The sequence below is a fragment of the Homo sapiens genome, chromosome 10, assembly GCF_000001405.40.
Source record: "Homo sapiens chromosome 10, GRCh38.p14 Primary Assembly".
In the NCBI taxonomy this organism is placed as follows: domain Eukaryota; kingdom Metazoa; phylum Chordata; class Mammalia; order Primates; family Hominidae; genus Homo; species Homo sapiens.
The window spans coordinates 62,620,733-62,725,691 of NC_000010.11; the positions used below are offsets into that span (position 1 = coordinate 62,620,733).

The following is a 104,959-nucleotide window of genomic DNA, read 5'->3' on the forward strand; positions in this document are numbered from 1 at the left end:
CACAGCAGGACTGCCCCACACAGGAAGAAGACACAGAGAGGAATCTCTTACTACTTGCTTGCCTAATCATTTCCACTTAACACACAGTGAAAGCAGAACTTCGTGACATGCTTGCCCTGTCTGGGCAAAGGTTCTGCTTTTTTAGGAAGATCTTGGAAAAAGAAAAAAAAAAACAAATAACAAAAAGTCCCCCAAAACTTGGCCATGAGTGGGGAAGAGCTTCTCAATCTTTCATTTATTCCACTAGCATCTGTAGTCAGTTTCTTCATCCTCGTGCCATGTATCCACGTGCCTGGCACTGTGCTGGGGACTGAGACCTGCGTACAAGTTATGTACTTGTGAGACTTATGTGACTTGTGAGAATTAAATGAGATAAATCAAATAACATATTCATACCTGATGCATGATATGTGTTCAATGCATATTAGTATTATGTAATATATTATTATTACTCAAGAGTTCCTGAGTACTTTAGAGATGTCACTGCCCTGGGGCAAAAACAGAGGTCAATAACCTCGGGGATAAAATAGAGGTATACAGGCAACCCAGTACTAGCAGTTAAGACCCTTTTTCTGGGACACATGAAAAGGTTCCCCATTCTGTCCGTCAGCACCCTGTTCCAGGAACCTCACGGTAATGTTGATATTCAGCCAGTATGCACCAGTATAGCCATAATGGTTATCAAGCTAACAAAATGCTTCTAAGTAGGTTGGTAAATTGCCATGCTCTGACCACGCCACATTACTACCCCAAAAATGCCACACCTAAAGGGTTAACCTGTGACGCACAGGGGGTCTCCAGGACAATGCTTTGATACCACTCCAGCTTTCTGATTGGTCAGTGCCTGTGCTAAGGGGGTTGCTAAGTATTCTGAACCTTACTCCTGCCTCTTGGTAAGGGGCAGCTCTAGAGTTCCTCTAGAGGTCTTGGGGCTGTAATTAATTTTCAAGGTAGAGACGGGAGACTGCATACGTACAGCCAGTTCATGGGGTCACTTAGATTGTCTATTTGTTATAGCTTAGGGGAACTGATGGCTATTTTAGGGAGCTAAAATCATTACCTCCACAAACCACTTCTTGGCAATGCTTCCACTTTAAATAGGAAAATTTAAGATGCCTATATTTCCCAGAAGACTCCCTCGTGAAGAAAAAAATACCCCAGTATCTGGAAATACAAACAAATGCATTAAGGTAACACTTGCCATTCAGAGTTACATTGTGTGTGAACTATTTTCCTCATTGGGAAACTTACCAGGAATGCATTCATTGACGAAATACGACACAGCCCCTATAGGTTGCACGTCAGAAAGTAGTTCTGATGATTGCCCCAAAAGGTAGGATGTTGAACCAGGAAGAACCCTGGACAGCTAGCATTGCCTATGGGGGTGCCCAAGGAATGACTATCTGGTGAAGAGCAGGCTCTTCCCCTGCTCTGTCCTGCATCATCCACTCCAACTGTGTCTCCAGGCTTCCTGCTAGATTTGACCAATGGGAGGAACTGGGAGGTGATGGGAGGATGGAAGTAAAGGAACAGCCAGGGTATTTCTCCTCCTTCCTCCCTGCCTCAGGCAGCAGGCCAGGCATCAGTCCATAACTTCTGTGGGACCAGCTCCCACAGGAGATACCAGTGGGCTTCCAGAATCCAGAGAGCGGCCCCTAAACTCCCACCATCCTGCTTCTCCTTTTCCCTTCCAGCCAGGAGTCCTGTGGCTTTCTGCTGTTGTTAATGTTGGGTTGCTTCCCTGGCCCCTGTTGGCTTTTCTGCATCCCCATGAGCTGTGCATCCAGTTCCCTGCATTAAATCCCCTCTGTTTTAAACACTCAGCATGGTTTCCATTTTCCCAGTCAGACACTGACTATCCACTAGATAACTCTGTGCTGTTTAGATGCTCCCCCCTCCCTAGGCCTCAATTTTTTGGTCTGTAAATGAGACTGGAGGAAGTACCTACCAGGCTATATTTCAGCATCATGGTATCAGGGGTGTGGGGACCTGCCTACGCAGAGACATGGAAGTCAACCTCTGAGGAGAAAAATGACCTTCCCACTTCAGGATGCTCCTGTAGGCAAGGGCCTCCTTTTGTTTATCCCAAAGTCGTTTTCATTTTGAACTGCAGCCTCAAATCCTTTTTTTGGGGGGGGGGGATAGGCAGGGTATAGGTAATAAAGAATAGTTTTTAATAATGCTATTTTAAAAGCAATAGATTCCTTGTTTCTTTCTTACCCATTTCATAATTTGGCATTTCCTTATCTTTTCCTTAGCTATGTGCTATAGGTTCAAATGGTTTTCTCTAAATAATCTGGCATTTGGTGATGAAGAATATTTGTGGTTGTATTACCTAGTTATTTTTGCTATTTATTTATTTGTTTTTAGATTTTTGGCCATATAAACCACCATCTTTCGGGGTTGAAAGATTCTCATTGTCTAGTTTTTCTGCAAGCCCCACCTGTGCCCTGGATCATTTTAGCCAGCTTTCTCTGGATTCTCGGAAATCCCTGGACGTCTTCCACGGCTACTGCAGGTGAATACTCGAGTGATGTGCATGGTCATGCGGCTTAAGTAAAGAGCTGTTTTGTTGGTTTCCTATTTTTCTTCTCCAATCACTATTTTGTACACAGCCCCTTATCTCCCCACCTGATCTCATTTTCCAGGCAGAGGTTCCACAGGGCTATAATCTGGCATGGAAGAGTCCCTATGGTCCTCGCTGGGCCCCTCTTGTACAATCCTGGTGGCAAGGCCCATGGGCTTCCTCAGCTGCCTCCTGAGCTTATGGGGAGACAAGACCTAAGCAACTAGAGAGCTGGAAACACGTGTTGTTCATAGCTAGATCCCTATCAGGAGCGATTCAGCAGGCAGTGATGGATCAGCTTCCTAGAACTGGACTCTGAGAGAAAGAACAGAGATGGCAGCAAATGTGGCCTCATAGAAGCCCCACAGCAGTGGAACAGGGGCAGATTTTAGAGTTAGATGTTGTTCCAACCACTGGTTCCACTGTATGCTCACTGTGCAAGCTCCTGTCATAATACTGATCGACAATATTGATTAAGCTCCAACTATGTGATATGTACTATGCAAAGTTTTCCTGGATGCATTTTCTTATTTAATTCATAAAGCCACATGGATTTACCAATGAGGAAACAGGCTGAGAGCAGTTAAGCAACTTGACCAATACTATGTAACTAGAAAGTGGTCTGCTTTTACAGTCTATGCTACTTTGAGAGCTAACTAAATTTTCCAGTCGTCAGTGACCTTGTCTTTCATATCACAATATTTGTGCCTATCTTATAGTATTATTTCTCCCTTCCCCCCTCTCTCCTTTCCATTTAACATTTGCTGAGCTTCCATTTTATCTATGCACCCAGTTACATCTGGGTAACAATAGGATTCATTAGTCAATGTTATATATATATATAATGTTATAATGACTATATATATAGTCAATGTTATATATATATACACACACACACATATATATTTTCAAATAATTCAATAAGTATGCAAAATTTACTTATGGAATGGAAGGTATTTTAGCAATCTGTCTTAGGTGGTACATGAGCCTGGATTCAAATGAGTCCTCAAAATGCACATAAAGAATTCATAACTGGCCAGGCATAGTGGCTCACGCCTATAATCCCAGCACTTTGGGTGGCCAAGCAGGAAAATCACTTGAGGTCAGGAGTTTGAGACCAGCCTGGTCAACATAGCAAAACTTTGTCTCTACAAAATAAATACAAATATTAGCCAGGTTGGTGACACATGCCTGTAGTCCCAAGTACTAGAGAAGTTAAGGCAGGAAAAATCACTTGAACCCAGGAGTTCGAGGCTGCAGTGAGCCATGATCACACCACTGCACTCCAGGCTGGTCAACACAGTAAGACAAGGCTCTCTAAAAAGAAACATAAAAATAAAATAAAATAAATAAAAAATAATTTATAACACTGTAAAACCATGGAGGCATATTGCCCCCATTTGCCCATGTGGAGCATGGAAGCAGCCAGCCACAGAAAAGGGTCCCAGCATGAGCCGAGAGCAACTCTCAGGGCACAAGAGGAGCCACATCTCTTCTGTCTTTTTCTACCCAAAGCTCTGATGGAGAACTATCTCAGAGCAGGCCCCAAGGCAGTGGGCTGGCACCTGGAAGTTATTTGGAGGCGGGGAGCCAGGCAAGATAGCAAGACAGCAGCAGTCCCATTCCATTTGAGAATTTAATACTCAAGGTTCCAACAACTCAGGAGCATGCTGAAGGATGTTTGAGCAAGCGTGGGGTGGGAAGATGCAGAGTGCAGGTAGCCGTATTTGCAAAGCCACATATTAGACTCACTTTCTCTTGAAGACAGGACTATCTCAGCATGAATGAGGTCTTCTCAGCTCCTGGTTGCCTATGAAGAGGAGCCCTGTAGAGATGTCAAGCCAAACTTAGCTTCTTTACGGGGAAAAAGCCATTGACGGTAAAAATGGGGGTACCTGAATGAGAGAACTTGAAACAGCAGTTTACATGGTGTGAATGGATACCTGGGCACTGGAAATGAGTCCGATAGTGACAGGGATGAAAGCAAGGGACCAGTACAAACATTCCTGAACTCGGCGCCCTGGGTTTCGCTGCCTTTCCAGTGCTCTTCCCACTGCTCTGAGGGAGAATGAGGGAATACCCGGGGGCTTTCAGGATGGCTGTGTCCCTGCTGGAGATTGTACATCTGGATCTACGGTCACCTTCCTCCAGAGCCCCAGGTCAGAGGAAAGCTTATTAAATATTAACAGTTCTTCTCCCCTGATCTCTGGAGGTACAGGGCCTCAAAGAAAAAGAACAATCACAGCTTTAGAAACACAACCAATTATATACTAATCTGTGGTCATTTTACATTCAATTTACAGTGTACGCTATTACCGTTGGCTTCCTTGTGCATTGTGTTGACATTATCTGTGACTTTGTTTGCTTTACACACAGCTCACAGCAGACAGGAATTGGAGGGAGAAGCCTTTTTAAAAAAATAAAATAAAACTTTAATGGGCCTCCAGAGCCAGTGGAAGCCAGGGAAAGACAGCATTTCAGGCATGCCATAATAATGTTTAGACTACTATTTTCTACCAGTCTGCAAAGTAAAGCTATCTTTCCCCAAGAGAGAATGGGGAGCCATGGAGAGTGGAGAGGAGACAAACTGAGAGAGAACAGAACAGAGAGAAAATGCAGAGAAGCGTTATTTAGGGAAATAGCCCTAGAAGAGCAAATGTGCTTGTGTTCAAATGAATGCCACCAAATGCCCCCTTCTCTAGGGAGACTTCCTGGATTCTCTGGGGTCACTGATCCCTTCTTTAAAGACCTATACCCCCCTCTATATGTCTGCAGTGTCTATTGCATTAAAATTTATCAGTTTCAACGTCTGTTTTTGCCTTTATATTCTGAATTTCCTAAGAATAGAAAAATGTATCTTCCCTATGTTAGTATTGCCAGTGCCTACCACTATTCCTGATACAAAGTAGGGCTTGTGCATTGATTGATGAGTGTGCTATTATTGTATGTAGAACCCTCTGTGAGTGAATAACCCTGAGCCAGTTCTGTAACCTGTTCATGTGCAGCGAGATGGGACAGCTGTCCTAGGGAAGTGAACAATCTCACCCAGTTTGACTTTTATTTTCTCTGAAGTTCTTATCTTTGTGATTTTAACTCCTATATTAACATATGTTAAAACTGTCCTACATCAGATTTACATTTTAAGGATCAGCGAAAAGGTATTAGCAAGTGTGCTCAAAGCATGGGGATTGTTTGCATCCTAATACTGAGTGAAGCACAGAAGCAGACCACCACGTTGCATCTGGAGGAGCATCATGTGTGCACACTCACACCTGCTAAAAACTCCCAAAATGAAAATGGTTGATGAGTTAGGATGGTGAGATTGCAATTGTAGTTTCTTTTCGCAGAAAAATTGCCTTTTTATGCTGTGTTTATTTAAAGATAAATGAATAAATATACAAACAAATATGAAATAGATACATTGGGAGGGAGGGGAAAAAAAACTGTGCTTCCATGTCCAAATTTGTTACCAAAAGAGCAAGTGGTGCTTTTTTATAGTTGCACAGAAAAGAACAGATTCTTTAGAACAGCACAGCACCAGGGTATGAGAATACTGAAGAGGAAAAGTATGAAATCTGTGCTATCCCTCCCTTTGGAGTTGTAAACTGGAGTTTGTTCTTGCCCTTTTAGCAAGTCGACTGTACCCTGGCCAACTCAGTATCAGGGAAAGGGCAAGAATTTTTTTAAATCCATTTCTGGTTGATGACATGCCCCTTAGTCACAGTCACCCCATCCCCCTCTCTCTCTTTCTCTCTCTCTCCCCCTCCCCCAACCCAGAAACAGCAAAATATGCTGTGTCCTGCATGGCCCCTGGGAACCTAGGCAGGGCAACAGTTTCATATAGGTTAGCCTGGTTCAGGGTGTGAATCTCGTTGAAGATCAAATGAACTCCATGAAACTCCTGTGGTTGCTAAGAGACATGATATCTTTAAATGTCAATTACCATTCCCCTCAAAATAGCTCAAAAATCATCCAGTGTTTGAGCTTTAAAAGTCCCATGATATGCCAGATTTAAAAGACATGGACTAAAATCCTGTCTTCATGATATGCTGGTTTTAAAAAGACATGAATTAAAATCCTGACTCGATCATTTTCCAGATGGGTGACCTTCGCTAAATTACCTCTCTCTGAGCCTCATTCTTCCTTCTCTGTTAAAAGGGAGTGGTGATAGGGAGCAATTTTTAAACTGCAAAACACTCTAACTGTATGAGTTTGAACTACTTAATTCACATCTGATATGAGAACATATGTGAGAGAGATTGAAAAAAGACATCAAAATATGAATTATTATCATAGGGTTCCCACCTCCTTTGCATGTATATTAAATTTACTATGTGTGAGGCAGATACTGAAATCTATGGGAGGTGAACAAGAGGTGATCTGACATCTTAGGATAATACTTAGGTTTTAAAAAGAAATTTGGGAATTATTTCTCAGTAATTCTTCACTTTACAAAATAATTAACCATGGTTTATTATTATTGTGTATCATTACACTTAATATTATTAAAGGCCCAGCTATCCCAGTTTGTTTTAAATGGGATTTAATTCACAAAACATTGTTTTGAGTCTAATTTGTAAAGGCACAGTTATTGTAGCAACCAGGTAGTTAAGTTTTCCAGTGTACACTGGTGAACAAGGCTTTGAAGTCCACATGAGAGAAAATTGCAATGAATCTCTCTATGGCCTGTACATGGGTGGCTCTACAGTGTAAACGCTGACACTGACAGTGGGGCCCAATCGTGTGCATGTAACTCTATGCGCTGGGCAAATGGATGAATCATTTCATTTGATCCTTTCCTCACTGCGCTTTCCCTGGATTGGTCCTCTAGGCTGTGTCTCTCACATATGCATTAGGGACCCTCTGAGGGCCTCCTGGCCTCTGCTCCTGGGGCCTCTGTCTTGGTTCCAGTGGGGTGCAGTAATGACACACTCTTTTGAATTCATACTTGAGTGAATCCTTGTAGTATTCCTCCTGCTCTTCCTGTCTGTGCTGTCCTTACTTCAAATAACTAAACAGCAGCTGCTTGGACTTTGGGATTAGACAACCACAGCTCAGATCCTGTCAGTGACTAATTATTCATCCAGGGATGCTGGACAAGGTTACTTCAACTCTCTGAGGCTTGATTGTCCTTATCATTAAGGGGGTATAATAGTATCTATTACATAATTTTTTATATTAAAAAGTTAGACCATTTAACATGGTGCCTAAGAGGTAGCAAGTTCTTGGTAAGTTATAAGCACTATTGCTTCTGCTGCTGCTGCTATTATTATTATTACTATGTACGGGATCAGCTTAAAAGAACCATGGATTAAGTAAATACCAGTCTGGTCCTGGTGCATGACTGTACTATAGGGCTTCGTGGCTAGAGGTTTTACATATGTCCACATACACATATATACAATGCTTTCAAGGGCACACGGAAATCATCTATACTTACATAGCAAACCTAAAGCTGGCCGGGCGCAGTGGCTCATGCCTGTAATACCAGCACTTTGGGAGGCCGAGGTGGGTGGATCACCTGCAGTCAGGAGTTCAAGACCAGCCTGACCAATATGGTGAAAACCCTTCTGTACTAAAATTACAAAAATTAGCCAGGCATGGTGGCGCACACCTGCAATCCCAGCTACTCAGGAGGCTGAGGCAGGAGAACCACTTGAACCCAGGAGGCAGAGGTTGCAGTGAGCCGAGATCGCGCCACTGCACTACTCCTGGGCAACAGAGCGAGACTCTGTTAAAAAAACAAAAAACATTCTAACTGGTGTGAGATGGTATCTCATTGTGGTTTTGATTTGCATTTCTCTGATGGCCAGTGATGGTGAGCATTTTTTCATGTGTTTTTTGGCTGCATAAATGTCTTCTTTTGAGAAGTGTCTGCTCATGTCCTTCGCCCACTTTTTGATGGGGTTGTTTGTTTTTTTCCTGTAAATTTGTTTGAGTTCATTGTAGATTCTGGATATTAGCCCTTTGTCAGATGAGTAGGTTGCGAAAATTTTCTCCCATTTTGTAGGTTGCCTGTTCACTCTGATGGTAGTTTCTTTTGCTGTGCAGAAGCTCTTTAGTTTAATTAGATCTTATTTGTCAATTTTGGCTTTTGTTGCCATTGCTTTTGGTGTTTTAGACATGAAGTCCTTGCCCATGCCTATGTCCTGAATCGTAATGCCTAGGTTTTCTTTTGGGTTTTTATGGTTTTAGGTCTAACATGTAAGTCTTTAATCCATCTTGAATTAATTTTTGTATAAGGTGTCAGGAAGGGATCCAGTTTCAGCTTTCTACATATGGCTAGCCAGTTTTCCCAGCACCATTTATTAAATAGGGAATCTTTTCCCCATTGCTTGTTTTTCTCAGGTTTGTCAAAGATCAGATAGTTGTAGATATGCAGCGTTATTTCTGAGGGCTCTGTTCTGTTCCATTGATCTATATCTCTGTTTTGGTACCAGTACCATGCTCTTTTGGTTACCGTAGCCTTGTAGTATAGTTTGAAGTCAGGTAGTGTGATGCCTCCAGCTTTGTTCTTTTGGCTTAGGATTGACTTGGCGTTGTGGGCTCTTTTCTGGTTCCATATGAACTTTAAAGTAGTTTTTTCCAATTCTGTGAAGAAAGTCATTGGTAGCTTGATGGGGATGGCATTGAATCTATAAATTACCTTGGGCAGTATGGCCATTTTCACGATATTGATTCTTCCTACCCATGAGTATGGAATGTTCTTCCATTTCTTTGTATCCTCTTTTATTTCATTGAGCAGTGGTTTGTAGTTCTCCTTGAAGAGGTCCTTCACATCCCTTGTAAGCTGGATTCCTAGGTATTTTATTCTCTTTGAAGCAATTGTGAATGGGAGTTCACTCATGATTTGGCTGTTTGTCTGTTATTGGTGTATAAGAATGCTTGTGATTTTTGTACATTGATTTTGTATCCTGAGAAAATGTGGCACATATACACCATGGAATATTATGCAGCCATAAAAAATGATGAGTTTATATCCTTTGTAGGGACATGGATGAAATTGGAAATCATCATTCTCAGTAAACTATCGCAAGGACAAAAAACCAAACACTGCATGTTCTCACTCATAGGTGGGAATTGAACAATGAGAACACATGGACACAGGAAGAGGAACATCACACTCTGGGGACTGTTGTGGGGTCGGGGGAGGGGGGAGGGATAGCATTAGGAGATATACCTAATGCTAAATGACAAGTTAATGGGTGCAACACACCAGCATTGCACATGTATACATATGTAACTAACCTGCACATTGTTCACAGGTACCCTAAAACTTAAAGTATTAAAAAAAAAAATCTACCAAAACAAGAAAAAATAAAATAAAATAAAATAAAAAAACAAAAAACCCTAAAGCTGTGCAATTAAATATTAATTTTTTTGACTTTGGAATGTCCTTTGTAATTTTTTTGTTTGTGGTAAATTTACCTTCAAACTTCACTTGGATTAATATGAAAGCAAAATGAGATGTGTATTTCCTAAATATGTATCAACAAAGCAAGAGAAAGAAAGTGGCTCCCAAGTAATTGAGAGACAAAGTGAAAAATGAAGTTGCATGTAATTTACATGCTTAGACTCAGTCCATATACGGATAATCAAAGGCAGCGAGGAGGAGAAGGAATATTGAGGAACCGCTAGTAATGCTTAAAAAAAAAACAAACAGGCCGGGCGCGGTGGCTCACGCCTGTAATCCCAGCACTTTGGGAGGCTGAGGCGGACGGATCACGAGGTCAGGAGATCGAGACCATCCTGGCTAACACAGTGAAACCCCGTCTCTACTAAAAAACACAAAAAATTAGCCGGGCGTGGTGGCGGGCGCCTGTAGTCCCAGCTACGCGGGAGGCTGAGGCAGGAGAATGGCGTGAACTCGGGAGGCGGAGCTTGCAGTGAGCCGAGATCGCGCCACTGCACTCCAGCCTGGGCGACAGAGCGAGACTCCGTCTCAAAAAAAAAAAAAAAAAAAAAGAATTTGAGTGAGAGATCAGGAGTTTTCCTGTGGTTGTAGAGAGAACCAAGAATGTTTGCCTGGAGAAGAGAAGACTTGGAAAGCCATGGTATCATTCTTCTAAAGTTTGAAGAGCCCTTGTGTAGAAGAGGAAGTTGACTCTCTTTTTTTCTCAAGGGATAAACAGGACCAATACATGAAAGCGAGAGAGAGAACAAGTTGGGCTCAACAGGAGGAAGGTCTTCTTAATTACTTGAGTGGCTCCCAAAATGGAATGGACTGACTGCTGGGTCCCTAGTTCTTGAAGGGTTCCAGCAGGAGCTGGGAGCCCATGTAAATACAATGGTATTGGGGGCAGGGAGAAATTGTTTGCAGTGCCTCTCTGATTCTCTTTAAGATTTAAACATTTTTTTACCAAGCTATAGAATTTCTATCCTTATTTTCCCTGAACATTAAAATAGACATAATGTCATTTACCACTCCCATCACATGGACTACTCCTTATTAAAATATTAAAGAAATGAAATTTGCACCTATGCTATATAGATAGATGGATAGATAGATAGAACCTTTGAATATTGAAGTTAAAGAAATATGGAGCAAACCTATTTGTTCTCAACTTTCTGAAATAACTTTAACATCAACTATGTAGGAGAAAAATCTCTAAATATATCTTTCAACTCTTTACCTTTTTTTTAAAATAATATGGACCCTCTCAAAGACATGATAGAAGTACTCAGTGTGAGTTATATGGGTCAAATCCTTCAGAAATCCTGATTTATAATAATGCATTATTAAAACTGATACTATCAAAACTTCTATTTTGAGGATCTGCATGTCATCTATGACCCTAACAGCCTCCTAAGAGATAGATATTCTTAGTATTCCCATTTTACAGAAGAGAAAATTGAGGTTCAAAGGGGTCAGGAAACTTGTTCAAGGCCACCCAGCTAAATGTAGAGCTGTCTGACTCCCCAGCCCCTGCTCTTTCCACTGTGTCATACTCTTGGCCACTTCCTGTCTTGCTTGAACAAACATAGTTCAGGCAAAACGTACAAGCAACGATGACGTGCCACTGTTACACCTCCCAATTAAAACCTATAATTTCCGAGTCTGAACTGGAAATCCTTTGGCTCTGTGCTTTTGTCTGGCCTGCTCAGGAAAATGTTTATTTTGAGATGTGCACCTCTCAGAGCGGTTGGATATTTTCGGTGGCCCATTCACACATGGGCCACATTGAACTGAAGGTATAGAGCAGTGGCTTCACCCCACAACTGCAACAGCCCCGGCCCTGCCCTGCTCCCGACTTGGGGTCTGTTTCAGTGAGGGTGTTAAGGCTATTAGTAGGTCCATGGAGACTATAAATAGAGCCCTGGGCTTCAGCCAGCTCAGTGTGTTTATGTTTTTGGGTTGCGCTGCAACTGTTGTTGGTAATTATAGACGCGTGGGTGTGCATGGGTGCTGATGAACAGTTCCTCCTCCTGGTTTCCTCTTTGCACAAGACCAACACTGGGGGTGTCTGAACTCACAATCCCATCATAAGGTCCCGTGTGTCCAGTCACTGCTGTATTTCCTGGCCAAACTGAAATGACCAGGGGGGCTGAAAGATGTCAAGGTATTCCATGTCATCATTAGGGTCACCACCTGTGTCGTCAACGCTTTCTTTAAAAGAAATAAAGTGACATCATGTTTCATAGTCTTTGCAGACAAATGAGAAAAGGATTTATGGGTCTAATTGAAATGATGATTCCTAAGGGAACCTAGTGGAATGAGGAGTACATCGAGTCCAGTAAATTGCCGTGATCTGTAATGTTAGCTCTGAAAGGGCTACATTCTCCTTTAGATGTCCCAAAGGTATGTGCAATCTTTCACCAGTGAAGAGGGTGGGGTCACCTCTTCCTGCTTTTCTTTTGAGTCTCTGGTGATCCAAGTGAAGGTGGTGGTCACAGCCTGAGGCTGCTCCCTGAGCTGACCATCGGCTACCAGAACAGTCAAGTATGTCCAATTCTAACCCATCTATTGAACTTGGGCTGTGCCAAAGAGACACCAGTAGAGTAGAAGTAGCTGATGGAAATCAGGAAAAAAATGCTGCCATCTTTTTTTTTTGAGACGGAGTCTCGCTCTGTCACCCAGGCTGGAGTGCAGTGGTGCGATCTCCGCTCACTGCAAGCTCCACCTCCTGGGTTCACGCCATTCTCCTGCCTTAGCTTTCCGAGTAGCTGGGACTACAGGCATCCGCCAGCACGTCTGGCTAATTTTTTTTTGTATTTTTAGTAGAGACGGGGTTTCACCGCATTAGCCAGGATGGTCTTGATCTCCTGACCTTGTGATCCGCCTGCCTCGGCCTCCCAAAGTGCTGGGATTATAGACGTGAGCCACTGCACCCCGCCAAATGCTGTCATCTTAAAGGTACACACTTGGGAGGACTTTCTTCTCCACTACCTAACCTTACCCTATGCCTTTGGGTGATGGTGGCAGAAAGTCAGCTGGTGGGAAAGAGAAAGTGGGAAGATTTAGGGGGTTGGTCCAATTCTATTTTACATGCCCCATCTTGTCCTACTATTGTCTTCACTTATTTAGTTCATCTGCCCTGATGACAGGCTAAGTAGGTTCAGACTGTTTAGCGGGCTGGAATAACACAGTACCTGGAGTCAAGAGAAAAATACCCAAGTGGTGGCCACCTAGGAAGTTTGACCAAAAAAAAATTTGGTGCCATTCCTCTTAACCCCAAATATGACCCCCTACGAACTGGCCCATTCAAAAGGATCAAGGAGTGGCAGATAATTCTTTACGTCCACAAGGCTGAGCACATGGTAGGTGTTCCTTAAATATTTGCTAAACTGATCTATTTGGAGTCCTTGATTTTCATGTGTTAACTCTCTTACAGCCCACACTTTCAATACTACAGATACTCCTGCCCCTAAATTATTTCATGCATACTGAGTTCAAGAGTTCATTCATTAGCTGACCGAAGAACACTGGGTGCTTTCCCATAAAGAGCTGCACAAAACTGTTCAGTTTAACAGCAGTACCATGTTGGTAATGGGAGATTCATGTAATTGTCTGAATATGTAATTGCATTTAACAAAAATGACTGGGAAACAGGGAAAGAAAGTGCTGGTATTAGTGAAAATAAGCAGAGAGGTCTCATCAATTTAATAAAATTAAGACAAAAATAGAAATCATCAAGTGTGCTATAAGTGGCAAGTCTTTAGCCTCAATTGGATGCTCAATGGAGGATGGTTGATTGTGTGTTCAATTATGAAGACAAAGAACAAATTAAAGAGCATGGTGAAATTCTGGAACTGTATTGTCAAATATAGTATCCAAAAGGCAAGCCGTAGTCAGCATTTCTATAACTATTTTTTAAATCTCTGGGAATCCTCCTACCCCTTAACTGAATAGGATCTGAGTCTTATTGCTTGATCTCCATACATTTGATTGTCATATGTTTTTAAGAATACATTATATATCAGAACAATATTCAAGATTCTTAAAGTCCTCTCCGTTTCCAAAAAAAAAAAAAATTGGGGGGAAGTAACACTTTAAGAGGAAGTAACAGCCAACTGAGAACAAAAGTCAAAGATTGTATCTTGGCTATAGCTTGTTACTTAACAATTAAAAGCACAGGTATAAAATTCAGACACAGCTAGATATGAATCCTGACTTTGCCATCACCTAGCAATGTATCTTGAACAAGTTACTTAATCTTTCAAACCTCAGTTTCTTCAGCTGTAAAATGGGGATAATAGTTGTCACCTACCCCATAGGGTGGCTGCAAAATGCAAGTAAGTGAATATATTCAGTATGCTTAGTGCTGTGCCTGGTACTTACTCTGGGCTTAAAATATAGAAGCCATTTTCTACGAAGGAAGAAGGATGCTGGAAGGAGAGATGGGAGGGACTGAACGTGGCCCCTGACAAGGGGCAAAGATAGATCCTGAACTCTATTAAAAACTCAATGAGGAAACACAAGTTCTATTACTACAGCTACTCCCTATCTACCCACTAGGTCATTCTGGCTTCTGCTGGTGTGAGTGGGAGTATGCTATTTATTCACCTAATGACTCCTTCCAAGTTAGAGAAGTTGGAAACCCTGACAACTGTTCCAACCATTAATTCTCTCATTTCACCACCTCTGCACACAGGAAGGTGTGTCTCCTGTATTACTGTCACATCTGCATTTTGACTTTTCAATCGTCTGAGGCTTCCAGCTCTTTGGAATCAGTGATTACAGCTTTGTGATTATACAATTAGAAGAGGCTAGGTTGAGGATACGCTGTTCAAAACAATAACGTGGCTGCCTCACATAGCGTGGTGGACACCTGGCACCACCACCTCCCAGGACACATGCTCACCACCCTGGGTCTCTGTGCTTGTTTCCCCTGACATGGCCAAGACTCTACCCCCATTTCCATTTTGACAGCTTTCTTGTCTAAGTTCTTCTTTAAAGGTTTATTAGGGTATCATGACATTGTTGATTGCTGTTTAGCATTGATTATTAGTATTAGCCCTGCTTATTGAAAAACTTTGAGAGAGTCTTATATTTCTAAGATTTCATCTAGACCTCAAATGCCCTTACGGTGTAAGCCCAGCTACAGCAGAGGTAGAATCTGAGCAGGGAGGGGAGAGTGGCTGCAAAATCTTGGAGGAAAATGAAAGGACAGAATACAATAAAAGAATACTCAAGACTGTAATGCCAAAGCCCTCAGCCCAGGGCCTGCAACACAGTGAGAAGTTCTCAGTAGTCAAAATCCACCTTTCTTGTCCTATGACACTACCCTGCCTTGTTTGGTTGTGAAATAACTTTCAGACAAAATCAGTAGTTCTAAATATTTTGGTGAAGCTCTTTCCTCCTTCTCCTGGGCAAGCCTTCCGCGTGCATTGCCTCCACTCACTCACCTCCCATTTCCACCTATGCTAATTTCACCTCCACACCCAGGGCCACACTGTGGCTTCACTGCATCAAGATCACCAAGTGCTCTATCCAGTGCATGCTTTTAGTCTTCGTCTCACTGGCCTCCCTGAAGCGTGTGACACTGTGGACCAGTCTTATCCTCTTGAAACCCTCTCTCCTGCCTTCCTTGACACAAATTTCTCCTCTTCTCCTTGGCAGTTGCCCTTTCTGGCTCTTCCATCTTTGCCCACAACTTTGAGTTGACGAATTGAGGGACTGTCCTTGACCTTCTGCCCTTCCCACAGGACAGGGCCTCCCCTGCCATGCTTTCAACAGCCACCTGCTCACCAATGGCTCTCATGTTTTTCTCCTCATCCCTGACCTATCTTTTGTGCGTCAAACCCACATAAGCAACTGCACATTGGGCCTCTCCACTTCGGTGTCCCACAAGCATCTCAAATTCAACATGCACAACACAGAATTAGTTGTCTTACACCCCTTTCGTTCCATGTCTTCTATAGTCACTCAAACCAGAATCCTGGGTGGCATCTTACATGTCTCGTTTTCCTTTAACTCTCAACCCTCTCCCTCTACTACCCAATCACCAAATCTTGGTAATTCTCTCCTTCTCTAATCCTTCCACTCTTCCACTCCCTTATTTGCAAACTTCACATCTTTCTTGAATTATTTTAACAGCCTCCCAACTACTTTTCTTGCCTTCTGTCTCAACCAGGCTTATTCTCCCCACAGATACTCAAGCGACCTTTTTAAAATGAAAGTCTAATAAGCCTCTGCCTTACTTAAAGTCTAGCCAGTAGCTTCCCATTGCCTATGTGGTAGAATAAAAACCCCATTGTAGGGCCTGCAGGGGGCTCTGTGATCTGCCTCCTATATTTCATCTCTGCTCTTCCCCCTTCCTTCTCTCCAACTTATACTCTGGCCATCAGAGTTCTAGAAGTTCCCCCAGAGCATCATGCTTTTCAATGTATTTGCAAAGGCAAAAAAAAAAAAATACACTTGCGTTTCATTCCCACCTAGACAGCGCCTACTTCTTCATGAAGGCCTAGTCCAAGCATTCTCTCTTTAGTCTTCTATAACTTTCCCCATCCCCCCAACTCCTCTCCCCTCCTTAGAGAACTGCCCACTTTCTCCGATCTGCCACAGTGTATATATCTTCGGAAGGCATCTACCACACTTATTTACATGTCTGTCTCTCTGCTAGACTGAAAACTCCTTCAGGGTGGGGATGATCTCTTAATAGTCTTTACTCTCACCCCTGTGCACAGATCCTGCCATAAAACAGTTAGAGAACATAGCACCCCACTCTCCATCAAATCAACCAGAACTGAAAGCTCAGGAAGCTGCGTTTGACGGCTTCACTTTTAGTTTCAGTTGCTCAGTCTGGGCAGCTCAGAGCAGCTTCCTGAGCCTCCACCAGTTCAGAAAGCATCCAATCTGCAGTGAAGTGTGCACTGTCATTTGTTGAGCAGGAGCTCACAGTGATCCTGCTGATAGGGAGGCCTTTGCCGCCTTTCGCCCAAACCCCATGCCCTCTGGACTATGCATCTTAAAGGTCATGGTCATGGGCGGTCCTTATCAATCAAAGCATCAGGCGGAGAAAAAAACCCCATTCTGGGATATGGTGAGACATGTCGGTTTCAAAACATTGCAGATTGTTAAATGAGTAATGTTAATGTGATCTCAGAATAGTAAATACAACCCCACAAGGAAAAGATATTAGCTGCATTATCTGGAAGGAAAACAAGAAAGGAAAGCAACATTTGGCTGCAAAAACTATGAAAGAGATGTCTGTATGGTGATTCAAGTTCTACTAGGGCAGGTAAATTGCATTTTTCTGATTGTCTGCCCACTCTCCTCCCCCCACCCCATGTGGGGACATGCACTCCCTCATTAAATCTCTTCTCTGGGGTAGGGTATGGGACTTGGGGGAAGTGAAGGGAAGCGGGGAGCATACACATAGAGGAAGAAAACAAAGGCCTTCATTTTCTAAAAATATCACTCACTATGATTGAGAAAGAGTTTCTCAAGAAATGCGAATGTCCTGCACAGGAAGTAACACTTCATCACACGGCTAATAATCAGCCACGTGCTTGTCAGGGTTAGGTTTTTCCCTTCTGTGGTGAAAAGGTGGCTCCAGGCAAGCCTGGATATCTTTCCCGCCAGCCTGATAGTTATTTAAACACATTCAGCTCTTATCTTCCAAAATGTGTGAGTGTGCTACTCCCATTACATCAAATTCATGTGGAAGACTCTCAGTGGCGGGGGATGGGGGAGTCTGCAATTTTAAAGGGTTTATGTGGGGCCAGACTACCGTTCCCCCACCCCAAATTGTCTTTTCCACACTGAAGCAGCTTGCAGGGGCCTGAATATTTATCCAGTTAAACAAAATGTACTTTCCTTCCACCCTCTAGCTCAGCAGATTTTGCCCCTTCTCTCTCTGAGGCCTGGTTCTTCCCCAGAATCCAGCATCATTAAGGTCCCTTATCCTTAAAGAAAAGAGTTAGGTCAGCGAATTCACTCCAAGATATTGGCAACTCACTATGTCCGCTAATTACATTTAAAGGAGAGAGAAGTACTTTACCCAAAGTAATGACTCTCTGATGGTGAAGTTTCTGGTCTTACCACGGGAGCCGGTGAGACTTTCCAGTGCCTCTCAAGTCTTACTACATTGGTGACCATCGATGATGTCTGACCCTCATGCCAGGGTCATAGCTCATTCCCTGATAAGGGTCTGGTTGCTTTCATCAGGATTATCAAGTTGCTTTTATGCAGTGCATTTTTTGTACAGCTTTTTTTCAGAAGCACTTGGTAGATAAATTAAATCCCAAGGGTCCTTGCCCCTTGCCCAAAGATCCTTAGCATACGCCTCTCCATCCAGAACTCCTTTGACAGAGAGGATCCAGGTTGAGGAGGGGTGAGGAGGTTTCCACCATGTGAGCTCTTAGGTGTGCCAGTCTTGAAGACTTAAATCATATGGTAATCCTACAACAGATACATGAAGCTCCTCATTCATTAATTTATTCGAGTATCACTTATTAAGCTTCCACTCTGTGCCAGCCATTGCTCCAGAGAGTCACCAAAGAACCAGACTGACAAAGTTTCTGCTCTGATGGAGCTGAAAGCTGGAAATTGGTTTAAACTATTTCTGTCTGTCTCCAGAAAGCAGAACTGGGACAAATGGGTAGGAGCCCCAGGGAAGCAGATTTCTGCTCTATACAATATATTATTACAACCAAATATGGAATGGTAATGAGCTCCCTGTCACTGGAGGGATCTGAGAAGAAGCTGCATGATGACTTCATGCATGGAGCTGGGCTGGATCTATTGTCTTTAACCATTTCTTCTAGCAGCAGGAATCTTTTCTTAAACAAAACCTTACCGGAAGTCCCAATACATAAAACAGAGTGCTGAAGTGATATGTACAGATCTGGCGTCACCCCCAACCTACTCACAGCCCCCCATCACCCCCTGCAACATATTCCTCTGTTCACCAAACCTTGGATATCCACAAACAACTGGATGCGATGATCATGAAGCTCCCAGCCTCCCCCACTGTCATGGGCATCTGTGAGTCTAAGTAGGATGGTGGATGATTTCTCACCACCATCTTCCCCTCTCTCTCTCTCTCTCTCTCCATTTCCACCTTTTCCTAGGAGAGAGTCTGATGAAGCCAGTAAAAAGGGTCAAAGGCTCTGGGAGCATAGTGGGACAATGAATGCTGTCTGAGAATGTCAATATGACCAAAGACATTGTTCCACTTGGGTGGACCTGAAAATCATAATGGGGCTCCAAAAAGAGCCCATTGCCTGGGATCCTGAACCGTAAGTTAAAGTTAAAGGTCGGGTCTGGCACGGTGGCTCACGCCTGTAATCCTAGCACTTTGGGAGGCCGAGGCAGGTGGATCTTGAGGTCAGGAGTTTGAGATCAGCCTGGCCAATATGGTGAAACCCCATCTCTACTAAAAAATACAAAAATTAGCTGGGCGTGGTGCAGTGCACCTGTAGTCCCAGCTACTTGGGAGGCTGAGGCAGGAGAATCGTTTGAACCCGGGAGGTGGAGGTTGCAGTGAGAGCCGAGATCAGGCCACTGACTCCAGCCTGGGTGACAGAGCAAGACTCCATTTCAAAAAAAGAAAAAAAAAAAGGTCAAAAAGGCCAAAAGGACCTTGGAAGGAGAGGACAAAAAACCAGAGAGAGAAGACACTTACAGGCAGCTCATTGAAACAAACAAACAAAGACTTCATTCGCACTATCCTCAGGAAAAGTTCCTGTGTATTCAGTACCTTCTAACATAAAGCTTACTTTCTAGTAATAGACCCTACTTAAACCCTTCCAGATGTAAGAGCTGATAGTAAGGGATTGCACATCATTCTCCAATCTGGAGCAGGAAGTTGGAGAAGCTGTCTGCCTTCAGGCTGTGTGCCTGGAAAGTCCCATCCCCATTTTGCACAGTGTGGGTGGAAAGGGAAGCCTTCAGCAGCTCAGAGGACCCTGGCTGGCAGCCACTCACTGACTTGGGACTGGTGATGGAGTGTGGGAGAGGGGAATCTGACAACTTGAAAAAGAGCCTGAAGTCTTCCTAAGCATAGAACTACCACACAGAGCCTCAAGCCTGCCCAATCACAACCTTGCCATCATCTCAGCTAGCATTTTCCTGACAGTTTCTGAAAAAATAATCAAAACTGGACTCACATCTTCTAGCCTCATAGCTAGAAGTGAGTAAGTCAGCTGAGCTTTGCTTAAACTCATGGTTTTCCAAGGTGTGTAACATACACAAAACAATTTGGCAGGGAGACATTAGTAGGTGCTACTCAATACATTTCTGAAGAGTAGCACTTAGGGAAACTCTGGTCTAAACAAAACTAAGCATGTTACTGTAGGGCTTTTCAGAGCCTTGAAAATGCTAATGTGAATTGTGACTCTCCAAGAAAGGAATACAGTCATATTTGTGAATTCTGCCTCTTGGATTCAACTAACCTTGGAAAAGAAAACCTCACAAAGTCACAAAAGCAAAACTTGAATTTGCTGTGAACCAAGTACTGCATAGAATCCTTGCAAATAAATTGGTGTGTAGGCATTGTATTAGGTATTATAAGCAATCTAGAGATGATTTAAAGTATATGAGAGAGGATGTGCATAGATTGAATGCAAATACTATGCCATTTTATATAAGGGACTTGAGCATTCTCAGGTTTTGGTATCTGCAGGGGACAGAGGGGTCCTGGAACCAGTCCTCCGTGGCTACCAAGAGATGACTGCATAGTATTCAGTATTTCCTAAGTTTATTTGAACTCTGAATGCTTTTTTTCACAGGGCAACTTAAAGTACTTCTTTTTCCTGAAACACAATTTGGAAAATACTGTCACAAAGCAAACATTAACCACATTATATAATTTTAGAGATTTATTTTTCATTAAGGTAAGCCAGTATTTCCAAAATACCGCAATGTCTTATCCACCATCTCGAGAGGTAAGACTTCATGTGGATGAACAGTCTGCATCACTGAGGCTTCGAACACCAAAACAATTAAACCATTCAACCTAAAAATCTTTCTAAAGTGTATTATACACATCTCTATTTTAATTGTTAAAAATAAAATTAAATATTTTTGAGTATAAAAGTAAATATATGCTTATTTTTCAAAGCTTAAAAAAATTGCAGAAGACTAAATAAGGCAAAAGCCCATAGTTCTGTTAACATTTATTGTAATTTATCTCATCTTATTTTGCATAAAATATTAATATATAAAATAACTGTCACAATTCACTTAATATTTTCTGTGTCATTAAACAGTCTTTGAAAATGTATCTTTTAATGGCTCTATGATAGTCTATAATGGAAATGCATTACATTTCATTTAATCACTTTTATTATGTTTTTATTATGAATAAGGATTAATATCTATTTATAGAAATCTTTGCCTCTATTTTGATTTTGTTTGAATGGAGGTACCTATAAGCAAAATCATATATATTATAAAATTGCCTTTCAGAGGATTTGTACCATCTATACACCCCCAGCATTCTCTAAGAATAATATTTTACCATCCTTACCAACATTAAATACTGTTATTTTTTAAAAATCTGTGTTAATTTGGTAAGTTAAAACTGCTATCTTATAACTGTTTGCACTTTTCATTACCAGTGAGTTTAAACATTTATAAATACTAATTTGACACTGATATTTTTCCTTCTATAATACATATCATACGACCATTTTCTCTCATGGCCTTAATATTTTACTCATTGACTTGGGTGAACTTTGTTAAGGTTATTGGATATCATGTTTGTGACAAATAATTTTCACAGCTTGCTGTTTACCTTTTAATTGGGTTCATGATTTTTAATATGTAAATCTTAACTTCTATTTATACACAAATATGGCTTTTTTCTTTATTTCTTCTTTTGCTTTTGTGCTTAGAAAATTATTTCCCTTTCAGAAGTCAGATGAATATTCACTAAATTTCCTCGATGTTTTATGGTTTTATTTTTAAAATCCTTTTTTAAAAAATATGGTGTGGTGCTTACTTTTTAAACTGAATAAAACGTTATCTTAATGACTCAGGATCACAATTTCGAATAGTGTTTAAAGTTTTGTAGCATTAAATAGAATGCTCCCAGGAGCCACTGAAGTGGATAGGGATACTTTTCCCCATTCTCTGTGATGTCAGACTTCTGTGATTCGTTAACTGGGTGGCTCGTTTTTGGTTTTGATCACTGTTTTTGACGTTAGGCTTCCAGCTCTCATTTCCCATTGCAGACAATCATCTGCCACTCACAGGGCTTCCTACTTTCAACAGCTCAAACACCAACTAGCCAAATTTGTGCTACTGTGCACAAGGTATATGTATAGTTGAGCCTGGGTGGGGAAGGCAGAAGAATAGCCCCCCCACCCCCCACCAAAGATGTTCATGTCCCAATCCCCAGACTCTCTGAATGCGTTTTGTTACATTTCAAGGGGAAATTAAGGTTACAGATGGAATTGAGGTCACAGATGTAATTAAAGTTGTTCATCAACTGCCCTAGATGTGGAGATTATTCCAGATTTCTAGGCAGGCCCAATATAATCACAAGGGTCCTTACAAGTGAAAGAGAAAAACAAGAGAGTCAATGTCAGAGCGATTTGACATGAGAAAGACTCGGGCAGCCATTGCTGTCTTTGAAGATGGAAGCCATCCATCTCTGGGAGGGGCTGCAGCCCAGGAATGGGGATAGCTGTTAGAAGCTGGAAAAGGTAAAACATTAGATTCTCCACACTAACACCTCCAGAAAGAAATGTAGCCTTGCTGATACCTTGGAGACTCATTTTAAACTTCTATTCTCCAAAACAGTGAGATAATAAATGTGTGTTGTTTTAAACTACTGAGTTCATGGTGATTTGTTACAGCAGCAAAAGGAAACTGACACACTGGGCCTAGAAGTCTGTTCAATAGAGAAAACTGCATGGCTTTTGTGCATGGCCTTGGTAACTGCTATTTTGTCTGCTCTGAGGTTTTGTTTCCTCCACCCCCCAGTTATTTCCATGGTTGCTGGAAATCTAACTTACATCTAGAGCAGAGCCTAAGCAGGACATTATTTTACAGGAATTGGCCCCTACAAGTCAAGTTGCAAACCCTGGGTCAAAGGGTGAAGTAGAAGGAAGCTGGAAACACATAGTATTTTAGAAGTTTTTCAGAGAAATCACAAGGCAGGAACTTCTGCTCAGTTTGGAAGAAAGAGCATTCCATCATGACCCTTGGACTGGGTGAGAGCATCATCCTTTAATTAATGTCTGCGCTGGGTCAGATAACCATCACTGTCTCCAGGTAAATTCCCTTCTGTCTCTAAATGAATGGGTAGTTCAAGGGCATGAGTCGCAAAGGATCCTCTCAGTGGAAAGAGTCTTCTGAGAGTAGGGTTGAGGGGGTTCAATGCTGATATGGATTTTGTGACACCAAAAGCCTTGGAGCCAGACCAAGCAGTAGAGCATGAGCTATTCCCATAAAAACTGGAGTAGTTCTTAAGAATAGTATGCAAATAATAAGAAAAGATCAGGAAGGGAGGTGCTAGCACTGGGCAGAGGGAACCTGCCTCCAAAATGCATCTGGACACTTGCCCAGTGGCTTGAGAGGAACCTGCACTTAGATAATTTTTGGTAGATGTTGGAGGGGAGTCTGAAGAGTGTGAGTTACTTATCTCTTTCTCTAATGCCTAACACGGTGCCTGGCATACAGTAAGTACTCAATCGATTCTTGTTATGAAAATGAACAAATGAATAAATTTAGCAACCCTTTGTCATCTTTAAAGCCCACTATGAGCTTAGTAACACAAATCACGCCTTAGTAAAAGTTTCCAACCCTAGCAGATAAGATTAACTTATACAGCCCTGGTTCAAGTTAACTTAGAAAACAAAAGGAGCAATGAGGAAGTATTTTATTAATGTATTAGAATTCTTTTGTTCCAAGGGAGGAAGAAACTGGCTATCTCTGAGTTTTAAGATTTGGGGTGATATTTGAGGAAGAAAAGCAAAGTAGTTAAAGATAAACAGAGAATAATAATTATAATCTTAATGCCATAATTTAATATGTAGTTTTAATAATTGAGTGTATGTATGGCATTTACAGAGCAGTGCCTGGTATAAACACACTCAATACATGGTGACTATCATTGTTATTCTTCAACATTTTTAATTGCTCTTCAATGATCAAAAAATAAAACTTGGCCGGGGGTGGTGGCTCATGCCTGTAGTCTCAGCACTTTGGGAGGCCAAGGTGGGCAGATCACCTGAGGTCAGGTGTTTGAGACAAGTCTGGCCAACATGGCAAAACCACATCTCTACTAAAAATATAAAAATTAGCCAGCATGGTGACGGACACCTGTAATCCTCATTACTTGGGAGACTGAGGCTGGAAAATCGCTTGAACCCAGGACACGGAGGTTGCAGTGAGCCAAGATCATGCCATTGCACTCCAGCCTGGGTGACAAGAGTGAAACTCCATCTCAAAAGTAAATAAACAAATAAATAAAATAAACAAAACTCAGAAAAATAATAACATAAAGTCATCATTTATGACAAGACCAAAGAATACATGGGTTTGTTAATTTATGAGAAAGGAAAGTAACTAATGGATGATGACAAGACTGACTCTTTATAGGTTTACAGTAGCATATACAAGACACACCGTTATGAAAATAAGAGCATAGATTTAAATATGTTTTCTTGGTGATGTTCATTACTTAAAGGATTACATAGTGAATCCTCTACTAAAGCAAAGAATAATCCTTCAAGGTGATATTAATGCTATAATTTTTGAATATGCTGATTTTTATACATAAAGCCTCATGCAAATAGGATATCTTAAGATAAACGAGCCAAGTGAGGGGTTCCATTCAGGGTCTAGAAACATAAGAACAAATATAACAAGGTCACATAGAGATCAGATATATTGAGTAGTGTTGATTAAGCCATCTCCTTAAGAGAATAAAATTTACTCTCAAAGTACTGGCTGGAGCATTTAGAGATTCATGGGGAACTGACAATCATTTTAGACCCATTTGCAGAGGACGACCCATTTGCAGTCATCAGGGAAGTGATGGGATGGATGGGTGTGGTTCTAAGGTTTCCAGTGTAGACTGGCTAAACCTCTACATGGAATATGAGTGACTGTGTAGTCTTTTCCTTTCTTGTTTATTAAAGAAACTTGGTAAATGTACAACTTTAAGACCAGCGCCTTCTTCCCTACAACCCACCCTCCAAGGTGCCTAGTATGCTGACAATCTGAACCCTTGTTCTTGACAGAAATGAAATGTCAAGACCCAAGTGATGCCATATGAGGCCCAAATTGGTTTTACGATTGACTGATGTGATCCATTTTTCAGCTCACATTTGTAGAAACCTACCAAGAAGACAGTAGATTCTTTTGTTTCTCAAGAAAGAAAAAAGAAAAGAAAAGAATAAAAGACTTTTGAGCCCTTAGAAAAGAACATATGGGCACAGGGAGGGGAACATCACACACCAGAGCCTGTCGTGGGGTTGGGGGCTAGGGGAGGGATAGCATTAGGAGAAATACCTAATGTAGATGACAGGTTGATGGGTGCAGCAAACCACCATGGCACGTGTATACCTATGTAACAAACCTGCACGCTCTGCACATGTATCCCAGAACTTAAAGTATAATAAAAAAAAATTTTTTAAACTGAATAAGATTTGAAACTCAAAACAATTGCTTATATAGAAAAAAAGAAAAGAAGTTGCTAATCCCTGGCATCTAGTATAGATTGGGTTCACTGACAAAGAATTATTACACTCATACACACTTTGTTTTTGATGGGGCTTCTAGAATGTTTAGAGAAAAGAAAAGCACAGACACTGTGCACCTTGATTTTGGCAAAGCATTTGACAAGGTTTATCACAGCGTCCTCATAGAAACTGTGGACTGGAGCATAGTACAGCTGATAGACTGTTCTTTGAATGGCCAAAGAACATGAGTCTGTGGGCTGACCAGCAGGAAGCCTCTCATATGAATGCTTCAGGACAACTTGACCTTGTCCTGCTGCAATCATTTTATCAAACATTCAGATGAAGCCTGGATTAGATTACCCAGCAGACTCACCACCACTGGGAAGAGTGATAATTTATAATCTCAGTTGCAATAAGGAGACAAGAACAAAAGATCCCCAGGGTGCATTAGTAGTTTAGACCCTACAGAGCCTACAAGTCCAAACCTGGCTGTACATCAGAAACACCTGAGACTCTGTTAGAAAACACAGATACTCAGGCCTTACCCTAGACTTACTCAACTAGAATTTCAGGAGGTAAAGCCCTGGCATTTGTATTTTTTAAATAAACTACTCAGGTGATCCACAGGTAATCAGCTCCATACCCTACTTGCAGAACCATTGTCCTAGTGGGATTTAGCAAAGAAGCTTTTCCAAGGTAATAATGATATGTTACCCAGTAGTATCATAGGTTTTCAAATTATGAAAAAATCCCTCCCTATACTCTGGCTCCATCCAACCTTGACTCTTCCTGATGGGGGTGGGCAAGGCAGGGTAGAGAAGGAGCACAGGGCTTTGATCAAGCATGCATAGGCTTTGATGTTAATCAAACTAGGACTTGAGCCTGGGTTCTGCAGCCTACCACCTGTGCAAGGGGGCTCTGTGCTTGCATTTCCTAAACTTAAAATGTGGGGATTTAATGAGATCACACAGGTAAAGGGTTTGCCTCGCACATAGGTGGCCAGTTGACACCAGCTATTACTATTAATAGGCTGTTCAGTCAACTCCCCATTCTGTGGATCTCAGGTCCATAGTATTAGCAGAACACACCTACCCAGAGAAGGAAAGAAACTATTATCTATAGGATATGAGCTATGTCCTGGCCACTAGGCCCCCCACAGATCTAATCTTATTTCCTTTAATTGTCACCCAAACCCTCAATTTTACAAATGAGGAAGCTAAGCCTCAGAGAGGTCAAATGACTTCCCCCGAGTCACCCAGCTATAAAGGGACAGATATACACCAAGAATTTGGCTAATAAACTTATGCTAAGGATTCCCCATGGCACTTTTTAAGTGGTTAATATATGGAGTGGAGAAAGCTTTGCCCTTTAAAAAAATCTAAAAAGAGACATTTTGAAACTGCGAGGGAGGGGAGAAGTCACACCACCTACACTCCCTGTTACCTGAACACTCAGCAGTTAGCCGAGGAAAAGCCCAAAGGGCAGCCATTGCATGCTGGTGCCCTCTCTTGCTATCTCATCACACACACACACACACACACACATACACACACACACACACACACACACTTCCCTGACCACCTTATTTAAAATTATAACTCCCCATGACACGCTTATTTCTTGGCCCTGCTTTCATTTTCTTCTTACAATCTCATCGCTGTCTCGCATTCTATCATTGTGGTTATTTATCTTGTTTACTGTGACTCCCCCCCCTCTAGAATGTTAGCTCCTTGAGGGAAAGAACAGAAAAGATGTTTGTTTATCTTATTTTCTCCTACATGCATACATCTGAAATAGCCTGGCACACCTTGGCATTCAATAAATATTTATGGCAGCAATGAATGGATGAACGAATAGAAAACATCTCAAAGGGTGTCAATCATAAATGATGAAAGTCATTAAATTTATTTAGATAGCTGCATGTTCTGTTTTTTTTATTATAAATATGTATTCTTTGCATCACAATAGTTTTTAAAATGGAACCTCAATTGTCCAGGTTATTACTGACTTGAAGCCAAATCAAATCAAAGGGCAAACAGCAACGGGCAATGACAGGACTAAGTTGATCTTCCAGAAGGCAAGTGTGCCGGGTACATTGCATAGGCCCCTCCAGATTCCCTCTCTGCCCTTTCTTACTATGCTTTGTGCCCTAGGACACCCATCTCTTTGAGCTGCATCAACAAGCTCCCTTGGCCTTTGGCTTCCAGTTGGGAAAAGAATGAGGTTGGGCTGTTTATTCCCCAGCTCTCACCTTTACTACTGGGTCCTGCAGATTGGCTGTGTCCCTATGGAAGGCCCCAGTGCCTGTCTGTCTGCCACCTTCTCTGCACTCCTGCTCTTTCAGGTTCTATAACAGCCCCCGTGCTTGTCTGTCTGGGCCTCAGGCAGTAACAGCTCTCCATTTTTGCACAACCTGGAGTACTTCACTCCCTTTGCTGGTCTTCCAAACTCTGCCCACACCTTTTAAAGTGTCTCTTTATTAAATTTCCCTCAGTGACCCAGTTGAGGATGTCACTAGTTTCTTTTTAGGTCTCTGGCTGTGCCAGTGTGGAAAGGAGAAATGTGTTTAAAGTTGGAAGACCTGCATTCTAATACCAGTTTCATGACTGACATTCTCAAGGCCAACCAGCTCTCTGGACTCAGTTTCTTCATCTGGAAACTAGGAAAATTGGGCAAGGCAACCTCTAATATCTTGTGATTTTTAAGAAGCCCTTTGCTCAGAGAACAAAGTAGTTACTTCCCCATTGGCCAGAAAGTATTAACTTGATCTAGATCCTGAAAAGGGCCCAGTCTTCCAGGAACTTACCACAGGGGCTGCTGCTGTACCACACACAATAAAGCGGAGCTTGCCTATATTAAAGCTGGCAAAACCCAGCTCAATCTTTGCCCTCACTTCAGCTGCAAATCAGTAAGTTCCTGGAAAATTGAAGTTATATTTTTAAAACTATTATAAAACAAATACATATTTATAATAGAAAAATCAGAACATGCAGCTATTTAAAGAGAGAATAATTACTTTCAACATTTATGTTTGATACCTTTCTAGACTTTTTCTATTCATTCATTCATTCCACAAGTATTTATTGAATGCTGATGCTTTATGTAATAGCATTTAGGTTTAGAATCAGTGTACTTCTGGTTGTATGAAGGATAGTTGTATTACGTTAGGTGTAATTATGACATTATTATTGTCTTTATTTGGAGATTAGTATGATTTCAGGAGATGTGTATGGGTGCCAAGTTGAAAAGGTGTGAACTTGTGATGGTTGATATTAGGTGTCAACTTGATTGACTGAAGGATGCCTAGATGACTGGTAAAGTGTTGTTTCTGGGTGTGTCTGTGAGGGTGTTGCCAGAGGAGACTAACATTTGAGTTGGTGGACTGGAAAAAGAAGACCCACCCTCATTGTGGGCGGGCACCATCCAACTGGCTGCCAGCGTGGCTAGAACAAAGCAGGTGGAAGAAGGTGGGATCACCTTGCTTGCCAAACCTTCTAGCTTCCTTCTTTTTCCAGTGCTGGATGCTCCCTTCTGCTCCTCCTACCCTTGGACATCAGACTCCATTTAGCCTTTGAACTCTGGGACTTGCACTAGTGGTTTGCCAGGAGGGGCTCTGGCCTTCAGCCACAGACTGAAGGCTGCACTGTCAGCTCCCCTGGTTCAGGCTCTTGGACTCGGACTGAGCCGCTACCGGCTTCTTTCATCTCCAGCTTGCAGACGGCCCATCATGGGGCTTTGCCTTGTAATTATGTGAGCCAATTCTTCCTAATAAACTCCCTTTTATATAAACACGTATCCTATTGGTTCTGTCCCTCTGGAGAACCCTGACTAATGGTAAGTATTTGTTGTTGCCAAACCAGAACCCTGGATGCCATCTCAATTCTCCACTTTGGTCAAGTATATTAAAAATATCTGAAGAATTATGTAATCTTTGCTCCTGCGTGTGCAGTTTGGACACAGGATACCTAAGTTCCTGGAAGGGTAAATTTTTTTTCAGTCTGTTAGGAACAAATCTAACCTTTCTGCCATTGACTTAGTTTCTCTGCCTTAGACATGGGCTCCAGCTTCTGGTGAGGAGGCTTTCCCTATTGCCAAACCAAAATGTCAACAATCAAAACAGATGGGAAATAAGGAGACCTTCCTGGGAAGTGGCTGTTGTTTAGCCAAGAAATATTGAAGCTTTTAGAGTAGTGTCTTTGAAAGTCAGAGCAGATTCAAGGCAGTGAATGCCTTCATCTGGCAAGACTGGAAGAATGGATCTGCCCAGGCAGACACAGTGACTGTTGTAGTGGTTACTCACACAGTTGTGGCAGGTCACGGCTGTCTGACTCTTCCTCCCGCTTCATCTCTTCCCATTCTCAAACCTGTGATGGAGGATTTTGTTTTGTTTTGAAAAAATACTACATCAGTGTTAATGCTCTCAGAGCACTAAATATCAGCAAGAAATGGATTTCTCCATTTTACAGACACTCTATTTTGAAAAATATTGAAGATCTAGTCTTACCTTCAAGAGACCAGTAAAGAGCCAGAATGGCCCCCTAAGATGAAATTACAATGATCACCTTGACTACCCAAGGCCTCCTTAGAAGGCCAAGGAACAGAAAGAGAGGGAGAGAGGAAGACCCCAGGAGAAGTGCAGTCCAAGGAGTCCTGCAAAGCAGACTGTGTGGACTGAAAGGCAACTTGCCCTATTTTGCACCGGACTCATCTGCAAAACGGGATGATGGTATCTTCCCCATAGGGCTTCTGTGAGTATTAAATGAGTTAATACATACAAAGTGCTTATGACAAGGCCTGGCACATAACAAACTGTCAATAAATGCCAGCTATTATCCTCCTCTCCTACTCCTCTTCCTCCTCTTCTACATCTTCCTCCTTCTCTTTGTCTTCACTCAAAGAACTTTCCTGGTCTGTCCTTAGGAATTCCATCTTTGTTCTGGTAATCAATGGAGCCTGTACACCCTTTCACATATTACAAGATATATTGATGGTGTTTTCACAGTAACTATTTTAGAGATATTTGCAAAATTATACTTGACCCTGAAAATAGCTTTGATTGGCAATGATGCCATCTCAGACATTCCCCTGTGCCAAATACTGCCACTGAGCAGAGAGCACAACATGGATCACGGTCAATTTGGTGACTCAAACGACAATTTAGGTTCTTACTATCATTCATCCCACAAATATTTATTGAATGCCTACCATGTTCCAAGCCATAGCAGGAACACCAGGATGAATCAGACAATGATTTTGTCTTAAAAGAAATTTTCATCCAAGGGCAAAGAAAAATCAGGTAGATATTTTAAAAATATAGACAGAAAGTGATATGGGGCACAAGAAAAACACACCTAGAAAGCTGTGCACCTCAGGTGACAAGAGAGAATGGTTTCTGCTGAGAACTCAAAAATAGAGACTGCAGTTCATACAAATGCAGATCACCGATGCCACCATCAGTAGTGAATTTTCTCAAGACAGTTACCTCGAACCCAGGTATTTGGTCTTTGTCTAGGGGTTTTCATTCACCAGAACTGTCATGCAGGCCAAGTTTGCCATGCTTTCTGCCTTTATATCAGCAGCTCCTCTCCCCCGCCCCCACCACAACCTTCACACACATTGCAGCAAGGCATCCAGTCCTGGATCGCAACTCATGCTCCTTAACATTCCTACCTCAGTCAAAATGTCCCATCATAGAGCCATTGTTCTACAGGGACCCCAGGTGGAAGTGGGCCAGTCTTCAAAGGAGAGATCACCAACAACATGTGCATAATATATTTGACATATGGGACCTCTGAAGTTATGTGGGTATTCATTCAGCCTATGTTTAAAGCTGTAGCCCAAAGCATTATAGACACTGAGTCAATGGTGATAACAAATCCAATAGGTTTTCACTAGCTCGATCACAACAAAACCTCAATAACTGGCTGGCAACTGCAAAGGTTAATGTGGCTACAGTTTAGTCATCCCATTGTAATCTCTGTGAACGGCACAGGCTGAAATTGTGCTGAATGCAGTTTGCTCACCAAAACTGGGAGGCCCTGCCTGAGAAAGCCATGGAGTTTGACAGCTGAACTTGGGCAAAAGAATAAATATTTTTAGATAAAACATATCACAAAGGAATAATGGTATTTGTTTCATGTTTTAAGCATGCCAATTGCAAAGATACATGCATGTGGCTTTGTAGATGTCTTTCTGAGTTGCATTTGTATCTTTGTCAATACAATATCATCTTACCTTGATACACCACTACATGTCTTGGCTATATGACATCAGTGTCTTGCACAATGGTATTGTGGAAAGGTCAATACTGTGCCAACCCACCTACAGCCTCTTCTGAGGGTACCCATCCTGCCCACACTTTCTGCTGAAGGGACAGGCCCAGGAAGCCATACTCAGTACCCAGTGCCCCACTTCCTCTATCCATAGATGATTGGCCCTGGCAGGGCACCTGAGCCAATGGCAGACAACCCATATGCTGAAGAGAGAGGTGCAGACTACTTTGAAAGATGGACTGGACCAATCAGATTCTCTCCTAGGGCCCTGAACTTGAAACAAACAAATAACCATCAGTTAGTACAGGGAGCAGAAGAAGACATGGCATTTGTTGCTTAAACATAGAAATCAAACATCCATGAACTCCTACTGTGGAAGACCTGGGAGCTTCCTTGAATCTAGAAGCATCTTCGAGTTCTGGATTCCTTAAGGCCAGGGTCTGATATGGCTCCTGCTCTTGGATTTACCATTTAAAAATAATGTAATGTAATGCAATATGTGAAATCCCTTTGTCTTGAGTTGGCTTGAATAGATTTCTGTTTCTTGCAACAAAAAATAAAAGCCAGATTAAAATCAGTGGGATATTAACACCTGGTCCCAACTGATCTCCTGGGCCATAAGGCCATCTGGAGAAATCACAAGAAGCAAGACAAACTGGCAATGTCTTAGCCATTACTGGGAAGGCAATAGAAACCAAAAAAAGAAAAAAGGGAACTGAAAACCTTTAAAGACGATTTGGAAAGTTTGTGTGCATGCACCTCCCTGTTGAGTGTGCAGTGACTTGTAGAGCCAGCACCGTGAACAGAGAAGATGGCCTGAGTTGTCGCTCATGAACGAAACCTAGCATTTGAATGCTCACACTTAAAATAGGCTATGAATGACTGCCGGTTATGAGACATGCTAGATGCACAGGAATCACAAGTGATCGAAGCCAATTCACAAGAAAAATCAGGATGATATTATTTGAAGCAGCCTCAAAAGCAGGTGCTAGGTTTAGGGTGTGTCTACATGGCCCTGGTTTTTATTTCCACTCAGCTTTGGAAACTAAATGACACTGCTGTCTATTTAAAACTGTGTCTTATATATGTTCATACAGAGTGTGTCTAAATAAAACATAATTTACAAACATCTCCACAATGGTAGCATTTCATGGCCAAAGATATTGCATGGCTTGGAGTTAAATACAATTTGGCCTCCATCTGTTCCAGTTGATTTAGAAATTGAATTATCATCACATTTGATCCCAGAAGACATCTTACAAGTTTAAAAACTCAAATTTGTAAATAGGAGGTTTCATGACTTAAATGGAATTTCCTGTGCCTCTGTTATGTAAATTACATCTTCTTGCTATAGGGAAGCAGTATGCTGAAGTGGGTAAGATATGGATGTTGGAGATAGTTGGGCTTGAGTTCAAATCCAGGCTCTGTGATTTATTAGTCATGTGGCCTTGAGAAAGTTACCCCTGCAGTTTCTTTATTTTTAAAGCTAGGATGATGATGATAATAGCACATACATTTCAGGATGTTGTAAAGATTAAATGGGTTAATAAACATACATGCTTAGAACAGTGCCTGGCTCATAGAAATACTCTACAAACGCTTGCCACTGTTATTGGTAATTCTTTCACTGAACGCACAGTCATTAAGCCAGTTCTTACTGAGTCCGTATGAGTACTGTGCTGGGTGTGCCCTTTTGTAATCCTGTTGAAAAAGCACAGCTCACAAGGAGAATAGGAATTCTCATTCTAAATTTATGGTTGCAGAAATGAAGCTTAGAAAGGAAGTTAACTAACTCTTTACAGCCTGCCTGGTTACTAAATCTCAGGGCTAGGATTAATAAATTCATTCATTTGCGCGTTCAACAATTTTTTTTTTTTCAAGACAGAGTCTCACTCTTGTCACCCAGACTGGAGTGCAGTGGCATGATCTTGGCTCACTGCAACCTCCACCTCCCGGGTTCAAGGAATTCTCCTGCCTCAGCCTCCTGAGTAGCTGGGATTACAGGCATGTGCCCGGCTAATTTTTGTATTTTTAGTAGAGACGTGGTTTCACCATGTTTGCCAGGCTGGTCTCAAATGCCTGACCTCAGGTGATCCGCCCACCTCGGCCTCCCAAAGTGCCGGGATTACAGGCGTGAGCCACTGCGCATGGATCAACATGTTGTTATTGAGCACTAGCTACTTATTATTCTAGGTGCTGGAATACAGAGAGGAACCAAACAGATAAAAATCCTTGCCTGCACGGAGCTTACCTTCAGCTAAGGGAGACAGTCAAAAACAAGGTAAGTCAGTATTATGCATAGGAGATTGTAAGGTGGAGTGCGCTAACAAGAAAACTAAGCTGGAAGGGGAGTGAGAATGTGTATGTGTGCATGTTGAGGGAGGTGGAGTTGACAATGCAATTGTTGCTAGAACAGATAACTAGGGAAGGTCTCACTCAGAAGAGGACATTTGAGGAAAGGCATGAGAGGAGTGGAAGCAAGCCATGGGAGTATCTGGGGGAAAGGTTTCAGGCAGCAGAAAGAGCACATGCAAAGGCCCTGAGGCAGGAGTGTGCCTTGCATATTCCAGGGACAGTAAAAAGCCAGTGTGCTGAGGCAGAAAAAGCAGAGAAAACAATGGGAGATGAGATTAAAGAGGTAAGGGATTGGCTGACATTGGTACTTACTGAAGAAAACCCCTCCCTATGTTCCTGTTAACTGGGGTTCTTCCACAAAGTCAACACATCTAAAGAAGCCACTGATGAAACAGGCTCCCCCTTGGAAAGACCATCTCACCTTCCAACCTCTCCATCCTGCAGAGAGGAAAACCCAAGTTTGGCGTTGGCAGTCAGGTAATTCATCAGATCTGGAAACCACCTCATCAGCATCCCCCTGGCCAACTGGAAGCAACCGTGACGTTGTGCTGAATACACTTGCAGAGTCGTGCTGTGGTCTCTCCGAGCTCATCACGGCACCTCCCTATGCAGGAGTTTCAATTCAAGGTCATTTTTGGTTCCTTTCAGTAGCAGACTCAGAACCAGACCTATTCAAGTGTCAGAACAGGGCAGACATATTAATAGCTAGACCCCAGTGGGAGTTCTATTTTCCATTTCCTCCTCCCCCATATTTATTTGTTTCTTCCTCTCCTCTGTGTGGTAAAGGTGATCTTGCATGATATTTTCAGATGAGGCTTAAAAAGGTGGAGTGGAGGATGGGAAGATGACACCCTGAATTGGAGCTCACTCTTTCTCAATCCCTCAGGCTGGAGTTGGGCTCCCTGGGTTCAAATCCCCATTCTATCACTTAGAAGCTGTGTGACCTCAGTCAGGATACTCAGCCTCTCTGAGCCTCAGTTTAAAATTTTGAATTGAGGCCAGGTACATTGGTTCATGCCTGTAATCCCAGCACTTTGGGAGGCCAAAGTGGGCAGATCACTTAAGGTCAGGAGTTCAGGATCAGCCTGACCAACATGGTGAAACCCCTTCTCTACTAAAAATACAAAAATTAGCTGGGTGTGGTGGCGCATACCTGTAGTCTCAGCTACTTGAGAGGCTGAGGTAGGAGAATCACTTGAACACAGTAGGCCGAGGTTGCAGTGAGCTGAGATTGCACCACTGCACTCCAGCCTGCGTGACAGAGCAGGATTCCATCTCAAAAATAAAATAAAATAAAGTAAAAATATAAAATTTTTAATTGGGGATGATGATGACATCTTCCTCAAAGACTTATCATGAGAATTCAATGTGGTCATTTAATTCTGTTTCAGGATTTAGCCAAATTTGGGTGCTATTTCCCTTTTGTGGAGGGACTTTTCATCACAATGAGAAGGACGTCTTAGGACTCCAGGACTTTGAGAGGTGGGTGTCCAAAACATGTGGTTGTCTCTGCATTTCCACTCAAAGCAGAATCCAGGTATTTTCCAGGTGCTTCCCTCTTTCTGCTGAAAGTTCACTTCATCTCCATCTGGGTGGTCCCAGCCTCCCAGGCTGGTAAGCCTCTTGAATTCTTAAGAGGAGACAGAGAGGTGGGCCCTCTGTGGTCTAGGGGAGAAGTGGCCCACTGCCTCAAATGGGAAACATGTTCTAACTGTATTTATTCCCTTGCCTGGGGCAAAAGCTGAAATTTTCTGGTCTCATGCAGGGAATTAAGGAAAATGTTTGTAAATTCTTTGGGAGAAACATGAAAACAACAAGCAAATATCCTTTCTAGAGAAGGAGATTTTTAGCACGTGAATTTGCAGATTATACACTTCTTCCTTCACTGTAGCTTATCTTTTGGGAAAAGGGCACCCAGAATTTGGTGAATGTTGTCTAATGGCCACAACTTATTAACCCTATGTGTTCCTGTAGACAGGGAAAAAAATTACTACACAGTTATGTCAGAAAGCCTCCCATGACAGGGATAGAGCAAACAGTCAATATTACTCCTGGCAATAAACCAATGAATAAATAATACATCAGGAATAGCTACAGCATTTCATAGAAACAGCCAAAGAAATTATCTTAAGATCATTGTAATTAGAAAAACATTCCCATGAAATGTGTCTGTAACTCAGTGATTTAAATGAATAGAATAATGTTTTCCTACTGGCTCAGATTACTACTTTAGACACAATTTATCGTGGTGTCTGATGAAGCTCCAATGGCAGGAGCCCTTCAGATTATGATTTTAAATTGTTCTGGCCTATTGATGGTGGCAGCAGCCCATCTGGAGCAGCCGCTGGGGGGATGCCAGCTGCAGCAGGGGAGGCGCAACCAGGGCTGCGTGCTCTGTGGAGCCACCCGGGGCCAGGAACACGTGGGAGTCCAGGTCCCCACCAAGTTGGTGGGGAGGGAGCCCTGCGCTCTCGGGTGCCCCTGCAGTGACCAGCCGCAGCTCTGGACCCAGGCATCCCTCTGCCCTTGGGGCCAGGAAGCCCCCCTTGCCCCTGCAGGCTAGGAAATGTCTGCTCCTGCTCCCTGGCCTCTCCCCACTCCCGGCGCCGGCTCTGATTTTGGAGCAAAGTTGTGTCCAAGCCCGTGCACTGTCACAACCTGGCCAAGGGTGCGGGTGCTCAGGGCAGCACTGACATGCCAGACCCGCAGCCCACCCCCTACCTCGGCCTCCTCCGGACTTTGGGCACCAACAGTGCCAGAGGGAGGCTGGGGGCGCTGAAGATGGCTCAGCGCAGGCCTGCACCCCTTGGCACAAACAGCCAAGGCGCCATGGACGGCATGTTGATGGTGAGAGGCAGGCAGGTTCCTGGCCAGAAAGGGGCAGGTCTCTAGTGAAACTCCACCTTCAAGCCAAGGACAGCCTGAATCCTGGGGACCAGGCTGCCAGTTCCGGGTGGAGTCCAAAGCCCAGAGTGAGAACTTATGGTGCTTTTTCCAGGCTTGCCCATGGCTGAGCATGAACCAATCAGCACACACTTCCCTGCTTCTGAGCCCATTAAAACGCTGGACTCAGCCAGACTCAGACAGAAGTCAGGACTAACAGCTGTGGGAAGGAGCTACCCACTTCCGGTATCCTTGACTCTTCAGGATTACCTGCCTGCAGGTACGAGCTACCCACCATGGGTCTCCTCTCCACTGAGAGCTGGACACTTGCCAGGACGACCTGTCTGTGGAAAGGAGTTACCCACTTTGTGTCTCCTGAGAGCTCCTCTGTTACTCAGTGAAGCTCCTCTCCACCTTGCTCGCCCTCCAGTTGTCCAGGCATTCCATTCTTCCTGGACGCAAGACAAAAACTTGGGACCTGCCAAATGGTGGGGCTGAAGGAGCTATAATACAAACAGGGGTAAAACACAAACCCCGCTCTCCATAATGAGAGAAGAGCTGTGACCCTTCAAGGAGTTCAGACCTGGGGGCTCCCCAGGCCAGCGTTGTGACACCTTCTTTAGGGCTCTGTGGTTCCTGGTGTCTCCAAGCTTCTGGGCACCACTGCGTTTCTCAGTGCCCACAATGGAAGCCGCTTGTAGTACGCCTGGTCCACCATCAGCCACGGACAGAGCCAGCACCTGGAGCTGGCCTCCCCACTGCAGCCAGCATGCCTGGCTGTGTGCAGTGGCCAGAAACCCTTCACACTCACACATCCCTCGCCACTCTGCACATGGCTCACCCTTGACAGGCATGGAATCTGGCCAGTAGCTAGAGCTGAATGCAGCCTGCTGGGTCAAGTGGGTGGAATGAGCCCAGCGGTCCCGAGGAAAACTTGGGCAAAGGTTCCACTGGCCACAGAGGTTTCCAGCTGGCAGAGTGACACCCTAAAGATCCTGTGACATTTTCCGGGACACTATCATGACCACAGACTCAGCATCAAACAGTTAAATGACCTTCACAGAAACCCATGAGATGAACTTAAAGAAAAGTCATATGAGGGATTCCTGCAGGTAAAAAGCCTGCCACAATGTAGATAACCACCTCTGCCTTATCACATTGGAAAATTATGGCTGAGCTATGCCAGGATTTTGTGAAGGCTGAGGCAGAAGACAAAAGAGCCTGGCTTAAAGATGTATAGACCCACCAATTCCACTCCTATTTCTAAACCCAAAGACATGTCCACCAAAAGACATACGTAAGTATGTCCATAATTGCCCAAACTTGAATCAACTGAATGTCCAGCAATAGTCAAATGGGGAAATTAAACATTCAATGAAGGACAACTCATCAACTCAATAATTTTTTTAAAAAACCAATTGCTACACACAGCAACTTGAATTAATCTCAAAACACGTTGAGCCAAAGAAGCCAGCCACCAAAATATATGCACTGTGTGATTCCACTGACATAAGATTTTGAGGCAGACAAAACTAATCCACAGAGAAGGAGATCAGAGTAGTGGTTACCTTATCTAGTGTGCAGGTAGGGGTTATGGAATTAGAAAGACACGAAATAGCCTACTGGATGCTGGACTGTTCTATATCTTGATTGGAATAATGATTCCATGGGTGTGTATGTATCAAAAACTCACCATCTGCACACTTAATATTTGTACGGTTTACTCTGTGCAAATTATGTCTCAATTTAAAAATGAAAAAGTAGGAAACAAAAAATTAATATAGAGGTAAACAGGATGTATGGTTTTCTGGGTGGCTTTTGTAAGACTCAAACTAAAGAACTGTGGCTCCTTTTTAAGGAGAAAATCTGAATCCCATACAGATAGACTTGTCCCAGGGTGACACCGTGTTTGTTCATCATAAACCGGCACTACTGAGACTTGTGCCGGGCAGTGGGCTGGCTGGTGGCAACACAATGGGAAAATGGGACTGTCGTGGACTCACTCTATAGGGGAAGCAACACTTCAGAAAGAAACAACACACACAATTCTATCACTTCGAAATGTGATAGAGACTATAAGAAGAAAAATATACAAGACATACACGAGGTCTTTTACAAGAAAGAACAAGAGGGAAGCCTACTTTTGTTTGGGAACTCAGGAAAGTCTCTGAAGAAATCACATTTGAATAAAGATGTGAAGGTTGGGTAGGAGTCAGCCAGCAGAATTAAGTGTAATGGAAAAACATGGAAGTGGAAGCATGTGTGTGTGTGTGCGTGTGTCTGTGTGTGAGTGAGACAGAGAGAGAGGAGCATGAGTAAAGGTCTTGAGCTGACTGCCCCAAGGAGCTGGGAGAATCCTAGTGTAAATAAAAGTTACTGAGTGGGAGGGTAGGAGGGAGAGAAGGCTAAGGGAGGAAGGTAGACAGGGGCCAAGCTATAGAGCACTTTCCGGGCCGTGATTAGGGTTTAGATGAATGCCAAGTATAATGGAAAGGGTCAGAGGGTTAAGTAAGATCTGATTTACATTTAAAAGAGATCACTGGCTTCCAAGAAGAGAATAAAGTAAAAAGAGATCAGAACAGTCAGAAGAACCAGATAAGACTATTGAAGTAATCCAGGAAGGAGAAGGCAACTTGAACTAAGATGGTGGCAATGGAAATGGAGAAAGGTGGATGGAAATAAGCTAGCTTTTCGAAACAAACTTACCACCTCTTCTGATAACCTAATCTCTCTTCTAAAACTAGTTATTAACTCTAACCTGTGCTCTCTCTCTCTCCCCCCCATCCTACTGAAACACATATGCACACACACAGCAGACCCTCACCCTCTCAGCCACTAGATCCCAACTGTGATGAGAAAGCAACAGCAATGATGCCCATGCAGGGCCTTGCTAGCAATTCCAAGGCATTATTTAGTTCAAGGAAAGGAAATCAGGAGTAAATGCTAACATTCATTCAGGGTCACCTATGTGCCAAGCATTGGGTTAGATATTTTCACATTTGTTGTCTTGGATATCAAATTGGATATTATTATCCTCACTTTAATAGGTGAGGAAATTGCAGCGTGAAGAGGTTAAATAATTATTTTATTGCAGCCTCATAGCTATTTTAAATGGCAGAAGTAGATTGATTTCAGAGCCATCTGATTCCAGACACCACATTCTTTCTACTACACTCTGCAAATGATTCTTTTATCAAAGGTGTATGGCTTTTTAATAACAAGACACCAAGAAGAGTAATCCACAGGGATGGCTTATTAATGGTGACATTTTAGATTTTCAAACACCTGGTCAAAGGCAGATACCTTTGAAGAGCAGTCTTCAGACGCTCTGGGACACAGCCCCTTAGGCAACCTCGTACTCTAGTCCACCTGTGATTAACTACAAGTCCACCTCCATGCACAGGTGCCCTGGATGCCAGTGATATCTGAGAACAACCACTAAAGGTCAAAGGTGGCTACACAACCTCAAAAAGTGGTGACATCAGAGCTGAGTTCAGCCCAGGTTTGCTGGGGCAGGTAGAGACTTGAATAATACTGAAGTGTCTTAAGTTGGTTTTCACCATAAGACAAATGGATCTAGCTCCTGCCTTGGAAAACAGCATAGCCTTGTGGGGAGGGAAAGGGTAAGAGTGAGAAGCTCGCCAATTCTAGGTTTTCCTCCTGCTTTAACAGTGACTTTGCCCAATTACCATAAACACATTTCTTTGAGGTGGCCACGTGACCAGAGACACCATATCCTGGGGACTCAGGGAAGAGGGATGAATCCACAAGGGTTCAATCAGAGAAGCAGGGCCACTCTGAGTGATACAGAACTAGGGATTTGTTATTAAGATGAGCACGATTGTGAGAGCTGGTGAAGGGGGTGATGGCAAACTTCTTCTGCACCTGGTGGGGGCCTAAAGCTGTTGTAGCTGGGCAGCTCTAGTAATCAGGAAAGAAGGCTGGATCTAATGTAAGGAGAGCAACATTAACTGGAAGCGTGAGAAAAACTAGAACTGTCACCAGTGGAGGGTGTCCAGGGTCTTGGCATCTTGAACGAAGAAAATGGACAAAATGCACAAACAAAGCAAGGAAAGAACGAAGCAACAAAAGCAATTTATTGAAAATGAAAGCACACTCACAAGGCGGGAGCCAGCCTGAGCAAGCAGCTCAAGAGCCTGGTTACAGATTTTTCTGGCCTTCAAATACCCTCTAGAGTTTTCTCATTGATTACCAGGTGTACACCCTATGTAAATGAAGTAGTGGCCTGCAACCAGTCTGATTTGTTGTAGAAAGTGACCAATCAGAGGCTGAAGTGAAGTTACAAAGTTACGCCCTATACAAATGAAGACTTGGCCCATGACCAGTCTGACTGGTTGCAGGAGGGGACTGATCAGAGCTATTTTCAATTTTTCACCTGCCACGCAGAAGGGCAGTTGGGGGCAGTGCAAAGGGAGTAGCCTCTGGTCCTTTTGTTACTTGGGCATGGAAAGCTGGGGTTTTCCTTTTGATTTAGTTCTAGGAAGTCGGCATGAATTGGCCTTCCATTCCCTGCCTTCAGACCCTATTCTCCTGCCTCAGAACAATGAGGGCAGAGTGGACCCCACGTATGCCTCTTATTGCCTCCAATTTTGACAATGTGGGCAACGTGCAGAAGCCAACACCTTCTCCATGAGACTGCACACACAGTAAGTTTGCAACTCAAGAATCTGAAGGAGGAGATTGGGTAGGAGCTGAAGGAGCTGCAGGCCCAGGCACTGCTCCATGGCAAGAGGATGAACCATTAGGTCAGCATGAGCTATGGGGCCTGCCTGACACCTACACCAATCCACAAAGAGTGGCTACCGCTTCCTTCCCTTCTGCCTTCCCAGTCTCATGCAAATTTCTCTTGTGGTCAGTCCTAGTCTACAACCACACAGGGAAGACAGTTCTGGGAAATATTTCCAACTTAGCTAAGTTGACACAGTACCAAGCCCCTTCAAGGGGAGACCTCTAGAGACAAATAATTACGTTAACTAAATATTTTATGGTATTGGTGGAGTGGAAAGAGAATTTCTATTCAAACCTATAGTGCGATCCTGGCCAGATCCTTTGACAAAAACAAACAAACAAACAAACAAAAACACTTGAGCCGGCCATGGTGGCACATGCTTGTAGTCCCAGCTACTCAGAAGGCTCAGGTGAGAAAATCACTTGAGCCTGGGAGTTCAAGGCTCTAATGAGCCATGATTGCACCACTGCACTCCAGCCTGGGTGACAGAGCAAGTCCCTGTCTCAAAAACAAAACAAAACACTTGAAATTCAAGTATGAAGTGGAGGAGAGCCAAAAATCAACTAATAAATTATTAGTGAGTGCTGATTATATGCAAAGCCAAGTCGTAGGCATCACTGTGAAGATACAGACAGCAGCAGGATAGGATTCCTGCCCTCACTGGAAGGAAGATAAGGTAGAAAAGTGCTACATATGCATTACACACTTAATACTCAACACTCCCGGGGGCTCCTGCAGGATACTTCCAAAGGCTGCCTGCTGATTGGTTGACAAAACAGACTTGAGCATTCTCAGACTCAGGTTCAAATTCAGCCTTGCCCCCCACTAGATTTATTTGCTTAGTCACTCTGAACTTCCATTTCCTGGTTCATAAAGTATAGTTAGTAATAATACTAATATAAGTTGGTTATAAAGGTGAAAAGAGATTTTGCATGTGAAGCACTGGCACACAGCAGGTATTCAATAAGTTGTAGATATTTTAATGTTGGTGATCATCATCCCTGTTCCTTTTTAGACCCAAAGCCTACCTGAGTAGATGCATGACTTTAGTGCCAGGGACCTATGAGCTTGCAAAATACATATATGTGTCCAATCTCTTAACGATCCGCAGTTTGGATAAGCTGATGTGTTTCCCATATTCATATATTCATTCGGTAAATAGTAAGGGCCTAATACTATGCAAGATACATGTGTTCAAACCATGTTCTAACAGCACAGCAATATAAGTCAGGGAGCTAAAAGCCTCAAATGGCTAACGCAAACAACATTCTTAGGAGCCGAAGATCAGTTCAGCAAATATGTCCTGGAACTTGAAAGAAAAGGAAGAGGGGTTGAAAGAAAAGATGCCTCACTGTCACTTATAGTGGTCAAGGAAGATTTCAGAGAGCAAGTGGCATTGGGGTTCAGCTTGGAAGAATAGGCAAGATTCACACCAGGAAGGAGGAGGGCAGCATTTCTGGGGCAGTAGAGGCTGGAAAGCCCATGATGTAGTCACAGGGGAGCGGGGAGAGCAGAGTGGGCTTGTCAGGTAGTAAGTAGGTTAAGAAGCAGACTGTGCAGGGCTTTGAATGCCAGGGTCATGAGTTCAGACTTTGTATGGTGGACAGCAGAGTCACTGAAGGTTTTCATAGAGAGAAGGGGCACAATGGAAGCCAAGTTTTAGGAAAACGAAGGTGGCAGAAGTCTATCGTCTGTATAGGATTGAGGAGAGACTGTAGGCAGGAAGGCTGACTGGACATCCTGTCACAGAAACTCAGAACTAGAAAGAGGTCCAGTAATGAGACACTGAGAGTGCAGGGAGGACTGCAGGGACTCGTGGGAAGGGAGAAAGCAATGTTCTTGATGCCTGCTTGCACCTAAGGAGTGACTAGAGGTATGAGAGATGATCCGGAATTCCATGACTGGGCAGCATGAACAGAAATAGGGAAGCCAGGGCTGGGGTGTGGAAAGAGAAAAGAGGCTGTGTTCCACATGGAGAGTCACTGAGGAGCCCTGAAGGCACAGGCAAGAGATGAGGGCAGAGGAAAGATCGGGGGTAACCTCCAGAGAAGGGCAGACTGAACTCGGAAAATGCCTGAATATAGGGAGGGACAGGAGGTACCAGAGAAAGAACAGAGGCCTGGCCTCCAGGGAAACCTAACGAAACCTTCCAATTGCTGATGGAAGACAGTGAAGACCTCCAATCCTTATAGTTCTTCCTGATCCACTGGTGCTTGTTTCTACAAGGGAAACATCACATTGCAGACCTGCTCAATGGCTAAAGAAAAGAGAAAACTCAGACCATTCCCAAAGAGAGAGAGTATTCCCTCAGAAAGAGTTGAGCTATTGCCCACATCATGGTCATGATGCTGCATGCGTCAGAGTCCCTCAAGAACCAGATGGTGCATTCAAAGTGTTGAAGAGTGATGATGCAGAGGCCGTTTGCAGAGTCAGGCACCAAGGACCAGCCACATTCATACACTGTCATCCTCCTCATCCTGAAGGGGAGCAGAGGGAATGGAGTTACTTGAAGCCTAGAGAGGGCCAAAGGGGTAGAACCAGATGCCCAATTGGAGTGGTGGCTATAGGAGAACATAGCTACTGCCCAGAAGAGCAAGACGAATAAATACCCCAATGTTTCTCTCCTCCCACCTCCCTATTTCCTATAAGCACTTCTCATTAGCCAAATGACCCAGAAGCCACAAGACAAGGAAGTCTAGCCAATGCAATCTGTAGTGCTCAGTCTCCCGAGGCACAGAGCAGGTCAGAAAGGTGCGGAGAATGGATCTTGGAGAGAAAATGGAGAATAATGAGAACATTGGCTCGTTTTCTTCCTTAGTTCAAAGTTCTACTTTGAGCAGAAGTAGACATGATTAATTTTTATTATAAATGATACACATTTGCATGATGTTTTATGATTTCTAAAGTATTTCATATAGATTCTCCTTTTTGAGCTACACAGTATCCCTATGAGGTAGAAAACACCATGTTATTTATGTCCATTAAACTCTGAAGTCCAGAGACATTAAATGACTTATTCAAAGTCACACAGTGAGTGAATTGTGAAGTCTGTGTTAGAAATAATGCCCTTTAATTCTTAACCCACTGCTCTTTCCCAGGTGTAAAATTAATCTACCTGGGAAGGTGCCCCTGCTATAAAAGACAATAGAACACAGCTGTCCAGAATGTGGCATGTCTTGTGGCCCTGGCCCAGTTGGGTGCATAGAGCTGTCCTGAGTTGTTTTCAATAAGCAAATATTCCTGACACTTCAATTATCCCAACCCAAACAATGAATACATTGTGCAAGAGGCTTCATAAATTTCATTCAGTTGGATGCAATGAGAATAATACAAGTCAAAGCTTTGTGTGTATTCCCTCGAAAAAAAAAAGAAAGAAAGAAAGAAAAAAGAAACCACCCAACAAAACAGAAATTGTTGTAAGGAAAACATCTAGGCTTCAAAAAAGAGGCAACACAGGCTCTGTGTTCATCTCTATCCCTGTATCTCTGCAGAGAAAGTGTCTCTACAAGTCAAAGCAGGAATATCAGCCTTCTTACACTAGGACAACTCCAAAATTGTGTGATTGGTAAGAATTTTTTTTAACTTTCCTATATTTGATGTCTTGTCCTCCTCATGTACACCCTCCTTGTCCACTTCCTCTACCCTACTGTCATGGGCTGAATTGCATCCCCCTCCCCACCGGCAAAAGATATTACTGAAATTCTAACTCCCAGTACCTCAGAATGTGGCCATCTTTGGAAATAGGGATGTTAAAAAAGTAATCAAGTTAATCTGAGGGTGTTACAATAGGCCCTAAGCCAATATGACTCGTATACTGTGAAAAGAGGAAGTTTGGACACAGAGACAGACACATAGAGGGAAGACATGCATGGAGACATGGAGAACACACCCATCAACCAGCCAAGGAATGCCTGAGGCTACCAGGAGCTCAGGGAGCCCTGGAACAGATCCTTCCCTGGAGCTTTCAGAGGGAGCATGCTCCTGTGGACACCTTGATCTTGGACTTCTGCTCTCCAAAACAGTGAGACAATAAACTTCTGTTGTTCTAAGCCACCCAATTTGTGGTACTTTGTTTACAGCAGCCCCTAGGAAATTAATACACCCACTAGATGTATGCACATTTATATCAAAGATATAGCCAGGAAAATTGTAGTTATTTTATTGGCAAAACTCAAGGTTTCATACAAAAATGTCCAGAGAAAGTGCTGGAAAAGGTTTATATAGATTATACATTGATCCTCTTTTCTAACTCTGTAGAATAGGAGTGGATTAAGTTTTGTGACAATATCTGACGCATTGCTACCAGAATTAATTATGACGCATTTGGTTCCAAGTAATAGTATATCCGTATTAAGATGGTTTAAACAATGAAAGCAACATCTTGGCTCCCACACCTGAAAGTGTAGATCTACTCTGGGCTTTAAGCATGATTTTATTAAGGCTCTAGATTCATTTCTCTGTAATTCTCTTTGCCTTGCCTCTTTTGTGTGTTGATTCCATCCTCAGGCTGGCTTCCCCCATGGTATCAAAATCACTGCAGTGGTTCCAGCATGCGTGTCTGAATCCAACACTTCCTGGAGAAAGAATGCTTTTATGCCCTAGATTCTTCAGCAACAGTCCCAGATGTGGTGCGGATTATTCCATTCCTAACCAATCCTAGGGGAAAGCCAAGTACTGATTGGCTATGCTTCACCTGTGTGGTCCAATCACTGTGGCAAGATGCTTGAATTTCCCTAATGGCTTGGACCATTCAGGACCTCCTGCTGGAGGTAGGGATGAGTGACCAGATATGCAGGATACCCCTGAATGGAAGATGATCACAATGAACATTGAGGAAGCACCACAATGCCCAGTTCAGAGCTAAACCCTCTGCATATTGCAAAGTCTAATCTTGTCAAGATCTGATTGTTAGAACATTAGCTTGAGCTAGACCCACCTGCTTAAATGTGGAATCTAGAATATGAAGATTTCATTTACTATCTGAGGAGGGCCTATAAGTTGAGGAGGTGAGATTATATTTATTTTATTTATCAAGCACTGTTCCAGTTACTATGGCTACATAAGAAGTTATCTCAAAATGTGGCATCTTAAAATAACAATCATTATTATCTCTCGAGGTTTCTGTGGATCAGGAATTCAGGTTGAGGGTAGTTGGGCAGATGTAGCTCAGGTTCTCTCTGGTGGTTGCAGTCATTAGGTGGCTAGTCATTAGTCATTAGTGGCTAGGGTCATATCAAAGGCATCATCACTAGATGTATACACATTTATACTCAAGGTGGCACTTCGCTGGGGAATTCAACAGCTGAGGCTTCTTGGACTTCTCTATTCCTACGTTGTCTCTTCATGTGATCTCTGCAGCATGGTGGCTTCAGGATAGAGATCCTCTCTCTCTCTCTCTCTGTGTGTGTGTGTGTGTGTTTTGTATCTATCTCTATCTCTATCTCTCTACACACACACACACACACACAGAGAGAGAGAGAGAGAGAGAGACAAAAGCAGGCCGGTCCTTATCACCTTCCATGACCTAGCTGTAGAAACCAGCAGCTTCACTTCTGCAACAAAGTGTGCATCAGGGAAGTCACAAAATCCCTCTGGGTCCAAGGGGAGAGGAAACAGACTCCACCCAGAATACAGAGTGGCAAGGTTCTAGCAGAGCATGTGGGACCAGAAAATTACTGTGTCCCCATATGAAAAATACAATCTGCCACACACACTTATAACATTTATATACGATAGACTGTTCCAAGTGTGTTACAACAACAAACTCATTTAATGGAATAGGGTACTAGACTTCCTTTTATAGATGGGAGATGCTGTGTGTGCCCCACCCACATCTTTTTGGCCCTCATCATTTCAGCACCTACCAGCTCATCTTCCAAATGCAAGATCTTGGCCCGAGAGCTTCCACTGGCCTCTGGAGCCTGGTGTGTTCTTGCACGCAGCAGGCCAGATGTTTTGGGGAATAGATTTCCTCTAGGAGCAGCTATCAACAAATAATTGGCAGGAGTTGATATATAAATGCCCTGGCTCCCTCGCCCTGTGGTGGCAGGATGGGATTTGATTCTGAGGCATGTGCTCTATGCTGGCTTCCACAGTCCCCCATGCAGTAAGCTTCAATGGTCCACGGTGGCAGCTTTCTTGACAATGCAACTCCATTGTCTGCCTTTCTTTCCCTGTCTTCTTCCTACCACCACACTAGTGTTTCCTGTCCCTCCCAAATAACCTACTCAGATTTGAACTTTTCTGGAGGAGCCCAAACCAAGACTTTTAACTTGCCCAAGATCACTCAGTTAGGAATTTGAACCCAGATTATAATTGTAGGTAGCTTTGAGAGGCACTTTCTTAGCACCTATTAAGTGACATTAGAGAAAAGGCAGTGCTGAAGAGCCCAGGAAAAGGAGGTAAAATACCTCCAGTCTAAACTTGGGATGTTCCAAAGTTACAACCACCAAACACTTATTGAGCTTATACTATGAGCCAGGCATTGGGCAACATGCTAGGCGACCTTGGCTCACTGATTCTGGGATGGATATAAAAATTCTTGGCCAAATTCTTCCTCTTAGCTGTGATGAAGAACATCATAAAACTTTTAGATGAGAAAGCCCTGCTCTAGTATAAGATTCATTTTGCTAACACTACTTCTGGGACTTCAGCTTGGGCCGCTGGGATGGGGCTAGAATGAGCGTATTAGTTGGGGCTGCCATAACCAAATACCATCGACTGAGTGGCTTAAACAACCGAGATTTATTCTCTCATGGTTCTGGAGCCTGGGAAGTTCAAGGTCAAGGTGCTGGCCAGTTCAGTTTCTGCTGAGAGCTCTCTTCTCAGCTTTCAGGAATCTGTATCTTTTCTGTGTCCTCACTTGATGGAGAGAGGTCTCCCTTCCTCTTTTTATAAGGACATGAATCACGTTGTATAAGGGCCCTACCTTATGACCTCACTTAACCTTAATTAGCTCTGTATAGGCCCTTGCTCCAAATACAGTCATATTGGGGGTTACGGCTTCAATATATGAATTTTGGGGGACACAATTCAATCCATAGCAGTCAAGTTCTAGTATAGTTTTCTGCAGGGGTTCACACCTTTTAAAGCATTTTAGTTTTATTTTATTTAGTTAGCAATCATTACCCACAGCAAGTCGAGGGTGGAAGCACTTTTGACCACAAAACATACTTTTAAAGTCTAAAGAGCATAAATATTGTGTGACTGGATGGGCCAGTGCCCTGTCTTAAGGAAGCCCTGCCAGGGCAATTCATGCTGCTCCATTCATGGGAGACTGCAGTCCCACATGTAAGTGCCTTCATTAAATCCTCTCCCACTTGTGCTCAAACTCAGGGGGTTTTTTGTTTTTTGTTTTTTATATTTTTTTCCTGAGAACATGCTGTCTCTTTCTCTCTCTGAACTTCTAGGTAATATCTGCATGATTAAAATAATCTAGATTAGAAGTGTGCTGCTTTAGCCAGATAGCTGGGTTTCACAGCAGCCAGCTGGGCCAGCCCAGTCTTGGGCTTTAAACAAGGAACTCCAGTTATTGAATCTAATCTTTCTCCCTTTTCTCTGTCTTCATAGGCAAATTGACAATCATCGATTTGTTGACTGAACACCTGTTAGGTGTAAGGCACGGTGTCATATGCTTTCCTTGGGGCTTGCCTTCAAGCAGCTAACAGAAATAAGAAGAAAACAGGTGAAAAAGACAGTGTGATAAGGCCATGGTGGTGGATTGTGGATGCCCTGCCCTGTATCCACTTGGGAGAGAGCCTCTACAACATGCTGGCAACTTCCCCCTCACTGATTCAAATGTTAATCTCCTTTGGCAACACCCTCACAGACACACCCAGGATCAATACGTTGTATCCTTTGATCCAATCAAGTTGCCACTCAGTATTAACCATGACACCTTCTAAGCCATCATCTCCTCCTAATCCTCCCATAACAATGGGTATAAGTTATGAAGGTGGGTTAGAAACTAGTGCCTATCCCTCACTAAGTTGCCAGATGGATTTAACAGCACCTCAAAGTCAACATGCCCCAAGTCAAAGTCTTCTTTACCCATGGAATAAGCTGGCTTGCTACTTCCCTACATCTCTGAAGGGCTCCACCATTCCTCTAGCAACCATGCTCTCAAAGCTCAGAGGGAGGAAAAGGAAATGGATCTAAATGGAATTCCAGGTCCCACGCTGGATATTTTCACACCTTACCTCATTTAATACAACAAGCAAGGAGGTAGACAATATTGTCTACCTTTGCAAATGAGGAAACAGAGGCTTAGAGAAGTTAAATAATTTGCCTGAGAATAAAGCTAAAAGTAGCTTTAAAATACTAGAGCTGGGATTGCAAGTTTGATGCAAAGTTTGTGCTCTCTTCATCCTTCACCAAGATCTTTCATTTTCCCTTTAAATATCTCTTATGTCTGCATTTCCCTTCCATTCCCATCACTAGCACTGTCCTCTAATGCCCCACCCAGTGGGGAAGTCTCCAATAGGTCCCCCTGCTTATAACAGCCAAGAGGGTAGCTATAAACTAGGTCCAATAACATGCTTCATGTGAGGGAACTGATGGACAGCTGTCTAATTCATAACCTCTGGCCTCAACGGAATTTACAGTTCAGAGTCCAAAATAGCAAGGAAGTGGTGGGAAGAAGGTGAGAGAAAAGGGTGGGAGGGTGAGAGAGGGGAGGGAGGGGAATAAGGTGTGGGCAGTAGAGGGAATCTGTCAGTCTCATGGTTTGCCCTAGGAAACCTTCTGCTCAGCCCCAGCCTGCTTCTGGGCACTCCTCCTCACCCCTCCTTGCTGTCCATATGGGTTCAATGTGAGTAACCACAATTGTAGAGTGTGGCCATCTTCTTCTGACATGGTCCTAAATAAACCTAACTGAGTAGCCAGAAGAATCACTTCTAAGGTAAACATCTGTAAACATTGGTTATATTTATTTTCAATATTACTGGTTAACATTGTGGAGCTATTACTGATGGGCCAGACTCTGTGCTAGGCACAGACTTTCTAGGGATTATTTCATTTAATTCTCATGGCAACCACCATGCATTTGCAGATAGGCAAGTCAGGCTCACAAAAATGTATGCAGAGCTTCAGGGTTGTGATGGGTAGAGCCAAACCCATCTGCCCAACCCAAGGGCCCGTGCGCTCCAACCCTGCATCGAACTGCCAACATAGTACACCTTTTAGAAAAAGATTCTTGTTGCAAAAGTACCATAGGCAGTGTGTGTGTAAGGTCATTGTAAAAGTGTAGATAAGCAAGAAAGTGTTATACCACCACTCAGAAGTAACCACTGTTAACATGTTGGCTTATCTGCTCTCAGGTGTTTCTGTGCCTGTACATACTATTCTTCTTGAATAAAAACAGGATTACACAGTGTATACAGTTTTGTAACTTTTGTTCATGAAGCAATATACTGTATAATGCATTTCTTTCTTTATCATGAGATAGTCTTCTATGATACAGGAGGTTTTGGAGGATTTCTTTATTCTTTTGAATGGATGCACCATAATTTATTTAACCAATTCTTTATTTTTAGACATTTTGGAATCTGGTTTTGTTTCATCCTTTTAGTTTTTCACTTTTTTTTATTATTATTATACTTTAAGTTTTAGGGTACATGTGCACAATGTGCAGGTAAGTTACATATGTATACATGTGCCATGCTGGTGTGCTGCACCCATTAACTCGTCAGTTAGCATTAGGTATATCTCCTAATGCTATCCCTCCCCCCTCCCCCCACCCCACAACAGTCCCCAGAGTGTGATGTTCCCCTTCCTGTGTCCATGTGTTCTCATTGTTCAATTCCCACCTATGAGTGAGAATATGCAGTGTTTGGCTTTTTGTTCTTGTGATAGTTTACTGAGAATGATGATTTCCAATTTCATCCATGTCCCTGCAAAGGACATGAACTCATCATTTTTTATGGCTGCATAGTATGCCATAGTGTATATGTGCCACATTTTCTTAATCCAGCCTATCATTGTTGGACATTTGGGTTGGTTCCAAGTCTCTGCTATTATGAATAGTGCCACAATAAACATACGTGTGCATGTGTCTTTATAGCAACATGATTTATAGTCCTTTGGGTATATACCCAGTAATGGGATGGCTGGGTCAAATGGTATTTCTAGTTCTAGATCCCTGAGGAATCGCCACACTGACTTCCACAATGGTTAAACTAGTTTACAGTCCCACCAACAGTGTAAAAGTGTTCCTATTTCTCCACATCCTCTCCAGCACCTGTTGTTTCCTGACTTTTTAATGATTGCCATTCTAACTGGTGTGAGATGGTATCTCATTGTGGTTTTGATTTGCATTTCTCTGATGGCCAGTGATGATGAGCATTTTTTCATGTGTTTTTTGGCTGCATAAATGTCTTCTTTTCAGAAGTGTCTGCTCATGTCCTTCGCCCACTTTTTGATGGGGTTGTTTGTTTTTTTCCTGTAAATTTGTTTGAGTTCATTGTAGATTCTGGATATTAGCCCTTTGTCAGATGAGTAGGTTGTGAAAATTTTCTCCCATTTTGTAGGTTGCCTGTTCACTCTGATGGTAGTTTCTTTTGCTGTGCAGAAGCTCTTTAATTTAATTAGATCCCATTTGTCAATTTTGGCTTTTGTTGCCATTGCTTTTAGTGTTTTAGACATGAAGTCCTTGCCCATGCCTATGTCCTGAATGGTACTGCCTAGGTTTTCTTCTAGGGTTTTTATGGTTTTAGGTCTAATGTTTAAGTCTTTAATCCATCTTGAATTAATTTTTGTATAAGGTGTAAGGAAGGGATCCAGTTTCAGCTTTCTACATATGGCTAGCCAGTTTTCCCAGCACCATTTATTAAATAGGGTATCTTTTCCCCATTGCTTGTTTTTCTCAGGTTTGTCAAAGATCAGATAGTTGTAGATATGTGGCGTTATTTCTGAGGGTTCTGTTTTCTTCCATTGATCTATATCTCTGTTTTGGTACCAGTACCATGCTGTTTTGGTTACTGTAGCCTTGTAGTATAGTTTGAAGTCAGGTAGCGTGATGCCTCCAGCTTTGTTCTTTTGGCTTAGGATTGACTTGGTGATGCGGGCTCTTTTCTGGTTCCGTATGAACTTTAAAGTAGTTTTTTCCAATTCTGTGAAGAAAGTCATTGGTAGCTTGATGGGGATGGCATTGAATCTATAAATTACCTTGGGCAGTATGGCCATTTTCACGATATTGATTCTTCCTACCCATGAGCATGGAATGTTCTTCCATTTCTTTGTATCCTCTTTTATTTCATTGAGCAGTAGTGTGTAGTTCTCCTTGAGGAGGTCCTTCACATCCCTTGTAAGTTGGATTCCTGGGTATTTTATTCTCTTTGAAGCAATTGTGAATGGGAGTTCACTCATGATTTGGCTCTCTGTTTGTCTGTTATTGGTGTATAAGAATGCTTGTGATTTTTGTACATTGATTTTGTATCCTGAGACTTTGCTGAAGTTGCTTATCAGCGTAAGGAGATTTTGGGCTGAGACAATGGGATTTTCTAGATATACAATCATGTCATCTGCAAACAAGGACAATTTGACTTCCTGTTTTCCTAATTGAATACCCTTTATTACCTTCTCCTGCCTAATTGCCCTGGCCAGAACACTATGTTGAATAGGAGTGGTGAGAGAGGGCATCCCTGTCTTGTGCCAGTTTTCAAAGGGAATGCTTCCAGTTTTTGCCCATTCAGTATGATATTGGCTGTGGGTTTGTCATAGACAGCTCTTATTATTTTGAGATACGTCCCATCAATACCTAATTTCTTGAGAGTTTTTAGCATGAAGGTTGTTGAATTCTGTCAAAGGCCTTTTCTGCATCTATTGAGATAATCATGTGGTTTTTGTTTTTGGTTCTGTTTATATGCTGGATTACATTTATTGATTTACGTATATTGAACCAGTCTTGCATCCCAGGGACGAAGCCCACTTGATCATGGTGGATAAGCTTTTTGATGTGCTGCTGGATTCGGTTTGCCAGTATTTTATTGAGGATTTTTGCATCAATATTCATCAAGGATATTGGTCGAAAATTCTCTTTTTTGGTTGTGTCTCTGCCAGGCTTTGGTATCAGGATGATGCTGGCCTCATAAAATGAGTTAGGGGGGATTCCCTCTTTTTCTATTGATTGGAATAGTTTCAGAAGGAATGGTACCAATTCCTCCTTGTACCTCTGGTAGAATTCGGCTGTGAATCCATCTGGTCCTGGACTCTTTTTGGTTGGTAAGCTATTGATTATTGACACAATTTCAGAGCCTGTTATTGGTCTATTCAGAGATTCAACTTCTTCCTGGTTTAGTCTTGGGAGGGTGTATGTGTCGAGGAATGTATCCATTTCTTCTAGATTTTCTAGTTTATTTGCGTAGAGGTGTTTGTAGTATTCTCTGATGGTAGTTTGTATTTCTGTGGGATCGGTGGTGATATCCCCTTGATCATTTTTTATTGCGTCTATTTGATTCTTCTCTCGTTTCTTCTTTATTAGTCTTGCTAGTGGTCTATCAATTTTGTTGATCCTTTCAAAAAACCAGCTCCTGGATTCATTAATTTTTTGAAGGTTTTTTTGTGTCTCTATTTCCTTCAGTTCTGCTCTGATTCTAGTTATTTCTTGCCTTCTGCTAGCTTTTGAATGTGTTTGCTCTTGCTTTTGTAGTTCTTTTAATTGTGATGTTAGTGTGTCAATTTTGGATCTTTCCTGCTTTCTCTTGTGGGCATTTAGTGCTATAAATTTCCCTCTACACACTGCTTTGAATGTGTCCCAGAGATTCTGGTATGTTGTGTCTTTTTTCTTGTTGGTTTCAAAAACCATCTTTATTTCTGCCTTCATTTTGTTATGTACCCAGTAGTCATTCAGGAGCAGGTTGTTCAGTTTCCATGTAGTTGAGTGGTTTTGAGTGAGTTTCTTAATCCTGAGTTCTAGTTTGATGGCACTGTGGTCTGAGAGACAGTTTGTTATAATTTCTGTTCTTTTACATTTGCTGAGGAGAGCTTTACTTCCAACTATGTGGTCAATTTTGGAATAGGTGTGGTGCAGTGCTGAAAAAAATGTATATTCTGTTGATTTGGGGTGGAGAGTTCTGTAGATGTCTATTAGGTCTGCTTGGTGCAGAGCTGAGTTCAATTCCTGGGTATCCTTGTTAACTTTCTGTCTCGTTGATCTGTCTAATGTTGACAGTGGGGTGTTAAATTCTCCCATTATTATTGTGTGGGAGTCTAAGTCTCTTTGTAGGTCACTCAGGACTTGCTTTATGAAACTGGGTGCTCCTGTATTGGGTGCATATATATTTAGGATAGTTAGCTCTTCTTGTTGAATTGATCCCTTTACCATTATGTAATGGCCTTCTTTGTCTCTTTTGATCTTTGTTGGTTTAAAGTCTGTTTTATCAGAGACTAAGATTGCAACCCCTGCCTTTTTTGTTTTCCATTTGCTTGGTAGATCTTCCTCCATCCTTTTATTTTGAGCCTATGTGTGTCTCTGCACATGAGATGGGTTTCCTGAATACAGCACACTGATGGGTCTTGACTCTTTATCCAATTTGCCAGTCTGTGTCTTTTAATTAGAGCATTTAGTCCATTTACATTTAAAGTTAATATTGTTATGTGTGAATTTGATCCTGTCATTTTGATGTTAGCTGGTTATTTTGCTCGTTAGTTGATGCAGTTTCTTCCTAGCCTTGATGGTCTTTACAATTTGGCATGATTTTGCAGTGGCTGGTATGGGTTGTTCCTTTCCATGTTTAGTGCTTCCTTCAGGAGCTCTTTTAAGGCAGGCCTGGTGGTGACAAAATCTCTCAGCATTTGCTTGTCTGTAAAGGATTTTATTTCTCCTTCACTTATGAAGCTTAGTTTGGCTGGACATGAAATTCTGGGTTGAAAATTCTTTTCTTTAAGAGTGTTGAATATTGGCCCTCACTCTCTTCTGGCTTGTAGAGTTTCTGCCGAGAGATCCGCTGTTAGTCTGATGGGCTTCCCTTTGTGGGTAACCCGACCTTTCTCTCTGGCTGCCCTTAACATTTTTTCCTTCATTTCAACTTTGGTGAATCTGACAATTATGTGTCTTGGAGTTGCTCTTCTCGAGGAGTATCTCTGTGGCATTCTCTGTATTTCCTGAATCTGAATGTTGGCCTGCCTTGCTAGATTGGGGAAGTTCTCTTGGATAATATCCTGCAGAGTGTTTTCCAACTTGGTTCCATTCTCCCCATCACTTTCAGGTACACCAATCAGACATAGATTTGGTCTTTTCACATAGTCCCATATTTCTTGGAGGCTTTGCTCATTTCTTTTTATTCTTTTTTCTCTAAACTTCCCTTCTCGCTTCATTTCAATCATTTCATCTTCCATCACTGATACCCTTTCTTCCAGTTGATCGCATCAGCTCCTGAGGCTTCTGCATTCTTCATGTAGTTCTCGAACCTTGGCTTTCAGCTCCATCAGCTCCTTTAAGCACTTCTCTGTATTGGTTATTCTAGTTATACATTTGTCTAAATTTTTTTCAAAGTTTTCAACTTCTTTGCCTTTGGTTTGAATTTCCTCCTGTAGCTCAGAGTAGTTTGACCGTCTGAAGCCTTCTTCTCTCAACTCGTCAAAGTCATTCTCCGTCCAGCTTTGTTCCGTTGCTGGTGAGGAACTGCATTCATTTGGAGGAGGAGAGGTGTTCGGCTTTTTAGAGTTTCCAGTTTTTCTGCTCTGTTTTTTCCCCGTCTTTGTGGTTTTATCTACTTTTGGTCTTTGATGATGGTGACATACAGATTGGTTTTTGGTGTGGATGTCCTTTCTGTTTGTTAGTTTTCCTTCTAACAGACAGGACCCTCAGCTGCAGGTCTGTTGGAGTTTGCTAGAGGTCCACTCCAGACGCTGTTTGCCTGGGTAACAGCAGCGGTGGCTGCAGAACAGCGGATTTTCATGAACCATGAATGCTGCTGTCTGATCGTTCCTCTGGAAGTTTTGTCTCAGAGGAGTACCCGGTTGTGTGAGGTGTCAGTCTGCCCCTACTGGGGGGTGCCTCCCAGTTAGGCTGCTCGGGGGTCAGGGGTCAGGGACCCACTTGAGGAGGCAGTCTGCCCGTTCTCAGATCTCCAGCTGCGTGCTGGGAGAACCACTGCTCTCTTCAAAGCTGTCAGACAGGGACATTTAAGTCTGCAGAGGTTACTGCTGTCTTTTTGTTTGTCTGTGCCCTGCCCCCAGAGGTGGAGCCTACAGAGGCAGGCAGGCCTCCTTGAGCTGTGGTGGGCTCCACCCAGTTCGAGCTTCCCAGCTGCTTTGTTTACCTAAGCAAGCCTGGGCAATGGTGGGCGCCCCTCCCCCAGCCTCGCTGCCGCCTTGCAGTTTGATCTCAGACTGCTGTGCTAGCAATCCGCGAGATTCCGTGGGCGTAGGACCCTCTGAGCCAGGTGCGGGATATAATCTCCTGGTGCACCATTTTTTAAGCCCATCAGAAAAGTGCAGTATTAGGGCGGAAGTGACCCGATTTTCCAGGTGCCGTCTGTCATCCCTTTCTTTGACTAGGAAAGGGAACTCCCTGACCCCTTGCGCCTCGTGAGTGAGGCAATGCCTCGTCCTGCTTCGGCTCACACATGGTGCGCTGCACCCACTGTCCTGCGCCCACTGTCTGGCACTCCCCAGTGAGATGAACCTGGTACCTCAGATGGAAACACAGAAATCACCCGTCTTCTGCGTCGCTCATGCTGGGAGCTGTAGACCGGAGCTGTTCCTATTTGGCCATCTTGGCTAAATCTCCAAGTATGAATTTTTATATGTTCCTTTGACTTTCCATATGTTGTGTGCTATGCAAAAATAAAGTATCTCAGATGGAAATGCAGAAATCACCCATCTTCTGCGTCACTCACGCTGGGAGCCGTAGACCAGAGCTGTTCCTGTTCGACCATCTTGGCTCCTCCCTCAGTTTTTCACTCTTGTAAATAATTCTATGGTGGAGGTCTATGTGGCTGAAGCTGTCCAGCCAAGCTCCTCACACCCTCTCAGGCCCTCCTCCAAATCCTTTGCCATGCTGCAACTGGCAGGCCCACGACCTTGGAACATGGGGTTCCTTTGTCTGAGTCCCCTCCTCTTGCTCCAGTCACCAGCTAACTCATGCTGTCTCTCAGGTCTCAGATGAAATGCAGCTTCCTCTAGGGAGTCCAGGCCTTTCCACTGTTTGTGCTTCTAGACCCTACTTTGTTCCTTCATTGCATTTAACATAATTATGATGAATTAATTGGCCATGTAATTACTTATCTAATGATGATGTTCCCTACTAGACTATTAGCTTCATGAGGGCAGTGTCTTTGACTCCATTTTTCACTATGCTATCCCCAGAACCTAGCCAGAGCACTTCGTAAGAGTTCCTAAAATCTTTTCCATAAGGTTTTCAATTTACTTTGTCTTGATCCATCAGAGGAATCACTATATATGGCAGCTATAGCCTTATGAAATAGATTTCTTAACTAATAAGGCTTGAGAGTCAAAATTTTTCCTTGATCCATGGGCTGCAGAATGGATGCTGTATTATCACAGATGAAAACAACATTCATCTCCTTGGACTTTTCCATCATAGCTGTTGGGTGACCAGGTGCATTGTCAATGAGCAGTAATATTTTGAAAGGAATCTTTATTTCTGAGCAGTAGGACTCAATAGTGGGCTTCAAATAGTCAGTAAACCATGCTGTAAACAGATGTGTCGTCATCCAGGTTTTGTTGTTCCATTTATAGAGCACAGGCAGAGTAGATTTAGTATAATTCTTAACAGTCCTAAAATTTTCGGAATGGTAAATAAGCTTTGCTTCAACTTAAAGTCACCAGCTACATTAGCCCCTAACAGGAGAGTCAACTTGTCCTTTGAAGCTTTGAAGCTAGGCATTGACTTATCCTTTGTAGCCATAACAGTCCTACTTGTCATCCTCTTCCAATCTAAGGCTATTTTGTGTACATTGAAAAGATGTTGGTAAGTGAAGCCACTTTTATTAATGATCTCAGCTAGCTCTTCTGGATAACTTCCTGCAGCTTCTATATCAGCACTTGTTGCTTCACCTTGCACATTTATGTTATGGAGGTGGCTTCTTTCCTTAAAACCTCATGAACCAACCTCTGCTGGCTTCCAACTCTTCTTCTGCAGCTTTCTTACCTCTCTCAGCCTTTGCAGAATTAAAGAGAGTTAGGACATTGCTCTGGATTAGGCTTTGGTTTAAGGAAATGTTGGGGCTGGTCTGATCTTCTATCCAGAGCATTAAAACTTTGTCCATATCAGCGATAAGGATGTCTTGCTTTCTTATCACTGAAATGTTCACTAGAGAAGAACTTTTAATTTCCTCCAAGAACTTTTCATTTGCATTGGTGACCTGGCTAACTGGCACAAGAGGCCTAGCTTTTTGTTTATCTTGGTTTTCAACATGCCTTCCTCACTAAGCTTAATCATTTCTAGCTTTTGATTTCAAGTGAGAGACACACATTTCCTTTCACTTCAACACTCAGAGGCTATTATATGGCTAGTAATTAGCCAAATTTCAATATTTTTGTGTTTCAGGAAATAGGGAGGCCCAAAGAGAGAAAGATAGGTAGGAAAACTGCCAGTCAGTGGAGCAGTCAGAACACGCACCATATTTATCGATTAAGTTCACCATTTTATATGGGCATGATTTGCAGTGATCCAAAGCACTTATAATAGTAACATAGTGATATAAAAGATCACTGATCACAGATCACCATAACATATAATAATAATAATGAAAAGTTTGAAGTGTTGTGAGAATTACCAAAATGTGACACAGAGACATGAAGTGAGCTCATGTAGTTGGAAAAAAATGATGCCAGTAGGCTTGCTTGTTGCAGGGTTGCCACAAATCTCCAATTTGTTAAAAAACACAATATCTATAAAGCACAGTAAGGCAAAGTGCAATAAAACAGGGTATGCCTGCATGTGAATCAGAGGTAGAAGATACTTGGCCGGTTGCAGTAGCTCACGCCTGTAATCCCAGCACTTTGGGAGGCCAAGGTGGGCAGATCACTTGAGGACAGGAGTTGCAGACCAGCCTGGAAAATGTGGTGAAACTTTGTCTCTACTAAAAATACAAAACTTAGCCAGGCATGGGTGGTGCAAACCTGTAATCCAAGCTACTCGGGAGACTGAGGTAGAATCACTCGAACCCAGAAGGTGGAGGTTGCAATAAGCCGAGATCGCACCAGTGCACTCCAGCCTGGGCAACACAGCGATACTGTCTCAAAAAACCCTAAAAAGCAAAACCAAAAACAAACAAAAAATAAGAGATGAAGATTCTATTTCCAAGGTTGCCGCAAACTTTGTGATCTTGGGCACAGAGAAGCTGTGAATTCTAAAGTCCCTTTGAATTCTAAATTCTGCAACTCTGTGCATTGGGCAGTGGACAGAATGTGAACTTTGACATCAGAAAAACCTACTTTCAAAAATGTGCCTCACTGCTTTCTAGCTGATGGGTCTTATAGTTAAACTTTCTGATTTTAATTTCCTCATCAATAAAATTGGGCTAATAATATCTTCCTTGCTGTATTAGTATGAGAATTAATGCTAACACGTTGGACAATTCTTGGCATCAATTAAGGACAGCACTGGTGGTTCCCATGCTGGCCCTGCTGGTGGCCCAGCAGCAACTTCCTTCCATTGCCCATGTAAGCCAGTCTCACTATAGGAAATCTACACACACATTCACCACCAAGTAATGCCTCAGACACCCTCACACTCTTGAACTTTCCTATGACTATGATACATGCTTTTCAATCTATCTTAAGGTGACCTTCACTTGCACGGAAAGTCTGAAAATGTACAGTCAGAGTTGCGTAACTGTGAGGTTGGCCTATAAAGGAAGGAGCTTTTCTCTTCTTCCTTTAATTTTTTTTTTTTCATTCACTTGAGGCATTCCCCTTGTGGGCGTGTGATCTCCCCAATGGCAGCAATAGCTCAGGCAGCCACAACCACAGCCCTCAGCCCGCTGCAAGTGAGAGCGCAGAGCACCTGGCCTCCTACAGCCCGGAGCTCCAGCAGTTCCATCTGCTGGCCGCCAGAGCAAAGGCTCAAGGACCTCTAGGCTTGCCCTGAACAATGCACAGGGGGCAGCTGTCACTCCCTGGAGCAAACTTACTCTGGGGGAACCTCTGGTCAAATTCCAACAGTTGAGAATTCCAGAGATGCCAGGAGAGCCGAAGCAGTCAAATGACCCTCCACTCATCAGCACACACACTTATCTGTGGTCCAGGTAGGAAAGTGAAATGTTATCATCTGAGTGCACATCATGACACAGGAACCAGAAGACCATTTCAGAAATAGATTGATTCAGTCTTGTTACTCTGTGCATATACATATAAAACAAGAGCCACAGAAACAGGCTGCTTTCTGCCTGGTAGTCTTTAACTCTGGTCACACTTTAACATCACCAGGAAAGAAAAATAGGCAAAAAGACATGGTCAAATCTTACAATAGCCAACCCTTACATCAAGTTTACCCTGTGTCAGGCACTATGTAAGTACTTAGACTGCAAAACCCCAAAGAGTAGCTAATGACACTATCCTCATGTTACACATGAGAAATGGGAGTACTGAAGGGTTAAATAACTTGCTCAAGATCACATAGCTCATGAGGGGCAAAGACAGAGTTTGAATCCACCTAACAGTCTGATTTCAGACATCAAGCTCTAAACCACTGTGTTTCACAAAAGAAAAATTACAAAGAACTGAAAAACATATGAAAAGATGCTTAACCTCACCAGGGACCAAGAGAAGGCGTGGCAAAAAAAGACATGCTCAAATACTTGTAGAGTGTACATCAGCCCTTTTAGAAAGGTGATTTGTGAGTGTCTACCAAATGTAAACTATGAATTCGCCCTGGTCCAGGATTCCACTTCCAGTAATCTATGCTGCTGGAATACTCAAAAGCTTTGTGTACAAGGATGCCCACAGATGGCAATATCTTTGCAAAACCCTCTAGCCATCTCTGTATGTGACTCATGGTAAAGTACCTGGCTCTTCTTAGGTGCTCCAGAACTGCTTGCAAGAATATGCAACCAATAAATATTTATTTATCTAAATAATGATGTGTTGTCCAAGTACTTCAGTAATGCTACTAACAATTCAATAGTGAAAGTGTGATCACACCAAGCTTGGCAAAACTAAAAGGAACCACAAAAAGGCTCTTCTGTTCCAGGCTCTGTGGGGGAGGAAGATGGCCCCACTTGCTGCATTATCTGGGTCCCCCACTGGGGGGTCTGATGGAGTGCAGCCAATGGATGACACCAGCAGATGAGAGGGTAGGAGTGAGAGATGGAGTGTTCAGTCTCTGAAGCCCTTGAGTGTGCCATCTTTATTTGCCAAGACCCTAAGTCATTTGGTCTCATACTTTCATCCAGTGTACATCTGTGGAGGACCTATGGGGGTTACAAGCATGAGGAAGTCAGTCCCTTCCACCTGTCAGCTCAGGGGAGCAGCTATTCCATGGGCCCATGCAGGACCTTTTCTTTCAAATTCAGTGGGGGCTTTGCTCTTTCCTAAGTGACAATGAATTCAGATGGCAACACTTGGTTAACTTAGTTTTTGTTCAGGTGTCTGTCTCAGATAAATCTAAACCCAGTTAAAACCTCTCTATCTCTAGAAATCTCTTAAGAACTTCATCTCACAGGGCAAGTGCAGTGAGTTCAAAGAGGCTAAGGGGGAGTGAAGTGGAAGCAAACCTGCTTCTCCTTGAGTGTCCCCACCTCAGGGAAGGATACTTCCAACCATCTGGTCCCAAAACTGGAGCCCCAGAATCTCTCACTTTACCTCTCTAAACCTCTCTCTGGTCTATCCCCTCCCATGCATCTTCATTTCTACCACCTTGGTCCAGGCTCTTACCTTTTCTTGTTTGCAGTGGTCATAAGGAGTGGACTGTGACCTCATCTCTGCATTCCAGTCTGGCACAGTGTCTGGCATAAAGTGGGCCCTCGGAAAAGGTTGGTTGCATGAATCAAAGCCTGTCACTGTAGCCTCCCACCTTCCTTCCTTCCCCAGTCTATTGCCCACCGGACATGGTGAGATCTTTCTAAATCAGAGATATAGTTACATCATTACTTAAAGTCCTTCAATGTTTCCACCATGGCTTTTAGCCAGGGCTTGCCAACCTTTGTCTATAAAGAAACAAATAGTAGATATTTCAGGCTTTGTGGGCCCTACAGTTAGTTTCTATTGCAACTACTCAACTCTGTTGTTATTGTGTGAAAGCAGCCGTAGATGGTATATAATCAATGAGCTCAGCTGTGTTCCAATAAAACTTGATTCACAAAAACAGGCAGCAGGCTGAATTGGCCCAAGGGCCACAGTTTGCCACTCCTGCTCTAACAAGTATGTCCAAGCCTGTTGATGTGGCATCACAACCTGGATTCAGCCAGCCTGAGTCCTGACACTCCTATTTCACACTTTGCTCACCATCAATGCCACTTTTCTTCCAACCCTTCCCATGTGCTGTGTATTTTCAGGTATCTGTGACTTTACATTTGCTGTTCTCTTCTAGAATCCCTTCCGTCATCTATATGCCTATGAAACATTTATCTTACAAAGCCCCTTGCTTTGAAGGCTTCCCAACTACTCCCCCACTCCTGCTCCCAGAGACTAACCTCACCCTCTTTTTGTTGCCTTTGCACCTGCTTCCATTATTAGAGTTCCACCTAACTCAATCTTGTCATTACTTGTTGACATGTCTGTATCCAATTATGGAAGGGACAGGCCTGTTACAGAGCTGCTTAGGAAATGTCTGCTGATTGAGTTGAGATCAAGGTGCCCAGTTCTTGCCTGTTGCCCAAACATAACTATTTAGTGCCCCTTTTCACTCTCAGAAGCAACCCTATGGAAATGATAAATTATGTAGTTGCCCTACCTTTCTGCACTTTTGTATGGGTGGCTACCTGCTTAGCCTATGTGTGGGATCACAAGAGAAGGGTTCAGGATCTCCCTTCCCAGTGTTTACTCCCTTTCCTGTGTCAGCCAGCAGATAGGTGTCCCTGGTCTCCCCAGGCCCAGCACAGAACAGCTGCAGGCCAGGGCAGAGAGGTTGCCAATGCAGGTCCAGTTTTCTGTCTCCACTCAGCCCAATGAGATAGAGTCAATCAAGACACTGAGCACAGTAAGACTTGCAAGGAGGGTACAATCCCATGGTGACCAGTTAACTCTGCCCTATTCTATGACCACAGGATAACTCTAACTAAAGCCAGGGCAGGGGGGAGAAAGCAACGGGACGCCATGATCAGTGCGGGAAATCCTCAAAGCCCAGGCCCAAAGAGGGTCGGGCCACTTGTGGGGCCTTTATGCACAGAGAGAAAGTATCTCATTAGAGTGACCGTCCCTCTTCAACAGTAATAAGAGTAGCTCCTGGAAAAGGTGCTCAGGAGAAAGAAAGAGAAACACCAAATGACTTTTTCCCCCTACGCCTCCTCCACTTGTTTGACAAGCAGCCTGGTTGCCCTAGCCTCTTTCCTGAACTTCCTCTCTCCACCCCCGCATTTCAGACATGTCCATCTCTGTTCCCTGGGCCCCTCACAGGAATACGAAATTGTTACCCAGAAGTGGGGCTGTATAAGAAGCCCTTGCTTCTTTGAAAGCAGTCCCAAATCCGGGAGTGGTTCCCATAACTCTTGCAGCTCAGAAGTCAGAGCAAAAGGCAACTGAATGCATTTGCCAAAAAAGTCTCTTTCTGCATGTGAATCCCGAGTGCTATCTATATGGCAATCTTCACAAAACCGCCCTCCTGAAAGGTCAGCCTTATTATTTTCAAGAGAATTGAGCTCATTCTGACCCCAGGGTTCTAACTCGTGACCTTGAATCTATGCTCCTGTCTTTTTGTTTAATAAGTCTTTTGAGTAGCTTTTGAATAATTCCCACCCCAACTCCAGCTGCATTTAATTCTCCCAAATAGACATGCATCCAGAATTGTGTATAAGGCAATGCCCTGCTTTAAAAAAAAAAAAAAGCCAATAAACAAAAATTCAAGCTTAGGAAACAAAGGAATCACTAGCAGACATTCAGAAGGATTCTTCGCATGATGAGGACTCAACCACAATTTCTTTACAAACTGAAAGTGCTCCTTCACAAATGAACACTTAAATTCAGGAGCACTTTCAGTTAAAGCAAAGGAGTTAAAGCAAAGACTTTGGGAGTCAGTATCAAATAAAGATCATCTCTCAAACTATAACAGAAGGAAAACAGGAATTAATTTATTTCAGACTTTTTAGAAACGCCCTCCTCTTTGACTTACATTACATAGAACACAGGTATATGCTTGATATAAAACCAAAAAATAAAATAAAGCTCAACACCAAACCATTTGGTGGCAAAAAGCTGTGCATTCTGAAACTTTAGCAAATTGGTGACTTATTGTCCACCATGCACAAAATACTCCATAAATTTAGAAGAGAGGACCTTACCTGAACAAGGCATGCTTCCCGCTTTCAGAGAGCTATCCATCTGGAGGAGAGACAAGAGAAATATATGAATAATTTACATAAAACCAAAAATGAGCTATGTGATCTTGGGCAATTTATGTAACCTCATTAAATCAGCTTTCTCATCTTTAAAATAAAAAGTACTATCACAGGATCTCCATGAGGATGAACTGAGATGATGCAAGTGAAGGGCATAGTACAGTGGAGGGAAGAGCTAGGACATCATTCCATATTAGCTGTACTGCTCTTAGTGGCTCTTATCATCATCTGTATTTCCCTTACATAGTCATTAGAGAAAGCGGAAAGAAGAGATTATTCTACTCAGTAGAATCAAGAAACAATGGATGGAGGAGGTAGAATCTGAGCTAGATCTTAGAGGATAGGTGGGATTTTGGGAGAGGAGATGGGGTTCAGGAGGGGTAGCCCGTGATAAGGATGTGAGTCAGGTTCAGCATGAGGAACAGTGGAGCCTAGGTCCTAGAGGCTGTGGACAGATTTGGCTGGCATGAAGGATATCTTTTTTTTTTTTTTTGAGACAGGGTCTTGCTCTGTTGCCCAGGCAGGAGTGCAGGGGCACAATCTTGGCTCACTGCAGCCTCGACCTCCCAGGCTCAAGCAATTCTCCCACCTCAGCTTCCCTAGTAGCTGGGACTACAGGCGGCCACCACCACACCTGGCTAATTTTTGTGTTTTTTATAGAGACAGGGTTTCACCATGTTGCCCTGGCTGGTTTTGAACTCCTGAGCACAAGCAATCTGCCTGTCTTGACCTCCCAAAGTGCTGGGATTACAGGTGTGAGCCACCACGCCTGGCTGGCATGAAGGATATCTAACAGGGAGAAAAAAAGAGGCAAGGCTGGAAACAGAGACTGAGATAAAATTTTGAAAGAAGTTTAACCTTCCCAAATGAGATATTTGAATGTTACCCTATTGGCAATAGGGAGCAGCCAAAGGTGTTTGAGGAGAGGAGTAATATGCTGTAAGTTATATTTCAGATACATTCTTCTGGTAGCAGTGTACCAAATGGACAGCAATAGAGAACCCAGCCAGGCTCTATTTTAATGGCCTGGGTAAGAGACAGTGAGGGCCTAAACAAGCCAAAAAGTCTATAGAAAACAAATGAACAGGATAGATGGCCAAAACACTTTGAAGGAAGATCAGCTGGCCTAATTCAAAGGAGAAGGAGAGAACTGAGTCCTCTTTTGGTGATTTAAAGACCTTTGAACTTGGGTACAGATACCATTTTAAAAGTTAGAAAATGCAAGAAAAGGAACCAGTTCAGGTACAGGAGAAAAACCATCTGTTGCTATAGTGTGTGAGGTTAAGGCTTCCACTGGCACAAGGCCTTGGATAGAAATGAATCCTTCTGTTTCCTCCTCTGTGAAATGGAGATATCTGGGTGTACTCCATAACTTCTACAGTTAGCCTTACTGATTTCTAAGTATGAGCTTCTCAGGGGCTAAAGTCTCTTTACTCATGATTCATGGTGATTTGGGGAGTGGATGTATGACTCACCCCTGTGTACTTATTTAGATACATTACTACTTACCCAGGCAGCCTTGAATAGACTTGCAAAGTCAAATATGGGCCCAATATTCTAATACCTGAAAAGAGAGATGGGTTTTGTCTGTTTTCTAAACATCAGTTCCTTTGGCATACAAAATTCCAATAGTAGTTATTGAAACCCTATAGTTTCTTGTCAACTTGGATGAAAATTATAGTACTTTATCAGTCAGGATACAGTCAGGAAAATAAACAATACTGGGTATTCTAACAGAGAAAATATAATATAGGGATTTGGTGAAATAGACAATGGAGGACTGAAAAAGCAAAATAAACACACTGAGCTAACACCAAGGTAGTAAGTTCAGGAAGTATCCACCACCACCCAGGAGAAGCAACAAGAAATTGGAGTTATCAGAACCTACAAGCTCAGTGGGGGGCCCTATGGAGCTGAGATGCCAGCCTCCATGGAAGCACTGCCCAGCTCATGCTGCTCTCTGAGGGCCCGCATTAAAGTTGGCTCTGCAAGTGCCAGAAGAAGGTGAACTGAACCTACTGCCACTGCTGGGGTGAAGGGCCATTGCTTGCAGAAGAAGAGCAAGTCCCCTGTCCCCTCTCCCTGTCCCCTCTTGTAATAACCTAACCTGAAGCCACTAACAAAGAAGAAATATAGTTTGCAGGCCAGGCACGGTGGCTCACACCTGTAATCCCAACACTTTTGGAGGCTGAGGGGACAAATCACAAGGTCAGGAGTTCAAGATCAGACTGGCCAACATAGTGAAACCCTGTCTCTACTAAAAATACAAAAAATTAGCCAGGCATGATGGCAGGTGCCTGTAGTCCCAGCTACTTGGGAGGCTGAGGCAGGAGAATCTCTTGAACCCAGGAAGCAGAGTTTGCAGTGAGCCACGATTGCACCATTGCACTCCAGCCCAGGTGACAGTGTGAGACTCTGTCTCAAAAAAATATATATATATAGTTTGCAGAGTCCCAGGATCACACAACAAAGAAAGCAGAGAAGGGTGGATTTGGAGCTGGAAACCAATAACTTAGTAACTGACATGAGGACTTTTACATAGCACATGACTTGAGAAATATCAGATTGCTAGGTTATTTTCTGAACAAGACACCACAAAATATAAAAACTCTTTCAGATAATGGAGTACAGACTAGAAATATTAAACTACTCTCCCATAAGCCTCAAAAGAAAAAAAGCAAATGGATACTTTGTGGTGTGAAAGTGCTTATGGTAATGTATAGAGATCAAGGTGGACATACCCTGACATGACCTGCCCCCTCAGAGATTTATACCCTCATCTAATCCCACCCCCTTGAGTGTAGCCAAGACCTGAGAATTGCTTTTAACCAATAGAATATGGCAAAGATAATGGGATATTGCTCCCTTGATTATGTTATAAAATTCAGTCTTAGCCAGCTGGAGTGAGAAAGAGTCTCCCGCCAGGCTTGAAGAAGCAAATATCCATGCTGGACTGGCCAGTGGCCTCTAGGACCTGAGAGTGGTTTCCAGCCAACTGCCAGTAAGAGGCAGGGGGCCTTGGTCATACAGCCTCAGGGAAATGAATTCTTCCAACAGTTTGAATGAGCTCAGAAGCAGATCCTCCCCTAGAGCCTCCAGATAAGATCACAGCCCAGGCCAACACCTGATGGCAGCCTCCTGAGCAAACTCTCAGCAAAAGGCCCAGCTAGCCTGTGCATAGACTCCTGACCCAGTGAAACTGTGGGATGGTAAACCAACATAGGAATAATGCTTATTTCTCTATTTTCCATCTATAGTCAACATTGACTTCTTATTGAGCATCTACCATGGGCTAGATACTTCTAGTCTTCAAGAAGCCAGTTTAGTAGGAAAAACAAACAAGTAACCAGAGCACTCCAGCCTAGTGTGATGTGTTCAGGATGTAGGTGAGCCCGGGGGACTGCAGGAGCCTGGAGGAGGGCAGCCTGGCCAGAGCAGGGGCCTGGGGGAGCCTTCAAAGGAGGAGGTCTTAGTTAAAGGAAGATTAACTAGTTAACTAGGGAAGGGGGCTTTAGGCAGAGGTCCAGATAATTAGATTGTTCTTGATTGCTGATCATTTTTCTCCAACTTCAGTATATGTAACAGAAATCAGAAAGAAAGAATTCAATACAAGTTCTTCCTTAAATTGTTTTTCTTCCATCAGATTTACACTCATATTACAGTATTCAATTGAAAATCCAAAATCCAGAAGAGCCTAAAAAAATGTGTGCTTGAGCTTAGATGTGTCTCCTGATAGAGATTAGATTAGTGATTGTTTGTCTTAATAAACGGCACTTCCTCTTGAAACTGTGCCCAAAACAACCTTAAAAAGTTCCGATTTCATGAAACGTGTCACTTCCTCTCCACTCACAGCCCCCATTTTCCTTCCTTCCCCTGGGTCTCACTTTTTTTTTTTTTTAATGTAATGCTTTCGTGTTTGTAATAATACCCCTCCTTGGCAGGCTATATGATATAACTCCCATTTTTCTGGGGAGAGTTTTGTGATGCAGCGAGTTTTGATCTCAGCCAAGGTCACAGAGAGGGTCAGAAACAACAGAGCCGAGATTCGATCCCTCACCCCAGGAGCCTCAGGAGGGGCCCCACAGCCGTTTTCTTGTCATCATCTGAACTTGGAACAGCCTCCCACCCACATCCAGCCTTCCCCGGCACCTCCTTCCCTTCCCATCGCTTCACAGAGCAGTTATTCAGGGTCTGCATGTATGAGCAGCTCAGCCATGTTGCATGACCTACTTTGGCATTTTCACACTGCTTGGAGAAACTTTAGGGCAAAACCATGATAGTGGAGAGAAGCCTCCCTCCCAGCCACACCTGGCTCAGTTTGGACCTGCTTGCCCTGAACAAAGGAACAGAGGACAGAGTGGATGAAAAGACAAAGGGGAGGAGTGAGGTGATCACAGCTGGCCTTCAGCAATGCCAAAGTGACCGGTGCAGGAAATCCTTGAATGTTTGGGCAGGGACATAAGGCACCTGTCTATTTCACATCTGCTAATCAATTCCTTATCAAGTCATCATGGAGCCTGTTTGGGGAAGAACCCTGTCTTCTGTGAGTTTTCTAAAGCACCCTGTCCTCTTCCCACAAGGGCAATATAATTAGTAACATCAAACACTGCAGGCTACCATCTCCTGTAAGGTGGGCTATGAACTTTTCAGAGGGCGTGAAGAGCTACCACTCCTATTTCAAATAAAGCTAATGCCAAAGAACCCACATTTAAAGCTCGAAAACAGCAGCTACGTACCCACCACCACCCACAGATCTAGTGATAGAGATTTTTTTTCTGGCTTGGCCTATTATTTATTTAGAATCAGAACTGATTTCTATCTGGATGATGTAGTCATTTAGGTTGACATCTGAAAGCATCCAACAATAGAGTCCCCTCCCTCTTAAGAAGAACCAGTGAGGTACTACAACAGTGACCTCTGTGGCTGAGGGTGGGATTGTGCCAAATCCAGGAAGGCTCATGCATTGACCATTAATCACCTACCTCCCCCAACCTTGCTGAGATCTTGCTCAGACCAGGAATCCCTAAATTGGAGGTTCCAAAACAGGGGCAGAAACAAAAGTGCTGGTTCCTTCCCAGGCAGCGAGGGCTCATTTCTGTTGGAGCCCTGGGCCTGGACACTCCTCCAGCCATTGGTATTGTCTTTGAAGCCAACTTTATGATTTCACACTTGGTCTGGTTTACCTTTTAATGTCCTAAGTGGAAATCTTGGGAAGAGTGATTGGAGGAGTACATGGGTAGAGGAAGAAGAAAATTGAAACTCTCTTTAAAAAAATACAATTGAATTAAGAATTTAGTATTACATTTTAACATAACAAGCACTAAGAGAAAAGTTTCCTTAAAGAATAGACTTTTGCTGTATGTCAATTAGTGCGCCCGTTCTTGTAGGTTTTCTCTGCTGCCTCAGAGCCAAATCTTCAGCCTCCCACACAGATCTGTGAAATCAATTGTCTTCCCCAAACATGTGGTAACCACAGAGAAGTAAAATTAATAAAACTGCTCCAAAAGATGATTTCTAAAGATGACATTCCTACTTTCGCTTTAAGCTTTCTTTCCTGAGGCCAAGTAGGGGCCTGAAGTGGGAACAGGAGGGGTTTGGTGAGAATTTGGGACCCGTTTTTTTAATATTTAAGTTTTAGAGTTTCAGTTTCACTTAGTTGTTTCGGGAGGGAAGGAGAGCAGGGAGAAGTTAAAGGTGTAAGGAGGAGGCCAAAAAAAAAAAAAAAAAGGTAAAGAAAAGCCAATCAAGTTAGGACTGTCACACCTGACAAACATGCATGTCATCCCAAGGCGGTCTGGGATCCACTCAACAACCCCACACACGCCTTCATTTGGTTGCCCGCCTCCCCCACCTGGGTTGAAGGCTACCACTGACGGTGGCATGTCTGACATACCGAACCTGCCACCCAGTGATGTTCCTCAGGAGCAGGCCCCACTCAGCCCAGCCCTGACAATGGTAGCTTAAGACAGGCAGAGGCCATCAGTCTCCATTACGAAGACAAGGTTTTCCTCCCATATTATCCTGTCTGTCATGTCCTCCTTAGACTCCAAAGGCACGGCTGTCTCATACATCATCATCATTTTCTCTCCACAAAGATGGAGAGCCCCAGGGAGGGGTCCTTTTTCTCAGCGTCCTGCCATGGATGGCCAAGGGCCTTCCCTCAGTGACAGAAGCAATGCTGAGCTGCCAGGGGAGACATTTGCATCCCTATTAGGCCCGGGGCTTTGAAGGTGGGGGAGGAGGGACCTGCCAGCCAGTTTGTAAATCAGAAGCTTAAACAAACTTCCACAGTCTCTGGAGGCCTGGAGAGCACTCCTGTGATACCAAGAGTGGAAGGAGAGGGAAAAAACAAAACAAAACAAAACAAAAACCTCAAACGTAGAGCTCCGGAACATACATGCGCTTAGTTTTGGCAGAGAAAAAGATACACTTAGTCTTGGCAGATACACAATCTTGTCACTGAAAATTGGAATATTGTTAATAGCAGTTATATTAAATTAAGCATTGGGTGCATAATTTTACTGAATTCTCACAACAGTATTGTTTTACATTTATAGGACATGTTTCAGGAGACAAAATTAAGGCTCACATGACTAGCCAGAATTAGAAGAAACCTATTTGTCTGACTCTAGGCTGGGCACAGTGGCTCATGCCTGTAATCCCAGCACTTTGGGAGGCTGAGGTGGGCGGATCACTTGAGGTCAGGAGTTTGAGACCAGCCTGGCCAACATCTCTACTAAAAATACAAAAACAAAACAAAAAAAAATTATCCAGGCCTGATAGTGTACCCTTGTAGTCCCAGCTACTCAGGAGGCTGAGGTGGGAGAATTGTTTGAATCCAGGGGGCAGAGGTTGCAGAGATTGTGCCACTGCACTCTAGCCTGGGTGACAAAGCAAGAAGAAAGAAAACAAGAAAGAAAGAAAGAAAGAAAGAAAGAAAGAAAGAAAGAAAGAAAGAAAGAAAGAAAGAAAGAAAGAAAGAAAGAAGGAAGGAAGGAAGGAAGGAAGGAAGGAAGGAAGGAAGAAAGAAAGAAAGAAAAGAAAGAAAGAAAGAGAGAAGGAGGGAGGGAGGGAGGGAAAGAAGGAAGGAAGGAAGGAAGGAAGGAAGGAAGGAAGGAAGGAAGGAAGGAAGGGAAGGAAGGAAAGAAAGAAACCTATTTGTCTGACTCTAGATCTTTATGCTGACTACCGAAATGTGTTAGTTGGTCAGATATAGAATACCCTAGAACTTTTGCATGTGTCCTAAGTGATCATGTTAATAGTTACTACTCATAAAGACCTTCTATATGTCGGGCCCTGTTCTAAACACTTTGCATCAATATTCTCTTTTAATCTGCACAGGGAATAGCATGCTGAGAGACAGGGGTTATTGTGATCATTATCTACATTTTACAGCTGGGGAGACTGAGGTTTAGAGAAATTAAGTAACTCACCAGGTCCTCACTAGCAGTTGGTGGAGTTAGGATTCAGACTCAGGAACTCCACCGACCACAAATAGCCAATATAATCACTGATTTGCTTGAGAAAGTCTATAGTAATCCCAGGAGAAAGGGCCCATCATGCAGTGAAGGAATGCAGTTTTCAACATTGGGTTCCTCACTGATGTTAATTTGGATGAAAGCAGCTGAAAATGAACCTCATGGGACTTCTCAAAGGAGCAAACTTGTCACCAAATCAGGGTGAGGAAGACCCAGGTCTTCCCTTGGGTTCGAGAGGGGAAGCTGATTAGCTTACGGTAGGTATGAATTCAGTTCTTTCTTGGAATCAGCTTGCGGAGTCACTGCTTGCTCTCTAGTGGTCACTGCCACTGGGGATGACCTATTAACAATCGGGCATGAGGAGCTACAGCTCTTAGCATGCCAGCGGGGTAACCTATTCTTTCTGCCCTTTCTTAGATAGAAGGAGGCACTAGCATTGTTCTGAGCCCCTAGAAATTTGACTAAGTAATCCTGCAGCATAGAATTTGACCCACTTGCTCAGGCAAGGGCTTCTATCATGCCCAGAGGTGAGGCAGCAGCAACAGAGGCTCAACCTAACTCAACATGGTTGTGGAAGACCCTGTTGGTTTCCTATCAGCCATCCCCTCTTCTTTCTGTTAATAGAATGCTGATATTGTTTAGCTGACCCTCCTTCTCACGATCTGATGTTTCACTGATGCCCATAATAGCTACTCCACTTACTTTGCCAGTTAGTAGCTAAGGAAAGGAAAAATGACATAATTCTAGCCAAACAATTGTGAAGGGATTTATGTGAGGGACTGGGGGCTCTGGAAAGGTTTCTGTATGGAACTCTTTTAAAAAGACACTTTGAGAAAGCAATGATCTTTTTCCTTCCATTGGATGTTGTCATGTGATGCCCAGAACTGCAGCAGCCATACTGCTACCTCAGTCTATCTCCCCTGAGACCAATTCAGCCACTCTGAGAAGAACAGATCAACATGATGGGAAGAACCTGAACTCTTGAAGGTATTGATAAGTCACCACATTAACCAACCCTGGACTTTTACTCCTTAGTAAAAGGACTTAGACTTTTGATTATGTAAGATATTGTTCTCATGTATCAACAGAGTCTGGTGCAGGAAATGCTGGTTAAATGTGATAAATAAGATAATTCACACAAAGCACTTTCAGCAGTGTCTACCATAGAGGAAACTTTAGTTATTATTCCATTCATCATACATGTGTAAAGCTCCCAGCTCTTTGTCTTCCCCTGCCCCTAGATTAGTGTTGAGACAATAATGAAGGCAACAGGCCTGTGTAACCCGTTTCAGTCTACAAGAAGTCTTGGAAATGTTCAACCTCAAAACATGTTAGTTGAACCATGGCAACAGTCCGGGTGGAATCTACACAAAGCAAAGTTCAGAGATTTGAGGTAAAACTACCACCTTATCTCGCCAGACTACAAAATCATAGAAACCCACAATTAAGGACATGATGTAGAGATCTGCTATGAATTTCCTGGTTTTGTTTATTCATTGAGTCAAAACTAAAAGTAATGTCTCTTCTCTTCCTTGTAAACCATACACTTTAGGAAGAAAAATCAATAATATTCCCAGCCAAGATGTGCATGTTATATCATAAATACAGTATTATAGACTCTTTGAATAGGGTGTGATTTATAGTTGGATTCTGGCAGCTGCTTTGAAGCCATACAATTTTTCACTTAAGGCTAATTAGAGGATTCTTAATTAGCAAATCTTTCATCCATTAGATTAGACAATAAAGATTTTTCAAAACTACTGTAATATTTAGTTCTCTTTTTCTCATCTTAACAAAACAGACTAGATATCTATCATTTATAAAAAATCTCTGTTCAAGCTTTATGAAGCTCATAGCCAGGAAATAGCCAAAAGAATCGAGAAATGTGAACTCTCATCCCACCCCGACCCTGCCTTCTTGGGACCTGGAGTAAGCCACGTTCTTTCAGGTCTCAGCTTTCTCATCTATGAAATGGAGAAGATTAATTAGATCAGGGTTTCTCAACCTTAGCCTCATACTTTGGAGAAAACAATTCTTTAGATGCCTAGCAGCATCCTCAGCCTCTATCCACTAGATACTAGTAGCACCCCTCCCCCGCCACACACACACACCAGTTGTGACCATCAAATATGTCTCTAAACATTGCTAAATGTCCCTGGGGGGGAAATCACCCCAGCTGAGAAACAATGAATTAGATCAGGAGTCATAAATGCCAACAAAGGTAAAGCTGTTTTACAAATGAGAGAAGTGGATCAGATAAATAAAGACAAATTCAAGAGCAAGTATCCTATCAAAAGGGGAAGACACTCTCCATCTCCAGTGAGTTCTTATTATGTCTCACAATTGTTCAATAGAAGGCATGAATCCCACAATTATGTGAAATCTCTTGGCTTTTTTTTTCTTTAATGTTGGCAAATCATTCCTTGTAGCAGTTAGGAAGGTGGGTTTTAGAGCTAGAATGTCTTATGTTCAAATCCCAGGTCTACCTCTTACTAACTTCAGTATCAGGCAAGTTCTTTCGAATCTCTATGCTGTGGTTTTCTTATAAAATAAAGAAAATAATAATATTACTTCATAAGATTATTGCCAAGTTTAAATGACACAGCACATGTAAAAGACCCAGAAAAATGCACATAGTAAGCTCTCAATAGATATTATCTATTATTATCCCTAAGATAAAGAAACACTGTAAACCAAACTAAACATAGGTCAGACTATAGGTCAAACTCAGTCTAGAGGCTACAGGTTTTCAACTCTGGCCTACAAGATTTCAAGGGTCTGTTTAGGTTTCCTAAGGTTATGTGATTCCATTTTATGAAAGCAAGGACACTGATTATTAAACTCTGATAAATTCCATACAGTTTAATTGAGGAGATAGAACTCTGACACTAGCAAAGCTCAGGTGGGCAGAACAGAATTCTAATTAAATGTCAAAATATGTGTTCTTAGAGGTCAGCAAGAGAAGATAAGGAGCCATTTCTGCTTTCCATTTAAGAAAAAAAGAAATAGTTCTCTTTTTTGAAGAAAGTACATGAAAAAAGAAGAGCATCAAATTTGGAATCTGCCATCTTCAACAGTATCCTCTTAACAGATGCCATGACAATACAGTGAGCTATTCTTGACTTTCTAGCTAAAATAAATCGTCAATTATAAGTTGGTATCATTAGCCCAATTGCTTTTCAGTGAGATGTCTGATACAGGCAATAATGGATTGGTTTCTCCAACCTAATCCTCCCACTGGAAACTAACATATCCACTGCTGATCAATACTTTGATTTGAGTTACTTATAACTCTGTCAGACATGAGTATCTGCTTCACTCCAGGGTAAAGAAATGAGATCATTTTGCAAAATTTAGGTCAGACATTAAATTGTCTCGGGTGAGTTGTTTTTGTGGTCTAGAGTCACATGACCAAATCAACACTGTAGAGGATTATCAGAAACTAAAAGGGGCAACCTGAATAAGTACCCATTGCCTTTATTAAAGCCACGTCATGGAGTATAATGAGGTACTAGTAGTCTGTGTGTTTGAATCATATTTCAGGGAAATGCTTTGCAAACATGACTTTTGTGCTTTAAATTAAAGTTCACACTGTTTGACCCATAACTCCTCTTCCAGGAATCTGTCCTAAGGAACTATTCAGAAGCTAAAACTAAAATGTATGCATAGATAGCCTATGCAATATTATTTATGATAGAAAAAGTAAGTACCAACCTAATGACCAATATTAGAAGAATATAAAATAAATTAAGAAATAACCCTATGATGGACTATTATGCAGCCAATTATAGATGGTATTTCAAAGAGTATTTCACTACCTGGAAACATATTTAATATATAATACTACGCAAAAAAGGTGATAAAAATTGCATATGTAATATGATACTAATTGTGTGTATATATGTATATGTAAAGATATTCTCCATCAAAATGTGAACTCTGGTTATTTTTGGGTGGGATCATAAGTAATCTTCATTTCTATCTATAAACCTCTCTGCATCCCTAAGTTGACACCAGGGTTGCCATATGCAATAGTGCATATTGTACACTGCAGAAGGGCATCAAGCCCATGGGGCACTCCAAGCCATGTACCCTGTTACTACTTCTGTTCAGAGAGGATGCTTTTTTCAATTTGTACATATGAGATACTGAAGCCCTGTTATATTTTTATAATTTAAAAACCCATAACATTAAAAAACCCCATCTTATCCAGGGGTAGGTAAGAGTTTATATGGGGCCTGAGGTTTAAACAACTGAGAGGACCCTCTTTGTGAAAAGAACAGAGTCTTTTAATTATAAAATAAGTCATAGAAGTAAATTTCAATTTAAAACGTGAAAAAAAAATCACAGAAACTTCCTGGAGACTTAGAGATTAAATTCTTTCTCTCTAGGTAAGTTACCAGAAATGCTTAAAGAAAAGTCCTTCCTGATTGCAACCTGGCTCCCCTCCCAATCAGAACACTCTACAACTCCCAGAAACTCCCAGCTATCCTGGGGGCCCATATAAGGAAATGACCCTGGAGGTTAAGCTTCATTAGTGCCACAGTAAATCTGGCTCTGATCTTTGGGGAAAGAAAAAATTATATCAACCCAGAGCCAAGTGCTATTTCACAGATAAATTTATGATTCCAAACCAAGTAGTCCAGAAAGTATCATAGCTGTCCAACACTACTAAAAGAACCATTTTATTTCAATTTAGCAAGGGCTTTCCATAAACACTCATTAATATAATTACTAAAATTCAGGACATTTCCTGCTGTATCCAAGGATACAGCTGTCTTCTGATATATATTAATTAGATGCTTAAAAGTTTTGTCATTTTAAAACAGAGTCAATCTCCGGCACCCTCCACCATACGTAGAGTTCTCCCCGTGCCAGGACAGCAAAGAAAACCTTCAACAGGTATTCATACCATCTTACTAGGCCAGAGAAATGGCCTAGGGTTTACAGCAGATCTGTCTCTAGTGAGCCATTGAGGATACTAAACTAGGCTCCTATGACAGAGAGGTAGGGGCAGAAGAGTGGTTCTTCAATTACAATGAAACAAAACAAAACAAAAAGCTAAACAACAATCAAAACAGACTTTCATATATATATACCACCAGTGAAAACTCAACCCCTAAGATATTCTCTAGATCAGTTTTTTTCAACATTTTTAGAGAGAGAATTTTTTCAAAGAAAAGCATACACTGAACTCCAATATATAAATGAATACTTGTTTTCAATCATGTTATCTCCAATGCAAAAAACGCTCAAAACTAAATCTATCTTGAATAAATCATCACAACAAGGTGTGCTATATGTTCATATTTCAACTGACTATATTAAACTATTTTAAAATTGACAATGGCATATGTATGCTCCCCAATTTTACATGTTGGACATACAAAGCCTAAATTGCCAAAAAAAAAAAAAAAATCACTGCAGAGTGATAATATTCTTATTTAGTGGCATCTATATAAAACATTCAAATTTGTGCACAAAATGGAAAAATACACCACAAATATGATTGAAAGACAAATGATATAATCTGGAGAGAAATATTCACAACACATATAACAAACAGCACATATAAAATTGAGATGCCAGAACTAGATAAGAGAATGAGGCAGAAGGACTATTTGGAGAGAGAATGGCTAAAACTTTTCCAAAACTGTTGAAAGATATCAACCCACAGACACAAGATTAGCAAACTCCAATCTAAAGACAAAGAAATCCACACTTAGGCATATGATAGTCAAGCTGCTAAAAGCAAATAAATAAAACAAAAGGAAAACAGAAACTCCTGAAAGAAGATAGGGGCTGGGAGGAGTGGGAGGGAGGACATATTTCATATAGGGAAAAAATGATAAGAGTGACAACTGACTTTTCACTGGAAATGGTGACCAGAAGACAATGGTATGACATCTTTGAGTTCTGAAAGGAAAAATCCTATCAACTCAGAATTTTATAGCTGGTTAATATATCCTACAATCTGACAGTGAATTAAAGACATTTTTAGACAGACAAAAGCTGAAAGATTTTTCTCTAGCAGAGTTGCAGTACATGAAGTACTAAGAGAAGTTTTGCAGGCTGAAGAGTAATTATATCAGATGAAAGCCTGGTTCTGCAGGAAGGAATGAAAAACTCCAAAGAGGGAAAATATGTCAGTAAATCAGACAATTTAAATCTTTTTTATATGTGTACATATAGGTATAATTTCCTTTAGAATACTTTAACCATTTAAAGGAAAAAATAATGATGACATATTTTACTTCTACCTAGCATAAGTAGAAGTAAAATAAATGGTAACAAGAACACATAGAATTAAAGGGTGTTAATTGGTAGTTTACTGTTCTAAGAAGACAATAGAGAGAATGAAAGCAAAGCAATATTTGAGGAAATTATTGCCAAGAACCTTCCAGAACCAAAGAAAGACAAGAACTCTCAGATTGAGTGAGTGCCACCACCACAACCCCTAAGTGTCCAAGTATCCAAAAGGATATTCTTTTAAACTCAACCTACAGACAGAGTGAAGTTTCAGAACCTCAAGAACACAGAGAAAATACTAAAAGTTACCTATGAAAAGACATATTACTGATAGAAGAACAAATTCAGACTAACATCTGATTTCTCAGTAGCAGTGCTAGATACAATGGAGCAGTGTGCCTATATTTCCCCACCAAATGGCTTTTTAAGAAAGAAAATAAATGAAAATATCCTCATATATTCAAGCCTCAGAAAGTTTAGCACCCACAGATGATTTTCTAAAGAAATACTACAAAATATATTTCATCCAAAGGACAATGAACACAAAAGAAAGGAGTGGGATGTAAGAAACACTTATAAACAAATAATACAGTAAATTAATTTTAAATAAGTATTTATTTTAAAGAACTAGCAATTTATTTATTTAAAAGGTCATAGTAATTTAGAAGTAGCATTCTGGATTATATGAACATTGAAAGTGTAGGAAAAGCAAAGAGAAGTAAAGGTTCTTGTCTTGGTCTAGAGAAGGGTATAGATTAATTAACACTTGTTTCTATTATAAAAAATATATGTCCCCATATGTATCATAAAAATTAAAATGTGGGGTGAAAAACTTAACCAATAGAAGAATGGAAATGGAGTATATAGCTTTAAACCAATAGAGGGAAAAATGAAACAAAGAGTACTTACTAATTTTATATGTTTGTAAATGCATATAAAATTACACAGAAGGAAAATACCACACTTGTCTGTATGTATGCCTGATGTGTATCTATGTGTGTGTCTGTGTGAAGCATTCTGTGTGTATCTGTGTGTGTGTGTTGTTTATGCCTGGGTAAAAATACTGTTGTCAACTATTTTTCTTCACGAAAATGGGATCAAACCATACTGTTTCAGTAAGCTGTCTGTTTCACACATCATGCCATAAATGCTACTATCAACCTAACCTGCCAAACAACCCTCAAGATGCAAGAAGTCAGGAAGCTTGATCATCCTAGGACCCACAGCTTACTATGGACAGTTCTGGGAAAATAGTGGAATGGAAAATTTGCCTCATTTGCCCCCAGGAACACATTGTAAGTGGGCTTCTAACACTGGGCACTAACCCAGAGCTCAGATACTATTAGTTCTAGCCCTTTCCTGGGGAGCAGACGATCTGGTGCAAGGAACAGAAGAAGGCTCAAGTTCTTAAATTCTTGCTCACGGAGCAGTACAGTCCAGTTGTTCTGATCATTTGCTCCAGAGATAGACTGCCTGGGTTCTAGTGCCAACTCCACCACTTCCTAGCTGTGTGGCTTTGGGCACGTTACTTAATCTTTTTGTGCCCCTATTTTCTTAACTGTAAAATGAGGATAATAATGGAGCCCCCTAATAAGGGTGTATTGAGGATTAAATGAGCTAATATATGTAAATCACTCAAATAATGCCTGGCACATAAAAAATAATTGATGTGATATCTAGGATTTAGGGAAAGTAGACAGAGGTATGAATAGAGCAAGACCACCCATGGGTTGATGTTCACTGCGGCTGGATGATGGGTACACGGGGCTTTATTTTAGGGTATGTTCAAAAGACCTTCTATAAATATTAACTGTTGATAGGAGCTACTAAAGCAGAAGCACAGCTTCACTGTGGTCACAATACTGTTATAAGAAAGATAAGGTGTTTCTTGAAAAGATCAACAAAATTGATAGACTGCTAACAAGACTAATAAAGAAGAAAAAAGAGAAGAATCAAATAGATGCAATAAAAAAATGATAAAGGGGATATCACCACCGATCCCACAGAAATACAAACTACCATCAGAGAATACTATAAGCAACTCTATGCAAATAAACTAGAAAATCTAGAAGAAATGGATAAATTCCTGGACACGTACACCCTCCCAAGACTAAACCAGGAAGAAGTTGAACCTCTGAATAGACCAATAACAGGCTCTGAAATTGAGGCAATAATTAGTAGCCTACCAACCAAAAAACATCCAGGACAAGATGGATTCACAGCTGAATTCTACCAGAGGTACAAAAAGGAGCTGGTACCATTCCTTCTGAAACTATTGCAATCAAGAGAAAAAGAGGGAATCCTCCCTAACTCATTTTATGAGGCCAACATCATCCTGATACCAAAGACCGGCAGAGACACAACAACAAAAAAGAGAATTTTAGACCAATAACCCTGATGAACATCAATGCGAAAATCCTCAATAAAATACTGGCAAACTGAATCCAGCAGCATATCAAAAAGCTTATCCACCACAATCAAGTCGGCTTCATCCCTGGAATGCAAGACTGTTTCAACATACACAAATCAATAAACATAATCCATCACATAAACAGAACCAATGACAAAAACCACATTATTATCTGAATAGATGCAGAAAAGGCCTTCAACAAAATTCAACAGCCATTCATGCTAAAACCTCTCAATGAACTAGGTATGTATAGAAAGTATCTTAAAATAATAAGAGCTATTTATGACAAACCCATAGCCAATATCATACTGAACGGGCAAAAACTGGAAGCATTCCCTTTGAAAACCAGCACAAGAGAGGGATGCCGTCTCTCACCACTCCTATTCAACATAGTGTTGGAAATTCTGGCAAGGGCAATCAGGCAAGAGAAAGAAATAAAGAGTATTCAATTAGGAAATGAGGAAGTCAAATTGTCCCTGTTTGCAGATGACATGACTGTATATTTAGAAAACCCCGTCGTCTCAGCCCAAAATATCCTTAAGCTGATAAGCAACTTCAGCAAAGTCTCAGGATACAAAATCAATGTGCAAAAATCACAAGCATTCCTATACACCATTAACAGACAAACAGAGAGCCAAATCATGAGTGAACTCCCATTCACAATTACTACAAAGAGAATAAAATACCTAGGAATCCAACTTACAAGGGATGTGAAGGACCTCTTCAAGGAGAACTACAAACCACTGCTCAACGAAATAAAAGAGGACACAAACAAATGGAAGAATATTCCATGCTCATGGATAGGAAGAATTAATATCATGAAAATGGCCATACTGCCCAAAGTAATTTATAGATTCAGTGCCATCCCCATCAAGCTACCAATGACTTTCTTCAAAGAATTGGAAGAAACTACTTTAAGTTCATATGGAACCAAAAAAGAGCCCACATTGCCAAAACAATCTTAAGCAAAAATATCAAAGCTGGAAGCATCACGCCACCTGACTTCAAACTATACTAAAAGGCTATAGTAACCAAAACAGCATGGTCCTGGTACCAAAACAGGCATATAGACCAATGGAACAGAACAGAGTCCTCAGAAATAACACCACACGTCTACGACCATCTGATCTTTGACAAGACAAAAACAAGAAATGGGAAAAGGATTCCCTATTTAATAAGTGATGCTGGGAAAACTGGCTAGCCATATGTAGAAAGCTGAAACTGGATCCCTTCCTTATACCTTATACAAAAATTAATTCAAGGTGGATTAAAGACTTAAATGTTAGACCTAAAACCATAAAATCCCTAGAAGAAAACCTAGGCAATACCATTCAGGACATAGGCATGGGCAAGGACTTCATGTCTAAAACACCAAAAGCAATGGCAACAAAAGCCAAAATTGACAAATGGGATCTAATTAAACTAAAGAGCTTCTGCATGGCAAAAGAAACTACCGTCAGAGTGAACAGGCAACCTACAGAATGGGAGAAAATTTGTGCAATCTACCCATCTGACAAAGGGCTAATATCCAGAATCTACGAAGAGCTCAAACAAATTTACAAGAAAAAAGCAAACAACCCCATCAAAAAGTGAGCAAAGTATATGAACAGACACTTCCCAGAAGAAGACATCTATGCAGCCAACAGACATGAAAAAATGCTCATCATCGCTGGTTATTAGAGAAATGCAAATCAAAACCACATTGAGATACCATCTCACGCCAGTTAGAATGGCGATCATTAAAAAGTCAGGAAACAACAGATGCTGGAGAGGGTGTGGAGAAATAGGAATGCTTTTACACTGTTGGTGGGAGTGTAAATTAGTTCAACCATTGTGGAAGACAGCGTGGGGATTCCTCCAGGATCTAGAACTAGAATTACCATTTGACCCAGCAATCCCATTACTGGGTGTATACCCAAAGGATTATAAATCATTCTGCTATAAAGACACATGCGCACGTGTGTGTATTGCAGCACTATTCACCATAGCAAAGACTTGGAACAAACCCAAATGTCCATCATTGATAGACTGGATTAAGAAACTGTGGCACACATACACCACGGAATACTATGCAGCCATAAAAAAGGATGAGTTCTTGTCTTTTGCAGGGACATAGATGAAGCTGGAAACCATCATTCTCAGAAAACTATCACAAGGACAGAAAACAAAACACCACATGTTCTCACTCATAGGTGGGAATTGAACAATGAGATCACTTGGACACAGGGCAGGGAACATCACACACTGGGGCCTGTCAGAGGGTGGGGAGCTGGAGGAGGGATAACATTAGGAGAAATACCTAATGTAAGTGATGAGTTGATGAGTGCAGCAAACCACCATGGCACATGTATACCTATGTATCAAACCTGCACGTTGTGCACATGTACCATAGAACTTAAAGTATAATTTTTTAAAAAAAGAAAGATAAGGTATTGGTATACAAAGTAGCTGTTAGACAATGATACAAATGTTATCTCTTCTTGCCAAATTGTGTGATCTTTGTCAAGGTATTAGCCCCTCCTGTTCCTCCGCCACCACCTAAATTTGTCTCAGGGATCCTCATGGATGTCTCCAATATTTTCATGAAAACATTAGCTTAAGTTTTTATAGCCTAGCCAAAAAGGAAGCAGGGAAGGGGAATGGGAGGGAGAAGAGCTAAACCACTGAAGTGAAGCTGCTATTAGTTGGCCTTACAAAACACACCTATATGTTGATTCTCTTCAGAGACTAGATTTGGGTGGAAAGAAAGGGAACATAATTTGAGTGGACAAAAAGGAAATGGGGCTGCAGGAAGGGAAGGGAGGGACCCAGGATGGGGCAGTAGACTTCTCTATCCAAATGGGCTTTGTGTCAGCCCTGAAGGGAGCACAAGACTGCAGGAAAGAGGAAAAGCACCTTCTTAGTCTTGTGTGCTACTCACGTAGTTCAGGACCAGCAGCACCAGTATCACCTGGGAACTTGTTAAAAACAGAGACGCGTTGTTCCACCCCAGATCTCTTGAGTCAGACTCTGTATTTTAACCAGGTGCCCAGGTGACTCTCATGCACAATGAAGTGTGAGATCTACCACCTAACCCAGGACCTAGAATGGCTGGCTCTTAATACATGTCTAGATAGATAGGTTTCTGGACGAATGGAGAAAAGCAGTGCAAACTTTGCTTTCAATCAGCCATCCTGCATTCATTCTGCATCCACAGGGTGTGTAGAATTGTCTAAGGCTGTGGTTCTTTGGTTCGCCCTCAGCTGTAAATTAGAATCACCTGGGGTGCTATTAACACCAGCTGAGCAATTCCCAGCTCCAGAGTTTCTGATTCAATTGGTCTGGGGTGGGCGCTAGTCTAAAGTGGTGTCAGCTGATTTCATTTTTGCAAGACAATCTGTACCAACTAAAAGGGCTGCCAGTGAGGATCCAGAGATGTGCCATTGAGTCTACCCTCGCTGAAGACACAGCCAGTGAATATTTCAGGAGTTAATGCCATACAGGAAATAAATATTTAGCCCCAATTTGTGTTGCCTTTCTTTCCTGTCAATGCTCCAGAATATATATATATATATACACACACACATATATATATATATACACACATATATATATATATGTGTATATATATATATAGCTCTTAGTGTGGGTGGTTGGAGGGATAGGAGGCTGGTGTTTCTGTGATGGGTGTTAAATTGTTTGACCTTTCTCCAAATAGATTAACCCATTGCCTGAGTCATGTTTCTACTCTATAGGCCCATTCTTCCCTAAACCCCTCCCGCAACACACACATATAGAGAGGCCCCAAATTACCATAGCAAGCCTAGGTAACTCAGCTTCAGTGTGCCTCTTTTCCTTGGCTTCCTGAGCTCAGAGAGGTTAAGGAGCAAAGCTGTCAACCAACCTTGAAGCCATGCCTTCGGTGGCTGTCCTTGAGTACTGCAGATGCATGGATTTTCATCAACCCCTTTCTGGTTGGGGATTACCTATTCCTGGACCACCCCACCAGTAAGGAAATGCACTTTAGCATAATTGGTCCAGCTGCATCTCTGAGCAGTATTCACCACCCAGAAAATTTAATAAAGTAAGTCATGTCCTCTTCTTCTCTCTTTGGAACTTCTCTTAATTAAAATTATGCCTACTGCAAGATAAGAACAATGGAGAGGTGAGATTTGGGCAGTGGCCCATCCTGTGCATCATTTTCTCATTAAAAACTTTTAGGGAAAAGCTCAAATGTCTTCACAATTCAGAATTCATTGAAGCAATTTGGACATCTCAATCTCCTTTCCTTTGCCTTCATGGGTATCATGCAGGGAGAAGAAAAATGAGAAAAATGAATGATGAGTGAATAAACAATGCTAAATCCAAGTTAAGAAGAAGGATATTTAAACATGAAAGGCACAAGTTGTGATGAAGGAACGTGTGTAGGTGAAATTAGCCCTGACTTCCAAGTGCTTTGATCAGTCTGAGGATTGGAAAACTTCTAAGGGCATGAAATACCTGTGCCAGAGTGGCGTCCTGGAAGGGAGACAGTGATTCAACTCCAGGCTGCCTGTCAGAGATGTTCCAGTCTCTCCTCACTTGTGATGCTTCTATAGAGTTTTCACATGAGAGCAGGCTGTCACCATTTGGGAAGAGAAGGCATCCTCTTGCTGACTCCTCCTCCCTTTGATGCCTGTAGAACTTGGCCATTAAAATCTGCCTTGGGCTAAAACTCAGCAGGCAAGTTTCCAGTCAGAGAACAGCTTTGACAAATTTTAATAAAATTTAATAAAACCTAGTTCTGATTGGCAATAGAGGATTTGAGTTAGGGAAAAGTTTACCTATGTATTTAGGTAGACATGTGGGATGGCCACACTTTCACTGTGGAATGCTACATAGTAGTAACTCTGGCCTGTTGGCATTTTGTTCACAACTGCTGGTGTCTTTGATCCAAGAATCACACGGGGAATTGGGAGTTTTCTTAGGCATTGTTAAGGCATTTATAATGTCCTAGGTTTGGGTGAATTTTGTAAACTTCAGTATTGTTCTGTACCAGCTAGCTAAAGAGGTTTAAAAGCTTTAAACAAAAATAAAGGGCAAAAGGTATTTCAAAGTGTTTATTTAAAGCGAGGCATTTGGTTGAGTTTGGTTTTAAATTAATAGAATAATTGCATTGTTTGGAAACACAAAAATGCTTTCTTTTAAAAACTTAACTTTGTTATATTTATCTGCTCTAGAAGATTCTTAGTAGTTAAAGAAGGTTGGCTTACTTCTGAATATGGGTGGCATGCATACCTCTATGCCTATCATAAAGAGATGTGGTTGTGGTTGTACTTCATTCAAAAACACAGAAAAAACATCAGAGTGCCTCAAAATAATCAATCCATTCAATGCCTTTTGCCACTCTCCTTCTACATGCCTACACCACACAGGGGATCTGCAAGTGGCAATCTTGCCACTTACGATTCGTTAGGAACTATAGCTATTCACAGTGTAGCTCCATCCATTTGTCCTAAATATGGACATGTCCCATCACCTTACAGAGAATAATTGAAAGCTTCTTCTCTAACAACTTAGCCTTACCGAAAAGCTTATCAAAAAGGTTATTACATAGAGAAACAACCAGTTGGCATATGCAATAAAGACCCTCCAAGTGCTTCCTTCAGGTATGCCTTATTGATAGATGTATTTTGTCGGCAAAGACTGAAAGGTCCCCACAAAAAAGTCTCATTTGTGCCCTGTTCTCCTTAGCCCAGTTGTTCATTTCATTAAGGTCATAGAGAGACATGTTCCGAGAATGCTATGCAAATTATCTAAAATTAGTGTAAGGCTATTTTCACCCTGCCAACCCCCTACTCTACTGATGCTAAATATATATTTATATATATACATATACAAAGCAGAGACTATAAGTAGCCTAGCTCCCATGAATGCCTGCAGCCTAATACCAGTGAAGAAAATATATTTGCTAAGTATTTGTCTTTTCATCTAGAACTATTCAAATGCCATTTGATCCTTTTGGAATCCAAACGGGTATAGTAACATTAAAGTTTATTTTCTTGCTTTTTAAAGCACAAAGGAGCCAAATCTATTGTCTTGATTGATCTGTGTTTTCTTGCTGCACCAGCAGATGAATTTTATGTATTTGTGTATTTTGATTCCATCTCTCCTGGTGTCATAGATACAGGAATATACTTAATCTCTGACATGCATTGCAATGCCAGAGCAACATGGTAGTGAAAGGCTTCCAGGACAAGTTCTCCTAAAAGCTCATCCTCACAGGTTAGCTCTTCTCCTTAAAAGTGTATACTAACTCCTAAGAGAAAATTTGTTTTTAATGGTTCCTGGGTTTTGTCTCTGGGAGACTGTTTTGCATGTAAATTCCTTTGGACCAGAGTCAGGAATATCCTTTCTGTGAGCCTTTTGGGTATATTTTCATGGCAGCCAGTTCATTCTGTGTTAACTAAAGTCTATCAGTTGGTTGATTTTTTTCCATCGTATCCTGAACCAGAAACCTCAAGATCTCACGTGCCCGTTAGTCCCTGCCCAAGACCCAAGGTCAGATGATTTCCCACAGAGCCAAATATAGAGAAAACAAAACAAAACTCACTGAGCCCTACTGTAGGAGGAAGAAGAGGAGTGTTCCACTTTCAGAGCAGCTTAAACTACAGCCTGTGTTCCCACGATGCAGGGAGTATCCCTCCACATTTTGTAAATGTTCCAAAGGGCCATGCCAGGTAATATTTTGCCATCAGGATGCTCAGCTTGTGGCCTACATTAGATAATGCATAATTCATTCTCTCAGATTGCTTTTGAGCTAGTTGAGAGAGTAAGATATAGACACATAAAATGATTAGTAAATTGTTGGCAAACAAGTGCTAATACAGATGTCTGGAGACTAGTTAATGAAATGCAACAAATCTGTGTTTCTAAAACCCCTCAGTTCGTAATGATTGGTCATGCTTTCATCTACCATAAACCCAGCATCTCTAGTAATAACCCTTGCTTCCAATTTTAATTCAGCAAGCCTAGTCATGGCTAATTTCTCATTAATCTCCTAGTCAATGAGATTCTGTTACAGAGGGGCTGAATGACTTTTTAAGATAGACTAGTGGGACCCCAAAAGATACTATGAGCCAACAGTACACTCTATATTCTAGTTGTTTCGACCTAGAGATGACTATTATGACTCAATAAATCTATTATTGGAAACAAAATATTTTTTAAAGTGACTTACTGTTGTAACTAAGCAAAACCCACAAATCCAAAAGTCCTGTGGCCATGGTATCACATGCGGTGAAACGTCAGCTATAGATGTCCACCAAAAAACAGTGTAATGTTCATTTGCACAGTCAAAACAAACTTTTATTAAATGCTTATCCCATGCCAAGACCAAAGTATACAAGATAAGTGAAAAAAATGGTTAAGAAACATACAAATGAACAAATCAATAAAATGGTGTGATAATTACTATTAGCAAAAGAATCTAGAAAGTACTAACAGAGTACTTATAGTAAAATGAAAGAGTTTTATAAGGAATCAGGAAAGGCACTCCAGAGAAGGTGACATTTGATATGGGCCTTAAAAGATGAATAGGAGTTCATGAGAAGTGGCAGCACAGCATATGTTCACAAACCACTATATCTACAGTATCCAATATGAAGTTTAGAAGTATGTGAACACATAACACTTCTAAGAGGAGCAATGAGTGGCTTGGCATGGCTGGAAATAAGGACACAGGGAGATTCTGAGGTTAAGAAAAGACTGTTTTAAGACTGTGAAGGGCCTTACGTGCTCTGCGAAAGAGCAAGTATGGGACTGCTAACTGCTTTTAAGCAGGAGGACGACATGATTAGTATGTAAAAGATATACAGAAGGAAAGATACGAGGTGGGAAGGGAAGGCCAGTATTCCAATAGCCAGAGAAAGAGGTAATAAGAACCTGAATTATTTATATCTTTATTTGTTTGTTGCCTGTTTTCCATCTTGTTTCAGAGGAAACTGAAGGCAGCATCTAAGAATGCATAAAATATGAAGTGGTATAAAATAAGTGTAAAACCAAAGAAGAATGAAAAACAACGATCAAATGGCTCCATTCGAGATGGGGCACAAATGAAGAGTTAAAAATAAACGTTCTACATATTGGTTAATGATTGCCCAAGAGAAGTATAACTCACTCTTCTCGGTATTAACCCAAAACAGGAACTTCTCCTAAGTGAAAGAAAGGCTCTGGAAAGTCATGAATAACACCCTCAAAAACTTCCTTCAGCTAGCTTTGCAGATCTGATTTGGTACAGGGTTAGATTTGATCTGGATGGGCCCTTAAAATCATCCTCCCTTCATGTTGTTTCTCAGGGCTGAGCACTTGATAAAAACTGGATGGTCCAAAGCTAGAAAGGGCCTCAACTAACAAGGATCTGAAGCTACTCTGTACTCTTATTGATCACAGGTCTTTTATCTTAGTAGATGATCAATTTAGAAACAGGACCAGTATCTCATGAAAGTTGAAGCTGGCACTCCATAAAAATGGGAATCTCAAGAGAAAACCTGTCCCCACTGGAAGTGAGTCAAGGGAGAATAGACAGGTAAGAAAGATCTTAAAGGCAGAGGTGATGAGGATGGAGAAGAGAAGATGTTTGAGAAATATTTCCAAGGCACAATTAATAGGGCTGTTCACAACTGGATGTGGAAAATGAGAGAAAGAGAAGGCAGAGTTGAAGTCGCACTCAAGTTCTTCACTTGGGCACTTGGATGAATGATAGTGATAGAAGAAAACAAATAAGAAAGAATGAGTAGGGTTTTTGGAAAAGATGATAGAATTCCATTTTGGTAATGTAATGTTTGAATGAAGGTGTTCCAGAAGCAATTAGAAATAAAAACCTAAAGCTCAAGCGAGAGGTCTGGACTAAAATTATAAATGGATAAATCACTGAATTCTTGGAACCAGACAAAGACCTAGTAATGAAAGAAATCACCCAGGAGAAACCTACAGCATGAAAGAAAAGAAGACAAGAGGAAAAGGGCAAGGGCAGAGGACTGAGGAAAGCACATTGGAGCAGAAACAATGAATATTGACAGGACAATAGGAAGTATTGAAAAGGATCAAGAAAATAATTCACAGGTTGAGAACTATGAAAAAGCAATATTGCAGAAGCCTATAGAGGAAGAGGAGAAGCAAATGGCCAATTGAGCTATCCCTACAAAGGTTTCAAGAGGGATGGGGACCCAAAAGATGCAACATGGCCTTCAGGAATCTTAATCATGATGGCTTCCATGGAAGTCATCTAAGATATTAACCCTGGTGGCCTAATACATGAATGCAAGTGGAAGGAGTAGAGAAGGTATGCATGGGCTACTCCTATAAGAAATCTGGCAATAAAAGCAAATATAGACAAGTGGGAATACAGCAAACTAAAAATTTTTTATATAGCAAACAAAACAGTCATCAGAATGTAAAATAAAGGCAACCATGGAATGGGGAAAAATATTTGTAACCCATATAGCTAATAAGGGGTTAATTTCTAAAATATATAAGGAACACCTACAACTCTATAGCAGAAAAACATATAACCCAATTTTTTTTTTTTTTTTTTTTTGAGACAGAGTCTCGCTCTGTCACCCAGGCTGGAGTGCAGTGGCGCGATCTCTGCTCACTGCAAGCTCCGCCTCCCGTATAACCCAATTTTAAAATGGGCAAAGGACTTGTATAGACTTTTCTTCAAAGACATACAAATGATTAACAGATATATTAAAAGATACTCAACATCATTAATTATCAGGGAAATGTAAATCAAAATTACAATGGGATATTGCCTCACCCTTGTTAGAACGGCTGTAATAAAAAAAAGTAACAAGTATTAGCAAGGATGTAGAGAAAAGGGAACTCTTGTACACTGTTCTGTACAATGTAAAATGTAAAATGGCCCAGCAGCTATGGAAAACAGTGTATGTAAAATGGCCCAGCAACTGTAGAAAACAGTATGGTGATTCCTCAAAAATTAAAAATACAACTACCATATGATCCAGCAGTCCCACTTCTGGGTATATATAAAAAAGAAATTGAAATCAGGTCCTCAAAGAGAGATCTGCACTCTCACATTCATGGTAGCATTATTTTCAATAGTCAAGATTTGGAAACAACCCAAATGTCCATCAACAGATGAATGGATTAAGAAAATGTAATATAGCTTGATGGGGATGGCATTGAATCATCAAGCTACCAATTACTTTCTTCACAGAATTGGAAAAAACTACTTTAAAGTTCATATGGAACCAAAAAAGAGCCCGCATTGCCAAGTCAATCCTAAGCCAAAAGAACAAAGCTGGAGGCATCACACTACCTGACTTCAAACTATACTACAAGGCTACAGTAACCAAAACAGCATGGTACTGGTACCAAAACAGAGATATAGATCAATGGAACAGATCAGAGCCCTCAGAAATAACGCCGCATATCTACGACTGTCTGATCTTTGACAAACCTGAGAAAAACAAGCAATGGGGAAAGGATTCCCTATTTAATAAATGGTGCTGGGAAAACTGGCTAGCCATATGTAGAAAGCTGAAACTGGATCCCTTCCTTACACCTTATACAAAAATCAATTCAAGATGGATTAAAGACTTAAACGTTAGACCTAAAACCATAAAAACCCTAGAAGAAAACCTAGGCATTACTATTCAGGACATAGGCATGGGCAAGGACTTCATGTCTAAAACACCAAAAGCAATGGCAGCAAAAGCCAAAATTGACAAATGGGATCTAATTAAATTAAAGAGCTTCTGCACAGCAAAAGAAACTACCATCAGAGTGAACAGGCAACCTACAAAATGGGAGAAAATTTTCGCAACCTACTCATCTGACAAAGAGCTAATATCCAGAATCTACAATGAGCTCAAACAAATTTACAAGAAAAAAACAAACAACCTCATCAAAAAGTGGGCAAAGGACATGAACAGACACTTCTCAAAAGAAGACATTTATGCAGCCAAAAAACACGTGAAAAAATGCTCACCATCACTGGCCATCAGAGAAATGCAAATCAAAACCACAATGAGATACCATCTCACACAAGTTAGAATGGCGATCATTAAAAAGTCAGGAAACAACAGGTGCTGGAGAGGATGTGGAGAAATAGGAACATTTTACACTGTTGGTGGGACTGTAAACTAGTTCAACCATTGTGGAAGTCAGTGTGGCGATTCCTCAGGGATCTAGAACTAGAAATACCATTGGACCCAGCCATCCCATTACTGGGTATATACCCAAAGGACTATAAATCATGCTGCTATAAAGACACATGCACACATATGTTTATTGTGGCACTATTCATAATAGCAGAGACTTGGAACCAACCCAAATGTCCAACAATGATAGGCTGGATTAAGAAAATGTGGCACATATACACTATGGAATACTATGCAGCCATAAAAATGATGAGTTCATATCCTTTGTAGGGACATGGATGAAATTGGAAATCATCATTCTCAGTAAACTATCGCAAGAACAAAAAACCAAACACCGCATATTCTCACTCATAGGTGGGAATTGAACAATGAGATCACATGGACACAGGAAGGGGAACATTACACTCTGGGGACTGTTGTGGGGTGGGGGGAGGGGGGAGGGATAGCATTGGGAGATATACCTAATGCTAGATGACGAGTTAGTGGGTGCAGCGCACCAGCATGGCACATGTATACATATGTAACTAACCTGCACATTGTGCACATGTACCCCAAAACTTAAAGAATAATAATAATAATAAAAAATAAAAAAAGAAAATGTAATATATACATACAATCAGAATTAAAATTAAACCGTGTATGAATATCTCAATAGACACAGAAAAAGCATTCAATAATATCCAACATAGCTTTGTGAAAAAAAATTCCTAACAAACCAGGCAGCGAAGGAACGTACCTCAAAATAATGAGTCATCTATGACAAGCCCACAACCAACATCATACTGGATGGGCAAAAGTTGGAAGCATTTCCCCTAAGAACTGAAGCAAGACAAGGATGCCCACTCTCACAACTCCTATTCAACATAGTACTGGAAGTCCTAGCCAGAGCAATCAAACAAGAGAAAGAAATAAAAGGCATCCAAATAACAAAAAAGAGAAAGTCAAATTATCTCTGTTCACTAACAATATGATTCTATACCTAGAAAACCCTAAAGAGTCCCCCAAAAGACTCCTAAGCCTTGTATAGACTTTAGTAAAGTTTCATGATACAGAATCAACATACAAAAATCAATAGCATTTCTATACACCAATAACATTCAAGCTGAGAACCAAATCAAAAACACAATCACATTGCAATAGACATACACACGCACACACATCTAGAAATATACCTAACCAAGGAGGTAAAAAACCTCTATAAGGAGAACTACAAGACATTAATGAAATAAATCATAGATGACACAATCATAGATGACACAAACAAATGGAAAAACACCCCATGCTCATGGGTGGGAAGAATCACTATCATTAAAATGTCCGTACCACTCAAAGCAATCTACAGATTCAAAGCAATTCCTATCAAATAATCAATGTCATTTTTCACAGAATTAGAAAAAAAATTCTAAAATTCACATGGAACCAAAAATGAACCCAAACAGCCAAAGCAATCCTAAGCAAAAAGAAAATATTGGAGGCATTACATTACCTTACTTCAAACTATACTATAAGGTTACAATAACCCAGTGTGCTACTGGTATAAAAATAGACAAATAAACCAATGGAACAGAATAGAAAACCCAGAAATAAAGCCACACACCTACAACCAACTGATCACTGACTAAAGTTGGCAAAAATAAACAATGGGGAAAGGACATTCTATTTAATAAATGGTGCTGGGAAAACTGGCTAACCATATGCAGAAGAATGAAATTGCACTCCTATCTCTCCTATCTCTCACCATTACAAAAATTAAGTCCAGATGGATTAAAGACTTAGATGTGAGATCTCAAACTAAAAAAAAATCTAGAAGAAAACCGAGGAAAAATTATTCTGGACATTAGCCTAGGCAAAGAATTTATGACTAAGTCCTCAAAGGCAAATGCAACCAAAACAAAGATTGACAAATTAGACTTAATCAAACTAAAAAGCTTCTGTGCAGCAAAAGAAACAATCAACAGAGTAAACAGACAACCTACAGAATGGGAGAAAATATTTGCACACTATGCATCTGACAAAGAACTAACATCCAGAATCTATACAGAACTTAAATCAACAAGAAAAAAAGCATTAAAAATGGGCAAAGAACATGAACAGATACTTCTCAAAGGAAAACATACAAGTGGCCAACAAACATGAAAAAATCCTCAACATCATTAATCATCAGAGAAATGCAAATTGAAACCACAATGAGATACTATCTCACACACCAGTCAGAATGACTATTATTATTACTAAAAAGAAAAAAAATAGATGTTGGTGAGAATGTGGAGAAAGGGACCACTTACACAGTATTGGTGGGAATATAAATTAGTTCAGCCCCTGTGGAAAAGCAATTTGGAGGTTTCTCAAAGAACTAAAAATAAAACTACCATTCAACTCAGCAATCCCATTCCTGGGTATCTACCCAAAGGAAAAGAAACCATTCTACCAGAAAGACACATGCACCCATATGTCCATCACAGCACTATTCACAATAGCAAAGACATGGAATTAACTTATGTGCCCATCAATGGTGGATAAGATAAAGAAAATGGGGTACAAATACACCATGGAATACTACACAGTCATAAAAAAAGAATGAAATCATGTCTTTGCAACAACATGGATAAAGCTGGAAGCCATTATCCTAAGTGAATTAACGCAGAAACAGAAAATCAAATGTCGCATGTTCTCATTTGTAAGTGAGAGCTAAACAATGGGTACACATGGACTTAAAGACAGAAACAATAGACACTGTGTACTGCAAAAGAGGGGAGGAAAGGAGCGGGGACAAGGTTTGAAAAATTACCTATTGGGTACCATGTCCACTATTTGGGTGATGGGTTCAACAGAAGCTCAAACCCCAGCATTATGCAATATATTCATGTAATAAACCTACAAATACCCCCTCAATCTAAAATTAAAATTAAAAAAGGAAAATGTGGTACATTCATACATATTACTCAGCCTTTCAAAAGAAGAAAATGCTGCCATTTACAACAAAATGAACGAACCTAGAGGACATTACGCTAAGTGAAATACGCTAGTTACAGAATGACAAATACTGCAAGATTCACCTTATATGAGGTATCTATCATGGTTAAATTCATAGAAGTAGAGAATACAATAGTGGCTACCAGGGGCTGCAGGATAGAGGAAATTGTTGTTCTATGGGTACAAATTTTCATTTATACTAGGTGAATAAATTCTGGAGATCTGCTGTACAAGATAGTGCCTATAGTTATCAATACTGTACTGTCCACTTCAGAATCTGTTAAGATGGTAGATCTCATGTTAAGTGTTCATACCACAAAACAAATAAACAAACAAAAACACAAAGGGATACAAAGAAACTTTTGGGAGGTGCTGGATATGTCTATTACAAAGAAACTTTTGGGAGGTGCTGGATATGTCTATTACCTTGACCACCACGATGGTTTCACGGGTGTTTACATATGTTCAAGTTCATCAGATTATCCACATTAAATCTGTGCTGTTCATTGTATATCAATTGTACCTCAATATAATTCTTGAATAAAAAAAAGAAATCTGACACTGAAATGAGGAATGATAAAAAGGCAGTAATTTGAAGAAGAGGTAGATTCAGGCAAACATTTTTTATTGGCAGATGTATTAAAACAGGTTACCAAGGTTACTCACAAATAAGTCTGTGAAATTCCTTCTTAAACCCAACTAGTATTTCTCTCTTCACAGGAAAGTAGCTCTGTGAGTTAGGAAAGCAAGAAGTAACAAACAACAGAGAGCCAAACTAATGTGCTGGCTTTGAGGAAGAGTGATTTATTTTCCTCACATGAGAAGATCCAGAGGTAGAAGCTGCGGGCTGGGGCAGTGGCTCAACAAAGGAGGGACCCAGACTCTTTCCATCCTTCTGGTCTGCCACCCTTAAAATGTAGTCATACTTGGTGCTTCATATCTGTCACCTCATAGTTACAAGATGATTGTGGCACCCTGAGGCGGCAATCATTGAAAGAAAAATGCCTTCTTGTGCAGAACGGAAAAGAAGTAGGAAAGGCAAATGGCAAAAGGAAAATGACTACTGAGTCTGTCCTTTCTCAGGAAAGGAAAAACTTCCTCAGAGACACCATTCAGATTGCTTCTACACATATTTCAGTGGACACAGTGATGCCCAAAAGCTACTGCTATCCAGAAAGTGACTAGGCAAAAGGGAGTTAGGAATGAGAATTGGGTCAACCTTCACCAACATTCAGAAGAGTGTTTGCCACCCTGGTATACAATGAAAAATAGATGAACTACAAAACTAGGGCAAAAAGTATAAATTCTTCCTGAAAAACAAACAAGCGTTATTGTCTTGCAATATACAAGGCACTTCCTCCATCTGCCTACTTAATGAAGAAAGTTCCCAGAGACAGAGTTGAGGAGAGCATGTTGGTCTGTTTTGTATTATTATAAAGGGATACCTGAGATAGTAATTTATAATAAATAAAAGAGGTTTATTTGGCTCGTGGTTTTGCAGACTATACAAGAAGCATAACACTGGCATCTGCATCTGGTGAGGGCCTCAGGCTGCTTCCACTCATGGCAGAAGGCAAAGGGAGAGCAGGGATGTCATATGGTGAGAGACAGAGCAAGAGAGATGCCAGGCACTTTTAAACAATGCTTTTAAACAACCAGCTCTCATGTGAACTCATTATTGTAGGGAGGGCACCAAGCTATTCATGAGGGATCCACTCCCATGACGCAAACACCTCCCACTAGGCCCACCTCCAACTTTGGGGATCACATTTCTACATAAGATTTGGAGGGGACAAACATCCAAACTCTATCAAAGAGTGCATGTTAAGAAGACAATTATCATTTCCTTGACTCAGGTAGATAAAAGATCATTATTCCACCACCCTCAGCTTGAAATTTTATGCCCTTAGACTGTACCTCCATTCTTCTACTTGTTGCAGACTTCTAAAGACCCGTGGTCACTGCCACTCTCATTTCTTAAAGACTTTATGTCCAGGCTTAATTACAATCATTGTCTTCATTATTACTCCTGACCTAATTCTTAGTGATTCCAGTATTCAAATAGATGACACTCCGAGAGGTCTTGGTTTCTTGACCTCCTTCCCTCCAGTGATCTTGTTCTCCACCCTACTTCAGCATCTCTTTCCTGTGGCCACACTTTAGACCTAGTCCTTACCAATAGCCATATCCCTTCCACAATTAACCATCTACTTTAACCATCTATTTTATCTTTTTGACCTCCATTTCCTATCTTTCCAACTGTTTCTCTCTAGTGCCTTGACTGAAAATTGTTCCACAGCAGTAGGACCTAAAATTCATTGGCTCTACCACCCTTTTACTCTCCCTAACATTTTCATGGCCTCATTCCTTTACCTTACTCACTTTGTTTAGTTTCACGGTTAATCAATTACTCGCTTGGGTCCACTTTCAGTTCTCTGTCGTCCCTTCATCTCGCTCAGATGACAAAGGCTAATTCTTATGGAATCCAACTCTCTATCTACTTCAGGCCTGTACCCAAAGAGTTGAACACAAGTGGATAAAAATACAACATCGTGAATAGATTCATCTAAAATATGTGACCACTAATCCCAATAAGGCCCCAAATGCTGCCTGGCAGTCCTACTGCATTTTGCTATTCCATTCACACTTCCATATACCTAGACAACCGTTTTTCCCCTTTTTCCCCTTCCCCAACCGTCTGACTTCTTTCCCTTATTCATTCTCACACTTAGTTGATGACTATACTTCTTATTCCTCTTGAGAAAACAGCAGCAATCAGAAGAGAAATTCTACAGGCTTCATCGCCACATCTACTCACAGTACTCACATACTCCACCTTCCTGCCTGTTCCTATAGGCAAACTCTTAAGGTTCCTGTTTAAGTTTAAGCCCTCTGCTCTTCCACTAGAAACCACCCACCTCTTGTCTACACAAAGACATCACTCAACAAGGCTCTGTCTCACTTGAATCATTCGTGTTTCCTCTTTTTAAAAATCATTTATATCAGCATTCAAAAGTGCTGATATTTCTCTCATCTTATCAAACTTTTTTGATTCCCATATTTCTCTCCAGCAATCATTCAAATTTTATGTTTCCCTTTGAGAAAACTTTCTGAAAGGACTTTCCTACTCCCAGTATCTCTAATTCTTCTGTCCTTATTCATTTTTAAACCTATTTCAATAAGACTTTTTCCCCAACCATTTGGCCAAAACTCTTCTAGATTACCAATGACTTCCAAGTTGCTAAATCTGTGGTCAACTCTCAGGCCTCATCATACATGACCTATAAGCGGCATGTAACAGAGACACACTCCTCCTCTTTGAAACACTTTCTTCCCTTGGCTTTAGGGACATCAAACCCTCCTGGGTTTCCTCCTAACTTACTGATTGCTCTCCTTGGCTGATTCTTTCTCCTCCTTATACAGATCCTAAGCATTAGGTTGCTCCAGGTCACAACCATCAAGACTCATCTCTGGCCAGACATGGTGGCTCACATCTGTAAATCCTAGCACTTTGGGAGACCACGGTGGGAGGATTGCTTGAGGCCAGGCATTTGAGACCATCCTGGGCAACATAGCAAGACTCCATCTCTACAGAATTTTAAAAATGAGCTGGGCATGGTGAGGTATGCCTGTAGTCCCAGCTACTCAGGAGGCTGAGGTGGGAGGATCACTTGAGCCCAGGAGTTGAAGGTTGCAGTGAGGAGCTAGAATCACAAATCTGTATGCCAGCCTAGGTAATTGAGTAAGATCTCATCTCAAAAACAAAAGCCAAAAAATCCTCATCTCTTCGTGTAACACTTTCCAGGATGACACTGTCATCCAGTCACATGGCCTCAATGCCAAGTATAGATTCGTGATTCCTAACTTTGTATTTCTAGCCAGGACATCTCCTCACCCCTTCAGGCTCCCCACACCTCCAGCTGCCTACATGACATTTCTGCCTGGGTATGTAATCATCATTTCAATTATAAGATGTCCAAACACTAAATCTGACCTTCCCCATCTCTCCTCCATGACCCCCTGCCTATATTCCTACCTCAGAGGAAAGCAACTCCAGGCTTCCAGTTGCTGAGTCCAAAAATCTCATAGTCATTCTTGCCTGACTCCTTTGCTCATATCCAATCTACCAGCAAATCCTGTTGGCTCTGCCTTTAAAACCTCTCTAGGATCTATCCACTTCCCACTGCCTTCACTGTTGCTACTCTGGTTCAAGCCACCATGATCTCTTGCCTGAATTCTTGGCATAGCCTCCTAACTGGACTTCCTGGTCCCACCCTTCTCGCTCTTTTGTATACTCAATGCAAAAGTCTAGGTGATCACGTCTATCCTCCCCAACAAATTATTATCTCACTCAGTGTAAAAGCCAAAATCCTGCAGGGACTTAAAGCCCCTACATCAAAAAGTATTTACCTGCATTGTGATCTGAACCTCTTGGGAAGACTGCTGAAGTCTATAGAGTCTTTCTCAGAATGCATAAAAGTAGATACATGGAATTAGAAAAGAAACCAACTATATTAAATACATTGAACAAAGATTAAGTAAATCCAAATTTGTGATTTATCGACACATGAGCTTCATTATTACACTAAATAACAATTCCTAGCAGACGCCAGGAGAGACCTTGATGTGAACAATCTGGTCCCCATCACCTCTCTGACCTCAGCTCCTACTACTCTGTTGTCCAGTCACTCGGCTCAGGCTACACTAGCTTCTCTGCTGGTCTACCAAGCATGCCTCAGTGACTTTGCAGGTGCTGCTCCACAAACATCTGCATAGATTATTACTGCATCTCCTTCATTTCTCTGATCAAATGTCACCATGCCTGTGATGCCTTCCCTGGCAACTTTCCTCTCTTACACAAACCTGCTACGACCTTGCCTGCTTTATTTTTCTTCTTAACATTTATGACCACCTACGAGATAGATAGATTGCAACTCCGCATACGACGCAATGGTACACCTTGAAATGATGTGGGGAGTTGCAATTCCCCAAATCTAGATAAATGAGAAATAGATGAGAGAGAAAGTCCTAGTAATTTTTTTGTCTACACAAACACAGTACAATTTCCATGAGGGTAAGGATTTTTATCAATTTTGTTTTTGTTTATTACTATGTTTCTAGCACCTAGAATAGTGACTGGCACATTATTGGTACTCAATAAACATTTATCAGAAGGACAAATAAATAAAATAAATTTCTCACATCCAGGTGAGTGACTGAGTGCTGGCTTCTTTCAAGACAGGCGGTGACCATGCTCAGGGAAGTGACTTCCAGTTTTGCACATGTTTTCAAGATCAAAATACCAACCATCATATAGTCCCCGAAATGAGATGGATTACTTTGGAAGCCTCGCCTGGTGGGGCAAGCACTAGACTGAGTCCTTGACTTGGATGTTTGAACATTTGACCACTTTTCTTTGTGCCCAAGGAGAATGGTCTGCTGACAACCATTCTTTCTCATGTCAGAGCCTTTTAAAACAAAGTTCCACTCCAGAGATCAAGTATGAAAGGATAGGGAAGAACACTCAGTGATAGATAAGATACTACAAAAGACTGTCAGAATCTTAGCAACAGAGTGAAATAGTGCTTGGGGTACTGTCAATGAACACAATCATGAAAGAGCACACCATTTTCTTAACCGGAGCACCGGCCAATCCATGTACAGCTGCACAACATATTTCTCCTCCGAAGATGCCAATTTCAAAATATCTCTATTGATCTCTATCTAACCCTGAAAACTAACGATCCCAAAGAGAAAAACTGACATTGAATCGCTCGAGAATTTCAAATAATAAAAATAAAATAAAGGGGTTGTGGCAAGGTCTGGACTTGATGGGTGCGGGTGTCACAATTTTAATCCATTGTGTCTAACATAGCCTATAGAATTATAATTAACGTTTTTTGTTTGTTTGTTTTAGTTCAGTGGGCATTTTATTTTTGTTTTACTTTGTGGTACTTCTATTTGAAGCCTCCATAGAATCACCGCTTTTTCAATATACTTGTTAGTGATTAAGGGATGAGGGGTCAGTGAATGAGAAAAATGGATGAATCTCCATCCATAGAATACTGTTTAGACTCAGAGGCATATTTTAGTGCAATAGGGGTGTGGGTCACTGGAAAAAGGACATAACTTCTACCAGGTGGCATTATAAAAATACAGGGTTATACTATCATTAAAGAAAAGACCCTTCTTTTTTTCTTTTTGCAAGCTCATATTCTTGCGAGAATGCAAGTTTCCCTTTTGTAATGTCTTTTGCCCCTACAAGATTCCCCTGGATACTTACTTTAATTTGATCCAGCACATAGTATGATGGGATTTACCCCAGATTCTACATTTTTCTAGGAATGTCTCTATAAAACTTCAGGCTCTGGGTGGGTCTTACACAGGTACATATATTACATAGGGTGTGAAATATCCTTTGAGACTCCTTCTTGCTCCCTCAGGTTACCTGACTTTCCCGTCAGCTCCCCATGCACAGGCCAAGCAGATGATACAGAAGTTACTGAAGAGAAAGGTACCACAGTCAGATCCACCTAATTCTTATCAAGTTGTAAAGAGGGCAGAATTTGCTTGGCAGCTCTTCCACTGGGGAAATAAAAGCACCTGGGAAGGGAGAGAAGTGTGGAAGGAGGACATTTGTGGAGCTCCAGACACCTAATGGTTCCCTCAGCACAACTTGCAATGGTATGCGGAGTTGCAATTCCTGGCCATTTTTTTTCTCTTGGTGAATTTGGGTGGTTTAAGTATTGGGACTGGAGCCAGTTATCCATCTGGGGTTTGCTGGGCAGCAGGATCTGCTGACCTGGCCTGGCACGAGCAGCACAGTGAATGGGTGAGAAGTTGGCAAGGATCACTATATATTTGCTGTAGAGCCAAGGTAGTGTCCATTGATCTAGACCAGGCTGGGTCAATGGAACCAGGAAAAGAGAAGCCACTTGTATACTTATATACTTACAAGTATTCATAACAGAAGGAATTTAGGGCAAGGAATTGGTTACATAAGTGATGAAGGAATCAAGAATCAAACAGGGGGTGGTGAGACAACCCAGAGATTAGCAAAGTAGAAATGAACACTAGCTCTACTAGACTGGAGAGACAAAGAATGGAGGTGGTGTTTTGGGGTGCAAGGGCCAGAGACCACAGAGGATCTGCTCAGTGGGAGCTAAAGCCACAGAGGACACCCTGTTGCTGCCAGTGTGATGCCACCTGCAGCTTTCAATCTCCTGCCAACCCTCTCATTTGCTGAACCTGGCCCTGGACCAAGAAGCCTGGAAGCCTGGGCTGACCTGGAAGCCTGGGCAACAAAACCTGTAGGAGTCAGCTCCTTGTGATAACAGAGCCTAGCAGGGGAAGGATGAGGAATGAGCCCAAGAGTAAAATGCCTGAGACTAGCACTTGATGGCTGAGTGGCAGAGGCCAGCAAGCCGTGGCCCAGTAGAAGTGTGGTGGGATCCCTGGAGGCTGTCATGCAAGGGTGAGGGAAAAGATGCAGTACCACCCAATAGGCAACTGGACACTCTCAGGCTGGAGTGTGTCAGTCAAGCAAACAATGATCCAACAAGTCCCATGAGACAGCAGCCACACATCCCGCCCAGGCTGTGGGAGCCACTTGCCAGGACAGTGGCATCACCAGTACCTGAGAGCAGACCAGCTAGAAACCAGTGGCTGGGCTTTGCTGAAGAATACTTTATTCCATCCCGGTTGATCAAGTTCATTTCCATTCATGCATCCTTACCTGTGGGAGCAGACACCTTCCCTCTTCCCTTCCCCTCCAGCAATAGAAAGGCACAGGCAACCCGAAGTCCCAGAGGGGGTAAGGGAAAACCTTTGAGAAGAGGGCAGAAACCATAAAACTAGTGTTTTTTGGACAGCAAATAATTATATCAATATCTAATTTGAATTGGATATTTATTTGATATTCAAGTATTTTAGACCACGAGTGATTTAAAAATTTTAGGATCAGATCTAATTTAATAGTTTGGATTAAATCAGGTGGGAAATGGGAACCTGTGAAAGAAACATAAATGCTTTTATAAAGAAAAGTAAGCATTTTATTCACATAGCTGAGAGTGACTACTCAATCATTCATAGTACACTAAATATACAGGACACCCTTAAACCACTAAGGAAAGACAGCTGGAAAATAAGGAATTTCCTCACTGTCAATATTGGCGGGTAAGGCCCAGGATGGTGACTTGCACCTGTAATTCCAGCTACTCCGAGGCTGAGGCAGAAGGATAGATAACTTGAGGCCAGGAGTTCGAGGCTGCCGTGAGTTATGATTGCACCACCGCACTCCAGACCTGGGGGTGGAGCCAGCTACAAGGTTGAGCCTGTGGGCGGGGCCAACCACTGGGGGCAGCTGATGAGGGAGGGGCCAATCTCTGGGTTGGGCCTCTGGGATGAAGTCAGTACCTGGGCAACAGAGCAAGACCCATCTCTGAAAAACAGTAAGTAAAAATACTGGTAGGTAAGACTGGAGAGCAGCATATGCAACAGGACAAACACGGACAGCTCTCTTTTCTTCTCTGTCAGTTGAGGAAGATCTCATGAAGGCAATGGATACTGAGGAGTTTTGATGATTAGAAATAATTACGTGGCAGGCTCGGGGAATGGAAATTCTGGGCAAATGTTTCTCCCTGAAGAAAGATCAAAGACAGTAGTGAGGATGAGTGGGTGAAGGCGGCTTGCAAGAGGTGTGCGGTGTATAACCTCTGGTCTCTCAGCTCCAAGCCCTGCCTTCTGTGCTCTGCTTGGTGATGCTGGAGCCGGGTTCTACAAACCATATTTCACCTTCGCAAGCTGGGTCTTGTCAGGTGCTGCTCATGGGGGGCGGGCAGAAGAGGAGATTGGAGGGGAAGGTGAAAGGACTTGCTCATTCCTGTTCTGCTTCTTGTTTCTATCGTTTCTTTTCTATGGCCTTCATCCCAGCTATAGTAGTTGGCTCCAGTTTCCAGAGTTTTGTCCGCACTCTCGAACTGCCCCAGAGGAACCTGCACCAGCTGGCCATGCCCCACCCATACACAGTGGTCTTGATCTTAGCTCTGTGTACCCCTTTCCCCAAGCTTCTAGGTTCCTGACCACTCCAACATCCTCCCTCTGTGCCTCTAGCTGCTTCCTGTAGTGAAGATTTATATGATACCTCCTGGGTGTATTTTCAGTCCTCCAAAACCTGTTTACCTAGCTCCTTATTAAACTGTTACTATTGAAATATCTTGCGTGATTTCTGTTTTCCTGACTGGACACTGACTGATACTGTCCTGCAGGAGATAGGAGAAAGGCACAAGGTTTAATTAAGATTTAAATGAAGATGAGAGAAGTGAGGTAATAGCCGAGATACC

At 41.9% G+C, this 104,959-nt stretch overlaps 1 protein-coding gene and 1 long non-coding RNA gene across 5 annotated transcripts, besides 26 other annotated features; one reads left to right on the plus strand and one right to left on the minus strand.

The window, feature by feature from the left end:
• Positions 1–3,471: 3,471 nt before the first annotated feature.
• LOC105378327 (uncharacterized) lies at positions 3,472–34,853 on the minus strand. The gene is made up of 3 exons (XR_946002.3): positions 34,694–34,853; positions 4,319–4,391; positions 3,472–3,883 (listed from the first exon to the last, which is right to left on the minus strand). It is a non-coding gene; the product is annotated as an uncharacterized LOC105378327 (long non-coding RNA).
• Positions 11,573–11,742: an enhancer, noted in NCBI's record as "active region_3418". NCBI's record gives its function as "activates an Ori minimal core promoter by ATAC-STARR-seq in GM12878 lymphoblastoid cells {active_cell/tissue: GM12878}" and the evidence as "EXISTENCE:reporter gene assay evidence [ECO:0000049][PMID:35858748]".
• Positions 16,550–16,639: an enhancer, noted in NCBI's record as "active region_3419". NCBI's record gives its function as "activates an Ori minimal core promoter by ATAC-STARR-seq in GM12878 lymphoblastoid cells {active_cell/tissue: GM12878}" and the evidence as "EXISTENCE:reporter gene assay evidence [ECO:0000049][PMID:35858748]".
• Positions 16,930–17,169: an enhancer, noted in NCBI's record as "active region_3420". NCBI's record gives its function as "activates an Ori minimal core promoter by ATAC-STARR-seq in GM12878 lymphoblastoid cells {active_cell/tissue: GM12878}" and the evidence as "EXISTENCE:reporter gene assay evidence [ECO:0000049][PMID:35858748]".
• Positions 17,180–17,409: an enhancer, noted in NCBI's record as "active region_3421". NCBI's record gives its function as "activates an Ori minimal core promoter by ATAC-STARR-seq in GM12878 lymphoblastoid cells {active_cell/tissue: GM12878}" and the evidence as "EXISTENCE:reporter gene assay evidence [ECO:0000049][PMID:35858748]".
• Positions 19,851–19,920: an enhancer, noted in NCBI's record as "active region_3422". NCBI's record gives its function as "activates an Ori minimal core promoter by ATAC-STARR-seq in GM12878 lymphoblastoid cells {active_cell/tissue: GM12878}" and the evidence as "EXISTENCE:reporter gene assay evidence [ECO:0000049][PMID:35858748]".
• LOC124902436 (talanin) lies at positions 22,911–51,278 on the plus strand. 4 transcript variants are annotated; one of them, XM_047426120.1, is made up of 6 exons: positions 22,911–23,231; positions 34,111–34,198; positions 34,635–34,749; positions 35,664–35,754; positions 45,397–45,470; positions 49,475–51,278. In XM_047426120.1, the coding sequence occupies exons 1-6, from the start codon at positions 23,194–23,196 to the stop codon at positions 49,567–49,569; spliced, it is 501 nt and encodes a 166-aa protein (XP_047282076.1). In that variant the 5' UTR covers positions 22,911–23,193; the 3' UTR covers positions 49,570–51,278. The 4 variants fall into 4 exon arrangements, with proteins under 4 accessions (XP_047282076.1, XP_047282074.1, XP_047282077.1 ...); XM_047426118.1 differs by lacking the exon at positions 22,911–23,231 and adding an exon at positions 30,004–30,393; XM_047426121.1 differs by lacking the exon at positions 22,911–23,231 and adding an exon at positions 30,004–30,393 and having other exon boundaries at positions 34,635–34,899; positions 49,475–50,034.
• Positions 24,129–24,298: an enhancer, noted in NCBI's record as "experimental_13669 CRE fragment used in MPRA reporter constructs". NCBI's record gives its function as "activates a minimal promoter by MPRAs in K562 erythroleukemia cells, with activity observed for both the introgressed and non-introgressed 10:64404706 variant alleles {active_cell/tissue: K562}" and the evidence as "EXISTENCE:reporter gene assay evidence [ECO:0000049][PMID:34662402]".
• Positions 27,268–27,437: an enhancer, noted in NCBI's record as "experimental_13680 CRE fragment used in MPRA reporter constructs". NCBI's record gives its function as "activates a minimal promoter by MPRAs in K562 erythroleukemia cells, with activity observed for both the introgressed and non-introgressed 10:64407845 variant alleles {active_cell/tissue: K562}" and the evidence as "EXISTENCE:reporter gene assay evidence [ECO:0000049][PMID:34662402]".
• Positions 31,879–31,928: an enhancer, noted in NCBI's record as "active region_3423". NCBI's record gives its function as "activates an Ori minimal core promoter by ATAC-STARR-seq in GM12878 lymphoblastoid cells {active_cell/tissue: GM12878}" and the evidence as "EXISTENCE:reporter gene assay evidence [ECO:0000049][PMID:35858748]".
• Positions 32,129–32,178: a silencer, noted in NCBI's record as "silent region_2398". NCBI's record gives its function as "represses an Ori minimal core promoter by ATAC-STARR-seq in GM12878 lymphoblastoid cells {active_cell/tissue: GM12878}" and the evidence as "EXISTENCE:reporter gene assay evidence [ECO:0000049][PMID:35858748]".
• Positions 32,479–32,728: an enhancer, noted in NCBI's record as "active region_3424". NCBI's record gives its function as "activates an Ori minimal core promoter by ATAC-STARR-seq in GM12878 lymphoblastoid cells {active_cell/tissue: GM12878}" and the evidence as "EXISTENCE:reporter gene assay evidence [ECO:0000049][PMID:35858748]".
• Positions 34,347–35,546: an enhancer, noted in NCBI's record as "BRD4-independent group 4 enhancer chr10:64414839-64416038 (GRCh37/hg19 assembly coordinates)". NCBI's record gives its function as "activates an origin of replication core promoter dependent on BRD2, P300/CBP, MED14 and CDK7 cofactors, and independent of BRD4, by STARR-seq in HCT116 cells {active_cell/tissue: HCT116}" and the evidence as "EXISTENCE:reporter gene assay evidence [ECO:0000049][PMID:35650434]".
• Positions 34,607–34,776: an enhancer, noted in NCBI's record as "experimental_13694 CRE fragment used in MPRA reporter constructs". NCBI's record gives its function as "activates a minimal promoter by MPRAs in K562 erythroleukemia cells, with activity observed for both the introgressed and non-introgressed 10:64415184 variant alleles {active_cell/tissue: K562}" and the evidence as "EXISTENCE:reporter gene assay evidence [ECO:0000049][PMID:34662402]".
• Positions 34,624–34,853: an enhancer, noted in NCBI's record as "active region_3425". NCBI's record gives its function as "activates an Ori minimal core promoter by ATAC-STARR-seq in GM12878 lymphoblastoid cells {active_cell/tissue: GM12878}" and the evidence as "EXISTENCE:reporter gene assay evidence [ECO:0000049][PMID:35858748]".
• Positions 35,094–35,143: an enhancer, noted in NCBI's record as "active region_3426". NCBI's record gives its function as "activates an Ori minimal core promoter by ATAC-STARR-seq in GM12878 lymphoblastoid cells {active_cell/tissue: GM12878}" and the evidence as "EXISTENCE:reporter gene assay evidence [ECO:0000049][PMID:35858748]".
• Positions 35,194–35,273: an enhancer, noted in NCBI's record as "active region_3427". NCBI's record gives its function as "activates an Ori minimal core promoter by ATAC-STARR-seq in GM12878 lymphoblastoid cells {active_cell/tissue: GM12878}" and the evidence as "EXISTENCE:reporter gene assay evidence [ECO:0000049][PMID:35858748]".
• Positions 38,369–38,538: an enhancer, noted in NCBI's record as "experimental_13703 CRE fragment used in MPRA reporter constructs". NCBI's record gives its function as "activates a minimal promoter by MPRAs in K562 erythroleukemia cells, with activity observed for both the introgressed and non-introgressed 10:64418946 variant alleles {active_cell/tissue: K562}" and the evidence as "EXISTENCE:reporter gene assay evidence [ECO:0000049][PMID:34662402]".
• Positions 49,688–49,857: an enhancer, noted in NCBI's record as "experimental_13720/13722 CRE fragment used in MPRA reporter constructs". NCBI's record gives its function as "activates a minimal promoter by MPRAs in K562 erythroleukemia cells, with activity observed for both the introgressed and non-introgressed 10:64430265 or rs729738 variant alleles {active_cell/tissue: K562}" and the evidence as "EXISTENCE:reporter gene assay evidence [ECO:0000049][PMID:34662402]".
• Positions 49,688–49,894: a biological region, named in NCBI's record as "Neanderthal introgressed variant-containing enhancers experimental_13720/13722 and experimental_13723".
• Positions 49,725–49,894: an enhancer, noted in NCBI's record as "experimental_13723 CRE fragment used in MPRA reporter constructs". NCBI's record gives its function as "activates a minimal promoter by MPRAs in K562 erythroleukemia cells, with activity observed for the introgressed 10:64430302 variant allele {active_cell/tissue: K562}" and the evidence as "EXISTENCE:reporter gene assay evidence [ECO:0000049][PMID:34662402]".
• Position 49,773: a transcriptional cis regulatory region, noted in NCBI's record as "Neanderthal adaptively introgressed variant 10:64430265 (GRCh37/hg19 assembly coordinates) or rs729738 in the experimental_13720/13722 CRE". NCBI's record gives its function as "modulates activity of the experimental_13720/13722 enhancer by MPRAs in K562 erythroleukemia cells {active_cell/tissue: K562}" and the evidence as "EXISTENCE:reporter gene assay evidence [ECO:0000049][PMID:34662402]".
• Positions 56,477–56,646: an enhancer, noted in NCBI's record as "experimental_13730 CRE fragment used in MPRA reporter constructs". NCBI's record gives its function as "activates a minimal promoter by MPRAs in K562 erythroleukemia cells, with activity observed for the non-introgressed 10:64437054 variant allele {active_cell/tissue: K562}" and the evidence as "EXISTENCE:reporter gene assay evidence [ECO:0000049][PMID:34662402]".
• Positions 56,477–57,090: a biological region, named in NCBI's record as "H3K4me1 hESC enhancer GRCh37_chr10:64437081-64437582".
• Positions 56,589–57,090: an enhancer, noted in NCBI's record as "H3K4me1 hESC enhancer chr10:64437081-64437582 (GRCh37/hg19 assembly coordinates)". NCBI's record gives its function as "activates a minimal SCP1, AML or CMV promoter by ChIP-STARR-seq in primed H9 embryonic stem cells {active_cell/tissue: H9 hESC(primed)}" and the evidence as "EXISTENCE:reporter gene assay evidence [ECO:0000049][PMID:30033119]".
• Positions 57,091–57,590: an enhancer, noted in NCBI's record as "H3K4me1 hESC enhancer chr10:64437583-64438082 (GRCh37/hg19 assembly coordinates)". NCBI's record gives its function as "activates a minimal SCP1, AML or CMV promoter by ChIP-STARR-seq in primed H9 embryonic stem cells {active_cell/tissue: H9 hESC(primed)}" and the evidence as "EXISTENCE:reporter gene assay evidence [ECO:0000049][PMID:30033119]".
• Positions 60,653–60,832: an enhancer, noted in NCBI's record as "active region_3428". NCBI's record gives its function as "activates an Ori minimal core promoter by ATAC-STARR-seq in GM12878 lymphoblastoid cells {active_cell/tissue: GM12878}" and the evidence as "EXISTENCE:reporter gene assay evidence [ECO:0000049][PMID:35858748]".
• Positions 70,591–70,760: an enhancer, noted in NCBI's record as "experimental_13731 CRE fragment used in MPRA reporter constructs". NCBI's record gives its function as "activates a minimal promoter by MPRAs in K562 erythroleukemia cells, with activity observed for the non-introgressed 10:64451168 variant allele {active_cell/tissue: K562}" and the evidence as "EXISTENCE:reporter gene assay evidence [ECO:0000049][PMID:34662402]".

What these genes read in the sequence shown, in the direction of transcription:
- LOC124902436 (XM_047426121.1), top strand. Translation starts at nt 30,200, where the DNA reads ATGATCACCTTGACTACCCAAGGCCTCCTTAGAAGGCCAAGGAACAGA. An exon ending in GGGAGACAGTCAAAAACAAG is followed by an intron (nt 34,199 to 34,634) that starts GTAAGTCAGTAT and finishes TCTTCCACAAAG; the next exon opens with TCAACACATCTAAAGAAGCC. An exon ending in GGACTCCAGGACTTTGAGAG is followed by an intron (nt 35,755 to 45,396) that starts GTGGGTGTCCAA and finishes GTATCTCTGCAG; the next exon opens with AGAAAGTGTCTCTACAAGTC.